The sequence below is a fragment of the Pipra filicauda genome, unplaced genomic scaffold, assembly GCF_003945595.2.
Source record: "Pipra filicauda isolate LSUMZ 115617 unplaced genomic scaffold, ASM394559v2 scaffold168_size1973030_pilon, whole genome shotgun sequence".
NCBI lineage: Eukaryota > Metazoa > Chordata > Aves > Passeriformes > Pipridae > Pipra > Pipra filicauda.
In genome coordinates, this window is record NW_024104195.1 from 1,606,118 (window position 1) to 1,750,296 (window position 144,179).

Genomic DNA, 144,179 nt, shown 5'->3' on the forward strand with positions numbered 1-144,179 from the left:
ATTTAGTAACCTCAGTGGGTCTAGAACTTATCATCAAATAATTACTTTCCATTTCTTTTGACACGTGGGAAGACTGTGTGACTTAGTGGTCTGCCACCTTCATTTTCCAAAAAACAAGAAAGGATGAATCATATGTAAATTGAGTAGTTTTTTCTTCTTTTTGCATATAATAAATGCAGCAGTCTCCCAGCACGTGCATCTCTCTAATAAATGTGTTAAAGTATAACGCATATATTAAAATGAGAAGGCATATGTACCTGCTGAATATATACTTACAGAGCACTATGCAACTTTGTGAAAACTGACAATTTACCCTTTTGACGGTGAGTATTAGCAGGAGTGCAAAAGTCCATAATGCACTATCCCTGTAATGTAAAAACAGCTTGAATGCAAGATGAATTTATTTCCTATTTCTGGCCAATTAAAAGGCACATACACAATGTCCTGTCTTCTACCAGTAACTATTAACAGCAAATACCCACCAGGCTTAGTTGCTTATATGTTCTACTTCTCTGACTCATTATTTGTGTCTTTAAATCATATACAGTATACAGAAGAGATCATCTAATTTTTTCAAGCATAGAACTCCTAGCACAGTGTCTTCCTGTCCAAACTGGCCTGTGATACATAATCTCAGATGCAGCTTTAATCATATGGCCATCTGGATTAGCTACACGTGGAAGTAAACAAAGCCCCATGTGCAAGTGTTTACAAGATCATATCTCAGTTTTTCTTCTCTTCATTACTTTCCAGACTGCTTTGCCTTGTACTCTACCAATAACATATCTTTTTTTTTTCTATTGTGTCCTGCTGGCAAGAAGTTCCATCCCATTCTTGTGAAGCTGTTTTACCTTGTATACCCAAACCTGAGTCCTTGCAAGGCAAGACTGGAGCAGTGACATATACCTGAATAAAAAAGTTTCCAGTTAGGGAACTCCAGCTGAATACTGATTTGTGCTGCTTCAGCAAAACACAAAACAAAACAAAACTGTAGTAAGAACAACGAAACCACCCTCTGTCCTCTATCCTCACCTCTGGCAGCATTGCAGATGAAACTCTAGTTCTTGGTCTTCATCTTCCAATGATAACTGACACATGACCAGGATATCCAAAGGGTAAAACAAGTTCCTCCAGAGGACAAATACTCTCAGGAGTCTGTCTTGTCCATGGAATGAACTGCAGAGACTGAGGGCACTCCAGACCTTCCTCATTTTTCCTCAGTGCTGCCTTCTGGAGTGTATATGGTTGGTTGCAACTCTATGCACAGAATATAAACTAAATCCCTCCCAGTCATACACAAATCTAACTGCAATGAGACACAACTAAATCTACTCAGTTTTCCTGAGACAAAAGGACAACTTTTGATATAGATTACTGTGTTTGTTCTTGTAAGTTTGGGTTTTGGTGGGTTTTTTTGTTTGTTTGGGGGGGGGGTTTGGTGGGGTTTTTTTGTTTCGGGGGAGTGATTTTTTCTTTCCTTTTTTTTTTTCTTTTTTCTGGGGGGAGTGCTTTGAGTTTGTTTGTTTGTTTGTTTTTGGTTTGAGCTTTGGGGTTTGGATTTTTTTGCCAGTTATGACATTCCCTGAACAGTCCCTGAAGATCTGCTTCCAGGAAGGTGACAGAAGTCTCTCCATCCATGTCCCCCAGTGCAGAAAATCATTCTGAATCAAGCCCCCAAACATTTTGGCCCGGTGGCAGCTCCCAAGCAAACAGCAGAGGGGTAGCTCTGTGCTGACTGTGACATTTAACATCTCTCATGCAGAAGGCATACCACAATGAATATGCCTTTGCTGTCATTGCTGCTGTGGAAGAAAGTTTGTGGGATAGAGGACATCAATCCACTGGTAACCAGGATCATTAATTTTGTATCTCACAAAACAGAATGTTAAGTTGAAGACAAGTGCTTTAAAAGCATCACTGCAAGATTCAGATGCTTAAAGACAAAAAAAAAAAAAGAGGTGGTCAGAAACCACATTTAGGCACACAGGATTGATGTGTGTACAGTTCTAGATGCAGATTTAAGCTTCTACTCTAGGAGGCGATACAGCCATTGCAAAAAGGTCTCCAAAGGTGCGTGCCAGGAGCTGTCACTAAGGTCTGTTGGCAAGGCTGGGATGCAGGTGACGTCTTTAATATTGCCACTCCAGTGAGCATCCACATTTCTGCTCAATTTACCTCATTTGCGTCCTGCTAAGCTATACTGAGTGACTCAAACAACCAGGCTGCGCTCTCCCCTTTCATTTAAATACACAGGTGGCACCTGTGTGCTGTTTCCATTTCCACCTGGGAGAGCACCTGTGTCACTGAGGGTGCAAATATAGGTGGGGGTTTTTGTCCCACTAACCAGAAAGTAGGTGATTTCTCCTTCCCTTGCGATTTGGCTTCTAGTAAAATTTCAGTATGTCTTGGTGCTTTAATGTGCACTTGTATCAAGGAAACACAGCAGTCTTATGAAATGCTCTCTCAGCCCCGCAACATTCCTTTATTTCTGAACAAAGCAAGCAAGGCTGAGTGAGAAAGGCAGGGAAATGGAGAGCTATAGTTAAGCAAAGAAAAATATTTGCCTTCAGGATTCCTGTAGGTTATTCCTTGCTATTTTTGGAACTCAGAGCTGTCATTTTAGATCCAGTTTTAACTGAGCCTCAGCAACTTGGACATTTTCATTGGCATCAACATGAGCTCCACAGGGGCAGAGGTACAGTAGCCCCCCAGAAAAGCTTTTTCTCTCAGACTATCAAGAAACAGCTATTTTAAGGTTTTAACTACTTTGTGACAAGAAAAATTTGAATTCTTTTCTTTTTCTTGGGGGGGGTGGGGTGGGGTGGTGGTGTTTATTTTCTTGGGGGATTTTTTTGTAGTTTTGGTTTGATTTGCCTTTTTTTATTAATCTAGACTTGACTGGGGTAGTGTTCCCTTTATCACCAGGACTTACAGAGAGCTGTCGCTACCTCGCGGCTCCTTTGTGTCGCTTCTGCTCCGTGGGTACCGCCGGGGGAAGAAGAGGAGGAGAAAGAGGAGGAGGAGGAGGGGTTGATGGCAGTAGGGTCCTGTGACAGTAGCCGAACCGAAGGCACGGTACGTGGGTCGCTCGGGGTTTGGCGGCTTCTGCTCCTGGCTCCTTGTCTGTTTGGCTGTTTCGTTTGTGTTTTGGAAGGACAGCGGAAGGTCCGTGTGGAGGAAGTAAGTGCGATGGAACACATGCAAATGGAAATGCGTGGCTATGGGGGGGCTTGTGCTTTCTATTCAGGAATAAACTGCTGCTTCTTTTTTATTCTTATTCTTGTTGTTATTATTATCGTCAATTTTCCAGTAGTACAACTGAGGTTTAATTTTAACTCTTTCATTAAAAAAAGGCATGTAAAGAGTAATAATGTCCAGCTTGAAGTGACATAGTTGAAGGCTCTTTCAGTCATAATTACCTTCAGGACTTTGGAACAGGGGGAGAAAAGACGGTTTCTTTCTGTTATAGAGGTTACACAAATCATAGCCATTTTTAGGATTCAGCCTTAGGATTCCATATCCTTTTCCCTTTTTTTCTTCCCACCTTTTAATTGCCAGGGATCATAGGCCTTTCTGCAAATACAAGGGATTTTGAAACTACTCAGTTATTGTACTTGCACATGCCAGAGGAGTTTAACTTTAAATGCAAACAGTTTCTTTAAACTTAGATTTAACCCCGTGTTGCACTCATTTTGGCCATACGCTGCTGATGGTGAATGCAGGGCATGTACCAAATAGTGTCTTAACTCCACAGAGTAACCTAGTTATTTCCAAGTCATGATACAAGTGAAAGCAGAGGATATTTATCTATTAGAGATTACTTGTTTTGACCTTTAAATAATTGCTGATGGCTTAGTCTGCTGCTGTTTGTTAGGCTGATGAAGCAGTGAAGTTGCAACTTGTATTTCTGCATTATTATTTTCACAGTATTATCACAGTGTTTTGGAACTTCCAGATGATGGAATACTTTGTGTGCAGTGGTTACTGGCTCACTCAGGTACCAGACTCCTCTGGGAACACATGGATCAGTGGCTGCCAGATTTCCCAGTCAGAAGTGATTTTGTTGTCTGTTCTGATCTCTTGCTTATTATAGGCCAGAGGATTTCACAAGTAAATTCTGTATCAAGCCCATTTCTATGAGGTCTTCACTTGCATGTCTGTAACAGGCTCCATGGAGTTCAAGCATGTTTCAAACTGCCTAGTGGCTCACAGGCTTGAGCTCTAAAAGGGTGGGTAACATCTGCTATTTTACGTGTCTGTAATTAGGCTGAGAGATATTTTGAGCTATCAAAATATGGGTTTGCATATAATGTTTATTAAAATACATCAGGATAATCTGGAACTCTTTACATGTAGTTCTTGTGGCATTTGTCCCGGAAGAGCCACCTTCTCTTTGCATGAGGGTGAAACACTGTGGGGCTCCTCCAAATGACTTCGCATTTGCTGTTTCAAAGTTCTTTGTTCTCTCTGGGCTGTGGTGCAAAAATGATACCTTGGTTTCTGCTGGGTTTTATTCTGCTTTCCGGAATTTGCTTGTCAAGCAACAGTCAGGTTCTGTTGCACTGTGCTTTTTTAACTGTGGTCTTCACACATGCTGTTATCTTTGTATTCGTGTGCCTATGCTGTTTCTGATGCCTCAGTTGACTCTCCTAACACTGGATGTATGTATGGTTGTGTTCACAACCTGCTTGGTTGCTTTGGAGAACATCAGAAGGGAAAGTAAGTGAGAAAAAGAAAAGAAAAACATCAGGGAAGAGAAGAAACCTGGCATGTTGCCACTGAAGTATGTGGCTTATCTAAAAGGACAGTTTACCTTTGTCTGCTCTGTTACACCACCTTCCTGAATTTGTGTAGGATCTCCTCCTCTGCAGTAGGTACAAACTCTTTCAGAGATGTGTGTAGTGTCAGAAACTTCATCTACATTTGAAAATACAGCTGATATCTGCATAGAGTGCTCTTTGCAATTCTCCAGGCTCTCTTGATACAAATTTTAGAGGGGCTGTTTTTGATGACCACCTGAATGGATTCATCCTCACACCATCATTAACCAAATGACATATTACCCTAGAGATGACTCCAGCTAGGAAGAGCAGGCCTGGAAGAGCCATTGTGGGCATCCTTCCTTTAAACTAGAACATGGATTGTAGACCGATGAGAAGTATGTGAGTGCATTACAAAAGTAGGCACAGCAGATTTCCACTGCTGAAGAAGGTGTCTTCCTTTCCTTATGGAAGCTGGCAGGAAGAAATGCTTCCTGCTGCTTAGACACACAGTCCTAAAGGGAGGAAAATTATTAGTGACACAGTGCAGGAAGGCTTGTCACAAAATCAAAGTACTCCAAATTGTTGAAGTGATAACACGAAGTAGAACACTTATCAAGGAATTCTTGCCTTAGTTCTGTGTCATCCTTGCTGTGTCAGTCCACTCAATGCTGTGCTGTAAATATTTTTGAGTGCCCTTACCATGATACACCTCTTCACACAGCATACAGTCTTGTATTTTTCTTTCCTATGATTACTGAACCTGTTTTCACATGAATAAAAAGCAATGGGAAAGGGAAAAGAGCTACTGTCTCTCACTTTGCTCTCAGTTAAGCAACGTAGACCAGAATTAATTAATAATTGTAATTATATTTTGTGTCTTGAAGATACTGATGATATTTTCAATTCCAGATTGATGCATCTCTAACTTCCTTTTTTTCCACTGCGGCAACAAAGCCAGCAAAGCTCTTAAACACGTGCCTATTTTAAGCCTGCCAGCAGTCCCTCTGACTTAATTCAGCTGAATGGCTGAGGGCAATTGTTTAATATAAAATTCTTCCTGTCCTGATGGCAGTCAAAGTTGTTGTGGTTTTGAGAGAAGAGGAGGGAGGGAAAGGGGGAGAAGTGGTTCATTCCTGAAACCAAGCATGACTTGGCCACAGTTCTTCTGCGAAAACTCTCAAAGAGAGTGTGTGTTAAAAATTCTGATGTCTTGGTACTTGCTTTCATCCTGACAGTAAAGGGTTTTGTGGAAAACTAAAAAGTTCTCCCCCTGAAAGTATCAGAACATTCTGGTTTGGCATTTCTCAGGTGAAATGTTTAGTTTCCAACCTTTGTGTTTGGGGTCAGCATTAAACCCCTCCTGAACCCTAGCAACAGGCTTCTCTCTCTTGAGCACCCTTGAGTACCCTGAGTGTCCCCTTTCATTAGAGATCCTGAGCTGGTTATCTCTCCTGTGTAACACTGGGATCTCAGAGGTACTCACAGAGTGATGGATCCCATGAACTAAATCCAAATGATTTGTATTAAGAGAAGAGATTAAATCCCTCACTAAATTTTCCCCAGTATAATGATTTGGTATCTTGTGGGTGAACTTCACGTTGAAAAACCTCCATTTTTTATGTGATACCCATTAATTCAAAATAGTTTTAGAAGGCCTTGTTGATTCTCACAACATTTAGCTGTAATAAAACCATGTGTTAAATCTGTCTCTGACATGTCTGTTTCTGAGCTGGAGTATGTCTACATCTTGGCACTTTAGCATCCTTCCATAATTCCTTTTTTCTGCCTTGAGCTTTTGCACTTCCCCAATTTTTTACCATTTTGCCAATATTTACTTCACACCTTTTTCATTCCTTGATATGCTTCCCCTTCTAAAATGTAGGCCTGAGCACTCTAAAGAGTTCAGGACAAGGATTTCAATCACCCTTCTGTGTTTGCCGCCATGCTAGGACTACTGCAGCGATCACAGTGATATTTCTTTGATTCTGTCAGGGAGATTAGTAAAGGATATAAAATTCCATGTTCCATGTGTTTGTGTGTTTGCTTTTTTCCCCTTTTCATTTACAATTTATTTTGAATTGTGTCCCCTTCTTAGCAGTGCATTTTATGTGAAGAACAAACAAGTTGTGCATGGGACTATTTAATCATAGAGAGAGTTTTTCAAAGCCCAAGACATTTGTACCTGTAAACCATGAAACAGGAATGAAACAATTTGGCTAAGCATCATGGACTGCCTAGTGTCCTTTTTGCATCTCAACAGACTTGGGTTTCTGGGGGTGGGAAAGGGGCTTCCTGAGCTGCCTACATGGGAAATGTCTTCCCTTGTTGCAGGGAAAAATACACAGCTGATGGAGAAACTGGTGGAAGAGACTTTTCGCATGAGACCAGACTAGAGCTGGCTCTTAATCTGTTATCCACAACCTCCCTGGTTTTGCTGTGATGGAGTCAGTCCTAAAGCTTTGTGGGGATTTGAACAGCTGGCCGGGTATGCCAAACTTAGGCCCCGCACTCTGAGTTTGTCTCATGCCCCTGTGAGCCAAGGGAACCTTCAAACATCCTCCTGCTCCAGGACACTTCAGTAGGACTAATTTGGAGATAATTCAGTACCCAAAGCTGTATCACTATAAGTTACCAATGAAAGGGAGGGAACAAGAATGAAGTACGAGGGTTAAAGGGAATGTAGTCCTGGCACTGATGTAGTTTGACTTAAATGGGGCAACTTTAGTCAATTTGGTTCACTGAGTATGAGAAATTTCTGGCTCCTGGGACCTTGGCACTTTAAGTGACAGCTGTACATTCCTATTCTTATTTTTTCCTCTCTCAGCAGTGACATTATTTAGAGTTGAGTGAAAACCACATCTTGCTTAAGGAGATGTGGAAGCAGTGTGCCTGTAAGATGGGGTAGATACACGTGCCTCCTTGAGTACCTCTTTGGGTACAGACAGGTGTCTGTCTGCTCACTTTCCCCATGCCAAGAGCTGCAGATAGAAGCCTGCTCTATTTCAGGAGCCGTATAGCTGTGCTAGCATGCAGCCCAGCCCCATCTAATGGGTCCTTTGGGTACATTTAAGGATTTCTTAGCAAGTAGGGGAGAAATTGTTCTGTCTCTACTCCAGGCTGCATTAAAGGCATTACCTCATATTAACTCATATGCCAGAAACCAGTCATACAGTTCTGACCTGGCTGGAAAAATTAGGTAGGTGGAAGTTATTCTTTGTCTGCAAAAATTTTTGTAAAAGTACCCTCCTTTGGCATCATCCCTGCCATGATGTCCCATAGTGACCCCCAGACCGGAGCTTTTCCAGGCTCCAGCAAGCACCAAAGCAATAAGCCGGTATGGACGTGTCTGTGTATACCAGCCTAGAGCTGCAAGGAATTTGCAAAGTATTTGGAGAGGGTTTTCCTGCACAGACACACAAGTTGTTGTGGTCTCTGCACCTGGGACAGCATGACTGGACAAAGCCATAAACTGGATTGAAGTATTTTTCTGTCCTAGGACGCAGAAGTTGCTCTGTTGCTGCCCCTTTTCTCAGGTTATTTCACTCTCTTATTGTTGTTTTGCTGCTGCCAGCCAGATTCTTATAAGCTGACTTTCTAAAAACAGGCCACAATGGTGTAAATTTTATTTGATACATGGATGTTGTAGCAAATTCCCATCCAACAGCAGTGCATTTTCTATGTTTTGTTCTGAGAAGTGCTCATTACTAGCATCCTTGTTTCCTAACAATCAGCCTTCTCTTGTAGTTGTCACTCAGTTTGATTTGCTTATACCATAGATTAGCAATATTAGATTTATTCCTGCTGGTGAAACTCAGGGCTTGACATCATGATATCTCAAATAACACAGAAAGGATGAGGGGCCTATTTATAAAACAGGTTGTAGCCAAAAAGTTAGTAAACAGTATGAACTGACTTTCTTTGTAAGGCATACTTGAAAGAAGTGACAGCAAAAGAGTTTATCAGTCTTTAAATTTGGTATTTCCACTAAATTGAAGGTTATGAACAAATCTGCCCCTGATATTACCATGTGGTAACATGCATGAATATCTGTAAGTCTTTTGGCTCATCTGTAGTGTTCTTCTGCTATTTGGTAAAGTAATATTTGGTCCCCAACACTGACACTATCAGCATAAGGTGTCTCTGTCAATTTTAAGTATATCTCCATCCATTTTAACAACCTACAGGCATTAAATATATTATGTAAACAGTTTTAAAATGCTGTTTCCTAAGAGTTTTATTAGAAATTATATGTATTTACTTGAAGATGACTTCAGCCTCTATGAACATGTCTCCATTTCTGGCCCTGTAAAGTTTGATGAGAAAGCAATTTTATTTTGCAGCTTGTATGGGTGGGAAACAGTGGGGCATTATAGAAAATATGTGACAGAAGTAGTTGCGATTGGAAGAATCCGTGATGTTTGCACACACAGTAGGGTGTGTCGGTCAAAGCTAGCAAAAAACCCCAGATTGCGACTGGGCTTTGCCAGATAAATAATCAGTAGAACTTCAGTAAGTCTTCAGAAAGGTAATTTTCTTTCAACCATGTGTTTAAAAGAAGGTAGAGAGGTTTCTGAATTATGGTTCTTCAGATATCTGTGATTAAAAATATTAGCATTTAATGCAGTAATTTAGTCCTACTGATTAATCAAAATTAGCTTTTAATATTTTCCCTTTGCTTTCCACAGTTGTAACTGTTACTTTTCTTTGTACTTCTGCCCCTCTGGATTGAATTCTGCTGTGCGTACTTCAGTGGCTGTGTAAGGAAATTTGCTCTGAGGTACCCATGGCTAATGTAAACCTAAAGAGCAATTTTTGAACAGTTTTGAACATTATGTCTATAATACTTTTGATCAAAAACACATGAAAATTGCAATTCTGCTATCTCTGTGAGGATAATATAAGCAGAGTTCTCATCATCTTCACACTGGCCTTACTGGAGTCTTAGCTTTGAGTTAAGAGCTCTTGTGGAAGCATTCCATAAAATTGAATGGAGATTAAAACTAATTGGTTTCTATGTATGCCACTGTAAAAACTCAAATAATAAGTTGAAGAAATTGTCTTTTTAAAAGTTTGGGGTTTTTTTTCTGCTGTTGAAAAATTTTGTCACAAAAGAGTTATTTTCTTCTCCCATTCTATAACATTTTTCATAATGGCAAAGAATCATTCACTGTATGATTTAAAAGAAAACTGTAAACAATGGAAATAAGAATCAGTGTAATTGTTGAGCATCATTTGTATCCCCAAAGTTTCAGTGACGCAAAAGCAAATTAAAAGAGCAATTCCAGTATCTCATATATTTTGCTGATATTAGTCATAGTGAGTTGCTGGCTAAGAAGTAAAAGTGAAAAATGCAGGTTTGAAATTTCTGATCTGAGCTTTAAGTTTTGAAAATCCCACATAAAAATTGAATGAGGGGGTTATTCAGTAGTGTAACATGAGACAGGAAGTGTTGCAGTTTTTAGAAGCAAATGCATCTTGTCACCCCTGCTATTGTGCACTGGTGCTCAGAGAGGGTATGGGCTGAATTCTTCCTTCAGTCATTCCTTATTGTCTCCCGACAGACCGTGGCAGATGGTCTCACAGGAAGAATGCCGAGGGGCATCCTGGGAAATGTAGTTCCTGGTACTCTGTTGCACGTGCTCTGTGGAATACTTGTATGTGATTGGTTAAACATCGTTTGTTACTTTTTGAAGCTCCTATATAAGGTGGTGTTGTTCTCAATAAAGTTGATTCAGGCGCCTGCCACGCCGGGGTTCGGGTTTCGTGCAAACAGTGCCGTCAACAGGCTATTTCCACAGTGAGAAAAAGTAAGAGTTGTGTAGGTTCCTCTGCTGCTAACCAACTCTCTACAGTAGGATCTTCATTGGTCCTTCTCTGATTTTTGAATCTTCTCATCTCTGCCTCTCTTTTCTTGAGAACCAGCTGAGTCGTAGTATTATGATCTGAAAATACATTTAGAAGGGATTAATTGAGGCATGAAAGCCAAGAATCCATTGAAATGCATAGCCTTATAATCTAAAATAATTCTGTGCCCCTGTTAGGAATAGTTTTTAATTTAATCTACTCATTCTGAAAAGTATGGAATATGATATCAGTAGAAGAAATATTAGTTATATCTAATCAGGTAAAACTTAGGTGGCTACTTTTACTTAAATTCCTAGGTTGCCTGGCATATTGTTTTACTTAGTTGATCTTAGCTGTTAGTTGTCTGTTGTCCATTTCACATATATGGCTTGTGTTTAGGTTGAATGTGATTAAGTAATTTGCCAATGTTTTGTTTGCTCACAATTTGATCAGAGAGTCCCATGACTATTCAGATTTTTTTTCTTTAAGATGTATAATTTTTTAAATGCAAGTCCTCTCTAAGAAGTATTTAATTTCAGTAATGGATTATAAACTGACCTATGAGTCAGAAAGGAAGAGGCAAGAGGCATATAATTTCAGGTCTGTGTAATCTTCAAACTTTTGTAGGAGAATCTTCAAGCTTCTGTAAGAAGGAAAAAAAAAAACAACCCTGTTTATCTTTGAAAACTGTAGTTATTAAAGAAAAAAAGAAATTTGCTATTAACTTCAGCAGAATTTTGAAGCAGAACAGAAAGCTTTTCTATATCACAACTGTTACAGGAGTACATTTGCTGGTGCCAGACTGAGACCTGGCTTTGGTTGTTGGTAGGAACTGTCCCCTCATGCTAAATTAAGTGGTTGAATAAATGCCCAAAAGCCTGGGATTATTTGGATAAGTAGGTAGGGTTGTGCAACGATGATTGAAGTTGAATCTGTTATGAAAGCAAGTATTCATTCACTCACAGCAGAAATAACCCAAGGTTATAAATACTGGGTACACCATGCAGATGACTGCTGCAGCAACCTGTAGAAACTTCTAGGTTCATGTTTTCACATACAGTTATCTGGGTTAAACAGATTTGGCTTCAGGTAATCAGTTCTCTCACCATCTTTTGAAAAGAGCACTCAGGTGACATTTTTCTTGTTAGGGAGCTTTGTGGGCTCTTGGCTCCTGGACAGGGTCAGCCCTCAGTGCTCTGCAGAGGAATTAAAACCAAGAGCAATGGGCAGGTAATAGGACTGTTCTCCCAGGAGGACACTAATCTCTTTGGTAACATTTTTTTTTCTTTATTGGGACAGAAAGCAGCATGGATGATTGTTTAATCTGGGTAAGGTAGAAGGCTCTTAATTCCTCATTGAATGCAGATGTGACAGTCATTAGCTGGGGGATAGGATCCAGATGGAGATTTTTTTGAGCCCTGTACTGGGATCGAACATAGCCTAAGATCTTTCTGGTCTTGGCAGCACCTGAGACTCACTCGGGGAACATGGAAGCAAAACAAAGCTTTGATTTTCTTTTCTGTAAGTGCTACCAGTATACACAAGCTAAAACCTGTTCCTGTTCTGTAAATGGATGAGTTAATTTGAATGCTGTCCTACATGGTCTTTCTGACTATATCCTGCAGGCAATTAACTGTATATTGCTCTAACTTTGTTCTTCCTGCTGGCCACAGCAGTCCTTGACACTGATTTGTCACCTTCTCTTTGGATGCCTCCATGGAAACAAATTAAAATCCTCTTCAAAGTCACGAATAACTACATTGTTTGCACTGAACCTCGTATGATCACCTCTGTGTTCTTGTTTGTGTTCCAGTATGTGGTAAGTTGTTCTTGACTTTGTCCCTCAAAGGTTCTTGTCTCTGCCTCTTGTCTCTACCCTTCTGGAAGATAAATGCCTGCCACACAATGCCTTCAAGGAAACTTGCTGACTGACGATGACACATGAATGGTAATTGCTAAGAGTTTATATATTCATGCTGGAGAATGGGGAGATGGACAAGATGACTCTGGAGGTCCCATCCAACCTCAGCTTTCTGTGATTCCACTTGGAAGAGCTATCCTTGACCACTTGTCCTGTAGTTTTCAACATAAGCTATCTATAATTAGAACTGACAGTCCATTTTAGTTAAGTATCAGTCCTATCTCATAAATAAGCACTGCAGCACTATGAAATGTGACGTATCTAGACGTGAGCACCATTTACCTAAATAAATTCTCGTATTTCCCTCTAATTTAAATTCTGTTGCTTTATTTTATTTGGATTGTAAATGCCGTAGGCCAAGAAGTTTAAGCAGTAACAAACAACAGAAGCATAATGTTGCTTGGAAATACAACTTTAAATTTCAAGGCTGTTCTGTTGACTTTCCAACAGCCGGTGTTCAGTAACTGTACTGCAAAAGGATGAGAGTAGTTTGAGTTTGTTCATTGAGAGTGGTGTCTATAGGTGATTAATTGTAATATGAATATTCTCCAATCTGTATATGTTCTGTACAATATATATAGCAAACTGTAAATATGTGAACACAGGTTGGTTTTTTTTTACTTCCTTGCTTTCTATAATAAATAGGTAAAATCAGTATTTCCCTTCCCTCTTCTTACCACTATTACCAAAAGCAATTCTGTCTTGATGTTGGTTTTGATTAAATTAATTTTTGAAGGGAATCCTTATGAACAAAATGTTAATATTGGTCTTAGTATTTAATATATTTCTTAGTCTCAGGCATAATGCTGAAGAATACTTGAATTATCCTTTGAGTCTAGTTTGAACTATGAATCCCAGACAGTTCTAGAGATTCACCTTCATCAGAGTGTAATCAGTGTTGTCAAGCAGAGTTCAAGGGTTTTCTGGTCATTTGCAAATAAGGCAGAAGAGGGTGGTCTTTCATTTTATCTAAGCAGTTTGCAATTGAGCATATGTGAAAAATCTGTAAGAATTACAGAAAAAAAAAAAAATGTTTTCTGCAGTCTCCTTGCATCTGTGTAAAGACCAGCTTAGGGCCCGAGTTAGAGATACAATGAGGTTTACTGTCACAGCAGCTGCAAGTTGCAATACAAACAGACCTCATTAAATAAGCAGTTTTGTGTGTTACGTGATCCAGATGGTATACTGGGCAAAACCTGAAACTCCTCCCTCTTCATTGTCTTTTAGGTTTTTTTGTGTGTTGTGCTGGAGTAGCCAACAGAAAGTCTAGCACCAGAGAAAAGGGAGGATTTTAGAGAGAGAGAGAAAATCTTGAACAGAAGTCTTTCAGATAACTGTTAATTAGTATAGGAAGAGATCCTGTGAATTGAGCTGCCCTGTTCTTTAGGGAAAAGTTAGATTCTGATTCTCTCCGACCTTCCCCACAATTTGTTGAGGCTTTATAGTCGTCTTGTGGGAAATAGCAGACGGGTGGCATTTCTCCCCTAGCTTGTGGTATATATAAATATTCTTAACCCTCTCTCCCTTTGTCTCTTAGTTGACAAAGGAACTTGCCAGAACTGAACCTAGCTGAACTGAAACCTTTGCAAGTTTCTTTCTAACACACAGAGTGTAGTAGTGGATATTATTCCTTCTTTAGCCTCTTTAGTTCTGAAAATGCAGCTTCTATGTAGAAAAGGGCTTTTGATAGTTTCTGACATTTTTCACCTCTGGGTGAATCTCTGTGTGTCCATGTGTTCACATTAACATTCACAGAAAGCAAATCTAATCAGTTTTCTGATGAAAGTGGTAGTTTCATCCCTAAAGGAATCTGAGGGAGTATGTATGGACAGACTGGCATGGAAACAAGTTTAAGCTTAGCAACAGTGAACGTGGACTGTGCTGAGTAAAAGTTCAGAGAAAAAATGCTCTGTCTAGAGATGCTTTGGATTTGACTGCGTAACATTTGTTTCACAACTGACCTTAATGGGCTCCTACACTCATAATTTGGTTATGTTAGGAGCACAGCGCAGGCTATGTGCAGTCCGTGGTGCCCCGAGGAGCAGACAATGAAAGAGATGACAAATTGCCCTTGCAACCTGACAGAGCCGACAGAGTTTACTGCATAAACTAGATAACTTTTACACTTCATTTGTATTGTGTATTGCTGCTGTGGCAGCGTGGCCTCTGGAGAGAGCAAATTCAGCTTAGCGGTTAAAAGAGGAAACTTTACAGCCGGTGCTTCTTATTCCTGCCACTGCTGTGAGCAAGCAGGAGAAAGCCAGGCAGTGCTTCTTTCCACCTCGGTTTTGTTATGTGTAAAATGAATATGACTGCCTTAAAGTGATGGTTTGATTATTATTTTAGTACTGATACACTTTGCTAGAAAGTTGTAGTAGGTTTGCATGCTACCTATGACTTCAGTAAACTGATAATAGCAGAGTTGTTTGTCTGTGATGGTTGAAGGACAAGATTCCTTCAAGATATCTTCTAAAGTAGTACCAGGTATGCTGGTTTACTTCAGGTAGCCTGCATCTGTTGGTAGATTATTATCCCTTTGAGCAGTGATCACGAGTTACTAGATTTTCTTTAATGACACGGAATGAATGATAATGAAAAGGAAGAGTCATATGCCTTTTCTTAAGCTTTGTGTTTTACTTCTCTATGCTGAAGAAGTCACATAGTTCATTCTGTTGTGAGATTGGTTCTACATAAAATGATTGCAATGAAAACTTCAGTTCAGAAAGGAGTTTGAAAAGGTTGTTAACAAGGACAAAATAGCATTTCTTGATTTTTAAACTTTTCTACTCTTTCTTTTATTTTTGTGGTCTTACAAATGTATTGTCCCTTCCAGAAAAAGCTTTGCTTTTTGTTTCATTTTGTTTTGTTTTGTTTTGTTTTTAGGGGTTTGTTTTTGTTTTTTTCCTTGGATTGTTTCGGCTTTTGCAACTGATGAGTTACTGCTGGTTATTACTATTTCCTTGTTTCCCTTTTCCCTCTGCCTTGATTTGTTACCTACTATTTTCCCTTATCTCTCCTATCCTTGGTGGTCTCCCCATCCACACCCCTCAGGGCTCCTTGCATCAGCAGCTTCCAGCATCTCTCAGTTCTAACTCCTGTAATTCATGTTGTCTGGGCAAGCACTGGAACAAAATGCTGCCTTCAGAGCCTTTGCACTGCATTTTTCATGCTGACAAAGAGGTTCTTCAGATGAACACGGCACTCACCCATAAAATTGACTGAGTATATGGAAAATAACAGGAGATAGAACTGGTTTTAGAGTTGAGCTCTCTTAAGCAAAGGTGTGTAGCAATGTACAAAGGCTGTTAAATGTCGAAAAATAAACACATTGAAATAGCTTATCATTTATCTCTGTTGTTTAGCTGAAATGAGACAGAAGTCTTTGAAAGTGGAGCAAAATCTGGTGCTGAATATCCAAGGTAGCTGGCACCAACAGTCTGCCTCTTTAAGAAATCAAGATGCTCACAAAAGTTATTGATGTGCTTTTTGGGTTTGTTCAAACTCTGCCAAGACAGACAGACTGGCAAGGTGGAAACCTCATCTGGCACATTTCAAGCCTGATGACCAAACTTTTGTTGTAGTACATCTAGTGCCTCATCCTGTCAGAAACAATGCTGTAAGCAGAATTTATTTAATTATCCACTAGGGAAAATAATTGTCTTCTATAGCTGTCTGCTTCTGATGAAATCCAGTTATGGATCTGTGGATCTTTCCAGACGGAGGAGTAGAAATGTAAATGCAGTGTCTGCTTCATTAATTGTGGTCATGGATCTAGACTAACTCTCCATAGAGAATACACTATTCCATATTAAAATTCCAGCCATCTGCAGTAGGTCTGTTCCTGTTCACAGCAGATAGCACTGTGTCATCACGGAGTAGGGATTTGGTCATCTGGAGAGACAACCTTTAGATAAAGGAAAGCTCTCCTGGCACTGGCTTTGTGTCAAGAGGAACATGTGCCTGGACAGTTGCTGGTGTAATACCTCTGCCCCAAACTGCTGGTCATGGGCTCCAGAACTGTGTTTGGGTATTTGGGCCTTGTAGGGAAAAATGTGAGTAAGGAAGCAATGGCAATCTCTTATGTAAGGCTGTCATGAGCACAGACTGAATACTTGCATGGGATGGTTGGGCTTTTGATGTGTCATTTTCATTGTTTCCTCTCAGCTGTGCATCTCATATGCAAGATGAGCTCTGTCCAGGTGGACATGCTATTTAATTCATTATCCCATCGCAGTGAGCAAATGGGAAGGTTGTTTTGTTATTTGACAGGCTTTCAAGTCCAGTATTTTCTTACTGCATCTTTGTTTACAGACCTGTAAAAGGTGACTTTGTCAGTAATGAACCGAATCCTGGATGTCAACCTTGTATCCCTCTCCTCTTGTCGCTGTCATGATGCAAACTCCAGTACAGAGGGCATGAGAGCAGAGTCCTCTGGTCTCACCACCTCCTGCCCCAGCAGGTGTGCTGGAAGCATTTTGGGTGCTGCTCTACTCTGATGCATCTTGTCTAATGTTCGTTCAGCACAAATCAATTGAAGGTTATGCCTGATTGCCACAAGGAAGGTAACAATGCTGGTTTTAAGATGCCTTGAATTGTTGCAAGACATTTACAGGCACAAGAATGACATTTACAAATCCTAGGGTTTAAAATTTTAGATAAGGAGCTGCTTCTGTGTGATGGTGGTTGTTTTCACCTAGATTGTGGATCATGGACGGAATTTTACAGCAGATCTATAAAAACCAAAGCTTGAGTATTTAGCCTTGCACCATGGGCACAGGCAAAAATAACGATGTGCTTGTATTGACTACTCTGTCTCAGTAGCAGGAATTTCACCACACTGTATGTGTTGGATGAGGACCCAGTGATGCTCTTTCATGACGAGTAAACACCTTTTCTAGAACTGTTAGTTTTTTTCACGGGAAGTTGAGTATATGGCTTCACCGTATTCCGCATGGTATGAATAAAATACCACTGGCAGAAGCTAAAAATTGTCGGCGGAGGGGCTCTGACAGACTGCTCATGACCAATATGATCTGCAGAATGTCCACTTTATTACAAAAAGATACCCTTTATATATTGTTACTACACCCTAGCGCGTGATTTCTTCTTCTACAGTATTGGTTACATCAAAGAGTTCACAATGTAAACATACCCTGTTGTCCAGTTCTAAATGGATTATTACAGGTGTCCATATGAGATGAGGACACATGTTTACCTCTTGGGACTCCTCCTTAACCTTGGCACAGATCCTTCTTTGTCTTGGCTTCAGAGCCTGAAGCCATGATGATTGCGCAGTATTTTTTACAGTCTGTACCCAGCTATGCCAAGGCAAGGCCTATAGAAATGCAGGAGAAATTGCTCACTCAATTCTGCTCTCCCAACAAAAAGTCAATCCTGAGCAGTTGTTATTACACAAAAAAAATCTAGGGAGAGTTATGTTAGCTTGGTGTGTTAAGCCTGCATGCTGGAAGGCCCCTTTGTCACCCTGGGGGATGTATTTAACAAGGGGCATAAGACAGCACCAATGAATATGCGGGAAATCAATAATGGAAGTATCTGTCAGCTGTTAATTCTGTTGTTTAAGAAAGACAATTTTATACCACATTAAAGATTTTTAAAGTGTTATGCAACATCCAGGGGTGTTTAAAAGTGTGCACGAGGATACCGTGCTATTGGCAGCAGCATTTTCTTGGCAAAAGAGTTTTTATCTTCCCTGGTGTGTTACACTTTGTGGTTTCGTTCACTTTATAAGGGGTCTTTAGACTGTGGAATAAGGGCTCTTTAAACACTCAGAAGAAGAAGCCAAAGTGAAGCTTTGCCAAACCACAACTGCTGCAGTGTTGATTTGTTCAGTTTTCTTACAGGCCCAATTTACAGTATTTAGCAAGCAGTCATTCATTGACATTCAGAGCAGTGGCTGAGTTTCTCAGTGTTTATAAGGAAAGAAAAGGAAAGGGAAAGGAAAGTCTTGGATCTAAGCTTAGATATGATATGAACCTGAATCTACACTGTGATTTTGGTTCCGATGGTTTTTTGTAAGGGAAGACGGATTTTGGAATTTATTTTTCTTTTCAAAAACTAATTTTTTTTTGTGTTTGGTAAGAGTCAGTAGCCCAGCTTCGTCCCAATATTCTAGGTCCCCAGCAGAAACTATGTTATGTGTGTGTATATATATATACACATAAACATACATACATATATATTTATACCAGACATTAAAATAGTTCAGGCTGATTTAAAGGATGTCTTTAGTGTATTGAAAAAACAGAACTGTGCAACAGAAATGTGAATATTTTTGGTTTCCCTTAAAGAAATGGTCCTCATTCAGCCTTCTTTGGGGGTAGGAATGCAGGGTAGGGGAAGAAGCTTGGTGGGAAATAGCAGCAGCTGTTTAGTACAAGATACCAAAAAAAAGCAGGAGTCTCTTTACATGGAGACACAGTGCTTAAAGGAAAAAAAGGGATGCATTTTGTGTCCCCTTATGTTCAGTACCTGAAAGTATTTTGATTAAGCCTTTGAGGTGTAGCTGTGGTATTTCTTTTCAGCCTCCTCTTGTGCTTTTTCCTTCTCACTTCAGGGTTCTCTGAAATATTAATAAATTAGAGTAAGAGTTTGGTCAGCCTCTGAGTGGAAGAACAGGGAAGAGTCTTTCATAGAGCTCTCAATGCCCTTTATTTTTTATTAGAAGCTGTTTAGATTTAACAACTCCACACCTAGTGTTTAAAATCCTTCATCTCTTACTTGTTTGGATTTTATCTTTAAAATATTATAGTCAAAGTAGGTGTTTTTTTAGTGTGATGAGGTTTGCTGCTTCAGAAACAGAGAAGTCATATGTCTTCTATTTCTAAAAGCAGAGAGAAATACTTTCAGGATGATAAAGCTGGGTCTTTCTATGTGAAAAATGAAACTGAGTGCATCAACACATTTTCCTGTCATTTGTGCATCTTTGTAATGGGCCACGATCCATACTGGCAACCTTGTGTGTCAGCTCCAACTGTGTATAATTTCAGTCTTCCCTTAACTCTGTTGCCCTTGGAAGCATTAACATTTGTCATTACTGTGAAAAGGAGCAGAATCTTTCAGTCATGTCAAAAGTCTTCTGACTTTCACATGCAGTTTTTGAGAAAGGAAAGCCGGAGGTGTTGTCCCTTTTTGATGTACAAAGATTTGCCAGGATGCTTTTTGTGTTTGCAGAGGCTGCTTTTCTTGTGTGATAAGGTCAGACAGTCATGCCTTTCTGAGCCCAGCTCATTCCTTCCCAACACCTCTGAAAGATATCAACTCAGCAGCAATGAAGATTTACGGGAATTGCATGTTAGAAACATGATGGCAATATGAGGCTGACTGGCCAGTCCTTCTCCTACCTGTCCTTCCAGGTCGTTGTGTCCTCCTCTAGCAAGACCAGTGTGGAGCTACTTCATTAAGATGAAATAAGATCAGCAGAAAGTGCAGAAACTGCAAGTGTTTTTTTTTTCTTTTAACTATTCACAGAGTGATTAAAAACAGCCTGGGAAAAGGCAGCCTGGGGAACACTTGTCCTCCCTATCCTGTGGCAACCAGATTTCATGATGGAACAGGACGAGGGGAGAAAGAAATGATCTGTGTCACAAATGTCACAATGTCAGAGGTTTAATTTTTCCTAGGAAGTCTTCCTTCCTATCTGGAGGTTTATGGAAAAAAGATTTCTACAGGAAAAAAAAAGAAATCCATGGATACAATGTGAACTGAAAACCTGGTGTCTTGTTCTAGAACTAGATGATGGGAAAGAAACTTAGCTTTGCAGAGATTTGTAAATCTCTGTTTCCTCATTAGTTGAGTCAGTTGAGCTCCCTCATTCTTAGATGCCACTAACTGTAGGAGATAACAGATGTGTAAGGATAAGAGGGGAAGAGAAGTTACCCAGCAAAAGAGAATTATAGAACATGGGAACAAAGTTTAGGCTTGAGATGCAGGTGTAAAAAAGGGAAAAGAAAGTACAAAAATTGTGTAAATCTGAAAGGAAAAGATTAAAGACACTGAATTCAATTGAGGAAAAGCTATTACACACACAGACAAATTGAAAAAAAAAAAGTATAGCCAGGAGGAGGAATGAGAAATGCTGAGGTCTTAGTATAAATTACTTAACTCTTCCTGATTTCAGGAAAGAAGTGATTTTATACTGTGTTAAGCAACATGTTACAAAGAAGCCTTTAAACTTGGAATTCTTTTATGGATTTTTGACCATTAAATGAAGTGCAGATATGTCAACAGGAATGGCAGCAGGGATGATTCTAACTGCTTCTGAGGTTATTTTACAGGCACATAGGAAAAAAATAATCAGAGAAGATAGTGCTGTGCATTCTCAGTATATTTAAAAATAAGACCACAAATCTTTTTACCTTATATCTGGGATTTTTTCCTCCATCTTTTAAAGGAGTGGAAAGAACAGAATGACACAGATGAGGGTTACACCTTGTTTTATGGTATAGTCTTCCCATAAATATGCATAACAACTTGTCATGTGAATGTTGTTTTAAAGTAAATACATCTCAGAGTAAGCCATTGCTGCTTGCTGATGAGTAGCTTTTGCAATGCTTGGCATTGCAGGGTAGGAAGTTAGTCCTGCTCTAGTCCTCAAGGCAGCCCAGGGCAAGTGAAAGTTTTTGTCTAAATTAAAAATAACATGAAATTTAACAACCTACTCTTAGGAAAGTCTTTGACCATCAGTAGTAACTAATCACTGTTTTGTATTGGGTTTTTTTTTGTTAAGTGACTTGGCAAAGTGAGTTATTCTGGTTAAATTCCCGTCATTCCCACCACCGTACGGCACCTCCTGTGTGTTTAAAAAACTGAAAAAAATTAAAATCAGGCTTTTAACAGGTGAATGTGTGTGTATTCTCAGTGCTTTTGGGATGTGGTCACAGTGCATTAGACTTGGCACAGATTCATTCAGTTGCTGGAGAATCTAGTTCTGAGCTTGGCCTGTAAGTTAAGCTCTGTGTGAGTTACTGCCATGTGTGCTGGCTCAGTGGCTGGATTGAAAGGAAGGTAGAAGTTTAGGCAGTAAATTGGTCCTAGTGCATTCAGTAATTCTCTGCTATTGAAAGTTATGCTGACAAGTGGGTACACTAGCTGATCTCCATACAGTCTCTCCATTTGCTGGAGTACTTCTTTTATGGCCTCAGTTTAAAGAATAAAGGCTTTGTAGTCTTTCTCAAAAAAAAAAAAGTTAAACAACTTTAAAGTTCTTTTAATTTTATATCAGTTGAAGCTGTCATGCAATCATCTGTGTGACATGCACAGCTCTTGGCATCATAGAACATCTTGATTGCTACTGGAGGCACAGTAGGGTGTAACAATAGACTGAAAAACATGCTGCGAGGCTTTGGGAGTTAATTAGGGTCAAGGAACAAACATTATGAAGAAATGCATTACTGAGAGAAAGAAGAGAGAACCAGTTTTAATTTAGTTAGACTGGCTAACATGGCTTGTTCTGTTGGGGTGGTAGGAAATGTGGTGCTCCAGTGTCGTGTTTTGGGTATGGTGTGATTGTGCAAAATACCCAGTGGTGAAGGGGGGCTCTTATTTCATTATTTTCTTTCCTGTTTGGAATGAAAATAGCCAAGCTCTATAGGCAGTGCTGTAAGAGATGAACTTACTCTCTAGGACAGAGAATGCTGTGTTTGTCTTTTGACTTTTTATAGTACTCTTTCTGGCCATGCAGTTCTTTTAATGGAGTCACGTGTCTAATCCTTTTAGCTGAACGAAACATTGCAGCAATAATGAGTAGGAACGAGACAGGGCTTTGTGTGTGCAAGTGAGGACCTTAAGAGTATGGGGGTGGGGCAGCTGTAAATGCTCAGGTGATTGTGGCTCTACTAAAAGGATGAGAAATTTGTACAGATGGAAAATGATAACAAAATTTTAAAGTGTTTAATGAAATAGAACAAAATTGCAGCTAACTTCTGCTCCTTTTACCACATGTGGAGGTGCTTATTCGATTGGTTTTTAAGGTCTGGTTTGTTTTTCTTATTTATTACAAACACAAACTAGGGTTCAAAAAAGAATATAAAAATGCTCCCAGCTGGAAGAGTGTACTCCATTGCTTTGTCAGTTACTGTGTCTGTCCTTTCTTGGTCACCCTATAACCAAATCCATAGAGCTGTTAAAACATCTGTGAGCTAGAAGTGGTGGAAAAAGTTACATAGTAGTAAGCTGTTTCAAAATACTGAATTGTTTAGAAGGGTGATGCAATTCACAATGAATTAGCTTTTCTTCTCTTGAATACCTTTGTGGGAATGAGTTTCCATGCTGTTCAGTTCATATGTAAAATTAGTCATTGCAGAGGTTTCACAGGTACATTTTCTGAAGTTTTTAAAGTACTTAGTTTATAAAGCAGCATGTAGAAATTTAAAAAAAAAAGAAAAAAAAAGTTACCAGGGAAACATATATTTGTTTTTGAACTGCTACCATCCAAATGTATGCAGGGAGCAACAGCACAGGAATTGTCATTTTGGGTTTAGAGGAAAGGAAGAAAAATATATCTGGGATGATGCCTGCTTCTTCATTTTGCTTTGCATACATTGCTTTTCAGATGTTGAATTTTGTGACTGTGGTTTTGAAAGCAAAGAATTTGCATACAGGATTTGTATTTGTTCTTTGAAATCTTTGCTATATGAAAGAAAGTTACATTCTGCCAAGATACCCGAGAGAGAACAAGAAGCTATTTCTGGGAGTGGAAAATCCTCCTTTATTAGGCATGCTAAGCTTTAGAATTTCCTTGTGAAGTTTTATTGCTAGTTGTGTCAAAGTCCTGTGAAAGTAAAGGATTTTTAAAAGACAGATACCATGTTAACTGACAGCTGCAACATTTAAAAATTCATTTTGAAATTGAAAGTTGAAAATCAGACACACAAATAAGTGATGTATAAGCCCTTAGTACATTTGACCACTTATGTATCATCTGATTGTCTGTGTCTTGTTAAGGGCTCCATTACACTGTGTCTGCTTGTGCAAATATGCATAGTTGTAAAAGTACATTTCTTAAATGCTCAGAATTTGGGAGGGTGGATAGGGAAATAACCTTGGCCTGCTGATTCTTTTAGTTCAGTCTCCATGGAGTTGTACACGCTGTCCTCCTAATTCTGTTTAGTATAGGCAGGAAACACTTTTTCCTGTAGATTATGAAAAACTCAAGGTGCTTTTTCAATTTTGGTGTGTCCTTTGTCATCTGGTATCTGTAATAATCTTGAGAAGACAAGATTGGGGAATGTGTGGAGTGCGTGCAAAGTTATAGAAAAATAAATGAAGGAGGGTTTTCTGCAGTGTCAGTGTGAATGTGAGGCTGTGTTCTTGTGCAGAAACACAAATGCAATGCTCCTGAATATGTTTGGGGTTGTCAGAAAAGTCTTCTGAGTACACCATCCTCAGTTTTTTTAAATAAATACATGTTATGGTGCTGAACCACCAAAAGCTTTGTGTGAGTGTTTGGAATTCAGTTAGTGGAAGAAGCAGCCCCTGGAAGGCATCCCTTGTCTGCAGGGATTTCTCAAGTAGCCTGGCTATGTTTTGCCAACAAGATCTCTCTGCTGTTTATAGGAAAGACTAAACAATAATCTTTATATTTTTCTACCATGAGTTTAGAAAAGCCATTTATCAACGGTTGGAGTAATCAAATGGGTTATGAGTACTTGGTGCTTTCTTTTGCATCACAAAACAAAATGCCCTTCCGCTTCTGCTGAATTGACTTGGGATTTTCTAGTAAAGCAATGCATTCATGGAGAGAGGAATCAATAAGTTCAAGTGATCCCTGTCCTTTTAGATAAGCTATAGTCAATCAGCAATGCTGTCCATAAGATTTTGATGCTATTCTGGAACTGCATTACAACTCCTAAACAAAACTAAATATAATAAAACTGCATATCAGCTTAAAACTGATGTGTTAAAATTAAGTAGAAAAAGTGTAGCCAGCTGAACCAAAGACCTGCCTCCACAATTTTATGTTTAAATAGTCACTTTGAGCTTGCTAGGGTAATGCATCACATGGAAGTCTGTTCTTCCATCTGCTGGTCTAATGATACATTAAGTTTTAACAAAACATTAATTCCCAAAGCCTTGAAATCTTGTGCCCTCTATCGTGACTGACTGGATGGATTTTGTACAGTGAGTTGTATATGTGGGTGGTTGTATGTGACTGGATGGTTAGCTAGATTTTCATTGCTGCAAATCTCTGTCCTGCTGTAAAGCTGTGGCACCTAGTCACATAGGTGCAGAATAACTTTAATTCTGACATCCTGTAATCTCACTTGAACTGTTAAAAAAGCTGCATTCTGCCACAGGACAGGTCTGAGGAATTTCTGGCTGACATAGAATTTGTAATGTTTGAGACAGTGAAAGTAAAGTCAGCCACCAAATACTTGACACAAAATAGCTGATTATCAAGTGAAGAGTCAGAGAGAAACAGTTTAATAATGACTTTTGTCAGCTGGCACAAAGGAACAAAGTTTGATTGCTGTAAATTCTGTTTGTTAGGATTATTAACATTTCTAATTAGCAATTTTGTAAACTAGGTCTCCAAGCCTGTTCTGAAAGCATGCAGAATATTTGATCTTGCCAAGAGCCTATCGAGATGGCCCTCTTTTGAAGCAGTAAGATGATGATGGCCAGTGCAATGGGGCCTCACCTAACTGCAGAAAAATCTTGACCCTATTGAAATCAGTGGCAAATTTCTCCTAAAAGTCCATGGATTCAGAGCTCATCTGTAGGTGCTGGATCAGAGCATGTATTTTCTACCTATTCCAAGAGAAAGGAAGTAAGATGATGAGGCCTCAGCTAGAGTTTTAGGAAAAAGAGTTGTTGCATAGAAGAATCCGGTGAAAATTTAGATATCACCTTGGTGGCTGGATCTAGAGGATGGGTGGGGAGCTGACCACCTGCAACCTGGATGCAGCTGAGTGTGTGGAAACCGAATTAGTGCACTAAAGAATTTTTTGTTTTTGTTACTTCTGGAGAACATTTAAGGCACACGTTATCGTGTGTTGCACCACAGATACCAAAATGTCTCACACCTCCTCCAGAGCTGAGGCAGTGCTGAATCCATCACCTTAATTACAGGCTTTAGTGACAGCAACTGTGTTTGCTGGGAGACTTATTTCAAACATGAATAGCAGATGTGACAAAGTGTAAATCCAGGGCTCAATATTGGTGTTTCCCTACAGGATACAACAGCCCTGAAAGTTGCTGGCGAAATCTATGCTGAGAAGGTCACCAGGAAAGGAAAGATTTCTTTTCTTCTTTCTTCTGCTTATGTTACTTTATTGGATTTGCACATGACTCAAGTCTCTCATGGTGGGCGTGCCTCACTGTCTGCTGCTCTGCTTTGTTCCTGTCACGCACTTTACAAAAATCTGGTTTTTTTTTCTCAGTCTAGAACTTTAAAACAAGCTGTCATTGTTTTCAAGTGTTATGTGTACAATGCTGGTCTTGGGTCAGCCCAGCAGCAGCTCATAGAGACCAACCTGCTGGGCCCCATTAGGTTGCAATAAACTTTGGAAGAAAGCAAGTCTGTTGTTCTGTATCCCATTTTACTGTATGGTGCCTAGGGATGCAATTACTTAAAAAATTTGAAGCCTAAAATTAAAAATGGCATTCTTTTTGTTAACTTCAGCCGTTGTTGAAAATTAGTAAATATTTAAATATGCAATCAGGTGAAATACTGTTCCTGAGAACACATAGATTTTTTTTTTCCCCCCAAGAAAATAAAATAAAGTAAAATACATTAAATATGTGTGCTTGTCAGAAGGATAGAAAAATTGGATTACACCAGACATAGGTTTAAGGATAAATTACTGGTTGATACCGTAAAAAATACTGTAATACTAAACTTAATATTGCAGTATTAAGAATGGATGTCACATTTTTCCTTACAATTTAACTGTCAGTGATTTTTAAAAGTACTGAAAATGAAGCATAAAACTTAATTTGGCTTGAGGAAAATGCCTTTCTTACTCTGTTACTCCTTTAATTGAGAGACAATGCCAATTTCCACCAGTTAATATGTAAGGCAATAAATGTTACTGTGTTGTAAAAACAAGTTCAGGGGCTCTGTGTGAAAATCCCACTGGCTACAGCAACGTCCTATCTACAGGTCATTGCACACAGCAGCCCTGTAAATAGTGGGATAATGAGCACAGGCAGCTTGGACAAAGTGTAGTGATCCCCAGACTCACTCAAGAAATGAGTAAAAGACTCATTTCAGTCAGTTTATGACCAAATGTTAAATTTTATGGGAGGGACCCAACTTTTTCCTCTGTAAATGCTTCTCTATGGTTACATGGCAAAAAACCTTCATCATGAGTGGCCGAGGTGCCCTTTCAGGCTTACTCAGAATCGAGTGCTTTTCACAGCAGCATTATTAAAAGAAACACAATGTAGAGATGAGAAGTTTCATGAATCTGGGATTTATTCTTTGGAGTAATTAACAGTTCACTCAACTGAGTATTTGGTTATCAGTAGTGTCTGCTCTTTGTGGAAGAATAATAAAAATGGTAATAGTTGCCATTCATTTTTATTTAATAGGCTCTAAATTGTTGGTTGTCATTGCAATGCTGCTCTGCCAAGACAAAGTAATAGAAAATAACTTAGGATAATGTAATCTATAAATTACTTTCACCTGAAGAGTCTGAATAGACACTAGAAAAATAAACATTAGTTAACTGATTGGGAGGCATTTGTTTCAAAGGAAAAAAAAAGGAGGAGTAGAAAATAATGTTATTAAAGGAGAACGGAGATATCATATCATCCGGTTTTAATTATTCAGCAGTATTTTGTGGTGATTAATCATGCTGGCATTACTAAAGCAAAGACAAAGTATTTAGTCTAACACTTTGTAAAAAGATCTCTAACTGCTCAGACAGGCCCTTTTTCTTTGATTTATGCAGATCTTTACTAAGTTTTATTTTACAGAATCACACATAATCACAGACTCAATTAGGTTGGAAAAGAGCTCTGAGGGTATCAACTCCAACCTGTGAGCAAACACCACCTTGTCAACCACACTATGGCACTGAGTGCCATGTCCAGTCTCTCCTTAAACACCTCCAGGGATGGTGACTCCACCACCTCCCTGAGAAGCCCCTTTCAGTGGGACTGTCACCCTTTCTGTGAAGAAGTTCCTCCTTATGTCCATCCTAAACCTCCCCTGGCACAGCTTGAGATGTATCAACATTCCTAACAAAACAGAAGCTCGACTACTTGTGCAAGAGAGAAATCAGCTGTGCTGTTATTCGGTCATTATGCATTATGCTTATCCATAACTTTTCACTATCATATTTGTTTTTCAAAATAATGTACTGAGTGTCTTATGTAATGGTCTTCCTAGTTATGTCATGTTCACATGCCATTTCCCACAGCTCCAGTTGCTGTGAATACTCAGTGCTTGTCCCATGGAATTGCCAGCAACGTAATGTTGCTCTGGTTATTTCTGCTCTAGACTGAATGACTCTGAAACCCACAAACCACTTCTGGGATAGTGATGTGAACTCTTCTGTGTTCCGTGTTCATGTGTTTGGACAATGTTGTGGAAGCAGAGTGAGCATCTTTTTTTTCATCCCTTTTTTAAAATTTATTTTTCTTTTTTATACTGAATGAATCTGGTTTGATTTGTAAAAAAAGTGCTGAGTTTTGAGAATGAAATATCCTTGTCTAACTATTATGGCTGCGTGTGCTGCGTGTAGAGAAGCCCATTGGTTGGATGGAGCACTCTGATTCTGATGAGCTCTTTTAATTCCATTCAGTTTTACTGATTTTTTTTATGCTGGCTGTTCTATGGGAGATTTGGAGACATGTTATGCCTTGGGGCAATCTCTACAAGGCAGAGGATTGCTAGAGTGTAGGGAAATAGTCAAAGCCATGAAGTAAATCTGTGGGTCATGCAGCTTGCCAGAGGACCTTGATAAGCTGCTGCTCAGATGTTGGGTATCTTTTTAGAAGGAATACTTAAAACAAGTAGAAGGTGTGCTTTCCTTCCTGGTGTAATGTAGAAGTGGAGATGGGCACTGCTATCATTAGGCCCAGCTTTCAGGCTCATGACCGTAGAAATGTCCATGACCAGATCACTTTTTGGGAGTTTGGAATAGAGTTCCGATAGATTCAGTTGTCCAATGCTTTTTTAGATATTCTATTACATTTATATTATTCTGCCTCACTTTAGAGCAACTGTCATAAGACCACTAGACAAGTATTAAAGAATTAACACATAAAACTTGTAGATGCATCTCTGCATAAAAATACCCATGGTGGAAAAATAAGCAAGAGACAGCTCTTTTTCTTTCTGTCTTAATGATGACAGTCATGATGAATATTCAAGCGTTGCAGAAGGTAAGCCAAAGGATACAGGCAACAGGCATAAAGCTTTTATTGACTGTGATATTTATTAGGGTGTGACAGCAAACACAAATTTAATAAATACTGTTGTGAAGCTGGTAAAGTTCAGGCTGTCTGAAGCATTTTAGTTTTGGTACTTTATAGAAAGCTAATGTGTGTGTGGGAAAAATATTTCACTCCTGCAATGGGATTTCATCCTACATTTTAGCTTTTATCCAATGATGAGGTTATAGCACTGTGTAGTGGCTGCCAGTGTTCACTGAGACCGTCTTCATCATTCCTTTTGTTTCTCTCTGAAGTCCCTCTGGAGGGGCAATGTAGGGATTCATATTACAGGAAAAGTGCTGCAAAGCATTATCGGACTTGCAGTTCCTTTGATACTCTATGACACATGCGCAGTGAAGTGCTCTAATGCCATTGGTTGAAAGATCACGTGGTACAGTTTGAACATTGTCTAAATACTGCTGTCCATTCTTAATAAACTAATTCAGTTACCGCACCTACACATGTGAGTACTTGGGTTTGTGCCAAAACAAGTATACCACAGGGCAATACGAACAGCTAATTCCTGGTGTTGGGAAACAAAACACCTGCATGGCCAGTGAGGTAGGAATGTCTGGGGAGAGCAGTAGCTGGGGATAAGTTGTTCAGCTCTCCATTTCACTATTTTAGTAGAGCTGGGATTCTTACAGGTCCATGTGCAGTTCAGAGAGTTATCACCTAATAAGTTGCACACTCATAATGGGGACTGCTGCTTTGGAATGGTCAGTGTGAGGTGCTGACTTATGTCAGCATCAGTGACACGAAAGAAGATGAAATAATCCAAGGACTTTAGATTGCAGGTGAAGTGCAATAGACCTTCCTCTTTTTTTTTTTTTTTGTCATCAAAACAAAGCTCTGTTGTTCCAGTTCTCCTTGTGCTTTATCTCAACAGAGCCTGAGATAAAGAGAGGATGAACAGCATGAGGCAGGGTTGGAGCTACAGTAGTCTGCAATCCTTTCTTATCTGTGTGGTTCTTCCCAGCAGTGTGTGCGCTGCATGAGAACTTGTCTTGGCATTGCCTTGGCATCATTTTGAGGCCTTTTCGGAGTTCCCCTCCTCCATTTTCTAAGTCAAAGAAAATGTCCGTCAGCTGGAGTTGAACAATACTGATCGTTTAAATTGGGGGATCTGATCCACTAAGTGTTTAATAGTGTTGGCAATTGAAAATGCAAACTGCAGCATAACTGCTGTGGGTCCCTGCTCTTCTATAACATCCCAGTAGCAGTTCCTTTTGACTGGTGGAGGTGTACTCAGTGTAGTTTGGCAGTTGACTTTTGTCAGGACTGGAGAGACAAAACCAGAAAGCACTTCTCTGTGGCTGGCACACCATCATACTCGTGTCCCCCTCATCCAGATGCTTTACAAGCCTTTGCTGAAGACTGGGAAGATTAGTTGTATCCTAAATAACTTATGGTTTAGGTAATTGGTTTTCTGAGGACTTAAAAAATAAAAACTGTAAATCTGACACAGGGTCAGTGTTAGTTGTTTATCTCTGCTCTAGGCTGTTTATGAGAAGCATCAAATGCATTTATCTCTAAAATGCTTGAAAATAGGATGGGTGTAACATTTCATGGTTGTAACTGGAATTAGTGAATATACAGGCCTTGTTTAAGCTCTTCATATGAGGACAGGCTTACGGCTTCGTCTGTTGGGCTGCTTGAACCACCAATTTAGTCTTTAAGGTCTGATTCCCCTTGACGTCTCTCTGAAACAGAATGAAGTTACTTCTGTGGGTCCCACAGGAGACCTTATGAACTGTTACAGAGATCCTCAGGAGAGCGTGATTTTGTGACAAACTTGTGACCATCACCAAGCATATTGTTTATGATATATCCTTTCTAAAGCATGCCCAGGAAATAAGTTTCTAGTATGAGCTCTTAAGTCATATGTGAGGGAGACTGGTGCAGCAGGGGAAGGAGTTATTAATTTAGTGCGAATAGGAGTATCAGTAAAACACAGAATCAGCTTTGTTTTCTAGGACCAGTCCCTAAAGATGATCAGACCTTCAGAAGCTGAAAATTGAATCCCTTCTCTTTCTTTTCTCCTCCCAGCAAGTTGCACATCTTCTTTTTCATAACTGCTGAAGCTGTGGTTTCTCTGACTTAGTGCATGCATCTGTGCCAAGATGGGCAGGAAGATGAATGTGGGAGCTAATCTTCCCATTCCTCCTGTCCTTCTGCTTGTGCCTGTAACCTTCCAATCCATGCAGCTCAATTGCCACATAAAAGCATAGTTTCCCTTACAGCAACTTATTTTAAATTTAGACACGTTCTAAAACCTAACAGATCAAAGTATTTCAATAGCACAAGAGAAACTCATCCATAATAAAGCTCTTAAATCTCACTTCATGGCTGTAAGCTGCCTTCATTGTGCAGGAATGATTTGTCCCTCACGTATTGTGACTACAGGGTTGTGTTGCAGAGGTGTGGCAATCCTCCTTTTATGGATACATTTTGAGCTGGAAGTAATTGGCAGCCACAAGGCTGGTGTGGGCTTTCAGCTGTAACATAAAACAGAGAGTTAATTTCTAGCTGCTGTTTGACTGCCTGTCATTCAGGTGCTGCCCATATAAACAGCCAGCATTTTATACAAACCAAAAAAAGTGCAGTGGAAAAGAACAACTGGAAGTACTTCACTGGATGTTACTGTAGTAGTCTTGGTCTGCTGCCATTAGGGTTTAGAAATTAACAGGCAACTCTCTCAGTTCTTTTAAATGTTTTATATGTGCATATGTTCCTCTGGCTTTCTTGATTTCATGCTCTCATCCACTTGTTCATTTTCTTACTCATTTTACAGGTTTCACACAGAGTTTGATTTAAAAGCTTCTCTTAATGGAAGTGGAATAATGAAAAATGAGAGTGACTATGGCTCAATTTTGCCACATTTTATAAATGTCAACATGTTAAAATCAAATGATACAAGGATATCTTTATTCCAGGTCATTTGGGTTGTGATTGGCAGACCTTCCCCATTTGCTTGTTCGCATTGTGTATCAGAGAATCATAGAATCAGCCAGATTGGGAAAGATCTCCGAGATCATCAAGTCTAACCCTTGATCCAACACTGCTGTGGTTACTAGACCATGGCACTAAGTGCCACATCCTCATGGCCAGTCTTCGCGAACGAAGATTTGGGAAAGGTTATTACCCTTTGAGCCCGCGCAGTGGATTTTTTAGGTGAGACACAGTGTGCGCTGAACTGAGCCCACCCTTTAATCCTAAGGTTCATCTGCCGGGGCCGAGCGAGCTTGGACAGTGGCAGCGAGGTCCTCAGGACGTAGGTTTGTTTAGAGTGACCTTCTCTTAGATGGATGGCCTTACAGGGCTGACGAGCTCCATCTGCCCGGGGAAGTCCCCTGACCGGGAATCCAACCCGGGCCACGGCGGTGAGAGGGCCGCATCCTAACCACTAGACCACCAAGAGGCCCCCGTGCCACATCCAGTCTCATCTTAAAAACCTCCAGGGATGGTGAATCACCTCCATGGGCAGCCCATTCCAATGCCTGATTACTCTCTCTGTAAAAAATTTCTTCCTAATATCCAACCTAAACTTCCTCTAACAGGGCTTAAGACCATGCCCTCTTGTCTTACTGCTGGTTGCCTGGGAGAAGAGACCAACCCCCACCTGGCTACAACCTCCTTTCAGGGAGTTGTAGAGAGTGATGAGGTCTCCCCTGAGCCTCCTCTTCTCCAGGCTGAACAGCCCCAGCTCCCTCAGCCTCTCCTCATAGGACTTGTGCTCAAGTCCCTTCACCAGCCTCGTTGCTCTTCTCTGGACCTGCTCCAGCACCTCAATATCCTTTCTGAACTGAGGGACCCACAACTGGACACAGCCCTCCAGGTGTGGCCTCACCAGCACTGAGTACAGGGTCCTTCCCTGGTCCTGCTACTCTGTTCCTGATATAGGCCAGGATGCCATTGGCCTTCTTGGCCACCTGGGCACACTGCTGGCTCATGTTCAGCTTCCTGTCAATCCAATCTCCCAGGTCCTTTTCTGCCTGGCTGCTCTCCAGCCACTCTGTCCCCAGCCTGCAGTGCTGCAGGGGGTTGTTGTGGCCAAAGTGCAGGACCCAGCACTTGGCCTTGTTGCACCTCATCCCACTGGAATCAGACCATCTCTCCAGCTTGTCCAGGTCCCTCTGAAGAGCCCTCCTGCCTTCCAGCTGATCGACACTCCCTCCTAGCTTGGTGTCATCTGCAAATTTGCTAATGGTGGACTCAATCCCCTCATCCAGATCATCAGTAAAGATGTTCAATAGAACTGGGCCCAACACTGATCCCTAGGGGACACCACTAGTGACCAGCTGCCGACTGGATGCAGCACCGTTCACCACCACTCTGTGGGCTCAGCCCTGCAGCCAGTTCCTAACCCAGCACAGAGTGCCCCTGTCCAAGCCATGGGCTGCAGCTTTTCCAGGAGGATGCTATGGGAGATGGTGTCAGAGGCTTTGCTGAAGTCCAGGTAGACACATCCACAGCCTTCCCCGCATCCATCAGGTGGGTCACCTGACCATAAAAGGAGATCAGGTTGGTCAGACAGGACCTGCCCTTCCTAGACTTGTGCTGCCTGGGTCTGATCCCTTGTCCATCCTGTAGGTATTGTGTGATTGCACTTAGGATGATCTGCCTCATAACCTTGCCAGGCACTGAGGTCAGACTGACAGGCCTGTAGTTTCCTGGGTCCTCCTTGTAGCCCTTTTTGTGGGTCGGTGTAACATTCCCCAACTTCCAATCATTTGGGACCTCCCCAGTGAGCCAGTACTGTTTGTAAATGATGGAGAGTGGCTTGGCGAGCTCTTCTTAGGAGAGCACAGCATGGTCAGGAATATGAGCAGGTATGTTTTTTTCCTCCCTAAGACCTGAAGACACAAATGATTCAGTTGCCACCTTCCATTTGCACATTCACACACAAAAATAAACAAGTGAAATTTGGACTCCCTCATCTCCTATGCTGCCCTGTTGCAGTTAGTTGTCTTTGTTAAGCATCAGGCTCCTGTTGTTTTGCTTTTGACAAGACACCTGAGTGCGTGGGTTGACGACGGACAAAGATGCACTCAGACAGCAAGTTGGCAGGCAAGGATTTTATTATAAACAAACTTGGTTTTTTTATCCACATCTCCTCTGTCCACACACCTGTATCTCATCTCTAATTGGTTTCTAGCTTCTGTGCACGTGCCCCATCTCCTCTCCTGACAGGTTGCCAGTCTCTCTTCTCATGTCCAAACACATTCCTCTATCTGCAGCTGTTTTTCTTCTTTTTCTCACACTTTCTTCCTTAATGATGTTTTACTTGTTCTTTTGCCAGGCTACAGCTGTAGCTCAAGGTCAAAGCTGCCCGTGGCCTAACCATCCTCCACAGTGGGTCTGGTGGGGACCAAGTTTGTTCAGTATTTTGGGGCTGAAACAGTCAATTTCCTGTCTCTGTTTTAGTTTTTTTCAGATCTGCTTGGCAGTTGTGATCTGATGGCTCTATGCAATGAGATAGATAAATCTGAGTTTCTGGGAACACTTGGTCACAAATACTTATCCATAATTAATTCATCCACTGGCTGTATCAGCAGCTGGGAATGTAATGTGCTTGAAGCAGATACTGACTCTCAGAAAGTCCAGATCTCACAAACATTAGAGGCATATATGTGTTTTAGTTATTGCAAGGATGGGACTGTTCAGCTTTGGAGAAGAGCTGAGGAGGGGTTGGAACAAGGCTTTGGATTACTTGCAGTTCATTTTTCTCACTCTTTTGATGCAGTGTTCCACACTAGGGCTACAAATATACTGTACATCTGGAGGATATTACATAGAAAATCATGTCAAGAGCATTAATATATATATTTTTAGAATGATGTGATATCAGGAAATCATTCTGTTTCTGTAGCTCTGGTAAGAGATAGATTAGGAGTTAGAAAGGAAGGAAAGTTGTTGGAGGATGTAATCTTTCTAACAAAAACATTGAGCATTCATTTGATGGAAAATTGAACAAATTTAAGGGCAATTATAACTACTGAGAACAATGCCTAGATGGTATGAAGAATGTAATTAACCTTTGTCAATGCAGCAGTCTCAAAATGATGAGACAAAAATTCACCAAGACTCACTAGTTTACTAAGATCTTTATACATAAAGTGATCTGTTTTTTGACATCAGTATCAATATTATTATAAAATATTTATGGAAAAAAAATTGAGACCCAGAAGCAACCACTCAAAAATGCTCTAGTCAATGGCAAGAAAGGTAAAAGTGATGGAGATAGTCTAACATAAAACAAAAAATGATTGACTCATACAAATTACAGGGTGAAAAATGATCTTTCTAGCAATAGGGAGAAGCTATGAGACATAGTACCAAATGAGGAAATTTGTTTCAGTGTTTCCCTCTAACAGGGTATAATTCCTGCCAGGCTACTAAACCTTGGGAGGCCATTAAACTGATAATGAAGTGCCATGCTAAAAATAATCACTCTGCTTTTTTCCAGTTGCCAGAACCAGCAGAATCATCTGTATACTCAATTTACTACTGAGTTTGAGACATCTCTGTGTAGAAGCCTCCTGAGATGAGAAGTGTCATCTTTTCTCTGTCACTCAAGGCAGAGTTCCGTGCTCATCATGTACTAAATAAGGAGATAGGATTGGGAACTAGTCATTTGATCTTGCATGTCTGCTCACCATGTTTGGATTACCATTAAGTGTGCTTTAAAAGCTTAAACCTGAGCATTAAGTGAACCAAGGAAGGTGCTCTGCATAGACAATGTGATGTGCTTGTTTATTCTACTAAATAGTGTATAGTTTTATGGGACCCCTTTGAAGCCAGATCCTCAAACTTTACATTTCATGTAAAGCAATGCCAGGAGGGCAAGTCTTGTCCCTCTTGGGAACTACAGAATCTTTAATTGCTTGTTTTCTAAGATTTTATAATGTTTTGGAGGGAGAAGTAGGTTGGCAAAAGGCATTGCTAAAGGCAAATAATTTCTTTATCTTAGTTTCTGCTTCTGGCTGTTCACAACATCTCCAGAAACACCAGAATTTTGCAGCCCCCAAGGTAAAAACTTGGAGCTCTTTAGTTATTTTGCCCTTTGGCAACAATTAATTTCACATAGATTCATCTGCAACGGAGTCAGCCAAGTTCTAGTGTTTCTATGTTCCTGGATGCTTTCTGTGCCATCAGTGATGCTTTATGATATGCAAAGTGGTATAAATGTGTGAAAATGTTTTGATGAGACGTAAGTGAATTTACAATATGATTCTGGTTTAAAAGTGTGGCTGGAGGAATATCCAATCATCACATTTTCAGAGCCAGTGGGACTTGGCCCTGGTGTTCAGGGCAATCCCTGGGATCAGTCCAGGCTGGGGATGAGCTGCCCTGGGGAGAAGGACTTGGGGGTGCTGGTGGGGGAGAGGCTGGACATGGCCCAGCACAGAAACCCCCCATGCTCTGGGCTGATCCCACAGCATGGGCAGCAGGGCAGGGGGGAATTCTGCCCCTCTGCCTCCTCAGGTGAGACCCCACCTGCAGAGCTGCCTCCAACCCTGGGGGCCCAGCACAGCAAGGACATGGAGCTGCTGGAGCAAATCCAGAGGAGGCACCAAAAGGAATTAATATGCAGTATATATTGGTTGTGGGGCTGAATATTTACTGTACATAGATGAATGTTGTCCCTTTAGATATGGGTATGTGTTGATTTTTTAACTGTGTTTTGGCCAAAGTAATCTAAGTAAATTATTTCATGATTGTAAACTGTAGTGTATCCCTGTGAAGTATGAGCATGAAGCCTGATCCAAGAGACATTGAGAGAGCTGTTTCAAGGCATTCATAATTAACAACAGCACGTTTCTTATATTACTCTTCAGAAGTAACATTACTTACTTATTATATTACTCTGTCAGGAAGTTAAGAAATAAATTTTGCTCAAGGATCTGGGACTTGCTACCTCTGGGTGCAATTTTCTAGACTAGTAATAGCACACTGAAAATTTCTGCAGCTCTAGAAAACATTTGATGGAGATCACAACCAGTGTTAACTTAATGATAGGGGACCAAAATCAGGCTACAATGGCTAGCAAGGAATTTTACCAATTGAGAGAGCTATATCAGGTAAACTATGCTGTACATGTAGCCCCTTGTAGTAGTTTAGTCTAGGCCTTCCTTGGTGACCAGTTTGTAACGAAGGAAGTGCCCATATTACCCGGTATTCCGTACGATTTTTACGTAAGGCAGGAGTATAAGAAGAAAGGAGGAAAGGTCTTCGCTCTCTTTCCTTCCGGCGGCTTTGGAGGTGCAGACTCCCTGCTATTAAGTCTGTTGTGTTGGGGAGTGAGGCCTGGTAAGGTTGTCCCAAGGAGAGTAGTAAGATATTCTTTTGCTAATTCTTTTAGTTGCTAGATTTTGGGCTATTGATCCTGTATATTTTATTTTGGTTTTGTTCCTTTTTTTTTCCTTCCCCCTTCCCTTTCCCTTTTCCCTTGGAGTTGTGCATGGTATTTCAACTGTACATAGCTGTATATGTCATAAATACATTTATTTTCATATAAGTTTGGCTAGTTTGGATTTTTCATAGTTTTTTATTTTAGCACTGAGCTGAGGGTATTTTGGTGTTGGGTCTGGGATTTGGTGGGGAGCCAAGTGAAACTTAGAAGCCCCTGAAGGAAGAGGCAGCAATGGTGCAACTTAGACAATAGTTATTATACTACTGCAAAGTTAAAATAGTCCTGTGCCAAGTGTATCATGGGTATGGAAGAAATTCTGCATCTCATGGTTAATTTCAGTGCAGAAGCCACAGTAACACAGAGAGTAACATCCCAACTGACATCAGCACCCCCTCCAAACTTCCCTTGCCTTTATTTTTCATTTTATTAAGGCTAACACCTAGTTCACTTCTAAATCTTGTAGTTTTTCTTGTTGGTATTTCTCTTGGATTTGGACAAGGAGAATAATGTTGTCCAGTCCAATTTGGTCTTTGCCATTTTGAATTGTGGTTCTCATTCACTAGTGCAGCATTTTGGTAATTTGCTTGAAGGTTACCGAAAATAAGTTGAATTTTATATGCTTTATTTTGCAGCAATTATTTTTCCTTTCCATGTCTGCATGTCAGATCTGACTTGTTTGACTAATGCCAAGTTCATTTGACAATGACTAAAAGCATTCTTGGTGTGCTTGATGCTGGATAAGGAATGGGACTTTCCAGTCCTTGTAGCATATAGTTTTACATAACACGTCATATATGCATGTAAAACTAGATAGTGTAGGGAGTTATCACTGGTTTTAATTAACTCACAGTATTCCCATGTGTTTGTCACCTGCGGACTAAAGTGCAAGTCTTGGAGTTCAAGAACTCAAATTCGAGTTCAGGGAGAAATCTTTATGTAAACATTGTAGAAACTCATGGAGTTTGCACTTTGCTCAAGCTGAGAGAAATACACTAATATGAGAACAGAAAGAGTTTATCTTCTTGTGTGAAGGCAAATGCTTTTGTCTGAAGGGTAAAAAGAGGAAAGGGAAAGGAATAGACCTGCGTTTTGATGCATTTTGATTTTTGAAAAGTTTTGTTCTTTTTCAAACAATATTTTTGGAAGAGAAATTCCCTCATCAATAGACATCAAAAGTTCAGCAATTGCCAACTAAAACACAAAATAAAATAATACAAAGTAAATTCTCTTTAGTGAAGGGAAAGAGGCTTGTTAGATGGCACCTTCAGAAACACATGAGGTGGTCACACAGTTTTAGAATAAGCAAAAGCATATATTGTACATGTAAATATGTTTGTTTGGGACATGCTTTGCAAAGCATCACATACAAGTGCAGTTTCATGTATTTGCGGACTACCATCAGCTGATTCATTGCTGAATAAAACATTAGGCTTGAATCTACCCCATGGAGTTCTCAGTCTCATTGTATCAGGGGAAGGAGAGGTAGAAGTCTTCTGATTGTACTTGATACACCCAGGCTTCAATACAAAGTACCAGAAGATGCTTCTACTTATGCAGGTACCTTGCAGAGAGCACTCCTGGAAGGCTTCGCAGGGCAAGATGCTTGGGATGCATCACATAGAAAGGGAAGGAGTGCTCTGTACAGGAAATAAATATTAATATTAAATTTTTAAGCAGATGAGGACTAAGAAAAATAAATTAATATGAAGCAATCTGACTGATTTCAGGTTAAATTTCAGTACATTAAAACAAAGGTATTCAGGGTGTGATAATAATCTTTATTTTTGGTTCAAAACTGAAATAATAAGGAGAAGTTATATTCATTGAGCTTCTAATGGAAGGTTTTGTTATCAAATGCAAGACTGATGTAGGCAATATTGCTGAACTCTAGAATGAAAATATAGAGCTGTCAAAAAGAGAAGTGTTTTCAATTTTCTACTTTCTACTTTTCTACTTTTTAATTTGAAAGGGGGTTTAATATCTTTTCTAACTTTCATACATTGACATGCTTTTCCATCAACAGCGAAAAGTATAAACATGATAATTGTAATAAGATTATATTTGTGTGTAGTATTGACTGCAAGAGCTCAAAGAATCAAATATTCTAAAAGTGTGCAAATAATTGACTTAGTAATGATGAACAAAAGAATCAGCATTTCAGTCGAGCCATCTGTGGAAATACTGTGGTCACATTTCTTCACGTGTCCACCATTAATAATTAAAAATATTTTGCTTTTTGCTGGCTCTTTTTGCCCTGCAGTTCTCAGGCTCTTGCCAGCACTCCTCATGTCCTCTGTCGTTCAAGCTCCTGTACAGACAAGTTGCTTGGTCACAGTCCCACTAAAAATCTATGCAGACTTTACCACTGTGAGCCATGAAAAACCACGGGCTAAAAAACCGATCCCATTGTCAAAGGATTAATTTGTACAAGCTTTACATGAATGAGAATTAATTACTAAACCCCAGGCATGAGGCTAAGCAGTATTTTACACCTTTTGCAGTTTAAGCAAGTCATTTTTAGCTTGACTTTACCTGGTCAGGAAGAATCATTTGAATTCAGCTGATGTTTACCCCAGTGAGTAGGAAATAAAGAAGAGTTAGAGATTTATTATGTGGGACAGGGCAATAATTCATATGATGTTTGCAGCCCCCCTTTCAGCCTTGCAGTGGAAATGGGAAGAGTTATTTTTGCATGTTCTTTCAGAATGTTCTCTTCAGAACAAAGTACTTGATGATTAGAGTTGAATCCTGGCTTTAAGGGACTTGACATGGGATTCCTTGTCCTTCAGCACTTGTTGAGAACAAATTAAATTCTCATCTTACAGGTTTTAGGCCAGGAAGTAAATATGCAAATCTGGCATTTGGTTACAAAATCTGCTTGTCTCATCTGTATAAGGTGACCTAATTTAGAGAATCTAGAACCTTCTAATGTAAAAAAACAAGCTTCTGGGCCTTTTAACTTATAAACTTTCAGCATATAAGTAGATACTAATTCATTCACTGCATTTTGGTGCTTAAATGTGAAAACACTGTGGTTTAAGCCACATCCTGGGATGACACAAGACATAAATTAATTACTAGGAAACAGCGATTCAGGGCAATGCCAACCCCACACCCCTGTGGGGGAAGCCACCCTTCAGATTCATTCTGGGTCAGACTTTGGGAACCACACTGGTTTTGTGGGAAGGCGGACTTCCAAGTTCATACTCGCCAATGAAAAGAAATGGGGGACAGCACTATCCCAGCACTTAGCGTAATTCTGGCAGTAATGATCATTTTATGGCCTTAGACTTGGTCTTTTAACAAAGGCAGCTTTGGGGTTCTGCTGGCAGGTTAACTCACGCCCTTGTGGCGGCAACCTGTGGAGGGTTGGTGTGACTCCCCAGGTACAGCCAGTACCAGGCTGGCAGGAGGGAAGGGACCTGTCTGGGGGAAGCTTTGTCCCATTGTCTCTCAAAACTGTCCAATAAATGGGGCCAGAATAAGCAGGAAGTTTGTGGGCAGGAGTGGGGAAAGAAGACAGTGGGGTTCTCAGGTAGATGTGGCAGTGGAAAAATGGGAATTTAGGAACATGTTAGGTTGAGCACCTTCCTCCATTTGCAGGGATTCTGCATGAGTATGTAGTTGCCCAGACATAGGTGCAAACAAGCCTTGGCCTCCAGCTTTCTCAGCTGAGGAAGCCTAGTAAAGAGATGTTATGTACTGACAAATGGACTAGTGGAGATTGGGTAAAGAAGATAGAAAATTCTTAATCATTTTGACTCCTCCACTCCAGGTTTCAGCAAAACTACTACATCATTCCTTGTAGCAGTGAATCTGATGAGAAACTTGTTTAAACATGTCTTTAAATGGCTCTTTGTGGTCCCTTTGCAAACACGTGTTTCTTCTTCCCAACACCCCCCCACAGCAACTGTTATCTCCCATGCAGGAATGTCCTGGGAAGGTGTCCTGAGGTGTCCCATTGGTCCTTTGTTTAACCCCTTCCTATTGGCTGTTGACCCTTTACCTGATGGTTTCTTTTGTGTGACCCTGAACTTGTGATTGGTTCCCCTTTGACCCTCCTAAAAGCCTTATAAACCCCTTCCCAACAATAAACTCCCTCTTGCCTCCTCTCCACGCCGGTGTGCTGTCTCTGTGCCCTGCCATGGAGCCACGTGGGTGGTGGGGGGAGGGGAGGGCACCTCTCCCCTCCAGGCTCAGGGCCTGAAAAACCCTGTCGCTGGAGTCCCCTTTCCCCGTCCCTCAAGACGTCGGAAATGGTTCATCAGACGGAGAAGGAACTAGAGCTGGGCTCCCCCACGTCGTGGGTGGGGAAAGGGATCCAGAATTCCTCACTGAGGATGCTTATTTTGGAACAGTGTCTCTTTAGTACCACCTTTTACAGGGTAACCTTTACCACTCACACTCCTGTCCTCCTTACCTAAGGCATTTGGGCACAGTGCACAGGATGTCACTCAGTGTTTGGAAGCCAGCATATAAGAAACACTCATCTATGATTATGCTTAGTAAGGGTGCAGTAAAGCACATTAGGCTGTTTTATTTATTCCTATGTTCTACCAGTTTCTGTAGACACGTGTAATTCATTTATGCAAAGGGAAGTTGTGGAAAGTCTGGTTTTCTGCAGCTCACGTTGCTCCAGAGAACCTTGCACCAGCTTTTTCAACTCAGGGGTGGGGGGAATCCACTGTCTTGCATTCCAGCTTCTGTGAGGGAATCCATTTCTGCTAGAAAAGTCTAATACTAGAAAAGAAAAGGTATATGTTTCCTTGTACTTTGAAAGAAACTATCATTACTATTTCCAGATAAGTTGTAAGTAAGCCATATTTATATCCTCTCTTTTTTCTTATTGATGCAAGACTAAATTGCTATGAGCACAACTACTTATGTATTTATCACGTGGCATCTTTCATTACAACAACCAAAAAAAGAAAAGAAAAAAAAAATCTAAGGAAATGACCCAAGTTAGTGGCTGTGCAGACATATAAAGCAATTTATTCAAGTCCACAGTGCCAAATATGTAGTTGATTGCGCTCATGGTGAAGTGGTTTAAGTTCAGTACATAGCAAAACCCCATTGATTTATGGGTGGGCAGTGAAGTTTTAAATGCATGGGCAGACTCTTAAGGACTGTTCATGCTAAACTGCTTTGTGCCTCAGACTAGCACTCAGTTCTTTGATGTGCTTGTTTATAAAATTGCACTTTGCATGCAACCTACTGCACAGTAGGTTTTAAAAGGTCCTGGAGCTGTCTGCAGTGACACTACCTGAATAGAAAATGCTACCTACAGCATGAAAAATTAATAAAATGTGGGCTGAAACAGAGTAAAATTGCTTAATATCAGTGGGATTTGTGCTACTTTCTATATGTTGAAGTGCTTTAATGTGAAATGTCTCCTGCTCAAATGGTGAACAATTACTACATTTTCTTCTTGCACCATTCGGTTGTCTCTCATAGCTCCTTGGGAGATTGTGGTGGTGTAATTGTTGCAGAATGAATGCTGTTGACTAGGTTATATGGATCCTTAACAAAAATTTTCTCCAGCCTCTTCCACCTGTCACCATGTTCGAGAACTACTGTGTCCTGATGCTGCCTCTGTCACTGGGGGCTTAATGCCAGTGAGGGCTTTACATCTCCATAATGAACAGGTTAAGCAGCATCTTACATGTCTTGTATATACTAAGCCACATGTGACTGTCAGATACAGGAATTCATCTTCTCAAGTTGCAGGAATTAATTTCTTGCTTTGGAGGACTTAGGGGTCTTCAGGTGCACATCCTGTGGACTTAAGATATTTTTTACTCAGAATTACTGCACCTTTTTATTTTCTTTATTTTTTAGCAAGCAGGAGCAAATGTACTAATTGCGCTGATCCTTAGATGCTAGGAATTTCCCATTAGGAGTTCTGGCCTTAGCTGCTATTCTTACTTCAAAGGACAACCCTGGTACAGACACACACAGGATCATGCAACAGAACTGGAACTGAGTCCAGATAAAAAAGTACAAGTTGCTGATGAGTTGGGTGTCTTGGGGAAGCAAATGCAGAAAGGACAGGACATGGCTATGAGTGCCAGAGGCGACAGGGGCAGCAGCTCAAGATCCCAGGTTGTGCCTGCTCTTCAGGCATCTCCCACGGCACAGGGTTCCTAAGTTGCAATGATCAGCTGACAGTTGCCAGCTGATTTTTAAGAAACTGAAAAATCTAAAAAAAATTATGGATCTATCCCCCATGTTGGTGAACAGCATCTAGGGCTACAACTGGAACTGCCAGTTACTCCACTAGTTCCCTTACTCAGTAGCTCCAGTGTGATTGAAACCAGGAGGGGATCCTTGAAGCTCTTTGTGGTGGATTGTGGAGCAAAGAGTCAAGAAATATTTAAAACAATCCCATTATGAGTGTCTTGGACATGATGCACAGAAAATTTCATGTCTGTCAGAGTTACTAAAATAGGATTTTAGCAGGTGTCCTGGGGATTCCTGCTCCTTTAGAAAGGTTCTGTCTGTCCCATCTTCACAGTACTTCGCTTCATTTCCTGTAGCAGCAGGGTCTTTATACGATAAAGAATGCAGTCCACTCTTTGTGAGGTGAAAATCAAAGAGACTGTATTCAAACTTCGCGCTCCCTTTTATCCCCTAAAACCATGTGACCTTGTAACCAATGGGGTTGTCCATCTAGGCACATGCTCCCTTGGGCTTCTCTGCCCCGGTATGTCCCCCATACCTTTGGACACGCCTCCTACAATTTCCTAGTAGGTAAAAAACTAGGAAGTTTCACGGTACTCTGGAGTTGAGACTTTTGGTTCTTCTTTTGCATTTTCCAGTGGGAAGGGGAAGCTGAGGACCACACAGCAAGTCATCCAGTCACTGCAATGCATGTTTTAGTCTCTGGAGCATCTTAATGTACTTGCAGTGGGATGTGCCTTAGTCACTATTAGCTTATCTGCCTAAGTGTTTAACTTCTGAGAGGTTTTCCAACCAGTCCTGCCTTCTGTCCTGCTATAACTAAACCCATAACAGTAGTTTAATTAAACCATGGGTCTTCTGTGCATAGTAATTTTTCTCTAAGGATCATGCGAAGTGCAGATAGTTGGAAGATGGATGTGCTTCATATTGTTGGAAGAGCTGAAATTGGAGAGTCACTCTAAAAGAGAGAATTTTTCAACACCCAGAAGAAAATCATAGAATCATAGAATCACAGAATCAGCTGGATTGGAAAAGACCACCGAGATCATCAAGTCCAACCCTTGATCCAACACTGCCATGGTTACTAGACCATGGCACTAAGTGCCACATCCAGTCTCATCTTAAAAACCTCCAGGGACGGTGAATCCACCATCTCTGTGGGCAGCCCATTCCAATGCCTGATTACTCTCTGTAAAGAATTTCTTCCTAATATCCAACCTAAATTTCCCCTGGCAGAGCTTAAGACCGTAAATCTTGTGTCATGGAAGTGAGAAGAGGACGTCAGAGACTGGTACCAAAGGCAAAACAGAAAAACAAGAACAGGGAAAGATCTGATTTAAATATTACAGCAGTAGGGTAATCTTAGATTTTGTGTAGAAAGAGATGTGCAAAATGAGTGGGTGTAGTGACACAGAAAAGAAACAAAAAGAGCTAATTACTAGATTTCTTCAAATATTCATTCATCGTACCAAATCCAGCCACTTTTCTTTTAATTTTCTGGCATCTGAAATAAATATTGGTATTCTGGCTTCCCCAATTAAATATTGCATCACTTCATAAATACTGCTAAACACATCTTCCTGGTTTTCTTCTTTTTTTTGCTCTCTCCTATTATGGTATTTTTGACAGATTTCCACCTCTTTCAGGTGCAAAACATTTTGACAGAACATAATACATACACATGGGTAAATACTGATGTTGGGGTTTAGTGGCAGGTAAAATTTACAACTACTTAATGACAGCTTTGGCTTCAGATTTGTTTAGGATCTCTGTACTTCTCAGTACAATTAATTTTCATAATTTATCATGGGCTTTGGTATTTAAGCACATATTATTTAATTCTATAATTGTATTACTTTTCAGGGACACACACTGATTTAGTGTGAAAATAGTTCTTCTGAAATCAGAAAAATATGTTGTAACTTCTAAATTTCTTTTAAAAAAAGAATAAAGTAGAAAGTGTTTATGCGTATTTGCTTTGCCAGTGTGGGATATCAAATGCATTATTGCATGCAGAAGTTTGAATTAACATCCTTGCTGAGATATAGCTACATTATTTCTCATGTGCTTTAAAGCTTTGCATTTAGTTGCTCTTCTGATGATTCAGCAAGTGCTTAAACTCAGCAAATGATTGATGGATGTGTTTGTAAAGGCTTGGATGATCACTTTATACAAAATTATAAACCTGCTGTTGTACTTAATGAGGTCAGTGAAGCAATCAGAAAAAAAATATATAATTCTGTAGCATGGGTCTGTAAGCATGATACTTCTTAGGCTTTTTAAGTTTAATGAAGCAGCTACTCAGCTGCTGAATATTCTTGTCAAACAGTCTCAGCATGGATTTTAAAACTAAAATGTTGCTGAATATTATGGTCTCCTTGGAGAGTCCCTGGCTCTTATTCCAGTTAAAAAGTCTGAATTTTTTATATGTTAATGGTTTTGAAATCAGCCATTTGCTTCCTTTTCATTGTAAATGAGGCCTGGAGTCTGATTTCCTTCCCTATTCTCTGAATGCTGTATCCTCATCAGCGGTCTCAGTTCACTTTCTGGGGTATGTGTGGTTTGAAAATAGCTAAAATAATCCTGTAAAACAAACACTTTGCCAAGCATTTTCCCATTTTAGATGCCTTTCTAAGAATATGAGTCCCTGTGTGAAAATTTGCATGGTACAACTGAGCCAGTACCCACATCAGTCCTACAAAATCTTACTGCCAGAAACTTCCATTCAGGGAGCTTCTGAAGGTTAGCACTATTACTCAAATCCAATGAAGTCAAATTACAAGGTTTCTTTTAAGCCCCAGAGAAACACTACTGTTTAAAGGAGTTTATTAATGTTTAGTTCTCAACTGCAGTGCTGGTACTACACTGTGGTGTGACTGTGGTATTCGATGCAAAATGCGTTTGAGGGTTAAACTCTGCAACATATGAATATCTAGTTGTAACTTGCAAAGTTTACATGTGACTGTAGCCAAGTGTCTCAAGGCATGCTAGGAAGTCTTTTCCTCCCTTTTGCAGAGGGATTAACCCACCCTGTACAAATGCTGACCTGAAGAGGAATCCTGCAGGAACACAGCCTGTGGAACCATGCAGCTTCCCCTCGCCTAGCCAGGAACATCCTACCAAGGTATCAGGAATTTACATTCCCAGGCTCTTTGTGAGCATAACCCTTCCTTTCCAATTACCACAAGTGAAAGTGCCATACAAAACACATGTTAAAGAGCAAAGCAGAGAAGAAACAAACTAGCTAGCTGTGATTTCTACCTCACCTTGTGGCATAAATTACCACTGCGTGCAGGCTGTTATTAAGCAGGTCTGTGTGACTAAAGCCCTACACAGGAATAATTGCCAGGTCTGCGCTCTGCTGTGGGCTGGTGATAGAAGACACTAAGCACCAGTGGAGTGTTTTCAGAGAGGATCTGAAGTGCATCAGCCATTCTCTCCTCCAATACATAACTCTTCCTGTTGGCAGACTGTGGCAGCCTTTAAACTGTGTCTTAGTTTAACAAGATTACAATTTAAAAATTAAGAGACTTCGGATGGAAGTGCGAAAGAGGAAAAAAAAAAACAGCTTTTTATTAACAAAATCTGAATACACGACAAATGGTGCAATCAAAAACCTTCAGAGGAAACAAAACAAAGTCCCAGTTCCCCAGGTGGGAGGGAGAAAGACGCGGCAACCCTGGGGGGGCGGTGGGGGTGGTTGGGGGGAAATGCAGGACTATAGCTGCTCGCAGCCCTGTGCACTGGCAGTCAGGAATGAAGGATTCCTTTTTCCCACAGGCAGTCTTGAAAGCAGAATACCTCCCTCCGAGATGGGTCGGTCTCTCTCTCTCTGCCATTCTCTGCGAGGTGTCCCGTGCGGAAAAACTCTTCCTCTCGGGAAAAGAGAACGAGGCAGCCAAAAACTGGGCTCCTGCTCTGTCCGGTCCCAGACCAAACCCCAAAAGCCCTTGAACAAAGGAGTTCCCAGCTGTCTCTGCGGTCACCGTGCTTTCCCGTGAGCCCTTCTCCTCTCCCCGCCCCTGTGCTGCCCCGCACGTGCGGTCCTGCTCTGCTCCCATCCCCTCCCTGACTACCCCCCGTCCTGGAAGAAACAGATGGCGGGGGTGGGGGGAGGACACGGGGACGGCACCCTAGGGAAAAAAAGAAAATTCCAACATCTCTTTTCAAACCTATGACAAGCTAAAAAGGGCACAAGTAAAGATTGTATAGTCCTTTGAAACATTTCAAAGGCGAGGGAGTGACAAATGGTTCAGTCTTTCCATTTATCGCTTGTGACCTTAGGAGTCTGCAGAGGGAAAAAAAAAGCAGCAGAGAGCTCTGTCTTGCTGTGTCTGAGATGGACAGACTGTTTTTCAGTGTCACATAATGTTTTAAGCTGCCGAGCAGGCTTCAGGAGTCTGGGGCAGGGAGCTAGGAATGTTTCTGCTCACAGGGGAAGCAGACAGGGATTGACGTGCCCTTTGCCCCCCACACCACCACCCTGTTCTCCCTCTTGCCCAGATGGGGACCCTCTGCCCAGCGCCATGAGGACGAGCCGCTGCAGTCACCTGCCAGGAGTCCCACCAGAGCACCCACTGGCTCCTGTGGGCAAGGCCCTGCCTGGTGGCAGCGGTGCCCCAGCCAGCAGCTGCCCTCAGTATGTCATGCAGGTGTCGTCCAAAGATGGGCAGCTGCTCTCCTCCGTCGTGAGGACGCTTGTGACACAGAGGTACGTGGGGACAGTAAATTGGGATGGGCCCTTCCCTACTGGATGCACCTTCCACAGCTGCTGCTGTGAGCCCAGTGGGAGCCTGAAGGAAAGATGTGCTGTGCTTCATGAAACATTACCACAATGCACTTGTCATTGAACTCTCATTCTAATATTGTCACTGAAAATGTTGGGATAAATCAAATTCTCTATTTTTTTTAGTATTAGAAAGCAGGCTTACTTAATTCACAGCGCTGGGTGCACATTGGGTCCCTCCACATGCACACACACTTTCAAAACTTTTCACTATTTGTACATTCTAGACGACAGAGAAACTAATATTCATTGTCTATAAATTGCATAATTCTCTCATTAATTAGTATTCTAACGGTTACTGATTTCTCATTTCGGCTAATCAATCCAGACTTTCAGTCTTTTTTATCATCTTTTTATTCCCAGATACAGAGTGTTTCAGTACAACTGCTAAATTGTCTTTGTTAGTTTCTTTTTTATCTGAAAATGTCCTTGTGGTCTCTCAGCCTTTGTTTGTTAAAGCATGTCAACGTTGGTTTAGCAAAACCTAAAATTTCAGTGATTTTCCCAAACTGTGTTCTCACAATGGCAGCTTATGACAAACCTTGCTGAACACTGGTTACAGTGGACATACACACTGCTTATGGTTAATTAAAACAATTAATTGGAAAAGTTAATTAAAACAATTAATTGGAAAAGTTATTAGGAAAATTATATTGTTTCTGACAGCATCATAGTGATTATGCTACATAATGTGGCACATTTCCTAAACATTTCCCAAGCCAGAGTGACATTTTGTCCGTGATAGTGACAAAATCTTCATTTCTGAGATCACCTGACTTGGTGTATGTGGTAGGGAGAGTTTTTGTTTCCAAGACCTCAACCAAGAGATTGACCTTCTCAACCTCAGCAGTCAGGGGAGCTGAGCTGAAGCTGCAGTGAAGAGGCCCCATGTTTCAGCAGCACTGGTGCTCCCAGCCTGCTTTCTCTTTCCTCCCACTGCACCCAGGCACCACCCAAGGACTGCCTTCCTCTTTCCTGAAAGATTCCTCTGTAAAACAGAGCATCTTAAGAGTTAAAATCAGAGTCTTTAGGTTATCAGTGGCAGGAGGAGCACCCCTCTCCCTTTGCATGTTAGCACTTCCCACCAGGAAGGTGGGTGGATTGAGGGGAGGCAGTGCAGAAGAAAAGGCCAGAGGATCACCATTGGAATAAGAGGTGGCACCCTGTACATGAGGAGTGATGACACACATCACCACTAGCATAAGAGCTGCCCAGATGAGGCAGATTTAAAACTTTCCTGATGCACTGGAGATTTCTTGCACCACTGCTTTGTGAAGAGGTGGGAAATACAAAAATGCAGAAGCACTCGGTTATCTGTCTCTCACCTTCCACTCTGGTGTTTTCGCTTTACGCTTTCTGTTGGCCCAGCAGCTTGGAGTAGTAATTACAGAGCAAAGTACTCAATCTACAAGTGTTTCCTGCACTGTTAATTCGTGACATGCACAGAGCCTGGTGTACTGACCAGTGATTTTCTCTCCCCTTCCTCCAACAGCCCCTTCAATGACCGGCTGATCTGCAGGATCTGCCACGAGGGCAGCAGCCACGAGGACCTACTGTCCCCCTGCGAATGTACAGGGACCCTGGGGACCATTCACCGCAGCTGCCTGGAGCACTGGCTGTCCTTTTCAAACACCAGCTGCTGTGAACTCTGCCACTTCAGGTTTGCGGTGGAGCGCAAACCCAGACCACTGGTGGAGGTCAGTACGTGGGGCATGTCCGTGAAAGCTCAGCTTTACTGAGAAAATCATGTTTGTTTCGTACGGGCGTCACAAAGCCTTTGCAGCTCCATGGAAGCCACAGCGAGCTGTGAATTTGGGGCTTGGCAGTCTGAGGCAGGAGCTTAGGGGAAGGGCAGGAATAACAAAACCCTAATTTTGAACTGAATCAAAACAAGCGAGAAGAACAGGATCAATGGGTTTGCTTCAGTGCAAACCTGAGTGAGGATTTGAGAAATAGTGCGCAGCAAATTCCTAGAATATCAGACAGCTTGGTTGGAAATGGAAGAGAGGTAAGTAATTGTTTCTGTAGAAAGCAAGACAAGTGTCAGGACTCAGCATGTTAAATATAGGTCAGGAATTTTTTTTGTTCTTGCTTTTGAGAGAGAGGTAACAAACTGAGGAGCCTTAGAAATGTAGTTTCCATGTCAAGCCCACAGGAAGGAATTGTTCTTGTATAGTGTCTGGCATGTTTAGCCATTTGTGAGTGACCTTTTGGCCTCCTCTTGCCTACGTACTAGACTTAACAGTGAATTGGGCAGTTGTTTCTCCCTTATCAATGAAAATTCAGTTTTTGCCAACAACAGATGTTTTAGCAGCGTCATGAAGTTCTACAGGTTTTAGGGGCCTTTTGGTCCTCAGAAAAAGAAAAAAAAAACAACAAAAAATTAAAAACCCAAAGTCACTGTCTTGACACTGTTAATGAACTTTGTCCTCCCGTGTACTAATTTGGAAAAAGAGAAAGCAAAAATTATGCTTTCTGTTGAATTTAAAAATGAATTACAATAGTAACATTTGACAAAATTAATGAGAAGCATCTTCTTGTACCAGTTGGTGACATAGGCACTTACAGGCTGAGCTTGGGTTCAGTTAACCCTCCTAAAAGCCTTATAAACCCCTATCCCCACAATAAACTTCCTCTTTCGTCTGTCCCTCCCTGGTGGTCTGTGTGAGCTCCTTACGGGGTCGCCGGGCCACATGGTGGGGGCAGGGGGGAAGAGCATTCACCTTCCAGGTAATGGGCTGGCACCCAGGGCCTGAAGGTTCCCCCTCCAATTGATCTGCCGTATTGGCCTACTTCTTTTTTTAACTGAGATGATTCTCCCCAGAAGAGCTGTGTTTCCAAACCATGAATCAGGTACTATGGTGGTGACTAACCAGTCCTTCAGCATTCAAGGAAAATTATTTGTGTCTTTTGCCTCTTGTTGTATCGGATAAAGGAGCTCTGGTGACTTGCCCTTTGGCAATTCAAAGCAGCTCAGATTTAAATTGTCTTGATTATGGGCTGCACTGTATGGGAACTGTTGTGCTCCCTCCAGCTGACCCTGCTTCTGGTGGGACTTCTCAGAGCATTGAGACCTCAAACTTCCTTTTTTCCCCGTCACTTGTGAACTTCTTCCATCACAGCAGTGCTGGGGAGATTGGGCTGTGTTGTTGTAAAGAAGGAAGAGACGGATTGTGGTACACAAAGACTTGCTTTCATATTGAAGATCACTGAGTCCTTCAGTTCATCTCCCTTCTGGAAGGCACCTGCCAAGCTCTACCACGGGAAATTGAAACATCAGTGCCAATCACTGGAGCTTTCTGTCTCATTTTGGAGCTACCATTTGGAGTCGTTTTTGCTAGATAACAGCAGCCCTTGGCAGGCATCAGCAGAGCAAGTCTAACCATTTCATTTGATTTCAAAGCTCGTTCTTCGGATAAGGGGATTGGAGACATCACAGTCCGTTAAATGGAGCTATTTGCCAATAGTCCAAGAGGTCTTGTCCACGTGCACAGGGTTCACAGTAATGCAAAATTCATCTCAGGAAGTGCAGTCAAGGTCTGAACCCACCTCTTCTATCCTGTGCTAAATGTGCAGCATCCCTGTACAGTGTAATGGAAACTACAGGTGTGTGGGACATATGCCTGGGCATGTGCATATCTCACTATCAAAGTGCCTAAGGATGAGTATCCCAAAGGAAAAAGCAGCTACTGCTGAGTAGCCCTCCTTCTCTCTCCCAGGTCTTGGTCCCCCACTGCCAGTGAGATCCTGTCTGTGTTTGACACAGAGGTCCCAGACTGAAGCAGCAGAAACTCTAGACATAGAAGGAAAGAGAAATTTATAATATGGTGGTTGGTATGCATAGATCTGATGTTCCTTGTGACAAGTTGGAAGGATCTCAAAACCAGCACAGTGACATCAAACTGGCAGCAATTTCAATTAGTGACTGTTATAGACCTTCCTGTTTTATATAAACCTTTTTAATGCAGCCAATCCACAGAAAGCAATCCACTCTAGAAATGTGTGACATTATTCACATAGCTGCTTTTGCTGTTCAGCATGAAGATTAGGCAAGCTTAATGTAAGTATCATCTTCATTTCAATTTCCATATTGCATCTATGTTGCTTCCACTTGGCTTAGCACAGAAACAGACACAAAACTAGGTAGTACAAATGTATTTACGTGCAATAAAATGTTAGAAAACAGCCAGCCATAATATAAAAATGGTATAAAAACATTATGTGACCATATGAGTCAGGCTTGTGTTTCTTGTAAGTTACTTCCATGTTTTAAACCAACTAGGATTTGGTATCTACTGCAAACAAACAGAAGGCACTTAATTAACAATATAAAACTCATAAGCAAAATAGCATGATTAAGAGAAAAAATAAAGTCAGAATCTTTATCACAATATTGGGAAGAAATTAACTTCAGTTCTTCCCCAATTTGCTGCTGGCTATAGAGCTCACGTTAGTAAAGAAAAATAAATTAAAAAAAAGTCTAAAACCTACATTTATGCATGAGGTAGTTAAGGTAAGCTTACATTATAATTTCAACCTCCCAGAAGCCTTACATTGAAATATGAAATTACTTCTTGTGCAAGACTTTGAGTCATGCTGTTTTTATCTCTTGGGATTCTTCTTACTTATTTTTCTTCTCCACTGCTCAGTGAAGCAAGTCATTAGCATTAAATTACTGTAATGAACAGACACCAGATTTGCTGCATGTAGATTTTGAGAGGATCATGCTTAAAGCCAGAAGGAAGATAAATGGTTACTCAGCATAGTCAGGAAGGAAAACTCACAAATCAAAGTTTAGAGGAACTACTGCTGTCCATAGAGGTTGGGGAGCAGATAAGCAGATAGGGCTGGGAGCAGATAATTTAAGGATGTGTGTTCTCTTTCCCTTCTTGACCAAAAAAGGGCAGATTAAAAGGGCAAAGTGATGGAGATGCTTTTCTACCTTATTGTCTTCAGATGTGAAAATAATCTCTCCAAGACCCAAGTCACACAGGGAGAATTTGGAGCAGCCGTGTAGATTTCCAGTAGAAGTATGTCAGAGTTAAAGAAAGCATTAAAGAAATTAATAATAAACTCCCCAATAAATATAGTTTTAAATCCATAAACTCTTCAAGATGCACTTTTTTTTATCTATTCATTACCATTGGGCAAAAATCCAGAGACCAAACCAGTCTGTTCTCTCTCCTTTAAGAAGAAATTAAGTAGCTGTTTTAAGTACCTTACAGCAAAAATTTGCTACAATGCTTGACTTTTCCCAAGCACAAATCTTTCTCATAGTACTGACAGCAAGAATGCAAACAAGAGCAACCCACTGCCCCCTCCCCTCCAAAAAAAACCAAACCAAAAATTACTTGTCAGTGAACAAACTGTGCCTTGAAACCGTCACATTTGTAACTGCTCATTCCTAAATTTATAGTGATCAAGGACAAAAAACTTGAGGGAAGTTCCCAGGAGAAAGTGACTGAACAGTCAGAGATGCTACTCTTTAAGGATGAGCAAGATGAGGGAAGACGCTGGGGGTTTTCAAAGGTACAGCTGTTTTGTTTTAGATAATGGTTTTGGTGACTTTTCTTTGGACATCATGATTCTGTAAAGGAGTTCTAAACTATCTCATTATTATCTATCTCTGTCTTTCGTGCTGATAGCATTTCCTGACACCAATAGGAGCCAGTCAGAGTTTGCCTTTTCTAGGAAAATAGAAGTGCTAAGATGAAAAGTTTTATTGCGTCTGTCTTTTTGGAGTCCTATCAAGCATTTATTATCTATCATGATTTTTGTTTCCATATATTTCAACTTGTAGATCAGGACATTTGCAATGTGTTGAAATGGTTTATTCTTTTCAGAAAACAAACAAAAAAATATATGTTGCCAATAACAAATCTGCTTAGCTTTTGAATTAAAATGCAAAACTTGTTTTTTGTTGATTTTCTTGAATGCATGCATTTCTTTCCAACTGGGAATATAGTCATGCAAAATAGAATGGGAGTAATATGGATAAAAAGAAATACTGCTTCTCCCACAGTTCCACAAAATCTTTTATTCTTGACACATATTGAAATCTTTTACCTGTTACAAACATCTCCTGAAATGTAAGTGGTACAAGTGGATAGAAGTGATACAAGTGGATAGTAGTAAAACAGAATAGCAGTAAGTCAGACTAATGTTAAAAAGTCTATTGTGTAATTGGACCTGCAAGAAATTTTGTAGATTTTAACAGCATAATATAGGAAGATTTGCTTATTTGCTATCAGAGAATTACTAATGCTTTTTTTAGAGGTTGAAGAAGTCTAATGCAGAAACTGGACTCTACATCTACTTGGTGGAACTTTGTGCATTATAGAATCATAGAATGGTTTGGGTTGGAAGGGACCTTAAAGACCATCTCATTCCACACCCTGCCATGGGGAGGGACACTTTCACTATCCCAGGTTGCTCCAAGCCCTGTCCAACCCGGCCTTGGACACTTCCATGGATGGGGAAACCACAGCTTCACTGGGCAACCTGTGCCAGGGCCTTACAACCCTCACAACCAAGAATATCCTGATATCCAGGATATTCTACTCTCTGTCAGTGTGAAGCCATTCCCCCTTGTCCTTTCACTTCAGGCTCTTGTAAATAGTCTCTCTCCATCTTTCTTGTTAGCCCCTTCAGGTCCTGGAAGGCCACAATTAGGTCACCCCAAAGCTTCTCTTCTCCAGGCTGAACAATCCCAACTCTCTCAGCCTTTTCTCACAGCAGAGCTGCTCCATCCCTCTGATCATCTTGGTGCCTCCTCTGGACTCGCTCCAGCAGCTCCATGTCCTTGCTGTGCTGAGCCTCAGAGCTGGATATCAGTTTCAGTTCCAGGTTCTCCATGGCCTTTCTCACCCCAACCCTACACAACCTCATAGATAACTTCATCTCTCTGTTCTTCCCAGGTCACCTATTGTAGCTTCAACTGTCTGTGCATGTGCTTCTTGCCCTTCAGTTTGACCAGCAGTTCCCTACTTAGCCGTGCTGGTCTCTTGTCTTCCTTGCCCAATCTCTTTCTCCTGTTTTTCAGCTGGCAAATGACCCAAGGTCTAGGTTGCAAATTGAGTTATGGTATGAAAGCAACAGCCTGCAGTACTCTCCTTACACTTAGGAACCAACCCTAGGTGCTCTGTGGTTTATTCTTTTCAGAAAACAAAACAAAAAAAAAATTAAAGGTGTATCATACACCATCCTTACAATGAAAAACCTATTTTTTTCCACTTTCAAAAACCATGCAAACGTAGGAAAATTCATTTACTATTTCAAAAAGAAGCCTTGTCTCATTCAGACATCCACAATTAAAATATCGTCTGGAATTTGAGTTATAATAGGGTTTAAACTTAAATAACAGCAAACTCATAGAAAAGTGGTCATAATATTAGCACAATAAAGATCAAATAGCTTAGTTTTTAGCTGTCAAATACACAGGCCTCTGTCTCTGGGATCAAAGAAACATGTCTGTGAGCTGCCACCATGGCCTTTCTGAAAGCACTTGCTAAAGACAATAACTTTGTGCCAGTATCTGAATGTTTGATCTAAGCAGGAAAGCCAAAAACTGAAACATAAGTATTTTCTCAACTGAAAAGGAACTGTCAAATGTTTGTTTTCCTTAGGAAAACACTAGCCCAGGAAGGATTCAAGTCACCCAAAATGTTTCGTTGCTCTGAAAACAAGCATACATACCATTCTAGTCTGGGAGGCTTTCTTTTGATTTACATGTACTTAAACCAGGCCTCAAAAATTTCACTAAAAATGTTAAAACAAATTTTTCAAGTACAAAAAAAAATATTAGAACAAAACTGTTCGGGTGGGGTTTTTGGTTTGTTTTTTTTTGGGGGGAGGGGGGAGAGGCAATACATAGTCATCCTGGTCTTTAAAAATGTTCTTCATTCAAGAGGAAAATTCTAAAAAACAGGCAATATCAGTATTTCTGTGCTGAAAGCCCAGGGCAAAACGCTCCCATTGGTCGCTGCTGGCATGAAAACAGAAAAAACAATAATTGCCAACAGTTCTGATTGTGTACAGGCTGCTTTCACCAAGATGGATTGCAGAGCTATCATCATGAAAAGGACTAAATGAACTGATTTGTTTGAAGTGCATAAGCTAAATTTAGTTCAAAGAAAAATACATTTAGGGTAGATAACTCCTTCTTGTCCTCTCCTCCCAGCTTCATGCATAATAACTATTGAAATAACCTGCTGCTGGTGTGACTCCAGCAATGATTTTTTAAAATCAGTTTTCCAAGAAAAATATAGTGAACTAGAAGAGCTCTCCAGCAGAAACAGGGTGTAGCCTTAGGGTCTAATTGGGAAAAACACTATGTACATACTTTACTTAGCATTTGTGAGTCACCTAATTGAAGCTAGACCTGTAGATATGAGCACTTCCAGGATTTGCCCGTTGGCAATGGTGAAGTAGCTCAAAATTTTGTAGGTGTTTTACAGCAGTTTTCTGCTGGCAGCTGATTTTGGTTAGGATGGGTGAATTCTGAATGTGTGCGTCTCCTGTGTGTTCTGGTCTTCAGTTGCTGCTTGTTCTGATGATTTCTTTCTCCAGTTCTTCGCTTTGCTGGCACCTTGTGCTGATGCCTCAGCCTGTCTCCCTTTTCAGAGGAGCAGTTCTCCTTCCTGTCTCTAGTTATGTTTAAACCTGTTAAAAGGAAACCAAGCCCAATTCACTCATCTCAGGAGTTTCAGATTGTTTGGTATTGTCAAATAAACATCTCTTTACATTCTCACTCGAAAGCGGATTTTTGACAGTTCCATAGATCTGGTATCATGTGCAGTTCTAAATACCAGGTAATATTTTGGAAGCCATTAGTGGGCTTGTAGATCAAAAGTCTCTCAGAGACTCTTGCAAATCCACATGAAGTTTCGAGCGCTAGAATTTGCATTCAAGTTGAAGGAAGTGTGGAGACTCCAAATTCAACTCTGCTTTGTGAAGTAAACGCAATAAATCCTTGCATGTGCCTACATGTGGCAGTGTGAGGTGGAGGAGCCTCAGGTGTGTTAACAGTATTTTCTCAAGTCAAATGCAGTAAATCAAAAATCCCTTTCAAAATGTAAGCAAGTTCCTTCATAAAACTGTGCCAGCTTTATGGGTTTTAGCCTACGCTGCTCCTCATGAGAGGCTATTCCAGAGCTGCATCCTCTGAAGGGTGGGAATATTTTTCTGATCCTTACCCTTTTGTGGCCAACTATATCCATTTTTTCTCAAGCCAAGCTTGTACATTAGCTTAAGTAGCGCTTTTACTTCACTGATGTCCCCCTTCAGTTCTCCCTTCTTCTGGCTTCTGTTCACTTTTGGACAGCACTTGATAAAATGGAGCTTTGCCAGGCAGGTCAACATTTTACTTCAAATACGACCCTTTTTATGACCTCATTTTGGTTTTTTTTCCCCCCAAATGGATATTATTACTGTGAGAGTCTTGAAGTATTGCAGAAATAATTGAGCCCATTGACACATTTTAATAGGAGAGATTTTAGTGTCATAGTGCAGATCTGACAGCTTTATCTGGCCTTACATCTTGTTCTTTGCCAGCAAGATAGTTCCTGCCCTACTGTCACACTAATTAATCAGCTCAGTGCTTTGTTGGGTTCATTCTGTGGGTATCAGTTTCACAAAAGGATTTGCTGATTTGGCTTTTTAGCTGTAAAATAACTTGAGTGCACATTTCCAAAACAAAAGACTGAAACCTGGAGTCTAAACAAAGGCAGATTTAGAAATAGGTGTGCACTACTTCAGGAGAAAAATATGTGCTGTGACTGAAATCCATATAGCCATTGAAATAACTTAATCTTTGCATTTGACTTCCACTTCAGAACTAGCTAATGAAATTCCTCCAGCTTTTAAGGTTAGACTGTAGAATTGTGATGGGTTCATTTTTTATTTAATACTGCTCTTGCCTGTCCTGGCCTCCTCTAATTACTGAATTACTTGGGTTTGACTCTTTGTTCATATGTCACAAGGCATAAAGATTGCAGGAAGCCATCAGCCTGTGAAAGCAGCCTCACACCATTTTTGTCTGCTCAAACTTTCAGTCACATAAGGTGGCACACCAAAAAGTGCTGTCTGAATTCAAGTGCATTGTACTGCACCTCGTGAAAGTCATAGGGTGGAGAGGACAACAAATACTTTAGTGTGTGTGCTCCCTCACCTGCATTGTTGCTCAGATCTGTGACTTATTTCTTGCACTATCCGAGCTTCATGGATGCCAAAAGTAACCCAACAGACTGCAATTTGAGGATACTGGCTCCACTGAATGGACTCATATGTTGCAGTGTATTCTTCATCACTCAGTTACAGTGGGACAGTCACCAATGGCACCGAGATAAGGAGAGAGTGGCATTTCAATATGCCCTGGGAAAGTGGTGAACACCTGCAGTTCCTACTGAGATGGAGGAGAAATGTGAGTGCTCAGGATTTCTATTCCTGGTCACCTTTTAAACAAGTACTTTTCACAACACCTTTTTGCAGTCACCTTTAAATTTAAGCAGAATCTTAACTTTCAGGTGCTTTCAGTCCCTCTTATTTCCTTGGTGGTTTCACATTACAGGTACTCATGGAAATTGAACAAGGGGGAGGTTGCAATCAGTTCTGTTTAGAACCAACCAAATATAACCTAGATATGTTATCCATGCACCCTTGGGGATGCTTTTAAGTAAATGGATGGAAAGTTCCAAAAAAGTGGTGCGAGCCTTTTACACATGACTTCATAGCATTCTCTAGAAACTGCAGTAAAATAAAAAGCTGTTCAAATGTAAAGGTATGTCTCCTTATTTTGTACAAGTTCTGCTTGCTGCCTCTTGCTGTTCTCCCCCTCGTACTGGTGGGATGGAGGAATGAGCAAGTGGCTGTGTGGGTGCTTGGTTGCACACTGAGGTGAACTTACCACTTCTGGTTAAGGAAAGGAAAAAAACAGTATTGAGCCTCTCTCTAGAATTAGCATCTTTCATTACAACTTCTTGCTTATAGTAGTACAGAACAGTTATGAAGCACTTCCCAATTCCTTAGGATTTTAAAAGTATTCAAGCAAATTAAAAGCCTGCATCCTGCAAAAAGATGTTTCTGATCCATATTTTTGTGTTCTTCTGAATTGCTGAATTGCACATGAGAGTGGATCTTTGGCTGCTGAGTTAGCCTGTTGCAGTTAAACCCTCCAAAAATCCTATGAAGTAGATTATTTATTATTTCGTCCTAAGAGATGGTGATGCTGAAACAAACTTGTCTGCTGATTTGTGTCTTTTTGCTGGTGCCAGGTTAGCTCCTGGTCAATTTCCTGACTCTTATTTACCCCATATGAAGATGGAGAGATAAATGCAGTATTTATTTTCATGCTGTGGGGAAACTGGGCAAAGATGAAGCGCAGGCTGAAAACAGTAGAGAAGTGGGATATCTGGATGAGAAATATTCATTAGCTTGCACATTGCTCTTAGCCTTGTCAAAACTCTCAAGTCCTACTGCTCCTCCAAGTCACTGCTGTAGCATTGTAATAGGAAAGAATAAAAAAAAAACCCTAAGGTGGCTGGAAATTAAGGGCATTAACTGGTGAAAGGATGAAGTTGCTTCCCCAGTCTTAGTTGCTGGAGCTAAAGAGATAGGACTTCTACTGCCATGTGTAACACACTGGGAGGAATGATATTACCAAAGAGTTTAAGGATACATGAGCCTTATCTGGTTCTGTTAGCACAAAGAAAACCCATAAAAGGATGCTGCAGAGCAGGTTTGACCAAATTCTACAGCTTATTACATTGGCAAAAATTGCAGAGCTGGGTAGTCTTCCTGTTTAAATATTGACTTGTGTGATGAGGGTTTTTTTATCTAAAGGCCTCAATTGTACTATTATAGGTTTAAGTTCTTTCACCTTTGCTATCTAAATCCTGTTTTATAGAAATATGGGCGTGTGGGCTTGATAGCTGTTCAGTCTTAACCTTTGCTTCAGCAGTTGGCTTTCAGACACTCTGTTCTTGCAAGATTAATATTCTCATAGTAAAAATAACTTTGTGTGCATTCAACTCTGCTTGCATGTGGATACCTGAAAGCAAGTTGAAAATAGCTTTGTGAATATTACAAAAAAAATCTAACCCCCCAAAAAACCCCAAAACCAAACCAAACCCTAAAATAGCATACAACATATGAAACATTTTCTGCTCACTCAAGTTGTAAGGAAATCATATGAATCATCACTCATTAAGAAGGGGGTTTCTCAAGCAGCTCAGGAGCCAAATGCCAGGGGCTGCGCTGTGCAAAACACTTCCTTTTCTCAAGGCAGGGAATCTGAATAAATGATGCAGTAGGTACACATGGATAGAGGTGGACACCAGCAGGAAGAGAGGGGGAGAAGCCCAGGCAGGAGCTCTCTATGGACAGCCAAAGCCATGTCCCACGCATGATCCACATTCCCTCCTCGAAGGGGCAGGTCTGTGTCCTCCAAGTAAGCAGCTCACCTTGGGTAAAACGTCCTACCTCCTGCGCTAATACTTGCTTTGTCTGCATTTTGCCTGCAGTGGCTGAGGAACCCAGGCCCCCAGCACGAGAGGAGGACTCTCTTTGGAGACATAGTGTGCTTCTTGTTTATCACCCCACTGGCGACCATCTCTGGCTGGTTATGTCTGCGAGGAGCAGTGGACCATCTGCACTTTAGTAGTAGGCTAGAAGCTGTTGGCCTCATTGCACTCACTGTGGCACTCTTCACTATTTACCTCTTTTGGACCCTAGTAAGTATTGGGGTGTAGCGGCGACCCTTGTATAACAAGGAATGATTGATGCTCCTCGTGCGGTGTTGTGGACAAAGAGATTTAATTCAAACTCGCGCGCCCTTTTATCCTTACAGATCATGTGACTTTCTTAACCAACCAGTTTACTAACTCTGGGGCATGCTCCTTGGGCTCTGTACCTGGGCACATCCTCTGTGCCCCTCAGACACGCCCCTACACATCCCCTCTTTTAATTATATTAAGAAGTCACAAAAACAGCATGAACAAAAATGCAAACAACAATGCAAACAACAATTTTAACAATCTGAACATTATATTATAAAACTACTAAGCTCCGCAGTGACCCAGCACATTGCTTTGCTCAGTTTCTTAACTCTAATGTAAACTTTTTAAAACTTTCTTATATTCCTATAGGGTAGTGCAACTTGGATAATTACTTTATTAACTTGGGGCTTATCTTAACTGTGTATAAACTTATAACTTTTTAATCTGAGGGTTTTTTAATAACTGGGGATTTCAAACTTTATTTAAGAACAGGGTAATCTTAGCAAACTACAATTTCTTAAAAGTGACCTGTGGCTGAGGTAATGTTATTTGTAAGGTGTTTGTTTTTATTATTTGACCAATCACACAACTATTTCCATTCATACACTCATATCATACGTCGGTGGCCACCGCACTCTGAACACACACACGAACACACACACACACATTCCAGAGACTGCTTTTCACCACGTTGGTCATTTCCTAATGTAAACTTGAAAACATAACATAACTCTTTTCCAAACTTCTGCGTTGCTCTGGTTCCTGTTGCTGTGGTTACATATTTGAATAGGTTTTACACACCTGGAAGAAACCTGCTTGAGTTCTTTCTTATAACTTTTAGGCATAGCTTTCTCTCCATGTCACAAACCTAGGAATCTCATCCATCGTCCTGAAATCAAATCTTACTGTGATTAGCAACTTGGGAGAAACAAACGCCTGAGGTGTGTGCTGCTTTTCAGACCTGCTTCTTTCAGCACTGTCACAACTCAAAAATTGATAACATACATAGCTTTATACAGATGTTTTTGCAGGTTACACCAGTTCTCCCCCTTTTTGTTTAAACTTAGCACGTGTTTCAATATGTGCTTTTACTGTTTTATGGATTAGTGTGAAATGTTTGACGTGAGAATTTTCCTATTTCATAGGAAGTAACTGCTTAATATTAATGTTAATCTATTTTAGTGTACCAAAGGTTTTGCTAAGCAAGTAACTCATGTGTTTTACACTTTTGTGTTTTTTCTAGTGGATGTAGTAGCAGTTATGTGTTGTGAATGTATGTCTATTTGCATGTACAATTTCAACATGTTCAATCCAAGATGTATATCTCTGATCGCCAAGCCTCATTTGCTATTAACTCTCTAGGGTGGTTTCCTGACAGTGTGGCATACCTTGATGATGTAGCTTTATTGATTGTTATTTTGAATGGTCTCTTAGAGAACCTGTATTCTGATGGAGAATGAATGAGGCAATTGCTTGCCTTAAAACTCTGGGTATAGTGTTAAACGTTGCTGCTTTAGCAGCTTTTCAGTTTCTGTCAGTCATTGGCTGTGGCAGGTCAGGATGTGATTTTGTGTGCATTTGTATACAAATCATACCTTTTGTAACTCACAGGAACCAACCAGAACGCATTTCAAAAAAAAAACAGGTAAGGGTTAACAATATCTCAAGGAAATTCACTTTCAAAACAGGTTATCAACTTCATAGCATAATAAGCACAATCATAACATCAAAGGATTGTTTTTAAATTTTTCCAAGGTAATGACAATCAGTCTAGAACTATACAGAAGCTTAGTTCATGGCTTGTAGTTTTCTTACTGTTCCGTGGCAGGATTTATTTAAGTCTATTGCAGCATATGTGTTTTCCTAGATGCATGTGTGAAGGTCCTGAGGCCTTTCATTGGTTCAGTTTTGCATCTGGTGTGGTTTCTAAAGGTAAACTGTTGATTTCTGCCACAATCTGTGCTTAAGGAGATGGATTAAAATATTACCACTAAAACTTGCCAGGGCATCTTGAAATCCAGCGTCCTCAGCTGTCATCCTATCCAAATTGTCCTTTCAAAGCTGGAATGTTGGTAAAGGCAGGATTTCTTCCGTCCAGTTCTTCAGTCGTGCTCTGCCCTAAATGACAAGCTTACAAACTCAATAGCAACTTACACAGATTTAGGTGGTGAGGTATGACAGAAAAAGCTGTTTTAGAACCAACAGCGGGCTTCTCTCAATTTGATCCCACTGAAACAAAGCTGCAATGCTTCATACCTGCTGGAAACAAAGACTAGGTAGATTTGCCTGTCAGCATCTCTTCTGTTTTGTTTGTTTTTCATTACCTTGGTATAATTTTCTAACATCTGGTTTGCCTCTGCAGTTAGCAATTCGTCAGACTTTAAGTTGGAGTTTTCCCCTAGCAACACAAAGAGAGGGCAACTGGTAGCCCTCTGAGGTTCCTGCAACTCATGTAAATACAAATGTTTTTTACCTCGAGCTGTGTCACCTGTGTAGAGCCTTTTTGCTGTGTTGTCTTGTCCATGGCAAGTCCAGAGTTGTGGTTGTTGGATTCTTCCTGAAACAACTTGAAGATCTGCACCTTGGGCAGTTTTGGTTAAAACAGCAGAAACAATTAGCAGTTCATTTCCTGTGGTCTTGGTTATTAATGTGTCCTCTGCATAATGGTGTATTATGGCTGTCTGATACTTTATCGAGGTATTTTGCATCCCCTGAGGAAATGCAGCCCAGCAGTGAGTTTGAATAGCCTGTGCACTGCTTAAAACCATGATGGAAAAGAGGGGTTTTTGGGCATCCTCAGGGTGACAGAGAATGGTGAAGGAATAGTTTTTTGAATCAGTTACCACTCGTGACCAAATCTGCTAGAAACCTTAGAGGCAGTCCGATCTGCAAGGCTTCTGCATGGTTTTTGACTGCGTGTTCTGCTGTCAACATCTGTAATGTTTTCCACCTGTCACCTTTCTTTGGGGTACAGGGTACATGGTTATTTTGGGGGCTGGTTATTGGTATATTGTGGCTTGCCTTAAGTAGTTTTCTCTTTTGCACATGAAAAGTGGTGCTAAAAAAGAGTACAGCTAGCAATGCTATTACAAGCAATACAATGCTTACAGCATATCTTTTGTTTTGTGTATGGCACCCTTGGTACAACTGAGTCATTTCTCTGCTGCTAGGGTGTTTGTGGAATGTTGCAATTAGGGGCTTCCAGGGGCAATCCTCCTGGGAGTGATCCATTTCTCCACAACTAAAACAACTAGCTGTGTGTCTGACTTCCTTCTGTATTTTTATTTGGGCATCTAAAGCTGCAGCTAGAGAGGCAGGTAGCTGTTTCTCAGAGCTAGCCTTTTGGTAGGGTTGCACCAGCTCAGTAAAGTCACAGTTCTCCTTTGCAGGAGGGCTCTGCAAAGCTTTTGCATTTTCTCTTTCAAAAGCCAAATGCTTGTACAGCATCTCTCTGGCTTCATTGTATTCAATTTGCTTGTTTAAAGTCGACTGCAGTTGGTCCAAACATCTCAAATTTAACTCAGTATAACCTTGTAACTCTTTACTGTTGGACAGATAGTCAATTGGATCAGCAGTGAGAATGTTTTCCATAGCTTTTAGGGCTTGCCTGGCTATCTCTTTATGGCATTTTGATTGTGAATCTAAATTATAATTTGCTTTCCCGCTTGACTGATGTGCCGTGGCGTCTGCCTGTAGGTATTTAATATGAACAGAGCAATTTTTCTGGAAATCAGCTAACCAGACTGTATATTGGGTGTCACTGAGAACTAGTTTTATCAGTTCTTTCCAGTCATATGTGGTGAGTGGGTAGATGTAACTCAATGCCTCCAAATATTTAAAAATATTGGTTAAAGACAGACCAGAACCTCTTATCAAATGCCTCAGGTCCTCTGTGGCCTCATACAAGGCTTGACTCTGAGGGGGCTGGTTTTGGCTCATATCGTCTGGGCATGCCTGATTAACATTCAGGTTTCCCATTCGAATTACCTTGTCCAGACATTGTTCCCACCTGTTAGCTGACTTCTCCCCCTGTGCCTTATTGATCCCTCCCGTTGGAACCATGTTTGGCTCTTTCTCCCCCTCCTTCTCCCCTTCCTTCTCCCCCTCCCCCCATTCCTCCCATCCCTCCCCCCTTGTGGTCTCGGCAAAACCGGTTCCCTGTGGGGGGATGGTGGGCGGTGCAGGCGGCGAGTGGGGGGCGGGGCTGGCTCCTCGGCCGGAAAAGAAAGGTTGGAGTTCAGTCTGTGTGGGGGGGGAAATGGCTGCGGCCATGGCTGTCCACGTGTTCGCTGTTCATTTGCAGCGAAAGGGGATGAATACACTAAATTATTCTCCCCATCACTGTAACAGGACTGCCTTGTGCGGACCCGGGGGTCAGAAGTTTGCATGGCAATGTCTGTCCCTTCCCAGCGACTCGTTTTACGTGGCTCTCGTGTCTCCCGGTATGATCCCTGAGTTTGTATTACCATGTTGTGCTGTGTTTGCTAACAGCAGTGCGTGCGGGGGGTGGTGTGGTGTGGGTTGTTTTGTTCTTCCCTGTGTGGTAGGGAAGGCTTGTGTGCCTCGTGCAGGCAGAGTTTATCAGAGTAAACTGCTTTATGTTGCAAAGTTTAGCAAAACGCTACAGTCTGAGTTTTGCTTCAATGTATCATGAGGTTTCTATGGGAACAGGTTGTCTTATGTTACCTTATCTCGAGCGGCTGGGAGCACACTTTTTGAGTCCTTTTGTAGCAGTTTTGGGCTAACTTGCAGTCTTTTTTCTGCGGCTTTGGGAGGTCCGGGCTGTGTCGGCTGCGGCGCGGGGGGTGCGCTGTGCTGCTCCGGCTGCGGCGCGGCGCGTGGCTGGGGCAGCTGCGGCGTGGGGCAGTTCCCGGCGCGGGGGCAGGCTCGGCAGATGCTGGCTCGGCGATGGCAGGCCGTGGGGTTCCGGCGCTGGTGGCTGGTGTCCCGGTGCAGGCTGCAAGCTGCGGGCTCGGGACAGCGGCGGCGGCGGGGCGGGGCAGGACCCGCGCAGGTGGCTCCGGCAGCGTGCTCGGGGCAGCGGCGGGGCCGGGCCGGGGTCGCGGCGGGGCCGGGTCGGCAGGCGCGGGGCGTCCTCGGCGCGCGCGGCTCGGCGGGCGCCGCGAGGCGTGGGGCCGGCGGGCGGTCCTAGCGCCGGGCCGGCGGCAAAAAGCGGCGAAAAGCTCTTTTGGGGTTTCCGCGGTTTCTGAAAGGTTTTTCCTCAGCTTGGAGGGTCTACACTGTCGTCACAGACAGGCAGGGGTCGGCAGGAGGTGGTCAGTCTCCTCCGGTGCGCAAGACGGAGCAGGGGGCGGCCAGCACACGTGCTTGGCTCGGCCGTTTCCCCGGTACTTTCAAACTACGGTTTTAGTAGTTGCTAAGCAACAGGCACTAGGTGCCGGGCCGGCGGTGCAGCGGGCACGGAGCTCTGCGCTTTCCGCTAGGCAGAAAGGCGATGCGGGGTTGTGCGGTGGGGCTGGGATGGTACGGGCGGCAGCGAAACCGCTTCTCGCACGTGGTCCACACAGTCGGTAGCGGGATGCCGCTTTTACCAGACGACCGACATTGGGGGACTAACAGGCCTTTCCCTGACGATCTTAAGGTGCTCCACGGCTCGGGTCTCCGAGCTGCAGGCACGACTCGCCCAGGGAACAGTCTTAGGCGTGCGGAATGCTTTTTAGCTAAACTCACCGCTTTTGATGTTGCATTGGACCCTCTCCGCTCTCTCCGGTTGCCTGCTCTGACCTCTCGGCTTCTTCCTTAACTCTTTCTTCTCTTCTTCCGTGCACTTTCCTAATATTTTTCGAGCTCGCTAAACTAACTGTCCGTCTCTTAGATGCCACTAAGACCACGGGGTTTACTGACGTCAAAGTTTTTTGTGGTCAAAGATTCCCAAGTCAAACTAATAGACCTGATAACCGGAAACTACCACTTATATACCTGATTCAGGGTAGATCTCTCGCTTAATATAAGCTAAAAATGTCTCGTTCGAGCGCCATATGTAGCGGCGACCCTTGTATAACAAGGAATGATTGATGCTCCTCGTGCGGTGTTGTGGACAAAGAGATTTAATTCAAACTCGCGCGCCCTTTTATCCTTACAGATCATGTGACTTTCTTAACCAACCAGTTTACTAACTCTGGGGCATGCTCCTTGGGCTCTGTACCTGGGCACATCCTCTGTGCCCCTCAGGCACGCCCCTACATTGGGGTTTTTATTTGACTCACAGAAATGAGAGAAAGAACAACCGAGAAATTGAATTAGGGAGTGCTGTAGAGGGTGTGGGCCATTGCACAGAGCGTTGCTTGTATTTACCCTCCGTACTGGTAAATGTGAATTGCATCTGCAAGAAACCCCCTTGGTTCCACACCATTTGAGTTCTCTGGAAAACCAGAAAGGCAGTTTGTTTTGGGGTCAGAATTCTGAAATCTAAACACCAAAGCAGATAGAAAGAAGGAGAAGGGAAGTAACATGAAGGAGTTCAAGACAGATGCTACAGGAGGGAGTTTCATCAAAAGTAATGTGGAAAATATGAAGGTACAGCGCACAAAAAAGATTTAGGTGAACAACTTGGCTGCCATGGGGGTTTCAGATTTTATTCTAATGCAACGTGTGGCCAACTTTACATTTCAAAAGCATTGGTATGGGTGCATCCCATGCTTTCCTCATTTCTCATTCCCCATGCTCATGGTGCTGGGGGAGGTCCACAGCAGAACACACCTTACACCAAGGTCTGTAAAAACACAGCTGCCTTTGCAGTGCAGATTAAACTGCATCCTGCACCCCAGTGTGAGTCACTTGTATGCCAATGCATCCTAAGAGCCACTTGATCTTTGCCAAGTTGTTAAACTGAGATCAGTTCCTGGCCCCAGTGCACTGACAGACAGTTGGCCCAGCAGAAATGAAGGGAACAGAGGGGACAGCTGCCAAAATCAGTGTTTATCAAGTTAACTGAAACCCCCAGGTTAATGTTGAGTTTGAAATTCCACACCTCTAGCTCTGGTGTGGGACGGAGAAGAGCAGGGTGGATGCAGATTGGGTGCATCCACAGAAATGCTGGTGTGATGGTGCTGGCCGGTGACAAGAAAAGCCTGTGCTGCCCTGAGTGGGGCCAGTCTATCAGCCCATCCTGCCTGTGTTGCTAGCATGGCCACTAATCCTACAGGGCCAGCACACAGCCCTCCTCCTCAGTGGGTACAGGCACACCACAAGGCTGACCCCTTCCAGCAGTTTTTGATCAGCACAAGGTTCTGAGGAGGTGACACACTGAGAACTGCAAGAAACCCCCCATGTTGAGCCCTGAGTAAGCTTGGAAAAGTGAAGATGATGGAACAAAAAAACCCCACGCTACCTCACAACTAGCTCCAAAAAAGCTGTCAGAGGTATTGTCTCATTTACACATTTGTTACAGTGAAACCCTGTCTCACTCATAGAGGACTGCAGGCTGATGTTGGCAGCAATCAACAGCAGGGAAAGCTGAGTTTTGCCTCTGCCTCGTGGTGTTTCTCTTTTAGTTGTTTCTGCTTTTCTGTGAAGCTGCAGCACTGCCCTGTGACAGACCATTTACTGCAGCAGTGAGGCCACACTTGTTTTTTCTGCAGTGCTGTGTGTAGATATGTCTGTCAGGTATGCAAGCAAAGGTTGTTCAAATTTCGTTTGTGTATGGCTGTCTTAGAAACCCAAATGCTGCTCCATTTACAGTCAATTATAATACACTAAGTTTACCATCACCAAACTTGTTAGAAGTTGTAAAAGGCAGTTTTTAGTTGGATTTAATTAACCATGACACGTGAACTTATCTGACTTTGCTTGTTAAGACTACTGCAGCACCTCTACTTTAATCCCTATTCCTGTCTATTGCATTTGCAGTGGAAGTGGCAAAAATCTGTTCTGTTCACTTTATTACTTTTATCCCTTCAAAAGCATAGAGAGAAATGTGTTACTAGCACTTGGAGAACATGGTGATAGTGAGCCTGATGTAAATTCATACCTTAGTTGATTTAATCAAAATACGGTATCTTTGATGTCCATTGAGCTGTGGACAGTTGTAATTCCACTCTAAACTATTATTCAGAGCAGTAGGAGCTGAATGGGCTAAGGAAGCAATGTGTGCAGCAGGGAAAGGCAAGGCAGGAAGCCCTTCAGGGCACTGAATCACTCAATGATTGAAGCTAGAAGGCTAATCCCATCAAAATTCTTCACCAGAACCTGTCTTGTAATTTTTTTCAAATGGGACAATCCTGTATTGCTTACTTAGTTATGGCAGGGAATGTGTTGGGTGCTGTGGGGTGAATTACAACATGATATAATGCCCCTTTAGGTCATGGGAAAATTAAGAAAACTAAAACTTTATTTCATTTCCAGTAAATCAGTTTTCTTCTCTGAAGGCAAAAGCTGGCACATAGATTATTTACACACCTACAGTTACCCCAGTGAGCAGTGAACAGGAGAGATGCTGTTTTTAGCACCCAAGAAACTGTTTTATCCCTTCCTCTAAGACAGACAGGTTACTCATAAAAAACCGCTGCTGCTTTTCCTCTATATTTAATCACTGCAACTGACGTACACACACCAAAAAAAGCACCTACTACTCCTGAGAAGAAAGCTCCAGACACAAAAAGGAGATTGCTATTTAAACTAAGAATTCAGGGCCACACTCTGCTTTCTCTTGCACGCAGGTCGTCTTAATTCCTCTAAAATCAAGTAGCAGCTTGGTTTAGAGCAGGATGCGATCCTTTAGCTTCCAGCACAACATAACTGCTGGTTTAAAACAACGGCTAGACCAAGTTAGAAAGGTAGACACCCCTTTTGCTGTCTTACTGAAGAGACCAAGAAGGGAGTTTCATGTGTCAAGGATCCAAGAAAATCTAGTCTTTCTTTCAGAATCTCAAAAGTTTCTCGTCCAGTGTAACAATTTAGGGTGAATAACTGGGACTGCTGAAATTCAGTAACTGACATCACTTGGAAACTGCCCCAGGCAAGAACCCTCTGTAAAAAAACTTAACTAGTGTATCTTGTGATAACTTAGCAGTTAAAGCCTGGCTTAACAATGCAGCCTTTACTCAAAGAATCTTATGTGATGCTACTTGAAAATTCAGCCTAAACTGTGGCTTCACTCTCCTGAACAGTCACTGTCTTTTGCATGGCATCCACCTTTGCAGATGTTTGGGTGTTTTTACCCTCCTTGATACACCACATGAACTGTCTTTTTACAAGAGATTTCTCCTTTCATATACAAGGCTCCACAGAAGGGAGAAGCAGGATGCTTTACCTTCAGGGGGACTAGAGGGGAATGTAAGGTGAGAAATCAATTCATCTGTTGAAGAGGTGCCTTTGGGAAACTGCTTAGTAAACAAAAGCTTTATAGGTTTCCCTCATTAACAGCACACAGCTGTATAAAGGTATAATGAAACAAAAACAAAATATTTTTTTAGCCCTTGTAGGATGTTTTTGAACAGTCAATTTATTTAGTTAAAAGCACCTTTTTGCAGCAAGGAAAGGATACATTCACTGCATGGGTCCCTTCTGCCCACAGCTCAAGAACACTTCACCCCAAAGGTCCCAACCCAATTTACAATTTTTTGTTTGGTTTTTTTTGTTGTTTTGTTGGTTTTTTTTAAACTGCACATGTACATCATCTCACACAAATACAACTCCCACAACACCTGGCTGTCACTAAAATAAGTAGTAAACTACTTTTTAAAAACACAGGGCCAAGCTATCTTGCACATCCATAGCAGTCAGGCATTCCTCTTCCACAATAAGGTGGAAATCGGTTGGCTGATAAAAAAACTTCGGAGACAATAGAAATTGAGATACACATGTTGTCAGATGGCTCACACTGATCTGCTGCCTCTGTGCAATCCTGACTTTGATGCATTCAGCAATAAAGCATTACAAGGTAGAACATATGACCCTGCACAGAGTTTAGGTGCCTGCAGACCTTCACCATCCATCCAATTGCACTGTTTGTCGCTTTAAACCACAGCATGAAAGCATCCTAAACTTATTCTCACTGTGTCTGTCAACAACTCTAGTTCTTGGGAAAGACAGAGGCAGGATGTCTGATTTTTTCATGTTATAAATAAGGGGAAGGACAGGTAGGCAACAGCAGAAAGTGAGGCACAGGCTGCTTTCCTTCTCTGCTATGGCAACTTGGGGCACGAGTCACCTACAGGGTAGTTCTCATCTTTTCACCACTTTTTGCCTGTTAGGCTGCTTCTCAATTTTTTGTTCTGCCCAAAGACACTTCCCTCCAAGTCCCATTGAATCCTTGGAGGAGCACAGTGACTGAACCCATCTCTGTTCTCTCCCCAGGTGTCCTTCAGGTATCACTGCAGGCTCTACAATGAATGGCGTCAGACCAATCAGAGGGTGATTCTGCTCACCCCAAAGTCTGCTCACGTCCCCCACAAGCAGCAGTCCCTGCTGGGCCTACAGCCCCTCAAAAGGAACTCAAAGGAGACAATCATTTGATTTGGGCAGGTCTGCACAGGGGCCAAGCACTAAGAATATTTTCCTTAAACTCAGACACTGCCCAGAGCCCAGGAGCGTGCTATTCCCATCTACAAATTCTTTGCAGAGGATTGAACTACTGTTTCGATCCAAATCACAGATGCTGCAATCGTATGATATTTGCTAAGCTGCCAAACTTGTTTATTTAGCAGGTACTGTATGGATTCTACAAATTTGTGTTAATTCTTGCATCATCGAGCGATGCAAGCTTTTTTTATTGTTTAAAGTATTAAACTGTGGTAATTAACAATGGACAACAGGTTTTAAAAGTGCTTTCTTTTTATAATTTCATATTCCTACATTATTTTAAAGCTGCAGAATTTTCAGCTTGACAGGTAGATTTAGCAGTGTATGGAAACCCTGACCTCTCATGGTAGCACTAAGACTAAGGCATCTCTTAAAAAAAATTAATAGAGAGCTTACTGTGGTGACCAAATTGAATTCGGAGTGCAAAGACTAGACCTTATTCCTGGATGACATGATCTATTTCCCCTTGATTTTATGCCAAATTTCTTCAACAATTCTTTACTTTCAGAAGACACAGTTATGTAGGTAGACTTATTTGAAATAATTACACAAAATTTTACTGGCAAATGCTGCTAGAACTAGAATTTGATACAACGAATTTGGTTTAATTTTTTAGAAATGTGTGTAGATGGCAATGCCATCATGTGCTTTGTTTTCCAAACTCTGTGGGAACTGAAAACAAAAAGGAAGACATAGCAGGAAGGCTAATAATTTGTCACTCAAAGTTCAAAGTATTATGTGTCTTTACCATCAGACATGAACTTATTTGATGTTGTGTGTGCTCTGTGGGAGAAAAAAAGCCTAGTACACAAAGCCAAATCTGTTATCTTTATTCTGTCTGTGGACCAGTCTAGCTGAAAGCATGTTATTTAACAATATTCTTTGTAACTGTCAATTTCATGGGGATATAAAAATCAACTAACTATATAAAGCAATAATAGCCTCATTCTGACATAAAACTACTTTAAAAGCAAGATGTAGGAAAATCATGAACCTGCGGATCTATACTCATAATAAGGTGAGAGGTTGGTCACGTTTGGCCATGAATAACTGCTTCTCTTCCAGAGAAAACTATACAAGACTCTGAATACATGGATATCACAAACTCTATGATAGCCTAAAACCTGTAGTGTTTTGTTTTTTTTTTAATAAACCCTCTTCCCAAAGGTCACTTAACTATGTGGGTAGAAGACTGAACTTGCACTTTAGCAGAGTTCCAGGTTAAAAGAAAACCTGCTGGGCACAGAAATAAAGCAGATCCAGCTGGATGAGGACACTGTCAGACAGGGTTTTAATGCCTATACCTTTGCTTCAGATAAGCTTGCTTCAGAACTGTTACTGCTTTTGCTTCTTTGGGAGATGCCCCAGAAAGCTGGCCCATGAAAGAAGTGTTATTCTTAGCAAGTACTATTATTGGGTTTGTTTTGTGAAGCAAAAAATTAGGAGGACATGGAATTAAGTGGCAACTAGAAAAGCAATTATTCAAATGAAGCTGCATGTTATATGCACACAGATCACCACAGTGACTTGGCCCAGCTCATATTTCAAGTTTTACTTTTTGTTTAAAGACAGCTTATTTTATCTGAAGAAGGTATGCTGCAGAGCAGCCAGAGAGAAAAGTATGGTCCAGTTTAGCAAATACATTACTAATATAGTTTCTGTGCTTGATGCAGAAGTACAGCAGAAGTGGCTGGTGAAGTCACAGTAGCAGTGTCCCATGTATTTTCTTGAGGGAAAAAAAGTGTTGGAAAAGATCCAGTCAGACACTTACAGTTGCATTAAACCCATGGAAAAAAGCATTCTTGTATTCTTCCTTGTTTTTCCTAAAATATGAGAACAGGGAGTTGGGAGATTACTTATTAGTCCCACTTCTGTTCTGAACTAAAGACTCACAGACAGAAGAATCTCCCTGATGAGAGTTGCTTTTTCTTCCAGCTAGTTGAGGCTGTTGCCCCACCAAGTCCAAAATTCCAGTAACCACTTTATCAGTGAAGAGGCATGGACAGATTACTCACAGACCAATTTGATCAGCAAAATGTCGGCTTCATTAGAAGGAAGACACTTTATATACTGCCTATTATACTCAGACGCGTGATTCTTCTTCACACAGCACTGGATACATAAGGAAAACATTCTTTGTTGTCCACTGCTAATTGGACCACAACAGGTGTCCATAGGAGATGAGGGCACACATTCAGTCTCCTGAAACTCCACCTTAACTTTGGCAGGGAGCCTCCTTTGTTCTAACTTCAACGCCTGTAGCCATATTTAGCTACGTAGTTCTTTTACTGTCTGCACCCAGTCATTGCAAGGCAAGGCTCACAGAAATGCAACAGAAATTGTTCACATATGATCTCTTCTCCCAAAACCACTTTAAAACTGGATCATTACAGCAACTATCATACAGTAGCAACACTCATTTTTGTCTGAAGAGATGTGAAAGACCAAATTAACTGCAGCAGGAGCCACAGCTAGCAAAGCTTCTGGCAGTACAATAACACCTTTGTTATGCTATTGATGCCTGCTCTGCTGGTGCTAAAGGAAAAAAAACTCAGGAGCAGTTAATTAGGGGTGAGATAAGGAAAGGGTTTAATTGTGCTAAGGCAATAGATGTTACAAGACCGGCTGTGCTTGAGATGTTACATTTTATAATAGCATCCGTCCAATCCCAAGTGTGTCCACCCTGGGTCCACCCCCTTAAAATTGAGTCTGGGATGTATTTTGGGACCACCTCTTCATCATCTTCACCACCTTCAGAGCACAAAGGGTACATAGTCACCTAGTTTTTGACTCTGTTTTGTTGTTCAGGCCTAGATATGGGTGTTCTCTAAACGGTATAGGCCTTGCCTTGACAAGAGACTAAACATTGCCAGTGAATTCAGGGGTAGATTTGATATGGGGAGTACAGAATGGGGTAAGAAATGTGTGAACTACTTGTACTACAGGGAAAGGGAGTGAGGGCTGCTGCTTTTAAAATCTACTTATAAAACCTACAAAGCTTACAAAAATTAGAAAAATAAAAAACTAATAGGGGCTTAAGGCATCACTATTCCTAAAGAGCTCTCAGCTAAGCAAAAAATAAAAGTTAAACAATGAAAGGATAAGGGACCACCTTTTTTTTTTTTAAATGTCACTTAGTTTGCTTCTCAGCATCTTTAAGCTTTCTTCTCATGCAGCTGGCCTTGCCATTTACATGGCAATTCTTCCATGTAAGAATTTATATAGAAGGAACAGTATTTCATCAGTATTCAAATCAGTATTTTACACTGCAGGTGATAAAAGCAGCCTATTATGGTTCAGTATAAATGGGGTGAGTGCAATGCGAAGTGAAGAAGTTTTACTTCTACAGTCTTTTCCCCTGCAAGACTAGTCTATCCCATTACATAAAGATTTAGAAATTCCATAGCTTTCTGTTCAGCTGGAAGAAAGTCACAATACAAGCAGCATTAAAAATACTTCAGGTTTTGGTGTGGTGATTTTTTTCTTTACTCAGCTGTATAGTTCTGCCAAACTGAGACCCCTAAACTGTCATTTACATTTAATTTATTGAAACAGCTGTGCACCAGTTTCACAGTACAAAGTCACACAGGGCAATGTGGCAATTCAGTGCATAAAGGGACTCGCAGCCAAAATGTGGAACTAGCCTTAGATACAATGGATACCATCACAAATTGATATGAGAATAGGTGCTGGGGAAGGCACACGCACTAAAAGAGCTAAAGAAGCTCTCCCTTTTAAAAAAAATAACTGTGAATTTATTTAATATCTTTATCTGTTACTTTTTATGAGACCAAGCTCCATTTAACACAGAACTGGTTAATTAAACAACCATTTTCCTTGCAACAGTATTGCCTTTTTACTGCCAAATACTGGTTTACGGTACTCAAAAGTATCTTTAAAAACTACTAGACAATGCAAAATCATAGAATCACACAATTCAGGTTGGAAAAAAACCTCTCAGATCATCAAGTCCAACCACTGACCCAGCACTGCCACGTTCACCACAAACCATGTCCCCATGTGCCACATCCACAGGTTCTTTGAACATTTCCAGGAATGATTATTCCACCACTTCCCTGGGCAGCCTGTTTCAATGCCTGACCACCTTTTCAGTGAATGAGTTTTCCTAATATCCAGTCCCAACCTTGCCTGGCATTGCAGGGAGTTGTTGTGACCTGACACTTCCCCTTGTTGTACCTCACACAATTGGCCTCATCCCATCAATCCAGCCCGTCCAGATCCCTCTGCAGAGCCTTCCTGCCCTCCAGCAGATCAACACTCCCACCCAAGTTGGTGTTGTCTGTGAATTTACTGAGGGAACTCTTGACCCCCTTGACCAAATCAATAAAGATACTGAACAGAGCTGTACTGAAGATGACACCACACTAATCCATTGTTATTCCACATCTCAAAGTTAGTTTCACATGCATTTCCCCATAAGACAGCCTTTTCAAAAAATCAAAGAGGTACATCTTCAGGTTCTTAAATTGTTTTCAGTTCTTAAATCTTTTACTGATTAATCTCTTACATCTGTTTGTGGCAATGCTACAAAACATTTCTCTCCCTCTCTTTGGTGTCAAAAGATTACAGAACTGATTGTGGTTTTCTTCCAACTCTATTGTAAGCATACCAGATACTTTCCCAATAAAACTTGCCAAAATACAGAATCAGTGTTGACATTCTATCTACAACGTGCCCTTAAGAGCAACAACAAAACACACCACACCTTCAAAAACAAGATGCTGCAGTTGCAGAGAAAACCAATGTTACAGTTTCATTCCATGACTTATATTATGGAGAAAGTCAGACTTGCTTGCCCTTAATTTTTGTTGTTCACAAAAGTACAAAACAACTTTTCTATGAAAATTCACATCCAAGAGTTAATTGTTAACTGTAGGAAAATCCTATCAATCAATCAAATTAAGCTGAAATGTACCTTCCTTTATTAATTCCCAAATGGAACCTTTATTTGGGATTAATCACACAGAGAAAAAGTCCTGTTTTTATGCAAACTCACTAAAGAGAAACTAGGAGGAGCAAAGGACTCTGAGCAATAAACACACGCTAAGCAAACCTGAGATAAAATAACTAAGCTTTGCCACAACCCTGTGATGAGTCTAGTCAAGTACTGAAAATGAGTGTCCTAGTATTTCCTAGAGGTAAATGATCATATAACCAGAAAGGCTAAATAAGCATTCACACCCATCACACACAGCCTTTATAAAAAAATCACCAGTCCCTGTTTTGGACAAGGCCTTTCAAAGCTTCTAGTCTCCATGAACTACTTGTTTTCTTTACCTGGAGAGAAATAGTTCATAGTCAGTTACCATGTGGCCTTTCTGCACAAGCAGCAGTATTTTTTTTTTCCTACTTGAAGTACTTATACTGCTTACAGTGCAGCACGCATATAAAAGGCACTGTTTCACAAATAATAAACATCCTTTTCAATCCAGGAACTCTCAAATTACTATAATTTTACTATAAATTACAGTGATAAGACAAATTTTCATGGAGAAACTAAACTAAGACCAACCTTTAAAACTGCTTAATTTATAAATCAATAACTAGCATCTATTGAACACAAAAGTATTTACATTATTTACATATTAATTTTTCTGTCTGTATTGTGCTGTCTGCTTGGGCAATTATGATGTAGGTATATGCAGCAGAGAAAAAAGTCAAAGACAGTTTTTAGCACAAAAGCTACAGTCAACAACACTTTGAACTAATTTGTACCAATTTTGATTACACTGGGGTTTTTATAAGGACCACTATAAACTCAATGCAGTTTACAGGTTTGCTGTTTTTGCTGTGAAACAGACCAAAAAATCAAACTTTATAGAGATAGGATAAGCATCCAGGAATGCTTTACCTTGCTGGAAGAGTGTTCCCGTTTTCCACAGGAAGAATTGTATTTGAGCAGATACATTTCTGGCAAAGTGTTTTTTTTTTTAGTTCCAAGCATTAAATTACTGAGGAGTTTTCACGTGCAGGATGATGGAATTTGTACCTTATGTCAACTGCGTAACAGATCAGGATAATCTGTATCTTTGCCAACTCTAGAAAGGGCTGAATGTACCTAAAAATAACATTTACATATTACTGTAGCAGTAATAATAGAAAGACCTCCCAAAATTTTAATCACAATTTGAATGTGACTACAGAGCTAATTAGGATATTGTTTTCTTCTTCTCTGGCGCATTTCCTGAGTAAATTTTCATGTTTTCCCAGAAAACATGAACACATTTCACATAACATTGCACATAAGCCAAGGAGCTCATATTCCAGGGGTCAGGTACCTTTACCTGTGTTGGTGTAATTATGGCAGTAACCACAGCAGCTGAGGTGGTGCACTTTGCAGTCCCAAACTAACAGAAACAAGTGGTTTCTTAGACATTGTGTGACAGAGGAGGAAACAAAAAATAATTGCCATTAAAAACTGGCATTTGCCGCATACAGTGGCACAAGATACACATCCCTACACAAGCTTGAGGATGATTTTTTTCAGTCCACCCCACCTTGCACTCATCAATATGTACCTCTGGACTTCAGTGTGGGAGGATGGGGAGAAAGTAAGAGAACAGAAGCAGTTCAGATCAAGTGCTTTCAGAAGTTATGGCACTTGCAGGGAAGTGTAGGAAGTTTTGTGGTGGTATTGCCTAAAAATAAAAGCAAAACAAGATGTCCACCTTGTGGTAGGATGTTTCACTCTAAAGGTCAGAGTGAACACACACACTCCACAGAAGAGACAGTTGTGTTTCCCAACACCCTTTGTGCTTGTTTACAGAAATTCTTGTAACAGCAAAAAAAAAAGTCTTCTAAAATCCATATTTCTTTCAGTCTTCCATCACAAGAGTGCTGATTTACCACAGCATTAACAAGATTCATGTACAACGACCTCCTTGTAGAAAAAAATTATAGTTTCAAGTAGCAGCTCCTATCTACACGTTCAGATCAGTTACAGCACTGTTCATCACCCAGGTGACAAAAACCAGGTTCTATAAAAGCTATAACCAAGAATATTTGATTATACAGGAGGATTCCTACCATGACCTAAGAATTAGATACCCAATGCTCATCTATCTGCATAACCCTTGCCCATCACCCCCCTTCACCTTCTGCTGGCACATGGTTGAAATGCCACCATGTTGTTCACCAGAAAAGGGAACTTATCCAAGATGAAAGATGTTAAAAAGCCATAAAGTTTGCTATGAGACTAATTCTAGAAAAAAAGTTCAATCAACTTCAGAAGTTCTGGCCATGCATTGAAAAATACATCAGACTATATCAAAGATAACTATTTACAGTACTTCCAAATTTTTCTTTATGTTACTGTTCTGCTTGTTTAACCTGCTCAGATTGTATGTTGTAGTAAAAACCAGTCCAGTAAGAATTAATCTGTGAGGAAAGACAAAGCATGGAAAGTTATGCAGAGCTATATTCAAGCTCTAAAGAATTAACTTTCCAAATCTGAAGTAATGCTACTCATTATTCAGAAGAAATCTTTGTAACTCAAAAGCCACTGTTCAATTTACACGGATGTTTTTTCCGCTTCAAAGCCTTATCAGTTTCAAGTATTCAAGAGTCATTCAACTTTTAGCTCAGTTCTAGAAAGAAACAAATTCCAAAAACTTCACAGCAACTTAAACAGAGATACTTTATTAAAAGTTTTTTGACATCAGAATAATGCAAAAAGGACAGAAAAAACTTTCAACATTGACAAAATTACAACTGTTTCCCATACAAATGTAGACTAGATCCCTAGGGACTTGGTCTCATTCCTAAAAACTGTAAACAAGTAAGGCAATCCATATTAAAAGAGCCTTCTATTTGTTAAATAAACACACAGGAAAATTTAAGCTGGTAACGCTATCTTAACAACACAACTACAAGATGTAACATGAATCCTCCTGCAGAATAAGCACTCTAAACCAATCCCCAACAGCACCTAAATACAAAGAGGTCAATAATAACTAGTCTAGAGTGGTGTAATCTAATAAAATCGATCCCCAAAACACACTGGAATATTTCTATTCCAGCAAGGTTTCAATAAAAAGAGACTGGCATATAAATCTGGGAGACAGGAACATTAATTTCCAAACAGGACATTTGTTTGGAGTCAACAATTCACATCCTGCGAGGAAGTCAAGATACTTCTACAAACCTTCCTTTTTTCAGTGGCAAAGGAATTTAAGGCCATCAAACTTGCAGCTTCAAAATTCACAGACAGAAAATAACGTTGTGCTTCTGAGAAGGCTCTGTTCTGTAGGCAAGGATTACTTTGACTAGAGGAACCTGGATGACTGGCGGTTACATAACCAGACAGTTTCTGCTGGATGCCCTTTGCTCTGCCTGTGGTGAACAGAGAGAATCATCTTTGATTACAAAAAAAAATAAATCTGGCAGTAAAATATTTTGCTACTCAAAATAATATGCTGTATATTTTTAATATATTAAATTATTAGCGTGGCACGGGATAAACAGGAGTCAGTATGCAAAGCTGTTGTGGTGAGGAAAAAAAAGTGGTTTTTCACCCTGGAGTTAAAAATGGTAATCCCCGAGGGGGTGGTGTCTCTCTTGGTGGGGACCCAGTCAGCACTCCTGCAAAATTAAAACATATCACACCAGACCGGAAAAGAAGGATGATGAGGTAGTTGAAGAGGAGAGTGGCCATGTTCTGAAGCCACGAGGAGAAGGGGCAGTAGCTCCGCTGGGGGCTAGGCCCCTCCAGCCCCCGGCAGGGGAGCTACAAGAACTTGGAACAGTGTTAAACTGGGCCAAGTTCTGTAGCTGAGAGCTGGAGGAGTTTCTCCGCTGTGAGCAGCAGCAGGAACGGCAGCAGAGACAGCAGAGAACGGAGGCTATGGCTGAAAACCAAGAGATAAGAAGAAAGCATGCAGCTAAGCAGAGAGGCAGAGATCTCTAATGGAGAGAGAGAGAACTAAGCTCTAAGGACAGAGTTTTGGGGTAAGAACTGAACCAAAAACCCCCAAAACCCCTTTTGAGACACCTCCTAGAGAGGAGGGGTGGTAGACTCCCACTTGAGGGGAGTCTTGGAATGCAGCAGTACTGGAGAGAGGAGCTACGAAGCTCAAAGGCGTCCTGGAAGCTGGACCAGGATGGCCAAATGGAATGCGGAGGGGGTGACCTTGCGCCCCCCGCTGCTGCTGCCAAGCTGGCAGCCTGAGACAGAGCACAGGAGCTCTGGTAGAACTCTTGAGGCAAAGGCTTTCAACTGAAAGTTGCCCGAGATGTTCTGACTCAGGGGTAAACCCCCTGAGGAGAGGGACCATCACGAAGACCCCCAAACTTCGTGATATGATGTGGTGAAGTGAGCCTTTTTGTCCCGGCTACCGCAGCCCACGAGAGAGAAACCTTCGCTTGGAGTCGAAGGGCCGAGAGGAGTGAAAGGAGACCCCCCCCTGTGTGTAATGGAAAGAGATCCAGCTATGGATCTTGCATGGAAGAAGAGAGGCTGCTGCCCTGAACGTGGAAAAGACCTTTTCCTTCTTCCCTTCTGGACTTTTATTGGAGGGAGAAGAGATTTGATCCATTGTAAATACCGCTTTATCATAGGAGAGATAGTTAAGATTGTATATATAATGTATTATAATATTTATTGGTGTAGTGATTGTAATATAATTCCCTTCCACCCATATTGAGTCTTGTTTTGTGTCTGGAAAACACATTTCACACTGGGGTGAGTTGTGGGAGGGGGCTTGGACTCGGGAATTGGATTTTGGGGGTCTCAAACAACCTGTTATTCCCTGGAAGTAAAAGAATGTTATATATTCTTTCCTATGAGAGGTATTAGAGGACAGGTATCAGAAAAACAAATAATTGCCATATTTGGATCTCATGTCAAAAAGCATCACTGAGTTTAGACAGGTGGCCAATATAGCAGGGAGCATATACAAGTAGCTTGAGTTTTTATCTAAAGAAATCTAGTCTTTCTATAATGTTTCTTAAGTAAAGCTACTAAAACACACACTGCAGGTGAACTATACAATCACAGAAACCACATGAGCAGGTGGATGTGCTTCAGTACTTCTGCACAGGTGCAATAAAAACCTGACTATTTTACATGCGACAAAATTATGATTCAAGTATAGGTCAAAATTCATGGTTGCCAAAAAATATGATTTTCAACACAGCCATTTTTTGTACATTTACATATGCCTTCAGAGTTGCATTTTTTTTCAGCGTGCAACAGACATTATTTCGTACAGTGTCTTTAAATCTCCAATTTTCTCTATCAGAGAAAATATGTAAACAGAAGACACTATCATAATTTTCTCTATCAGAGACAAAGAGATTTAAATTCTCAAAATGTTACATAAATTTAGGTCTACCTGCTTAAGCCAAAATTTACCATAAACACTTAGCATGGGGGGAATCTTGCCAGGAACAGAGTTTAAGGAAGAAAAAAAATCCCCATCTTTAAACTTTCCAACCTTGTTTTAAGAAAAATCTTCTCTCCGAAGGAATATATTAAGTAAAATTTTTGCACTGCTTTCAATAACACAGCTCCATGCTTTCATTAATTACTGCTGAAAAAAAAACAAAATAAAAAACCCCACCCACATATGATATTTTTTATGATTTTTTTAAAGATTTCATGACTCATATCTCCATTTTTTTCAACCTAAATAACCTTGTTAACCTAAGACAAGATACCTGCTGGTGGGAAAGTTCTTCTTCTTCCTCCAGAGGTTCAAATCCTTCTAATTCTTCATCTTCCCCTTCACGTCCTGTTGTTTTGAAGACAGTGCTTCTTTGAGCAACCTCCTGCAACAGAATTTTAAGATTTGACACCCCCACAATCTGGTGCTCATCTACTTAGACTTTGAGAAAGGAAAGTGTCAGCTGTTGAGAAAATTACTTGTACTCATTTTGTCTACAGACTTTTTAGATACTGCTGTGCATAAACAGCATTCCTAACAGTTTAATTTTAAATCTCTTAATGATTAAAAAGTCTTTTTCTAACAAAACACTCATCAAGTTCTTATAAAATCTGCTTTCTTTTATATGTGTATTTAAATATTCTTTCAATTTCAGTATTTCATAGTAACTGTTCTAGCCAAAGCTTTAAATCCCACCTTACTAGAATTAATTCCTCATCACTTGAAGTGAATTCCACTGTAATATTCCTCACAAACAGTTTTAAGGAAAACTAATTTAAAAAACCAAATCACTGAAGAGTTCACTAAAACCTTTTCTTTTCAAGTGTATTCTAAGGCACTGCCCAACTCCTGGCATAAGGGCAGTATCTGAACAAGTAATTCTACTGCTTAAACTCAATACAGAGAAAAAAACCATACGCTTAATAAACTGCATTTCTAAACTGCAGTTTAAGACAGTCAGAGTTAAAGTGTGCTTGGCTGGAAAGCAAAAGGAGAAAACTTTACTAAACACTCCAGTGCACTCCTTTGTAAAGTCCTAACAATGGTTCCACCTCGTATTTGTATTATTCGTAGGTGATGGCACCACAGAAAGACAAGTTTAAACACATCTGAGGCGACCTTACCTCTCCCTGAGAATTCTTCAGTACAATTTTCACATCTTCACCAGTACCCCAGGAATTCTGGTTCTTCCAGATGAGGTCAGTGGGAGGGCTTGCAGTGACTCCAGCATTTGCAGCCCAGATCTGTTAACAGAAGTCACACATGAACGTTATTTGCTAGTCTTGTACATTTCCAAGTTATTTACTGAGTTAATGTATTTTCATTTAAGTGACACTTGTGAATCCCTTCAGTTAAGGAAGTACAGGCATCTGCTTACATACTTCCAAAGTTTCTTAAAATAAAACACATTTTTTAATGCAGAGACTTCTGAATATGTAAATGTGCCTGTATATGGTGAAAATTATTGTTCCATGCAGAAAGCAAGTTTCTGAAAAATATGGCTCAGTATCAATTGTCCCAGCAATTGACATAACCAATGCACAGTACAAATACAGGTGATTATTTTCTGACCATGTACACAGAAAGGACAAAACAAAAACCTTTGTGTCTTACTGACACACAAGTTGGCCTGAAGTCCATTTAAACTGAGCAGCTGAAGCTTGAGAACTTACTGTAACAGTTTGGCCTGCCTTTAGTACATATCTTGAGGTACATCTGTAACTAGCAGAAGTGTCTCCAATTTTTTGGATCATTTCCCAGCCTCCCATAGGTTGATCCTAAGAAAAGAGAGAAAAAAACGCAAATATTCCATCAGCATTCATTTGTGCATGTAGGGTGTTTTACCTCTAAGGCTGTGACCCCTAGCAAAGTGCTAAAATTGTGAACCACTTGGAACAAAACAGAAAATGTATAGTTAAACAAAAGGTGTGGGGGAGAAATCTGTGTGGTAAACAAGTGGGTGTATGTGGCAGGAGGGGAATACAAGCTCAAAAAACTCAGAAAGGGAAAAAAAAAGCAGGTTCTGATTCACTGGAAGTAGTTTTTGACTTGCCTGAACTGAGTCACATAAACACAAAATTGTATAGACCCAGACAGTTGTCAAGGTTTTTTTGCATTCACCAATGAAGTCATCACTCTCAGCCAACATCCCAGGCAGGAGATGATGGCAGGGGGGGCAGAAATTACAAGTAATGTCAGAGGGGAAAAGGGGAAAGCAGGAAATATACTTAATATAACAGGATTGGTTTGAGGGCAACATAAGGAAAAGTTGTGATCCTTATTTATCAAAGGATTCTTTCATTTGAGTAGATATGTGTAATTCCCCAATACAAACTCCAACCTATTAACAAAATCAAATAATCTCAGTAGTCACTATAACTGAGGTGGCTTTGGCATGGGAACTGAGGGCTCCTAAAAACTGTGGATACAGCCAAGGAAGAAAGAAAACTACAATTCAGAAAAGCTATATGCAGATACAAAGGACATTGGCAATTAATTTCTTTTGTATTTGTATGCATTTCTTTTGGGGCTTTTTAAGGCAGAGGAAGTGCCTGACAGGCTTCTAAAGCAGCCTGATGTCTGCTTGCAGTATTTCCTGTCAGTAACAGTGCTATCTGTAAATATTTACAGGTAGGCCACCTGCAATGCAGAACTCTGAAGAGTTCTTTGGTGGGTGGGCAACTTAGCAATAAAACAAAAGCATTTAAAATCATTGAGAAGAAGTCATCATCAGTCCAGAATACTGTGTGAAAGCTTATTTTGAGACACACTAGCTCCTTAGTGACAGTAAATCAAGACGAAGCCCAACAGCTGAAAGGCTGCTGAGGATGCCCTTCTACCTCCACTCCTTGTAAATGTGGATTTTCCAACCTGGTCAGAGGTGTTCTTCAAACGGATGAATTTTCCATCAACGTCTATCTCCTCAATGGACACATTCCCAGTGGCAGAAGCTGAGTGGGAAATGATAACACTACTGCTTGCTTCAGACTCCTCCACATCAATCCTCTTCCTCTTCCCTCCAGCTGTTCGGACACTGCGGCTCGAAGAAGCCCGGGAAACCGTCACCCGGGAGGATGGGCTTGGGGTGAGTTTCAACCTGTATTGAAGAAAGTAAAAAGAGATGCACACACCATATGAGCCTGGAGAAAAGAAGGCTTGGAGTGGGGGGGACCTTCTTGCTCTCTACAGCTAACTCCCTGACAGGAGGTTGAGGTGAGGTGGGTGTTGGCCACTTCTCCCAGGTAATAAGGGAAAGGGTGAGAGGAAATGGCTAAAGTTGTACCAGGAGAGATTTAGATTGGATATTAGGAAAAATTTCTTCGCTGAAAGGGTGGACAGGCATTGCCTAGGGACGTGGTGGAACCACCGTCCCTGAAGTGTTGAAAACACCTGTGCGACACACTGACCACAGCAGTACTGGGTTAGCAGCTCAGCTCAGTCCTAGACGTCTTTCCTACCTTAGCAATTCCACGATTCTACAATCACACTTTGGTGTTACTTTTTCCACCATTTTTTATAAACTGTCCTCCATCTCCTCTTCTTCCCATAGAATTATACAGCAATATAGTAAACAAAGCATCTTAGATGAAGAAATGAAGCCTGAAGTGCTTTCTGAAGACTTGAATAAAATGCTGTCAAACAACTGATTAAGGTTCCTGCAGCATGGACTACTGACAGACTACTACAGTAAGATCACAAAGGCATCTCTATGCATTTGTTAAAGACTGAAAAGAAAAAAAACCCTAGGGAGACTTAAGCCACTGTAGGAAGCTTAGGCAAAAATCCAGATGGCACAAAAGCTTTTGCTGTTTCATCCCCCCACTTAAGAGGTGTCAGCCTCGCCCAGCTCAGAATACAGTGAAGTACCAAACTATTTTAAATGACAGCTGTGACATCAGGTGAAAATTCTCAGTACTGATGAACTCTGAGGCCAGATGTGGAAAAATGCAGCTAAGTGATAAGCTGGACAATCATACTGGCCATTATTTCATTAAAATTATTCTATACTTAAGGAAATTTGGCTAACAATTAGTTAACCTTCTAATAATTTTGAAAAAGAATATTAACCATGGCACTAAACAAGATGTACAAATGACAGTTAATTACAACACCCATGCTGAACCTTAACTAAAAAAATGGTGTTTGTTGCCCTGGGAGCTGTAGGTCTGATACCCAAGGACTCGTAGGGACTTAGAACTAAGTCTGTCAGAGAGGAGGGGGCAAAACCAGTGCTCTGGAAACTGTGGTCAAGCACCAGTAGGAACTGCCTTTTAACAGAGAAAGAGACAAGTAAGGGGAACACAGGGATACCACCATTTGTTGCTACATTCTTTAGTACCTCTCCTCTTCACCCTCCAGCAATTTCCGGTATGCATTGATTTCCATGTCAAGTGCCAGTTTAACATCCAGAAGTTGTTGGTAGTCACTCAGTTGTTCCTGCATGACATTTCTGATCTCAGCAATTTCCTTCTCTTTCTCAATCAGCAGTTTGCGGGCGTTTTCCTGTTCCTTTGCCAAGCTGTTCTCAAGTTCTTGTGCTCTGTCTTGCCATGCTCTAGACTAGAAAAGCATTGAAAACACAGTGGTGCAAAGGAAACCTCACTGAAACCCTCATGTGCTCTGCTATTCAGGAAACATGAATTTCAGAATGCAAAGTTGCACATCCTCCCCTGCTTCTGAATTCAAATTCACCCTCCACTCCACCTACTACAAACATAACATCTCAACACTCAAGTTCCAATGAAACTTAGAACATACTTTGAGAGGTGACTGTCTGCTCTATTTTTCTGAAATCTGGAAATATACTACTACACCTGAATTTACTCATGAAAGAAAAACTGAGCATAAGAGTTAAACCATTTAAGAGGTGCTGGGCAGGACACAGGATCAGTCTTAAGCTGCACCAGGAGAGATTTAGGTTGGGCATTAGGAGGAACTTCTTTACAGAAAGAAAAGGGTGATTAGACATTGGAATGGGATGCCCGGGGTGGAGTCACTGTCCCTGGAGGTGTTTAAGGACATGGTCTGGTTGATATGGTGGTGTTCAGTCACAGCTTGGACTCAATCCGAAAGATCTTTTCCAGCCTAATTGGATCCATGATCAAAGTTCAGCTCAGTTTACTTCAGACTCTGCAGTAATTGCTCTTTAGCTTTCAGACGTCTGCTCCCCACCTCAGTTTACTGCTGCCAATTCCAATTCTGGGAGGGAGGTGCCACTAAAAGAAGAGGGGTTGTTGTCAGTGAAAGCCTGTCTGCCCATTGTCAAAGTTCAGCAATAAGCATTCCTTTTTTTTATGACAGGAAAGCTAATTTGTCACATCAAAAATCCCTTCAAGCCAGCAGAACCTTATATTGTACATACCAAATGGAATGCTTATCAAAGAAAGGCCAAGTGATGACAGATTTAAGGTTTACCTTCCATAAGCTTGCTTTCTTCTGTTTGATAGTGTCTTCAGATTTTTTTAATTTAAAGGACAGACACAAGAACCACAATCACCAAGTTCATGCTATGCATGAACTCTATTTAGGAAGTCATCACAGTCCAGAGATAGTGAGAACTCTACATGTCTGAGACAAAGGACCAGTGTAACTGGTTGTTAAGAGTCAGATAAGAAATTTAATAAATGTCACATGGAAGATCACAGTGGAAACTACCTCAGCGCTCAGCGTTAGCAAATCAAACCAGACCAGCACCAGTGGTAAGAGTTTCCTTCCAAGAAAACCAAACTGAAGTTAGTGCCAGTAAAATAAAAAACAAAACTGTACTGGTTGACATCACTAATCTACAAAAAAAAAAACAAAAACAAAAACAAAAACAAAAAACCAAAAAACCCAAACCCCACAGGAAAATGTTTCTTTTGGTGGAAAATCACAGTCAAACTGAGAGAGGTTGATTTTAATAGCCTCGAAGTTACCTCTGCAAATTCAGAAGTTCTCTGAATGCAGCTGTTGCTCCCAAAGTAACAGAACACAGGTAATTAACTAAAAAAAAAACCAAATCTAACTGAACCATCAAAAGATGATGTTAATCTAAATGCAGAAATAAGATTTAAGTGGCCAAAACTTTCAACCCAATTCCTCTGTAACCTCATGCACATTCATTACATTAACCTGCTCTTTTCCAGAGAGTAACTTGATTATAGAACAGGAAAACTGGGAAGACTCATACATAAGTATCTGTGAACTTATTTGGAACATTATAAAATGTCTTCTGCATTTATATTTTTCAGTCAAAATACACAGACTTTTCATGTCCTAGTAGAGTCCACTAAACAGGAGGAATACGATTCAAAATGTATCACAGAAAGGATCAAAGACAATTCATATTCTTCCAAAAAAGAAATTTTGTTGCACTTTCAAATGATTAGTAAGTTACAAAAGCTCACTTCAGAACAAACTCCTAATACTTCTCATAGTATACTTACTCTAGTACTCCAATCAAATTAATACTGAATATATGACATTGTGTCATACATCTTTGGGTGTGATCTAAATATAATTAGTTTCTGCTCAAGACCCTGCTCTACAAATGTTCAACTTATTTGATGTATTTACTCAGTGTCGTATTTTATCCCAATCCGGGTAAGATCGCTTCATGGGGTTTTTTTTGGTTGGTTGGTTTTTTGGGGTTTTTTTAGAGGTCTAGATTCAAACAAGATCTAGAATAAAAAGAGACAGTGAATAGAAACTGTATATTCCAGTTCTGGGTTTGAATGTTGCTTTGTGGAATCCTACACTAGGCTGTCCAATTACTACAGAATTACATTGCTTCGAATGTCAAGAACTTTTAACACAGAGCTCTCTTGTCTAAAATTGCCCCATCTATCCACAAAAATTTTCACAAAAGCCATTTAACACCACCATATTTCAAATACTCTGCAGCAGAATACTGCACAGGAGAAAAATCAAGTTTGTCAGAAGGAGACATTAAGGAATTTGAAAAAGTACAGAACGGAAGACAAATTCAAGTCATGATACTGAACATACTTATAAGTTAAGTGAAAGAAAGTCCTTTAATAAAAAAGACCAACAATGGTAATTAGCAGGACTGGAGAGTCACAAACATCTTTTTACCTCCTTCTGAAGGCTGGTGATGTGGGAAGACAGACCCTCAATTCGCAATCGACTTTCATTCAGTTGTTCTCTGATTGTGTTGGCTGCAGAGCTGTTCATCTCCGAAGACAGTCTGGCACTCTCCAGCTGCAGTAGAACAGGTTAAGACATCAGTTTCAAAGCAGCTTTTGCTAAAAGGAAGATGAATCACTCAAAACCACATATTCAACACTAAAGCCACGAAGTTCCTCTGTGGTGCTCTAACACAGTGAGACATCTCTTTTCTCAGGGGTTAAATATAGTGTGGTCCTACCTGAAAATCACAGTACTCTGAATATTTATGCTAGGATTAAAACCTTGAAAGTTTCCCTCCTAGACATTGCTGAAGCTAAGTTCAGTTTTCCTGCTGGCAAATGTTTATTTAATTACTGTAGCACTGGTTTTGAGTGTGTTTAACAAGAAGTCAAACTGAAATTACCAATTGTCTTAAAACAAGCAAACCTGTTAATTTTCAGCCAACATAAGCAAATTGGTAATGTGTCTATAGATTACAGCACCAGTGCCATAAGCCACTACCTGCTTCGCTCAATCACAACTTCAATCTTAAATACTTTTACTTTTTAAAAATAACTACCTCATTCCTGCTGAACAACACAACACACACTTGAGCTGCATCACAGACTTATTATTGAACTTGTTAAAATGCACTGGAATATAATTTTTTTTTTTTAATAGGAGTCCAAAAATACAGAAACAATATACCTGAGGAGAGGGATCAAAAAAGCCTTCATTATGAGAGGTTGTACTTTTGGCTAGATCTTATTTTAAATCATCTTTTCCAAGTCAGATAGAAGCCCTGAAGATAAGCGGGCTGAAAAGACTGAAAACCGTGTTACTAAATTCAGTTTGTATCAACTTTTCTGCTGTCACATCCCACCTTGCTTTTAAAAATACTAACTGCAATACATATAGTTACAGAAACCAGGTTCAGTTGAGACATCAAGATGCCTCCTGACATAACTGCGGAATAACAGCAGAGGAAGGAAATGATGAAGTATAACTGATTTCAGCCTGAGTTCACTTTCCCTCTAGAAGAGTGAAAAACAGAAGTCACTGGGTATGGTAAAACTTCCAAATGTTTTGTACTGGGTCAGAGGACCCTACTCTTGCTGTCTTCTCAGCAAGTCCTATCATGAAATAACCTATGCGACACCTGATTGATCGTCAAAGTTCAGTATGATACATAACAACACATGACCTTTCCTTGAATTCACAGTAATCCCAGCATTAATCCCTTTTCCCCTCCACAGTTCACCTTCACAATATGCGTCCTACTCTTATATTATTATTACTCTTCATAAGGACTAAACCTGCTCCCAAAACGAGATGTGAAAATGCAAATTCACATTCAAAAGCACAGTAATTTTAAGCCAAGCTCCATAATAAAATACTCTGAAATGCAAGTAATTATGGTACTAAGTAAAACAAAACCAAAGTGCATCAAACAACTGTATGAAAATAAGTTCTCACTTTGGAATGGTAAGTCTGCTCAAGCTCTGCTTTGTACAGCCTCACTTGTGCATCATGGTGCTCTCTTATTTCATGAAGGGCTTGGGCCAGTTTATGCTCATATTCAATCTGACGCCCAGAATCAACCTCAACCAAGCGAGTTTCATGCTTCTTTTTTGTCTCATTGATTTCCTATGAAAACCAGAAAAACAGAGTAACATTCAGTAAACACAAGACAAAATTTTTAGAAGACTATCTGCTGAGTGGAGTTATACAGGTTTTAGCTACCTTTGTGGATCAGCACAGGATTAGTCTGACATTGAAACTTTTAGTAGAAACACAGGGCCATTTCCCCAGTCTGATCTGCACAGATAAATAAGCACCTTATTTTGCAATAGCCAGTCACTGAAATAAGAGCTAGGATACCATCAGCATGTAAAGTCACATTTCCTTCTGAGAGCTGTCTGCATATTCAAACAAATACACCTCAATGTGATGAGTTTAGAAATACATCGTTCTTTCTTGAGGTATCTTTTGTGCTTGCACAAGATGTGCAGTTGTGAAATGGAACAGTCACTTTAACTAAACAGCATTTTCTTCATTTGTTTGTACGCTTGCCTGCAATCCCCCCCCTCAAAAAAAATGGGATTCCAATAACATGAACAGAGACAAAAGTACTACCAGCAAGGAAAAGTGCACAAGGAACAAAAGACAATAAAGTTTAGGTACATTGTTACTTCCCTAAGGTTCCTTCTGGAAAGCCTCAAGGATTTTAGTGAAAGGGTGGCAAGAGTAAGTTGTAAAAGACAACTGTTCATCAACTTTTGTTTCCATTATTCTAAAGCATCCTATTAGAAAGGTTTGAAATTAAAACCATTACAAGTCCACAGCACCTGTCTGAGTGTCCCTCTTTACTTTATTTCTCGTAGAGGGATTATGACAAAAATTACTAACCTACTTTCTCATTACTACGAAAAGACATGTACATTGCATACCATGGTCAGAACTTAACATGAAACAACATGATATATGAAGTTATTTTATCACAAAAGCCCAGAGTTAACATATTTTTTGTAGAAAAAGGAAGTTAGAAGTCTTCCAGCTAGAACAGTGAGCTCTGAGTAGGAGTTCAGAAAACTTCCTGAGGTCCCTCCCAACCTAAATTATTTTAGAATCCTGGAATGACCTCCCAGTTGTCTTCTTCCCTTTAAAAATGTTAGTTTGTGAGACTAAAGCATTTACCTCCTCATACATATTTTTACGGAATTCCAAATCCTCAGTGAGACTCTGACAACGGTTTTCAAGATCCACCTTCTGTAAGGTTTCACGTATAAGCTGGTCCTTGACAGCAGCTAAAGAAGACTCAAGCTTTAAGAAATAAAAGAATCAACACAACAATTACGTAACAGAACTCACATAACACAATGACCTCAGCTACACAGAACTACAGAAAACTACACGTTATGGCTGAACTTGACAATCAAATCCCAGTATTTACCCTACTAATGCCTTCCCCCCCCCACACACACACTTTTGCAGTTGCTTACAGAAGTGAGTTCTAGATATTTCACATTGGTAACCGGCATTAAAATGCTATTTATCCATTTTCCCTACAAAACTTCATTTTTAATACTAATTTCCTGATCTCCTCAACTCCTCTCTAGGACAAGACTTTTTTTTCCTCATTGCTCTGTAAGACACCCAGAAGATGGAGGACCACAGGCAGAATCAAAAGGAGGGCAGAGAGAATCACAAACTGATACTTGTCAGCTATTTGTTATCCATCTTTCTGAAGTCAGTCTGTCTCTCTAAAACACTTCTAAATGTTCACTTCTAAACACTAAATGTTCACTTCTAAACACTAAATGTTCACTTCTAAACACTAAATGTTCACTTCTAAACACTAAATGTTCACTTCTAAACACTAAATGTTCACTTCTAAACACTAAATGTTCACTTCTAAACACTAAATGTTCACTTCTAAACACTAAATGTTCACTTCTAAACACTAAATGTTCACTTCTAAACACTAAATGTTCACTTCTAAACACTAAATGTTCACTTCTAAACACTAAATGTTCACTTCTAAACACTAAATGTTCACTTCTAAAACACTAAATGTTCACTTCTAAAACACTAAATGTTCACTTCTAAAACACTAAATGTTCACTTCTAAAACACTAAATGTTCACTTCTAAAACATGTCAACCTTATTTTGAATCTTGACCTGCTTTCCTCCCCATAAGTACCATCTCTTGCCACTTCAGAGCCTGCAATTTTAAGAGCACTCTATTCCACCATTCATGTTATGAATAAACTGAACAGTACTGAACTCAGAAGCCTACTCAACACTGCTTCCAGGGCTAATGGTGATGGTTAAAGATTTCGTCTTCTCACCTGTCCAACTTGAGTTTTCAACTCTTGAACTTCTCCCTCCAGACTTTTCTTATCACCAAGGGCTGTGGCCAGAGCAGCTTCTTTAGAATTGAGGGCACCTTCACATTCTCGGAGTTTAGCCTGGACTCCACTTAGGTCAGACTCCTTTTTTGCATAGCTGGAATAAACCAGAGAAAGTGGTAAGAAAGTCTAGAAATGCCTCTGAAGTTGACTGCTGACTAATAAACCAATCTACATCTCAAACTTGAGATACATCCGGCAAAAACATTTTGTCTTAGCTTAATTTACTCAAACTTAAATCAACTCCTTAGTTCTGCTTTTCTCACCTGATGTAACAGCAGCTTAATATTTTGCTTGGGCTGTAGAAACCTATAGAGGAAAGTCAAGAGCCTCAAATCCACGAAACATACACAAAAGGGAAAACTGTGTTTTTATCAAAGGTAAAGGTGTCTGTCTGTCTTTATGAAAACAAGCACACAAGCTTTTCAAATTACCTTCGAATTAGTTTTTGTGTCTACACAAGTGGTCAAACAATTTTGTGATGTTTATTCACCCAAACAAATTGTTCAAAGAAATCAAACAAGAAAAAGTAATACCACATAAACACAACCCCATGCTCTTCAGACTAAATTAATTTTCCACAAATTAGCTACAACTGGCCACTAACAAAAATAAGGGAAAAGAAACCCATATTCAGAAACCAAAGTGTTTCTTGATCTTTGAGAGCATAAGCAGCCATGTTCAAATGTGCAACACAAATTCTCCAACCTCAGAGTTTGTTCTTTTTCTTCCTGGAATACCCATGTTTCTCTAGCAAGGGCAGTAGCATAGAGAAGGTGTAGTGGTTTGGACTTTGTTTTCCCCCAGAGGCTAAAGAAAAGTGGTAGACCCCAAGGGGTGGAAACCCTTGGAAGTTTTGAAGTTCTGCCCAATGGGCGCTCCTGCAAAAATGTAAACATACCACAACCAGACCGGAAGAGATGAGTTGTAGTTTTTTGGTTGAGGAGAGGTGGCCATGTTGTAGAGCCACGAGGAAGGGGCTCCGAGCCCCTTGGGCCCTCTGGGGCCTCCCAGCCCCTGGCTGGGGGGGACCGCAAAGAGCTGGAACAGTGTTAGACTGGACTAAGTGCCTGTAGTTAAGCCAGGGATGTTTTCTCCACGGGCGCAGAGCAGCAGCTGACACTGACCAGAGAAACGGTGGCAGAGAGCCAGGACAGATAAGGACCTGAACTGGAGGAGCAGCAGAAGCAACATGCAGCACCAGAGAAAGGACTCCTGGAAGGAGAGCCGGGAAAAAGAGAGCCAGCAGCTGAGAGACAGAGTTCTGGGGGTAAGACTGTACCAGCCCCCCAAACTCCTTTGAGATCCCTCTGAGAAAAGAGGGAGATGGACTCCTATTAAGGAGAAGAGTTTTAGACATGCAGCACCAGAGAGAGAGGAGCTGAGAAGCTCAAAAGACGTCCTGGAGCTGGACCGGGACGGCCAGATGGAATGCGGGGGGAGTTGACCTTGGCTCCCCCCTCGCACTGCTGCCACGGTGGCAGCCTGAGAGACAGGGTACAGAGGCCCTGCAAGGAGCTGAGTCTCCTGGAGATACCAGACCATCACGAAGACCCCCCTGTGTCTCGTGATATGATGTGGTGAAACGACCTTGTCTGGGGTTACGAAGCCCACGGAAGACCCCTTTGCCTGCGTCAAGGGAGCCGAGGGAGCTTGGATACCTCCCTCGTGGACGCTGGCAGAAAGCCAGCCACAGCTGCTGCATGCATGAGATGAGGAGAAACCTGCTGCCTCAGAAGATGCTGCTGCTTAAGGACTGGAAGGGATCTGTCCTTCTTTCCCTCCTGGACTTTTATTTGGAGGAGAGATCTGATCCATTGTAAATACTATATATCATGGTAGAGATAGTTATGATCATGTGTATAATGTGATATGGTATTTATTTGTATAGTCATTGTAATATATTTCCCTTTCCCCCACTTTGAGTCTGGTGTGTTTTGTCTGGAAAAACCCATCTCACATAAGGTTGAGATGTGGGAGGGGGCTTAGACTAGGGGATTGGATTTTGGGACTATCTCAAACCATGACAGAAGGATAGGATGCTTATCATCAAACTATGAATATTTTACAGGAATGGACAGTCTCAGGCTCAATAATACCACAGCAAGCACTTCATCAGTTCTCACACTTTTCTTTCCAGAAGTGAACAAAAAAACAAAAACAAAACCCAACCAACCAAACAAAAAAAATCAGAATTAACAACATAATTCTGAGAAGACTTGAAAATTGGATAAAGATTCTTAAGAACAAGATTCAGAATACCCCCACTACTCCTTTTAATCACTGGAGTGCTTATAGAAAACAATAGGAATTTCTCAACAAAACAAAACTAATGTAAAATCAACAAAATTTTTAAGAGGAGAGACTCTAAGGTTTAAAAGATGCTTTTTCAAGATGACCTGCACTTGACATTGTGCTCAGGAGAGGTGTATGCACAGAGGCTTGCACTGCATAAGGATGCAGGGATGGGATCCATGTCTGGACATTTGAGCACCACAGCCACCACATGGCGGCCTTTATGTAACAGACTAACAGCCAGTGCTAACACTGGCTAATCCCGATCCTGAGGGATTAGCACCTGCTCTCCCGTGGGAGCACCCAAGGGACAAGGAGGCTGTGAGAGCCCCCACCATGCACAAACACCCCCTTCTCAAATTTTTCATTCCTGCAGCTCGATTCTTATCCAGTCCCTTCTCTGACATTTCGCTTCTCAGACCCACAGCTACGTAGACAGCTCAGACAAGAGCACAGGATTTAGGTTTTGGACACATGGGTTCCTACTTCCAGCTCTCTGCATTATTCAGTGAGGCATTTGTCCTGTGTCCCTCCTCTCCCACCCAGGCCTGCTGGAACCTCAGCATGCAAGGAAGGTGTGCAGCAAAGTAGGAAAAAGAGGGATATAAAAGTGTCTTGCTATAGTATATCTGTAAAAAAAAAATAATCTCCATCACCTATTAGGAAATATGAGGGCCCAGAGTAGGCCTTTGTTGTTTGATCACTGCTGGGAAAAGCTTGATTCAAAACACGGAAAAGAGAGCCTCTCTCACAAGACTTCGTGCTGAAACCAAGCCAAAAGATAATCCTTTCCTTTTTCAAAAACTTCCACTGCTGTGCCCCCCCATATGATGATGTCATCAATGTACTGCAGGTGTTTTGGAGCCTCACCCTTCTCTAGTGTAGCCTGGATCAGTCTGTGGCAGATGGTGGGACTGTTTCCACCCCTGGGGCAGTCGGTTCCAGGTGTACTGCACGCCCCCCCAGGTTAAAGTGAACTGTGGCCTGCACTCTGCTGCTAAAGGAATGGAGAAGAATGCATTTGCATATCGATGGTGGCGTACCACTTCGCTGCCTTGGACTCCAGTTCGTACTGGAGCTCCAACATGTCTGGCACAGCGGCACTCAACGTGGGGTGACTTCATTCAAGCCATGATAGTCCGCAGTCAGTCTCCATCCTCCATCAAACTTACGTACAGGCCAGATGGGGCTATTGAAAGGTGAGTGAGTCTTACTGACCACCCCTTGGCTCTCCAGCTCTCGGATCATCTTATGGATGGGGATCACAGCGTCTTGGTTTGTTCGATATTGTGTATGTACTGTTTTAGTGGCCGTTGGCACTTGTTGATCTTTGACTTGTAACAATCCCACAATGGAAGGATCTTCTGAGAGGCCAGACAGGGTCGATAATTGTTTAAAATTCTTTGTAGCCACTGTGGCTACAACAAAAGCCCATCGATACCCCTTTGGGTCTCCTGAGGTAATCAATGCCAAGGATGCAAGGGGCCTCGGGACCAGTTGCAATGGGGTACTTTTCCCATTTGTCCCCATTAAACTCACTTCAGCCTCTAGCACTGATTCAATACCTTTTTGATGCTTTTACAAGCTGGTAGGCAGCTGAGAAGAACATTCTTGCCAATGGGTCAGCAGAGAAAAATGAAGTATAATATGGACTAGCAACAAAAACATAATTAAAACCTGTAATTAAACAGTATCTGTACCACTAGAGAAAGAATTACCAGTTAGATCAGCCCTTCCTTGCTTGTTTACAAGATTAGCTGTGAAGCCATACTGTAATTTAATGCAACTGAAGCCACAGAAGGGGGTGGGTGGAGAATTAAAATTAAGCACTACTGCCTTGTTAGTGTCATGAGTGGTCTAATTGTAAGGCAGCTCATCTGAACACACTCTCAGAAAAAAAAAAAAAACTGGAGCTCAACACTTCAAACGCTGAAAGCCAGATGAAATCTCAGCATCTCAGCAGTGTCATCCCAGCCTTAAAGGGAATACAGGAAAGAAGGGAAAGAAGATTGGAAAAGCCTGTGTGATTTATAAAAACAAACAACTAAGGTATACAGCATATACTTCACCCCTACACTTACTAATTTTCACCAGGAAGAACTTCAGCCTCTTGACAATAGCTAGCTTCTGCCTCCACAGAAAGCCAAAGCTGCATTTGAATACAACAAATAAAAAAACCTCAAACACCTTCAGAAATTATAGTGCTCAGAAATTAGCTTGAACTGAACTCCTTCAAGTAGTTTGAGTCATGAAAGGAAAATAAAATCAAAGAAATAATTGTTGACTTGCGCATCTTCTTCAAAGCAGCAGCTTGGTTTTCTTTCTTTTGACTTCAAAGTGTGTGGATCTTCTTATCCATGGAATTGTTTACAGCAACCTAGAATTTCCTGTGATCTCAGGCCATGCAGAAAAGGATCATTTTCTACCAGTTTAATAAGTTGAACTGACCTTCTGGAGCCAGACAAACCACACCGCTAATGCAAAGTAAGCAGTCAGTAGCCAGATTTCAGGAGGTACAATTTAAACGCTCCTTTGAAACTGACCAAGTGCAGGATGCCACCATGGTAAAGCAGATTTTTCCCATCTTCCACACTCACCCACTCATTTCTGCCAGTACTTACAGAATCAGATCACGAAGTTAAAAGCATTATCAACATTAATCAAATTCTCCTTGAAAAACACTGGTTTTCAGCCAAGACACAGATACTAAGTGTTGTAATTCTAAATAATTACAAGCCTATACTTACAACCATACAAAATTACATGTATTGAACACTGGGTTGGTTTTCCACTCCAGTTGTAGAGAAATAATAAAGGTAGAAAAACTACAGTCATTAATGCTTTATGTTTTACTTGGCTACCAGTCAGTTTTCTGTATTTTTCCCCTGTGGCAGACAAAACAGTAAGGCTGTGTTTTGCAAGGAAGTGAAATAATAAAGGTAGAAAAACTACAGTCATTAATGCTTTATGTTTTACTTGGCTACCAGTCAGTTTTCTGTATTTTTCCCCTGTGGCAGACAAAACAGTAAGGCTGTGTTTTGCAAGGAAGTGATTTAAAATAACATAACATAAAATAACATAAAAAACTTATGTCTAAGATCATTCAAGTTTTTGTATGGAGATCAACATGAAAATAAGAGTAATTGGACAAACAGTGATCTATGTGAATCCCACTACTCTAAACAGGTATCTAAGCAGAACCTACATACATGCAGCACATATGTATCAAGTCACTGCCCATTACCAGGTTATTGTTACAGGTCCACATATTTGAGACCAAATATTTATGTCCTACAATGAATGGAACACACGCTTAATTAAAAATATAACTTCAGTTATATTCTTACATTTCAGTTCAAATTATAGTGCAACAAGTTAATAACTCTACTTCCCCACTCCTTACTCCTTGGGTGCTCTTTGGTACGTATAAAAACAGATTTCAGATTAAGGCTTCATAGTTCCCCAGGCTCCAATCTTTGCCTCACTTTCCAAGATCACCTACAATAATGAAAATACACTTCAAAAGAAATTTTAAGTCACCTTCCTTAAAACAGTTCCTCTAGCTCATTACAGCGTACCACACATGCACCATGGAAAACCCTGGAACAGGTGTACCTTTGCCTGCACTAAGACAACACAGTTCTGTGTAGTTGCTCAGGGTAGCAGCTGCAAAGTGCCACACTTGCACAGTAATTCAAGCCACAGGCTGATAGGAAGCTATTACTGGTGTTTATTTTACTGCCTAATCCCAATGCAAGATACACAGCAAGATAGACAGATAATCTCTTTAATATTTAAAATTAATAGTACTAGTTCCTTGCCACAATTACATTTGCTTTAAACACTTGTACTCTACCAAACACCTGAAGATAATAAAGGAAGGTTATTTCCTTTACCAACATCTTCAGTGAAGCATGTAATTTCCTTCAAAGTTTCTTTTATCACACCATCTCCAGAGCAGATGCACTTCATCATTGGAAAACTGCCACAGTGAAATCTCTGCCTGTCCAAGACAAATGTAAACAAGGGGTTTCCTAAAAGAACTCATAACACCAGCTTATGCTTCCTAAACAATGTGATTTCCTCACATGACAAATCAGAATAGAGACACATCCAGCCAGGGATTTTGATTTTGTTAAGTCCCCATAATGAACATTCTTGGAAATATCATTCTTATCTTGGAATTAATTTCCACTAGTGGAAAACTACCCTGAAATTTACCCCTTAAGCAGACCAAATAACACAACAGCTATCAGGCAGCCTGACTTTGTGAACTGCCCTTGTTCACCATGAATAGGTAACACAGCTGTGTCAAACTTCACAATGTAAGCCATTGTCAAGTAAATTGCTCAAATTACACATCAGAATTTATCCTCCACCATTCTGGTCCTACAGTTCTCCCTGGTTTGCAGTTGCTGTACATGATTAAAGCATGACACACTTCCACTCAAAAGCGGAAGCTTTATCCAGCCTGTTGGATGCTGGAGTGATGGAACAATTGGGAGCTTTATTCCTGTATCTGCTGTTTAAATGATGACATTATGACTTGCCTGAGGATCATGTATTTCACTGCTCTGCATGCACTGTATATTTTGCCCTTTTCTCAAGGAAATATGAAATTTACAGCAGTGTGAAGTACCAGCCAAGGTAGTGAGCAGGATCACAGTTGGTTTTCCAGCCATGTTTCTCAACTCAGTGCAATATGCAGTTACACAACACGAAGTGGATGGCTGTGGAAGCAAGAGCAAAGATCATGAAGTTCCCAAGACCAGTTTCAATCACCATTATGAGCTTAGGCTGTTGAACTACAGCTGGTGTCTTCCACAGCCCTTGACTGCAGAACAGTGGCAGTCACAATTAAATATTTATTTATTTAAAGGAACGAAGTAGAGGGATGTCTTTACAACAGCTATCACCAATGGCAAAGCATACAGTAGTACAGTTTTGCCTAATCAACAAAGAGAAAATGAACTGGAAATACTGTGAAACCGGTAACTTCTCCCAATTCTTTCACATATTAGAGAAGAGATGAGATCTCCCTCTTCTCCTCCTCCCGAGAGCTATCCAAGAGTTCCATGCATCTAAATTCAAATTACATCTTTTTTCCCCCACTGTAGGGGCCCAGACCCAGCTGTCAGCAAAAAAGAATCGGATCAATTTGAACCATAAACCTTGGGCAACAAGAGCCGACAAGAATCTCGTGATTTGGACCTTCCTCATAAGACCTGCTGAAGTACAACTATAAGGATTACTCTGGCTCCTGCAGCAAAATCAAAAAGGACTTAGAGATGATTCTATCAGGCTATGTCTAAAACCCCTTAATCCCTTTAATCCTGGTTGAGAGAAAAATTAACCTATTGGCTAAACTGCAGTAACACTTGTGTAATTCCCTAATTAATATAGCTCGTCCTCCTCATTAACATGTCCAACTCCAAAGGCCCTTAAATTGTGTTCTCACGTTCAATAAAATATTCCAGTTATACCCCATACTGGGATCGCTTAGTTTTTGACCCCCACTCCCCAAAGTTTTGAGATACAGAGATTTATTTTCACTTATCTTCATTCTACCCATGACAAGCTTCTTTTCACTTTTACAACTACGCATATAATTTCCCCATCCCCTCCTCACAACAAAAATAGAGAGATGGTTTTTTTTTCTCCTCACTTTTTCCCTCTAGTTCTCTAAGATTTGACATACCAAGGAAAGCCTTCGTATTTATTTTGCTACGGCAGTACCAACTGCATGGCAGGCACTCTAGAAGAAGTGTATGCAACAAGCCTGTTATATACAGCAGGATCAGCTATAGAAACAAATGCAGTTTTTCTTGAGGGATTAAAAGTATGAACAGTATGGTGCATCACACCATAAATATGACGCTGAAGTCAGCAAATCAGAGTGAAATCAAAGTCAGCAAATAGGTGACTGGGCCTTAAATTTAATTTTTGCAAAGAAAGAATAAGAAAAGTCCTGCAGCGCTTTGAAAGCGACTAGAAGCTTGGGTCTGATGCACTACTGAGGCCAAGGGGCTGAATGATGACTGGGATAAAATAAATCAATCAAGCAATTAAGAAGAATGTCGTCCTAACTAGAGAAAGCAGAGTTGCACATGTGTCTGGGGCAACAATAACAACACCTGCAAAAATACTCAAACAGGACAGGGAGACCAGATAGACCATGAATCATATTGACCAGCTTCAGACAACTCAGTGGGGAATCATCTGTACTCCCTCCACAGACCAAAGACATCTTGAGAGCTATTTCTTCTACCATTTATCTTCACTGGTTCTCAAGGGAACCAAAGCCATCGCTAATCTGAGTCTTATGACATGGGTACCAGGATATCTGATCCACGTGAACCGAGCATGCCTGAAAACTTTTTTTTTCAAGTGTTTCTGTTAGATCCAAACTACTACATACTCATAATTAAACTAAAGCCACTGCATACATCTCACCGCAATTATGCTTTCTGAGAGGGCAAGGAAAATTCTCTTGAGAACACAAATTCTCATCTTACCTTGCAAACTCTTAAACCTGACAGCACTCTCACGCACATCTGTGTTTTAAGAGTATTTTTCATCAGGTCATAATACAACTTCAGAGCTTTAAGAAGTGATCAGGGAGTGTGCTCCAGTTCAGGCAAAAAACCCCTTTTGCTCCTTTTTAAGACTTGGTAAATAAAATCACAGATAAGCTGAGATATCCATCTTAAAAATACTCAAAGATGTCATAAAAAATTGCACAAACAACACCAAACAGCCACATACAAGTGGAATCCAGCAGCCTTAAACAGCATTAATTGTTTGTTTTACTAGACTATTCAGGAGTTGTCCAGATCTATACTCTGTGTTCTGTGGAGCACAAAGATGAACTTTTTGGGACAAGTACTGACAAACTATCAAGCACTAAGACTTCACTCTTTAAAAAGAGGCTGTAGCTGCAGCACAAGAGCAACCCCTTTCCCCTACGAAGTCATTTTTTTTTTCCCCCCCAAATATTCCATCACAGGACAAAGTAAAACAGAATACAAAGGACCTCTGCGTTTACATTATTAATGGCCTGGTTCCAGCCACAGAAAGGAAATCTACTACAGAGTGCACTAGAGACCAGTCCTCCACATGCACTCTTTTGAGAAGCTGACAGAAGTGTGTCTTCCTCAAAAAAGTCACAAACAGATGGAAATTCCTGGCTTGACCTTTGAGTCATGTCACTTTAGTGCCTTTCTGCAGCTACACCTGGCTTTCCCTGTCACTGTCAACAATCACTTTGATTTGAGGCCTTCATGGGGCACTGAGAGGTAACCTCAAGACCAGACTCCCTATTAAAAGCTCACGATCTTTTATTTTTTTTTTTAAATAATAAGTCAAAAGTCCAAAACATACTGGGGCTGTCTGCAGACACATGAAAACATCAATATGCTGGTTCGCACACGAAATATCTTTTTCATTATGAAAAATCAGAGCTGAGAGCACATCTAACAAAATTAGCAGGTTACACAATGGGAGAAGAAGATTAGCAACTCCGGGGTGGGGTTTTTTTTCTTGAAATACTCATAAACCTTGTGATTCCAAGACTAAAGCTACAAGCCAAGTGGGCCTAAAACTACAGCAGAAAAATCAAAGAAATCGAATTTAAGGTGAACACAAACAAGGAAGGAAAAGAACAACTGAATCGAGTCAGATGTGTAAGGAGTAAAAATCTGGTGCCACAAATCAGTTCACTGCAAGAGCAGAGATCTTGGCACTGTGCCACAAAGGCGTAAAGCCGGTAGACAATCTGGAGGATGTGTGTACACGAATCTGCCTTTTGTGACATCTGAACAGTCAGCAAGACACACAGGAATTACAGTTCTCTTTTGTTTTAAGTAAGCCCCAGGGATAGGACAGCCACAGCTTTTCTGGGCAGCCCGGAGGGCCTCACCTCCCTCACAGGGAAGAACGTCTCCCCAGTATCCAATCTAAACCTGCCCTCCTTCAGCTTAAAGCCATTACCCCTTGTCCTACCACTCTATGCCCGTGTCAGAAGCCCCTCTCCAGCCTCCTTTAGGTGCTGGAAGGTGCTCTAAGCTCTCCCTTATTGCGGCTGGCAACCAAAGCGCTCCATCCGATTTTCCAAGCACCAACCTCCCCGGGTAACCCGCTCCAGCGCCACATCGCCCACACAGCAACGAATTTCGTCCTAATAGCCAACCTAGATTCCCCCTGCCTCACTTTATACCCACTCGCGCCCTCCTGGTGCACGTTCGCACCACCGGGGATGCTCCGGGGACCGGCGGACCTGCTGCCGGCGGGGGCGGCGCTCCGGGACGGTGCTTCCCGCCGGGGCGGAGCGGCAGCGCTGCCTCTGCCTCATTCATTCCTTCATTCATTCCCAGGCGAGAATTCACCGCGGGAGCCAGATCGGGACCCGCCGGTTCCGCGGGCGGGTGCGCACCGCCGGTACACCCGGGAGCGGCCATCCCCATCCCATCTCCATCCCCATATCGTCGGGGCCTCTCCCAGCCCTTCCCCGCTGCCCACCTGCCCTGAAGCTTCTGGTGGTCGGCGCGGATCTTGCCCAGCTCGATCTGCAGCTTGGCGCGCTCCCGCGCCGTGTCGTCCAGAGCCCGCCGCGCGTCCGCCAGCTCCGCCTCGTAGATTGCCTTGAGCCCAGTGACCTCGCGGCCGCGCACCTCCTCTCGCTGGGTCGCCTGCAGCTGTAGCACGCTGTTCTCCGTCTCCAGGCTACGCACCTTGTCGATGTACACGGCCAGACGGTCGTTTAGCTGCCGCAACTCCTCTTTCTCCCGCAGGCGGGACATGCGCGTAGGGCTCTGCGGCATCGCGGCGGCGGGGTGGCGGGTGCGCGGCGTGCCGGCTGGGCTGGGGTCGGCCATGCGGGAAGCGCGGCGGGGAGACGACAGCGGCAGAGCGGAGAAATGGCTGGAACCACGGCCGCCGCCACCTCCTCTGGCTGCGGCTGCCGGGGCTCCGCGAGCTCCGCGCCGCTCCAATATGGCGGCATACCCAGCCCACCACGACGCCCCCCGCCGCGTCCTACTTCACCGCGCGCCGGCCAATCGCGGGGCGCCGCCGCCCGCGGGATCAATTCAAAACCCGCCAACGGCCGCCGGGCGCGCCATGAAGGCCACGCCCCCTTCACCGAGGTCACGCCCCCTTCACCGAGGCCACGCCCACCGCCCCGGGGCGCGCTCCCTCTGCTTGTGCCCGCCCCGCGTTCCCAGACCCGGACAAAGGGACCCCCAGCAGCGACCCCTCACCGCCACAGAGGGTGCTCCCTGGGTGTCCCCACACAGCCCCTCCGGGACCCCCAGGACTCCCACCTGGCCCGGCGGCCTCCGGGCAGATGCGCTGTTTTGGCTGTGCGGTTGTAAATCACGTAATAGCGGAATTAATTAGGTTGGAAAAAGCGCATAGGGTACAGGTCCGAATTTTGACCCGACACCACCCTGTCAAACAGACTATGGCATTGAGTACCACGTACACTTTCCCCTTAAACAGCTCCAGGGATGGGGACTCCACTATCTCCCTGCGCAGTCCATTCCAATACCTAATCACCCTTTCTGTGGAGAAATTCTTCCTGATATCCAACCTAACCCCCCCCGACACAGTTTATGACTATGGTCCCTTGTCCTGTCCCGTGTTCCCCGGGAGCAGAGCCCGACCCCTCTCTGGCTCCACCCTCCTGTGAGGGAGTTGCAGAGGGCAAGAAGGTCCCCCGAGCCTCCTTTTCTCCAGGCTGAGCCCCCCCAGCTCCCTCAGCCACTCCTGGTGCTCCAGACCCTTCTCCAGCTCCGTTCCTTTCCCTGGACATGCTCCAGCCCCTCAACGTCTCTCTTGTCTGAGGGGCCCAGAACTGCCCCCAGCACTCGAGGTGTGGCCCCAGCAGTGCCCAGCACAGGGACGGGCACTGCCCTGGGCCTGTGACACACCATGGCTGGGACAGCTCAGGGACCATTGGCCTCTTGCCCACCTGGGCACAGCTGGGCTCACCTTCAGCTGTGCATGTTCAAATGTGCTCGTTTGGTGATGTGGCTACAAATCACTTATAAACAAGGGATTTTGCTGCACCAGACATTTCTTATCCCAAATTTACTCCTCCCTCACCTGCAGGTTTCTTGCTGTGGTTTAAAAACGATGTTGACTCCTGGTCCTGCCTGAGCGCCTAGTGTTGGGCTCTCTCAGGGGAGTTCTATACGCAGAAATATCCCAGAGACAAGATGAGAGGACCCAGACTGAACCTGCACCAGAGGAGGTTTAGGCTGGACATCAGGAAGAATTTCTTCCTGGAAAAGGTGGTAAAGCATTGGAAGGGGCTGCCCAGGGAGGTGGTGGAGTCACTGTGCCTGGAGGTGCTTTAAGAAAAGACTGGAAGTGGGGCTCAGTTCCCTGATCTGGTTATGGTGGTGATCAGTCAAAGGCTGGACTTGATGACTTCAGAGCTCTTTTCCAGCCTAATGGATCCTGTGACTCTGTGAGTTTGCTCATTTTAGTATCCAAAACACAATTCCCCAGGCTGAATCAGCCCAAGTTTTGGAGTTAGCATTTGCATATTCCTTGTCTGGTGTCAGTCTGGCTCCTGAAGGTCGATTGCAAGTGAGAGACACTTTCAAGTTCAAGGTGAATTCTGCAGGAAAAGCGGGAATCCTTTTGCAAATTTCCACTGAAATCCCTTCAAAGTAAAAAGAAGAAGTATTCTAGTCACAGGGGTGTACATAACTAAAGGTAATTTAGCCATAGTGGGGAACGCCTCCTTTTTCCACTTGATGCCTTTGTTGACACAAACCATTTTCTGTTTCTCCTTTTTCCTTCCCTGCCAGTTATTAGAATTTGCTCTTTCCCAGCCCTTTGGGAAAATAGAAAAGCTGGATAAAAAGGGTGATAGAAGCTGGGAAAAAAACTCTACAGCACCTGCTGGAACATAAGATTGACGACAAAGTAGGATTATAACCCAGGGTAGTTTTACACTGCAGCTGGCACTAGTGTGAAAGGATCTGTGTTCACAGGCAGTACAATGGATGAACAAATTTTGGGAGGTTTTGTTATTGGACAAACTGAGCCCTCTACAGGTGTTTAGTGCTGACTTTGATCTTGTCTGCTTCCAGGATTTATTTTAGCGCTGGGCTTTAAATCACTGACTTTTGTTTAAATATAAAAATATTTACCTACCCCTCCCCCCACCCCCAGTATTTGTTTTGCAGTTGTTGTGCCTGAAGAAAACATTTTTTTTTTACCAACAGAGGTGTGGGTAGGATGTGTTTCATTTCACATCCCAAATCAAAAGGATATATTAAAAATCCAAACCATTTGTAAGAAGGCCTTCTTTTTTCCTCAGAAGCCTCAAGCTTTAACTTTTTGTTGTTGAAACCATTGCGTTTTATGTTCCCAGCCTAACACATGATGTTAAATCAGATGTGCTTATTTAGAAGACTAGGTTGGCTAATACTATAAAAATGAGGTGGAAATAAACATTGTAGTAGAAGTGGCTGGCCAGATCAGTTTGCTTAACGTAATTACCTAGTGAAAAAAAAAGTTGATCTTGCCAATTTCATGCTTACCTTTCACCAGCCTGTTTTCAGGTTGTTGCTTCCATCTAATTAAAAAAATAAATACTGATGTAGTACTCCCTATGCACATAAAAAATTGTAATAGTTGAACCTATTAATATATCTTTATTAAAAGAATATGATATTTTGTTGGTTTCAGCAGCAAGATTAGCTTTCAGAAAGAAGCAAGTTAATCATGCTGCCAGATTTCCCTGCCATTTGCTTTCATCTGAGATTTCTTGCTGCCATTTGTGTGATTGAATTCATCCTGCTGCACTGGGCTGAAAAAGGAAGTGAGAAAAGAATTGGCCTCCAAACCGTGCCTATGCTGATGTCAGACTTACAAAACTGAATATCAACATTGTTCTTCTTTATTCTTGGCAGCTCTGGCCCAATGCAGGGCACGTGTGTGATGTATCTCCTGTGTCCAGAGCGGTCTGTGAGTGCCAGTCCTGAACCCGCTGCAGATCCAGTGCCATGGCTTCAAAATGCCACTGCAGCTATGATTTAGTAACTTTCATTTTAGTTTGCTAATTTTACAGTCAGCGTAAATTGTATATATGGGCCATGTACACAACTTACGGACTCAGCAGACTACACCTGTTGGACTCACCTCTTCTAAACATGAAAACTGTTTCACTGACTGAGACATTTTTAAACAAAAGGCTTCCAACACGCACCATTTAACAGCAAAGGTTTCCTTTGTATGGTGATCTAAATAAAATTCTAGGATCTGGAGAAGTTTGTGGGAAATTAGCATAGATTCAGTAATTCCTAGTAGACTAGCCATTTTTAGTGTTGGCAGCTTTGTATTGCTAAAATAGATTTTTAATATATATATAAATTTTCTATAATAAGTATATAGAATACAATAATATATAACATGTATATAATTTTAATATTTTACATATATAATAATTTTTATTTATAACATATTTACTTTTAGAGTGGATGAGAATCTATATATGTATTTGTACTCTGAGGGTTACCTCAGTGATTCAAATATTCTCCTAAAGAAGAAATGGCAAATATTTTAACTTTATGTTATCTCATTTATGAGAAAACACTGTTTCCATTTGGGTAATATCTCCTAAAGAAGAGAAGTTAGAGTACATGCTTCAATGTGTGCTTTCAAGAAACAAAACAAAGTAACAAAAAAAAAAAAAAAGTAAAGTTTTTCTGTAACAGCAGCAGTTACAGAACGGCTGTTCCTCTCAGCAACATTTCATGCTAAACAAGTGAAACATCTCTCAGTGTTTTCATGATGTCAGAGCACAAAAAAAGTTTGAATATAAATGGCACCATACCAGGGCCAGATTCGAAGTCCAATTAAGTTTACACTTTAATACTGAGAAAGGTCCATTTCAGAAGATTCCCTTTCTTTCTGTGTTATCTCATATATATCATAAATGCTACATTATGCAATTCTGGCAAGATTAACAAAAATGTTAATTTTCTCTGCTTTTGTAGGGCTGACTGGAGACTATTTCTGGGGAAAAAGCAGCCTAGGATACGGTGTCTTATTTTACTTTACCCCTGAGATCTTGCCACGGCCGGAGGAGGGACCACGGCAGTGTCTGCAGCTGTTTAGAAAGACAGCAAAATCTGCAGGCTCCTCACATGAACAGATGGGATCATAGTAATACTCCTCCCTGGTTTCTGGCTTCAATAATGCAAAAATGGTGCCAGTTAGATAACTGTAAGTGCTGCATGGTCCATGTGCTTCTAATTGCTGCTCTGTGTAGTAATAACTCATGTATGACTACACTGCACTTAATAGGTTCCCTCATGCATAACTCGAAGCCTTGCCCAAAAAAATACTTTTAAAATTTTAAATTACCAGGATCCAAACAGAGCTATCAATATTGTTGAAATAAATGAATATTTGAAATGGAAATGAACAAATAAATAAAACCCCCCCAAAACTGCAATTTTTTTTAAAACTACTGTTAGGATACAACGGAAACTGTTTCTCATTCCCGATGAACCTTTTGCACAGAAAAAATTTTTAGAAGGGTATTTTTAGTGTTCTGTGGGTTATCTTTCTCCAGGAGAAGACAAAACAGGATGAATAAACATATTTGGGGTGCGGATGCACTGTATGTGCCTGTGAGAGGCTGAAAGGTTGTGGAGAACAAGGGCAGGAGAAGCAGAGCAGGAAAAAGAGAAGCAGATAAAAACCATCACAAGACCCTCACTGCACTGGTTTTCCTTATCTAAACCATCACTCTTCAGTTTGCCTTGCTTAGACAGATCCTAAGCCACACAGGGATGCACAGTTTAAAGGAATGCACACATGGGGTGGGAGGTTTATTTCCCTGAGAATAGTTCAGGGAATTATTTACCTGCTCTGCTGAGCTACCCACAGGGGAGGTGCAGTGATATGGCTGTTAGTTGTAGCTGAGGTCTCTTCCCACAGTGATTGCAAAACCCCAAAAGACAGAGAAAGAAACTGACAGAAAGTTGAAGGCAGTGGAGAAGCAGGAACTCATAATTACACAGATCTGATTAAGCTCACTTTAAAGAAGACTGTGCAAAACTGGAAAAGTTTCATTTCTGCAGAACAGGCTGCAAACCAGACCACAAATACAGAATCTCCTTGCTGAGATTCCAGTTGTTAGCACAGATGGCTTATGCATATGCAGAAGTACTAGTTTTTGGTAAAAAAACTTTTTGACAGGAAATTACAGAAATATTAACCCTACTAGTACATGAGAGGGCTTTGCTGTAGCTGGTGACAGGACAACTCCGATTGACTTTGTAAGTGCATGGTTAGTGAATACCTCAATTGTCGCCAACTTCTGTGACTTCGTAATTAGTTCTATGAGACTGTGGCTTTGTTTTCAAAGACTAATTATCTGGATTTGTCTGATCAATCAAACTCAACATTTTAGTTAATAGATTCTTTTCCCCTTAGAGTCAGAGAAAAAAACCCCAAACGTACCCATTGTGTGAGTCAGTGCAAAATTAAACATCTTAGAAAAAATTAAACACTTGCCCTAAATCTAAACTGGAGAGAAAATGAAACACTTGTCCCAAGTCCAAACTAGCATCTGACAGGTAATAGCAGGCACAGCGAGTTTCCCAGATTCTCTAAGTTGAGGTGAGTGCTTATATAGGTGATGAGCTCCATGTCCCCTAATGTAAGGGGCAAAAATCTGGGGTCTCCCTAAGGTCCTGGTTGCCCCACTATGGCCAGCCCGTATCCCTGACCTGCCTGGAGAAGGTTGGCCTTCCATCCCAACTGCTCTTTTTGGGGTACAAATGCTATAAAAATATTTTTGCAGAATAATTATTTGATAATTGGTGATAACAATCTCCATGGGTTGCTGGAAATGAGGCACTTTCACACCAAAAAACCACTAAATTGTTTTCCAGAGGAAGGTTAGAAACCTCCCAGACCCTAGACCCTCCAGATACCTGTAAGAACACTGCATGTGAATAAACCACACTGTTCCTAGACTAGATGTGTATAAATCACACCACTTCCAGACTAGAGTAGGGGAGGAAGAGAATGAGAGGGCTCTCTGCCCTGTGAGGCTGCATCAGCACTCCAAAACCCCAACAGCAGGTTGTTACCTTTGAAATTACCTGTAACATCATTATAAACATTCTTCTTGTGGGGGGCCGGAAGAAAGTAAGAGGGCAGCCCCCCCGTGCATAGGGTTTTAGTGGGGACATTGGTGTTTTGAGGTGCTGATGCAGCCCCACAGTTCAGGAGAACTGGGCGGGTTCTCTTACCAGCAATATCTTTCTGATGAACCACATACATCTCTTAGTTTGCATGGGTATGTACAGGACAAATGATTTTGGAAAGAAGGATCCATAGTAGGATGCAGAGATTTATTGAACAGGTCCTCAGTGCTTCAGCAAGAGTGATCTGACCCGATAACTTTCATTAATAACTGCCTTTCATAGAATAATTTGGCTCATAAAATAACACTTGCAGTTTCCCCACATCCCTGCAGGAACACCCTAAAGTTAACCACAGAAAATTAATAGTTGCTTGTTTCCATTTAGCTTCAGGGACTGAAATCATGTTTTGTTCTTGCCTCTGTCATTCAGTAAGCAAGTTCTCTGAAAAATCAGCTCGCTACCCCAGCCTGGATGAGGAATTAAGGTGAAATAAACCAAGGATCAACAATACAAATCTGATCTTCCAGCTTGAGGGCCACAATTCCTATGGTGGGCATGGGAGGGGAAGAGATCTTCATGCATTTCTGCTCCCAGTGGTCTGCAGACCACTCCCAGTATCTATGTGCAGATGGTGTAAATGGTTCATTGATAACAGTTTCTGGGAAATGGCATGGAAGGCTATAGAATACACAGTTTTGGGTTACACCCATCCAGTGATGAACTGGTCTCAGCTGTCCTAACTAGGACAAATAGTCCACACAACAGCTTGGTACAATTTTGTATGTCATTTAAACATTACATACTGTTCTGTTCCAGGTTGTTTGTAAGAAGAAAAAACAGTTGCCCAACATCTGGAACAGCTGACAACCACAGTTGCCCAACATCTGGAAACATGGGAACGTGCTAGGATATCAGCAATTAAAATTTCCCAAGGCTTTTCTTTTGTCTCCATGGCAAGGTCTCTCCTGGTGCTCCAGGAAGGAATGGTCTTCTGTGTTTCAGAGACCCAGTATGTATTTCACCCAGTTCTGAATAAAGACATTCCAGTGGTTGAAATCTGTCAGTGCAAAACTCATTAGTGGTAACTAAACAGCAAGTGTAAAATATGTACAATTATTTGGAAAAAAAACCAATAAAAATATCTAGTGGAACAAATGAAAAACCTAGGTGGCAAACTAAAAAAAAGTGCAACTTCTGCAGAAAAATGAGAATATTTTTCAAAGGGATGACATTTTAAACCATTCTGGTATTCTGAATCAGTAACAAGTTTTCAAGGGAAAAGAAATGAAACATTTTTTTTTCTGAGGAAAATTTTCATGGCAAGAAAAAATTTTCTGTACTTATTTAACAGTACAAAAATGTTGTGTTGCTTTTTTTTCTTTAAGGAACTTTAAATAATAAAAATATTAGTAAAATAATAATAGTAATAATAATAATAATAATAATTAATAAAACAACCTAAAAGGTAGTAACTAGAATAGCTAACTTGTGTGTAAGTCTCCTGCTACAACTTCAGATACTCATTTCTCATTTTTGTCAGTATATAGGTCAAGATGTTTGTGATTCTGGAAATGTATTTTGCTGGGCCCTATTGAACCTATCACAGCTGAGTGTTGCTCCCACAGTTCTCAGACAGATGAGAAATCTTCAAATATGTCCTTTCTAAACACTGAAGTACCACAGTGGTTCTGAAACTACTAACGTTCTGAAAACTTTTGAGGTGCTGCTGACCAATAAGAGTGGGGCACCAAGCAAGCTTGTGTTCACAGGAGTAATGAATTCTTTTCTGTACATTGAAATAAAGAGCTTTTGATGGACTCTTCTGAATTGTAGGATGGCCCAAGCTGAGGGGATAAGTAATGAGGGTTGTCATACTGAAGTTTCACGACAGATAAAAACAGCTTTTAAAAAACTCAGTATTTTCTTTATTATCCAGTCTACTCCTTACACCTTTATTCTAACAAAATACAAGGAATTCGACTTCTCTATAACAGGCATTGTCATAATTAATGCAATCATCTCCTTTTTCTATCACCTTGCACTGGGTCATTCCATGCTTGCTTGAGAATTTTGACAAAAGCAGTTAATTTTAATAAGCCTGGAAGACATAAAAACATCTTAATGAGATCATCTTATTTGGAAGGGGAAGGAAAATCTGTAATATTGCAGTTATACTTCAAATAATGCTTTGAAGATCCGCAGTAAAACTAAATCATTAATAGATTATTTTTTGTGGCGATACAAAAAAAAAATCACTGTTTTCTCATCTGAATTCTGGGCACCAGACCGGGCCCCTCAGCTCCAGCTCAAAGACTGCTGACACAGGCCCCAAATTCTGTCATGGTGTGGGCACTGCAGCTGCGTCCCAGGGAGGAGGGCAAGGGTCTTTGCAGGACGGAGAGGGGAGCACCAGCCCTTAATTAAGCTTTTTAATACCAAAGAAATGGAAATCGCTGGTGAAAACAGGAATGAAGAATTTAGCTGCTCATCATTTTGAACTGGCTTACTTTTAAAAGGACTCTGCTGAAAGGTAAATAAAGAAAAAACACAAGATAAGCAAAGGTTGGTCAGACACTGAAAGGAAACTGAATCAGAGAATATGCTGAGTTAGGAGGAACCCACAAGGATTCCAACCCTTAGCTCTGCACAGGACCATCCCCAAGAGTAACACCAAATGCTCCTTGAGCTCTGTCAACCTTGGTGCTGTGACCGCTGTCCTGGGGAGCCTGTTCAGAGCCCAACCAGCCTGTGGGGGAAGAATATTTTCCTGATATCCAACCTAACCCTCCACTGACACAACATCAGGCCATTCCCTCGGGTCCTGTCCCTGGTCCCCACAGAGCAGAGATCACTGCCTGCCCCTCCTCTTCCCCTTGTGAGGAAGTTGTAACTGCAATGAGGTCTCCTCTCAGGCTCCTCCAGCTGAACATGCTAGGTGCTCTTAGCCACTCCTCATAAGGCGTCCCCTCCAGACCCTTCCCCATCCTCACTGTCCCTCCTTTGGACCCTCCCTAATAGCTTAATGTCTACATCATCTTCCTTTTGCTAAAGAGAACACTTCACATATTGTTTCGCTAACCCTTACCTGGGAAATCAACATTAAAAGTACTAGCATTAAAAAAATTCACAGTGCAAATTACATAACAATAAAAAATTTGCTTAAACCAACATTAAAATTTGCCGATTCTATCCAGAAAAAGGTTAATACATCCCCACGCAGTTCCCTAAACCAATATAAAAATCGTGCAGTCCTAAAGCAATTAAACAGTACAATGAGTTATCATTTAGTACTCTGACGATTATAGATTTGTCAGAAAATTTCATGAACAAATACAAAACTTTGTTATTTCATCAAGAGCAACTTCTACCAGTGAAGATATGGTGCTCATCTGATGAGTAACTTTAAAAATTAGGAACTTCTGGTATGTGAACAGAAAAAAGCAGAATATTCAAAATTCTAATTAAATTAGTAAAGCAGGTAATGGAATGTGCTGTATGTGTAAGAACTCCTTCTTCAAATGCTGCAATCCTTTAAATATCCACTCTTGACAGTACTGAATTGTTCCCTATTATAACTTCATTATTTGTTTTACTGCTACGCTTTCCTTCTGAAATCCAGGGACTCCAGGTGAACAAAACTGATGCACAGAAATTGGGTTTGTCTTAGTGTAACAAGATTATAACCTAGAAATTAAGAAACTTTAGGTGGAAGTGTGGAAAAGAACAGCTTTTTATCAACAAAATCTGAATAAACGACAAATAGTGCAATCAAAACTTTGAGAAGAAACAAAACAAAGTCCCAATTCCCCAGATGATGTGGGAAAATAAACCCGCGGCAACCTTGGGCAGGGGAGGGAAGGGAAGGTTTGGGAAGGGAAGGGAAGGTTTGGGAAGGGAAGGTTTGGGAAGGGAAGGTTTGGGAAGGGAAGGTTTGGGAAGGTTTTTGGGAGGGAGGTTTGGGAAGGGAAGGGAAGGTTTGGACGGGAAGGTTGGGAAGGTTTGGGAAGGGAAGGGAAAGGTTGGGAAGGGAAGGTTTGGGAGGTTTGGAGGTTTGGGAAGGGAAGGGAAGGTTGGGAAGGGAAGGGAAGGTTTGGGAAGGGAAGGTTTGGGAAGGGAAGGGAAGGGAAGGGAAGGGAAGGGAAGGGAAGGGAAGGGAAGGGAAGGGAAGGGAAGGGAAGGGAAGGGAAGGGAAGGGAAGGGAAGGGAAGGGAAGGGAAGGGAAGGGAAGGGAAGGGAAGGGAAGGGAAGGGAAGGGAAGGGAAGGGAAGGGACGGGAAGGGAAGGGACGGGAAGGGAAGGTTCGGGAAGGTTCGGGAAGGTTTGGGAAGGTTCGGGAAGGTTCGGGAAGGTTCAGGAAGGTTCGGGACGGGAAGGTTCGGGAAGGTTCGGGAAGGGAAGGTTCGGGAAGGGCAGGTTCGGGAAGGGAAGGTTTGGGAAGGTTTGGGAAGGTTTGGGAAGGTTTGGGAAGGTTTGGGAAGGTTCGGGAAGGGAAGGGAAGGTTTGGGAAGGTTTGGGAAGGGAAGGTTTGGGAAGGGAAGGCAAGGTTTGGGAAGGGAAGGGAACGGGGGAGGCAGGACTGTCCCGGCAGTTCAAAGGCTGCTCGCAGCCACGTGTGCTCGCAGCCCGATGGCTTCACAGCAAGCAGTGAAAGGCTCCTTTTTCCCAAGGGCAGTCCCGAAGGCAGAATACCTCACTCTCAGTCGTACTCCGTGAGGTGTCCCGTGCGGAAAAAAAATCTTCTTCTCAAGAAAAGGAGGTGGCTGAAACTGCCTCCCCCCCCCCCCGGCCCCCTCTGTCCGGTCGGCTGACAAAACCAGAAAACCTCTGGACAAAAAAAACCTCCCCAGCCATGCCCCGGCAACTGCTCTTCCAAGGAACCTCCCCCTTCCTCCAACTCCCGTGAGGAGTGTGGCTTTGCTCCGTCCCACCTCCTCCTCAACTCCTCCCATCTCGGAAGAAACAGATGGGGGGAAGAGAGCAGGGGTGTGTGTGGGGGGAAAAAGGGACCTTAGGAAAAAAAATTCCAACATCTCTTTTTTAACCTATGACAAGGTTGAAAGTGAATTAATTCAGTAATCTTTCAGAAATGTTTTTTACTGGAAAATAGCGTCTAGTCACGAAAAACCCACAACTTATTAGTGACAAAGAATTTTAAACATCATAAATATCAGTGTTGCACATGTTTGGCTATATTAAAAACAACATTCAACAATAAAAATTGTCTTCAAATAAACTTACAACCTACACAAGAGTCTTCTAAATCAAGTAAAAAAAAATCCCCTTTTGTATTGTTTTCTTAAGAGTCTCCATCAGAAAACATCAAATCTTCTGAAAGCTGCACATTATCTTACAGCACATGGGAGAAGGACAGGAACAAGAATTGCAAGGTAAAGGGTTTGTATCTGCATGTGCAGTGTACAGACCCTTGGGGGGAACACAGTGCAGTAAAATCTCACTACTCAGAAAGCATTCAGTTAGATTTGTCCTCAAACAAAAAGATCCATATGAGTTGCATGTCTCATCATGGAAAACATTTAGACAAAATCAGTAGGAAGCTGAAGCCACTATTAAAATACAAAGGATAAAACTGCTGTAGAAATCTAAAACATACGTTGCTCAATATTGCTTATTTACAAGATTGTTATTCAAAGGTCACTGACCACTGAAATTAAGTGTATTTCTCAAACCAATCTGTTTTACAGGTCTTAATCCTATAAATACTGTTTCTGTCAACACACTGCCACATTAAGACTATATGATATTTTATATCCAGATTAACTTTATAATTAGTGTTTTTCTGTTCAACTGTAGTGAGCAGCTTTGCTCACTTATTCACTTTTGTTAGATTCAGCAAATTAAATGTGAAGTATTTGGTTAAAACACAGCCTTAATTCCTTAACCTAACGTGACTAAAAAAAATTTCCAAAAGAACAAACATGGTGATGCAGGGCTGTTATCTAGGAAAATCTTAACAGTTTCTGAGGACTCAGCAAACAAATACTAGGACAATTAAAAGTCTTTCATGCTGTTAAATTTAGCTAAGAATCATATCCTGCTCTTCAGCATCAAATATTTCCCATGTTTCTGCAGCTTATGAAAACATGGGATGATAAGAAAGGCTCATTTAATATGTTTCATAGAGACACTGTTATCAAGAACTTTAGCAACTAGAAGATCTCCAAATCATGAGCGTTATCAATTTCAATAATATCTTCAGATTCCATCTTTGCTTCATGATGCCCCTCCTGCAGATCATCCAGGGAAGCCAGAGCCTCATTTGTATCACTAGCAAAAGTCTCACGAGATGCATCATCATATTCCTGCAGGTTAAGCCCTTTAATGGCTTTCTTCATCTTCTTCCCTAGAACTTGCATTCTCCTCTTCTTGGCAGCTTTTTTGTTTTCATACTCCTTTTGGTTTTCCAGATAGAATATTTCCTTGAGAGGAAAAAAAAAGGCAAACAAAAAAAAGTTTGGCACATTCATTTTACTAGTATTTCCTAAATGTAAAGTAAAAAGAAAAAATTATTACAAATACTGGTCAATATTTAACTAAGCTACACGCTTGTCCTAGTTAGAACAGCTGGGACCAATTCATCACTGGATGGGTGTAGCCCAGGACTGTGTATTCTATGGCCTTCCATGCCATTTCCCAGAAACTGTTCTCAGTAGAGGCCTGCGAGATAGGAAGATGTTCCTGTCCTCATACCCTTTTATGGAATTCCCCACTTTGAGGGCAGGACTGAGCATCCTCATACCCTTTTATGGAATTCCCTGCTCTGAGGGGAGGACTGAGCATTCCTGCCTAAACTGGAGAATATATAATCTTGGAGTTTTGGAACCTTTCTACCACTCGTGGGATCCAGAGGAAGACTGCAGCTCACCGCTCTCAACCAGACTGAGACCATCACCCTCAACTGGACTGCAATCACCACTATTGACCAGACTGCAACAGCTCTCCCACCAGCAGGTTTTTTCCCCTCTCCCTTTACTTTGGACTCGGGGGGGGGGGGCCAAGGAACACCACTTTGTTCATGCCCCAGGGTGCTGGGTTATACATTTCGGTTTTGTGGGCTAAAACCAAATTGCTTGTCTGTATAATCGTACTTATTGTATTATTTTATTAAATTGTTATTCTGACTTATAATCTCTCTTTTGAGTTCAGTTCATTTCCCCTGCTGGTTAACTTTTAAACCAGCACAATGCTTTATTTATAGAAGAAGTATGAGAATAGACTGCACTTAGGTAAAATTCTCCATAAATAATTTTATTACATAACTTCTCAGCAGTCTGAGAGTATACGTATCAGTAAGTTTTCATTTTGAATTTTGCTGGTGGTACAAAACTGGGAGGAATGGGTGGCAGACCAGGGGGTTGTGCTGCCATATAGAGGGACCTGTAAAGAAAATACGACCAAAGATTCTGAGACAACCAGAGAAAACTTTCCTCCACAATTGAAATTTGAGTCCACGTCTCACGATCTTTACTCTCAACAATTTATGAACCGCATCAATCCTCTTTTTTTTGGAATAAAGTGATCAAATTTGCAACTTTTTAACTTTTTGTGACCACTGCAAGCGATGAAAGGATGGTGGGTACTTTTTTCCCTGTTTTTTTTCTCCAAACATAGACCAGACAATCACAATGTATGTTGACTTATTTCCCAATTCCAAATACAAGATGCTAGGATGGTTTATAGAGCGATCAGCTGCAGCCACCTACAAGCAAAATAAATGAGTCTTTCTTCTAAAAAAACTTCATATGAAAGTGGCAAATGCCATGAAAAAAACCTAAAAGTTCTCCTAATTCAATGAAGAAAATACTATCTCAGTCTATTTCATACCCTAAAAGGAAAGACAGTAATATTTACAAGATTACATAACTTATTTGGTGAGCACCACAAATGAGGCCAGTGAGCAGTTCAGACCATTAATCTGATTTAATGAGAAATACTGTCTAATGCCACAGCTGGAGCTAAATAGGAAAAAAATACTCTATTAAGAGAACTCCATTCAAACCATACACAATGAAACAGAACTCCAAAGGGAGAAACAAAACATGAATAATATTGCTATAAGGTATATCCAGATTAAGGAAAATCCAACGTTTATCTCTTCAGTGTCATCTTTCTCAGCAGGTTTTTGTGACTGGCAGCCTGTAAAAGCGAGCTCTCCCTGCCCAGTGTGAATGGCAATTCAACAATTTTTAGGTGGGTCTTTTTTTTGACTGCATTTTGAATGTGAAAGGCTGGTTTATTTGGAATACGGAGTTAAATTTGCTAGAGACAGTTTCAATAATAACATTTCTAGTTGAAAAAAAATCCCCAACTTTGGACAACTCCTTTGCACTCTTGACATTTTTACCTTGATTTGTTCTTCTTTGATGCTAGGTGTGTTCTTCAGCAGGTTTAAATAAACACCCCCAGGTGTTCTTCTCCTGGTGCCATTCTTAACAGGAGAGAGGAAATTAGAAACAGTAAGATTAGTACTAAGTGTTGACAAAAATAGCTTCTAGGGCAACACTTAATACTGTATTCAGACAGAATAAAGCAAATTTAAATTCTGATATTTTAGGAATTACATAAAAATAGCCCTGTCTGTGTCTTATTTGTGACTGAACTAGTCATGAGAAAGACAAAATATGGACAGGTAAACTCTGAAGTAACAAAAAAATTCCTTTAGGATGTAATGCCAAACTGTTGAACTCCACACTAAATCTGATTTCGGTAGTAAAGAAACAAAATGTGAGTAATATTCTCACTATTTGCAACAAGGTGTACACACTAGGTTAAATATTCAGAGCATTCCTAACACACAAGCCCAGTAAAAAGTGAAAAGTTAATTTAATAAAATTATGTTGATCTCAAGTTTTTTAATAATTGTGCTCAGCAATGCGACATCTTATCTGCACGTCCAAAGGATTCTGCATTTCTGCCTAAGGCATACGAAACACAACATGTACTTCAAAATTTCTTCCCACCACATATTAGTTCCAAGCAGCTTTTCAGTGTTACAACACTGCAATGTGCAATCTGCTGTAATAAATCACGGAATGGGCTCAGCTTTGAAACTTCTGTAAATTATAAGTGCTAATTATCATACTGTTATTCAATTACAATTTTTTAGTATAAAGTTGAACCTTTATTCCAGTAAAACCTGGATGATACTGTGTAAAATGTGATACTTTTCTGCTAAATAACAATGCAAAAAACAATCTAAAAATTCTAAGAACAGAGAAGGTCAATTTTTAAGTAGGTTCTTGAAACAGCAGATGCCACCTCCTTTTATCATCTGCATTTCATGATGTCTCTTATGATCTGCCTTTCGAAGAATGTACTCTGATCTGCATCCAAAGGAACCTGTGCCACCAGGAGCTATGTCCTTTCATCTTCTCTGTAAACATTTATTAACAAATACTTTACTCTTTCAAGACAACAGAATAGCTTCTAATACAATTTGATAGGTGGAATTTGTTGCCTTTTTTTTCAGGGGAGGAGGTGATGGTATTTTTCAATTTGTTTAGTTTTTTTTGTGTGCCCCTACTCATTTTTCCCCTCTTCTCTACTTCCAGTGACAGAACTTAAAAGCTGTGAATTGTAAACAAGTGTCTGAAAGTATTTACTAGTTCTCACCCACTTTTTTCCTTCTTTGCTTCTGCACTGAAGCTCATTATTTAACAAGAACAAAAACACAACAAGAAATTGATAACCTAACCACTGAGTATAGGATTTTCTACCATGACTTGTAACAGCAATCAGTACTCAGCGTATCAATACTGTTGAACAGGCCAACAGTTTCCATTCCAGAGAGGGAACTTCAAATCAGATACCATTCTCGGCAAAAAAACTGCGTGATTTCCAGGTTCACTCACCTTATTGTTTACTCAAAACCTGCTGTACAGTTACATTAGTGTTTATTGAGGGAGTTTCATGGCAAGGGAAGGCCATAAAATTCTGGGAGAGGTTCTCCCAGCATGAGAGCGCTACAACAGCATTGTGTAAATGCTCTACAAGTCAAGAGTTCTGTCGCCCTCCTTGCCCTCTGGCAAACCCCAAAAGTGACATTTTTCTTACCACTATGAACAGTCCACCATTTTGCTCCACTTCAGCTGTTTCCATAAGCAGCTCAATCGCTTTTCTCTTCCCAATTATTTTCACCACTCGAGCAATTAAGTCTTTCTTTGGCTCACAAAGTCTGAACAGAGTGGGGAAAAAAAAAAGCACATTTATTGTCAGGATATTTTCTTAGTAAAAAATGACTGTGGAACTCCCATAATGAATAATTCACAATGTGGGACATAAAAATGTGCTCAAGAGTCTATACATTCAAATGTGTTTCAGTGGTTTATTGAATCAGATATGATTGAATCAGATATTGAATCAGAATACTGAGCTTCTGAAGGATTTTTTTCCCTAAAGCATGCATTTTTAAAATTTGTTTCAATGGAAATACATTGAGTGATTATTCTTCTACTGATGCATGAAACCGTAAACCAAATATGAAACTGCAAAGACATGTACAAACCTCTGAAATTAAAGTATAAAAGTGTGTTGTGCATTTAACAGTTAAAATTAATTTTTATAGTTAAATCAAGAACTGGAGAAAACAGGAAGTGTAAATTTCCCCTGTATCATGTGCCATTCAGACAAGCCTACATAACAATCAGTCTGTTGACTGATCTATAACCTATAAAAAGCAAATAAGAAAAAAATTACACTGTAACTTCAACACTAGTGATACAATGCCATTGCTACAAACAGTTAAAAAAAAAAGAGCTTTCTGTCCTATTTCAACAAACCTCAATACAGCAAAGAGGAGCTTATTACAAGAGACATGCTCAAAGTTTCCAAATTAATAAATGAGAACCTAACAAGAACTGTAAACAGCATTAATAATTGTCTAATTGCTGTAGGAATGGCAGTTGCTGAAATAAGTAGCACATGTATGAAGACAACAATGCTTTGAAACCATTTAAAATCCAGGTTTTATTTAAATGTCATGCTAACTGTCAGTAAATCTTCCAAGTCTTGTTCCCTATTTAACTTATGTTTTTTCCCTTGCACCACTGAAAAAGGATTGTGGCAGTTCAACTCAATCTAACCAAGAGTGACCTGCAGCCATGGGCCCTCCTTCACACCATCAATCCACTGCTGTCAGGAAATGGTGCAGCAAATTGGTTCAGGAAACAAATCTGTTTACAAGTTAACTCTTCCAAAAAAAAAAAAACAAACAAGCTTTTGGACAGATAATTTTTCTGAGTCAGCTCAGTGGACAATAACAAAATAGCAGGATTGTGAAAAGGACTGGATGGTGGTAAGTGTGCTCATGGCTGGAGCTTGGTGACCATAAATTAGCATAGAACTGCAGAAAGAGGCCAGGACTCATTTCAGTCAGCTGGTGCCTGACACTGGTGTAGCCCTTGGCTACAACAGCAGCAAAAGGTTTTTTCAGACAAATATGTTCCATGTAGAAAACATATGTATTTCAGAAGCTGTGTTTTCTAAAACACTGCAGTTTATCTCAGATTCAAAGGTTTAAATCTACAAATTTAAAGGTTTATAACTTAGACAGATTTTCATGGTGACTACAGCACGTTTGCACTGGTGGCCAACTCCAAACAAGCATCTTTGCTCATAGGGTATTTCCTAAAATAAACTCCACTACTAAATCTGTATAACAAGAAGGAATATTTTTCCTTGCTATTGTCCTCAAATAACAGACTGTTTTCATGGATCTTTAAAAATATATATAAAAATTAAAATAAAACTGGATGTTTTTACAAGATACCAGCCACAGAGCTGCATTTTTATCCCAGTATTTGGAAATACATATAAGGCACTCATGCCTTTTGTAATCTGACGTAATATAGGACATCTTACAAATTTACCAGTAAGGCAGCTTTTCCTCACTCTTCTTTTCCATCAACTACCAATACTTAGGGAAGTGAAGACACAGTTATCAAACTCACCGATAAGCAATTTCATCTGCCACTTTTTCCTCTGAATCTTCTTCTGTTATCTCATACCTTCCTTTGTATTTCATTTCTTGCCTTTCACCCAGTCTATCTTTCATGGGGCGCTTCCTTTTGAGAAAGCCTTGCCCGTTTTCCCCTTCTGTTGGCAATGTCTTCTTGTCATCATGCATGTATTGATCCAGCTCCTTATCCAAAGTCTCTGCCTCCTTTTGCTGAGCTTCCTTCATCAGCTTTTTAGCCAACAGGTAGTTGTAAGTCTCAGACTGCCTGCTCCTGTCAATGCTGCCATCCATGCCTAGAATCCCAAGCTCAGTGGCTACCGCATCTTGATTCTGTTCCTGGAGCACTGCACCCCAGATGTTGTTGACCTTCTTGCCATGCAGCGCAGTTTGTTTTTGGTGGCTCTGGCTGAGCTGGAAGGGCTCGGGTTTGGTAGGAGGGAAGTTGAAGCACTTCTGTCGCTTCCGTTTCCACAGGCAGCTGTCATCGTCAGAGTCAGAGCAGCTCTCCTCACTGGAATCCACACTCTTGGTTGTCCGATAGGGAACACTCGGTGCACTGGATGAGATGCTGCTCTGGAATGGCCTGCACGGATCACTGCCATCATGTGATTTCTGAAATTTAAAAACCAAATGTCCATTAGTTTAACCATTTGTGTAAATCAGAAAAGGTTTGATTAGCTAAAAAAACCTGAATTCTGACTCCTGTGGCTGTGCAGTCCTCTGTGAGCATCTGTTGGACCGCAGCTGACAGGGGCATCCTACGGAACTCCTGCATTTTGAGTGCATGGATATCAATATGAAAGAAAGCACGGCTGACACAGAAACACATGCCAGGAGTTGCTAATCTGCTTAGTGCAAACTTTGCTGAATGAAAATTATTATGAGACTGGAAAAGTCATGAATATTCTCAAACTGGACAAAGACACAACGTGCACAGCAGCTCTAAGAAAGAGTAAAATATCAAAACACCACAGCAACCTACCAGAAGTTTAACAGCATAGAAGTTAATATTCTCTCTGGAGTCTCAAGGGAGAAGACCAAAAAATCCCAAAACTAAATCCAAAACACTGGGAATTTTTTTGTGAATTTAACTGTGTACTGTGATCCTGGTTCCATCAGGACAGCACATATCCAGCTGGGGACAGCAGTACCTTCCAGAACCACAGGTTTTTTCTCCTTTAAACCAACAATACACTGTAGTTTAATTATGGCTTATTAATTAGGACACCCCCCAAAAATACCCCATTCTGTTGATACACTATATTCAAGAAATGCTGTCTTCTCACAGATAAACTAAATCATGAAAGCTAAACCTGCTGCAATTGGCACAATTTGCAAAAACACCATGGGTAACATAACCCTGAATTCTTATTCCCAACTGCTGGAACTTTAGGCCATGCTTTCTGTGCTAAAAATTTTCCTTATACATAATTCCAGCTATTCTCTAACTAATTTCCCATCATAAAGTTATATGCTGTCCTATGTTCTCTAAAAGAATAAGATCTCTTCCTTCATTTTCAGGTGAAATGAAAATTCTTTAACCTTACTGCTTTTGTCAACATTATGGCACCATTTCTTCTTCCTTCTATTATCAAACAGAAAACAGAAGTATTTAACTTATTTTATCATGTTATGGAACAGAAACCTTTAACTTCAAATGTAATGCAAAAATCCTTAACACCACAAGAAATCAAAAAAAACCTCTAACACTTCTGTAACAACTTTTTTTGTGCTTCAGATCTCACAAGTATATTGCAAATAAAACAACTGAAGAAAATAAAGTTCCTTATACATACAGTGTCACACAGTGAACTGTCTTACTTTAAAATCTTTCCCTGCCCGCACACCACCACAAATACCTCATACTTTCTGAACAATATTCCTCATATCCTCACAGAATCACAAAATGGTTTGGGTTGGAAAAGATCTTAAAGACCAGCTTGTTCCAAAATCCCTGCCATGGGCAGGGACACCTTCCACTAGCCCAGGTTGCTCCAAGCCCCGTCCAACCTGGCATTGGACACTTCCAGGGATGGGGCAGCCAGAGCTTCTCTTGGCAACCTGTGCCTGGGCCTCACCACCCCCACAGGCAAGAACTTCTTCCTAATATATGATCTAAACCTACACTCTGTCAACGTGAAGCCATTCCCCCTTGTCTTGCTACTCCATGCTCTTGTAAACAGTCTCTCTCCATCGTTCTTGTAGCCCTTTCAGGCACTATAAAGCCGTAATTAGGTCACCCCATAGCCTTCTGTTTTCCAGGCCGAACAACCCCAATTCTCCCATACTTTCCTCACAGCAGAGCTGCTCCATCCCTCTGATCACCTTAGTGCCTCCTCTAGACTGTCTCCAGCAGCTCCATGTCCCTCCTGGGCTGGGGAGCCCCGAGTTAGATGCAGCGATCCACGTGGGGAGCACACAACGTGAAAACGAAGGGAGACATCAGGAAGGCGAAGGAATCCCTTCCACTACCTCTATTTGGAGTCAGAAGGATGCCAGAGGTTTGCTGGGCCCGGGGATGCGGCGCTCAGGGCTCTCATGCGTGTCCACAGCGGCTCGTCCCCATTGTCCCCATTGTCCTCGCGCCCGCTGTCCCAGCGCCTTCCCGGCAACGCACCGGCCGCCCCAGCCTGTTCCCGGCCCAGCAAAAGCGCTCCCAGCCGGGAAAACCCCCGTCCCTACCCGGCCTCCGCGGCCTCCCCATATGGCAGGTCCCGTCTCGGTTTTTCCCCGCCCGGCGCATCCCGGAGCGGCGCTCCCACAGTCCTCCCGCGGCCGCCGCTCCGTCGCGCTCACCTGCCCGGGGGAGCCGGCGCCGGGCATGTCCGAGTCCGAGCCGGACAGCTCTCCGTCCTCCACGTCGCCGTCCATGCACCGCGGCTCCAGCGCCATGTCCCGGCGGAAGGGCAGAGCGCAGCGCCGGGGCGGACCTGACGTCCATCCGGGGCGGGGATGCTCCGGGTGTTTGTTATCCCGTCTCGGGCCGTTCCGCCGTTTTGCGCCAGGTCTGCTCGTGTGGGACCGGCCAGCGGTGGATGGAAGCCCAAGCCAGCGGCTCGTGTGGCCCCGGGTTCCTCGGCACGAGTGTTGCGAAATGTGGGATATATATTAAGGTTGTCTTAAGTCAGGATGTTCTTTCATGTGAGTTCTTTATATGCTTTCAAAGCCTGATCAGCAAGAAAGGACACCTCAATATGGTACACGCAGCAGCTGCATCCCTTAGTCACAGAATCACAGAATACGACGAGTTGGAAGGGACCCACAAGGATCATCGAGACCAGCCCCTAGCCCTGCATCGGACCATCCCCAAAAGTCACACCATGTGCCCGAGAGTATCATCCAAACGATTCTTGAGCTCTGTCAGCCTTGGTGCTGTGACCACTGCCCTGGGGAGCCTGTTCAGTGCCCGACCAGGTTGTTGAGGGAAGAACATTTTTCCAGCCTAAGCCTCCCGACACAACTTCAGGCCATTCCCTCGGGTCCTGTCCCTGGTCACCACAGAGAAAAGATCACTGCCTGCCCTTCCTCTTCCCCTTGTGGGGAAGCTGTAACTGCAATGAGGTCTCCCCTCAGTCTCCTCCAGCTGAACACACTGAATGATCTCAGCCGCTCCTCACACAGCTTCCCCTTAAGGCCGTTCCCCATCTTCATTGCCCTCCCTTAGACACTTGCTAATGGCTTAATATCTTTCTTATATTGTGGTGCCCATAACTACCCCAGTGTTGCAGGTGAGGCCATCCCAGGTTAGAGCAGAGCAGGACAATCCCCTCCCTAGCCCAGCCAGCGATGCTTTGCCTGATGCCCCCCAGGACACGGTTGTTCCTCCTGTCTGCCAGGGCACTGCTGACTCAGACATCCAGGAACCAACAAGCTTCCATGCAGTTGAACTGCCACCATTAAGTTGGAGATAGGTTGGGCGACAGCCTTTCCAAGCACATGAGGACGTTTGAAAGGTGAACGCTCACATGTAGAACAAATATGTGAGAACATAAAGTACTAGAGAAGATTATGATCAAAACCAATTTGTGCAGGAAATCTTGAGAATTTCTCTCATGGCCACTAAAGAGCTGGTTTCCTAGATGACAGAATGCATAACATTACTTTTAAAAATACCAGAAAAAATAGCTCTCTGTAAACAACAGCATCACCAGCCAGAGTTGCAGTTCCCCTGAGATTAATCTCCTACTTGCCTTCTTAAAATCAATTGCATGCCAATTTTTAAAGAACAACATAATTCAGATTTTCTAGAGTCAGAGGAGAGAAAGTCCTGATCACCTGTAAATCATTGGCCTAGAAACCTGAGCTCCTCTGAGATCATGAGCACACCATCACATACTGAGATACTTCCCCATTGCTGCAGGATGTTCCAATGTTCTAAAATCAAATGCAAAGCACAGTCTTTAATGATATTCTGTTGTCATCCTTGTTTCTAAGAAATATGTGTAAGTATAGAAATTTCTATATAAATCTATACACAAGTGCATACACATATATATATAAACACATTGTATACACACATTAATATACAATCCTCAGCCTTTTGTCATTGTGATACAGAAATGGATCAGCTTTGTAGGGGTGATCAGACACCAGTTTGTGAAATGAACACAACCAGCTCTCCAATCAACATTCCTCTCCTACCTCAAAGCTGTTGCCACCCACTAATGGATCACCCACATCACCTCTGCAATATCAGGAAAGAGTAACTTCCTTTTGCCAAGGAAATGTGAGAAGAATTTATCTTAATGAGGAGCCTATGTCAAATAGAGTACTACAACCAAGCTTTCCTTTTCCTGGAGCAAAGCCTCAGGAATCCATCCATCATATAGCAGAGAGTTCAACCACAGTAATTTTAAACACCTAGGAATAAGCATGTCTGTGTATCATCTATAGAAAGATCAAAGGATGAGACAAAACTGAACAATTAAAGAAGATGTCCCATTTGAGGGATACTCCCACATTCTGCATATTTGTGTGGAGTAGAGAAGGAATTTTGACGGGACCTCTTAAATGCAAATTTAAGTCTGATCTGTGAGATCAGACTTAATGAGCAAAATCACTGAACCTCAGATGGCAATTCATTATTTAAGGATTATTCTAGCATAAAGGTCACCCCAGTATACAACAGTATTCAACTGCCTATTCTGAAGATTAGTTGCTAAACTGCTTGTTGTTTTAAGGCAGTTAATACTTCAGTATTGGTTCTGACAAAGATATATGGACATAACATTTTTGTAACAGTTGCTGTAATGGCAGCCAACCCTGCAGTGTCTGCAGGTATTCACCTTTGTCAAAAGAGCTTTCTGATGTGTGCCTGTCACCGGAAATGGAATGAACCAAGAAGGAAGGAGAGGCATCTAGTGGCAAATCTGTGCTGTTCTTTGCATCTCATGATAATGCTTCATAGAATTCCAGCACTTCACATATGGCCCATCACTTCTTTTAAACATTTTCTTTCTGTTATGAATGAGAGCACATAAAAAATATAGGGGATATTTTTCTTCTCAACTGTTAATCAGAACAATTTGAAAAGGAGATGAGATTTTTATTTTTCTTTCCTAGTTCTATAGCAGTTCTTTGCATTGTTTTTCAGAGGACAGATCATGTTGCAAAGGGTCAATTATATTTTTGCCTGTGAAAGCATTTTTCAGAAATAAAACCACTTGTGAGGTTCAGCATCTCATGGTCCAAAGGTCAGCTTCTGGAGCTGTAGAAATAAAGAGCAAACTGTCCTAAGCATCATTAATTTGCATCCTTGGATCTGACAGAAAGCCTGCTTAAACAGCTATTTCTGCCTGGTTTTAAAGATCTGCTCTGTTCATGTATTTTACTGTACACTGGTAGAAATATTATGAAGTGAATCTGTAGTAATACACATATCTGAAATAAAGTTACAGACAAAGAAAAAACCTTTTCAACAAGATGTTTCTGAAAGACTGCTGGAGACTGACCAATTTCTTTGGCATTACGCTGATTCTCTTTTTGTGCTGTGAAGTACTTTAATACTAATGGAGACATTACTGACTACTGTTAGCTGCTTAATATTTTCCTATCCACTAAAAGCGAGGAGCAAACAGTTGTAGTCACAACTGTTGCTATGTGCATTCAGTTTATTCACTCTTCCCCCTCCACAAATGTTCATACACACACAAGGGAGAAACACGTACAGACACATGCATCCTTGTTATTAATTACTGATTGAGAAAAAGAAATATGCAGGCAGATATCTCACAGTTCTTGAGCACATATCAGCTGCTGGATAAGTTAATTTTACTAAAAGATAAAACAGCATAGTGGATAAATTAGTCCTACTGGAAAAATCTTTATGCATTTGACTCCAAAAAAACAAACACAGGTGTGATTTTCCTGAGAAGAGATACATCTTTATCTGATCACAGCTAAGCATTTAACCTTTTAGTGGCATGGGCCTGAAAACCTAACATACTTAGGAGATGCCATTTTTCACTCTTGCTTTTAACAAGCCTATTCAAGGACACTGTTCTTCCTTTATGCATTTTAGATCATCTTACCTGAGGACTGCAAAGTGTCAGGACTATAGTGCCTTATTCTAAATCCTCTTTGTGGTCTAATTTGCAGTGCTTGGACACTTCACTGCAATGAAAATCATTGCAAGCCAGCTCTCATTATCAAACAGCCATCCTCATTATCCATTACCCAGTGAGGCCTTTGAAAACACTACTTGATGTTTTTCTGCATCTTTGGATGGCCACTTTCCTTAAAAATTTCGCTCCTGGCCTTAAATTTCCCCTTGTCTACGCTTGGAAGAAAAATAGGCACAAAGTCGAAGAAAGACCAGGAACAGTTAAAGCTCCTTCCCTGTATTGCCATCATTATTAATCTGATCCCTCATGGCACTTCTATTGCAGTGCTTCAGGATTATTCAAGAGATCTAGTGAAAATGAGATAAATCAGAGTGTGCTTTTTTCCCTGTGTTGTTGTCAGCTCATTTCCCATTGAGTTTAATGATACATTTTTCATCATATTTGCAATTAAATCATATCTGCAGGATTTATCTGAATAACAAAGCATTTCTGGAATGAAGCTTAGTCTTAAAATGTGGCAGAAGGGAGATGTAATCTTCCAGTAGTTTGCATGAAGGAGTTCTCTATGTGAGCATAACTGAAAGAAAGGCAAAAAACCCCCACAACTTTCAGTTTACACTTGACAAGAGGAGTTGATTTAAGCACTTCATAAAATGTCCAGAAACAGGCCCAAGAAGATAAATCGAATAGCACTACAGTTCACTCCCCCCCCCCCCCCCCCCCAAAACAAAAGCCAGTTTATTCATAACCTCGTATCTGGGTTTCCTATATGAATTTTCTGTATGGAGACATGTCTTCCCATCTCCATCTTTAATGCAGGTTCAGCTGTAAAGGATATTTTGTTTTCCCACCTCACCACACTAGGCACCTACAGTGCCTGGTAGAGAATCAACAGAGAAGTTCTTGTTTAAACACTGATCTTGGTCATGGTGCCCTTGATGTCCTATTTTGCACATCTTCAGTTTTCCCTTTCCCAAAACCAGCTGAGCTAACAAAGAAAGCTTTAAAAACACCCTTTGAAAGAGCATAATATCACCTTCAAAATATTGCCTCCAATTATGCCCAAAACTCATATGATCAAGTGGAACAAAGCACAATCCTGCTTTCTACAAACTGTAGCTGCTGTCTATATTGCTGCAATCTCATGTGACTGGAGCCTCATCAATGTAGGACCAGATAAGGATCAAAAGATGAGGCTTATAAGGCTCAAAAGATGGATCGAAAGATCCAGCTCTGATTGCAGAAAATTTACTCTATGACATTGCAGTTTTACTGAGTTTGTAGCCAATACTTTTCGTATCTATGACAACAAAATGTGCAGTATTATTTAAACCAAGTTGATTAAATTTTGGGTTGAATAAATTGTGGGAAATTACTCCTCCCCTGCTCCAGTGGGTGGTTCCATACTTCTTGCAGCAATAAGTGACTTTGTTTGGGATTCCTCGAGACAATCCCTGTTTACAGCCCATTGTTTACCATTTACTGACTGCGTAGACAGTGTGCACAGATTTCAGAAAATGTAACCTAATGTTATAGATTAGAAATCCAAGGGAATTTTTCTTCCCCTGCCCCCCTCCAAGGGAAAACGGAGTGAGCGGGGGGGGGGGGGGGGGGGGGGGGGGGGGGGGGGGGGGGGGGGGGGGGGAGGTCATTAGCCTCACAAAAGATGTACCCTGGCTCTGCTGATGGGCCACTTAGAGAGACTGGAAAGGGAGGGCTGGCTCTGTTCTGAGGGGGGTGGGGCAGACGGTGTTGTGGGCTCTCGGGGGGGGGACACAGCAGAGTGCTCTAGCCAGGACAGGCACGGGGACTGTTTTCAGGCATTTCTAGAGGAAAGCCTGGGAGCCAGCTCTCTTTTCCTGGTTCTTTCGTCCTGGTGAGACCTGACCACCGGCCCTGCGCCACCAGTGTCTCGTGACTCCCGCCGGGACCCACGAGTCGTTTCTTCTTCTTTCCATCGGAGAGGTCTGTGCTTGCTGGGAGAAAGAGGGGAGAGCCTTGGAACACTACAATCTGGGAACAGTGAGTCCTCCTGGGGGGGGGTGAACTTTTTTTCTTACCCCTTCCTTCCATTGAGGAAAGGGGCCCCCCATTTCCTTCTCGCCTTCTCCCGCAGTCCAGGACCACTCCCTCCAGACCCCTTTTTCCCACGTGGTGACTGCCGGAGCCCAACAGCGCCCCCTGCTGACCACGATTAGGACTGCGCTAAGGGACAGAGAAGTATTCCTTAAGACTTTTTTTGTGTTTTGTTACTGTTGTTGCCTATATATATATATATATATATCTTTTAATAAAGGGTTGTTATTTCTTCTGTTTTTTTCCACACCTCCTCGATTAAAGCCCCTTAATTTTGGATTCACAATTGCTGAGAGAGAGGAGTTTGGTCTATTTCATAATTCATCCTCTTTAGCAAAAATTCTAGTCTCTTTAGACTGAGACACCTAATTAGCTGATTTGTTTGTGAAATCCATTCTGTTTTCCATTCTTGCCCTAATAAGCAAGTCAAACAGATGGAGAAAATTTATTTAATGGCATATGTTTAATTAAAGCAACTGAGGTTGTCATGGCTTCTTCACCTCATCACAAGTTGAATTCACAATAGAAAAGACTCCTCCAGGATTTTTTGGAAAGAATTCAGTTGTGGAGGTAAGACTATACAGTCTGTTCAGCAGCACAACTTATCCCAGTCCAACAGGATGTCCATTTGGAAAAGGGATTATTCAGAAATACTTTTACTCATTGGGATGGAGTCGAACCTCATGGAGGGGTGTAGTAACCTGATGCTTTTCATCTGTGCTCCCACTGGATGAAAGATGATCTGATGTGTCCAGTGCAGGTTTAGTTTTCCTGAAGAAGTGCAAAAACTTTTCAGGTAATCGCAGTTACATGTCATGAGTATTCATAATCCTACTCTAAATTCAGCACTGCAAGTACCTATTTAAAAGCCATGAATTCCTAAGCTAAAGGCAGTGTGCCAGTGCTCCACATCTTCAATGTGAAAACAGAACAGAAAGAACATTTTCTATATTTTCTTTTTTAACAGGATTTTTTCTATGAAATAATTCTTGGTTGGTAAAAGTAATCAAAACACTTTAAAAACATACAAATATATAAAAATATAGCATAAATAGCTGCATTAAGAGAGGACTTTTATGATGCCAGTTAGTGAAAATTGAGTATTGGCCTTGAACCCTTCCAATGCATTTGCAATATGCAACTGTGAAATCCCAGTGAAAATTAAATCCTTTTAAGTGGCCATAAACTGAAAGACATGAGTGTACAGGCACAAGAATTGCATGGCACTTCAACCGAGGCCATACTGAAACAACCTTTTAAAGAAAGAGACGTGAAGCAGTCTCCTAGGTCTTCATAAGGAGAGCTTTTAGGTTTTTAGGCACAGAGGGGTAGAGGTGTTTTAATGTGAGTGGGTTTTATTGTTTGATTGGAAGTTTTATTTTTTGTTGTTGTTGTTGTTTTTATTGTTGTTGTTTCATGTTCGGGTTTTTTTGGGGTTTTTTGGTTTTTTTGGTAGGCATTTTCTTTACTCTTTCCCTGCCCTCCCCCCCTTCTACTCTGTTACAATTAATTGGCAGTAAATTAAATTAATTTCCCCAAATTGAGTCTGTTTTGCTTCTAAGGGGAATTGATAAGTAATCTATCTTTATCTTAACCCATGATAATTTCATTATATTTTCTTCACCTGTCCTGTTTATAGAGTGGGAGTGATAGAACAGTTGGGGGGCCACCCCATAAATTAATCTCAATCCTGATCTCATTGAGAGCTCATTTAATCATCAATTGTCAGCTTTTCTATTTCCATTTAATATTTTCTTCCTAACACTTCCTTTATTATTATTCACAGCATTGCTGTGCTTTATGACAGCAGCCTCAAAGCCTGTGTAGTAAAGAGTTTAATTGAAAAGTCCTGTGAAACAAAAGATATTCTGGAAATACTTTTTCATTTCAAATGAACTATGACAACTAATTGTTTGGTTTCAATAAAGCACTTACTGAAGGTTAATTGCTAGCTGATAAAAATATGTGAGCAGGAAAGAAAAATGAGCCTGGTCACTCTATCTAAGAGTGATACAATATTATAGACATTGTAGCATGTTAAAACTATGGATTAAATGTTTGCACTTGGAAATAAATAGACAATTATTAATTCATTAAACAACTTGTAACAATGCTCTCCAAGTTGAAGTGACACAGATGTGCCACATGTAGACGAAAGAAGTCCAGCAGGAAACCAATTGAAAATTGCCAAAATATTTCATTTTTTTCCCCAGTGCATTCCAGTACTTGTAAAAGAATTAAATGAACCTGAAAATTTTGGAGGTTTTTAATTATGGTTTGTGTAGGTTGCTCTTGGTAAAGTAAGTACTGACTTGGACTTCTGGTGCTGCACAGTTGGGAGTGTTTCAGACTGTCCAAGTCACAAAGTCCAGTTATACATATCCAATTATTCCATGAAAAGATGAGTCTCTGAGAAGAACCTGGATTTGACTGTCCTCTCTCTGGAACAGCAAAATAACCAATTTCATGAAGGAAAAATGTTTTGTCCCTTGAAGGTAAAATATTATTTCCATATTTATTTTCGATTCCAGTGCCATGGACAAATGAAAGGGTATGTTAAAATTTTGTCATTGAAATGCATAATTATGGGGAAAAAAATGGTCTGCTGAGACTTTGTCACTGAGAAATAGCAATTACACAGCTGATATTACAGTGCGTGTAGAAAAAACCTGTCTGGGATAATAGAGCAGCATTTCACTGCTGTAGATTCTAACATCTTGAAGCAGGAATATGAGATACACTGAAAAATTTGCAGTTTACTTCCTTCAGTTCCCTTTCAAGAAATCTTTTTTTTTCAAAGAATGTTTTCCCAGCGAAGTGGGGTAAAAAATGGAGTTCTTACTGGTTTTCCAGGTAGAAATCTTACTTTGTAGTGGCATATTTCCAAAGACAACAACAACAACAACAACGAACATGTATTTTTTTCTACTAAACTAAACTGAGCTGAATTCTAACTACAATATATTGACCCAAGCAAAATTTTTTTCTTTATCCTAGCTACAGAGAATCAGATCTTCTTTGTTGCACATTCAGTAACAAAACCAGCCTGTCTGGTCAAAGATATCCAGAAATGAAAGTTTTTTTGTGTTTATTAAACCATTCCCATTACTAGGATCTCCAGGGAGACTTCTTTTGGAAAACTCTACAATGGTTAATTGTGCATGCACTGCTGATTTTATGTAACAGGAGCAACAGCAAAAGGTGATTTTTCAATGCATAAAGACAAAAAAAATAAATAAGTTAAGTTCAAGCAAAGCAAGATGGACAGCCTGCTGAAGAGAAAAGACAAAGTTCAGAGTAGGAATTCTCTTTCTCTTGGCTATACCTGCATAAAAATTGTGGAGGAATGGCCATATTTTGGTTGATGGAAACAGTTCACTGGACCCATTCAGGTTTAGGTTTCCTCTGCTGCAAGGGGCCCTTGGGTGTCTCAGATGTTTCAACCACACCACTGAAACACAAATGAGAGCCACAGTCTGTCTTCAGAAAGTTTGCAGTTCACCAAAGGAAGCTCTCCAGATTCACAGTGGGAATCAGCACATTCTTGGAAGACATTTGGGGCCAACTGCTCATAATGTTACACCTTGGACGCAAAGACATAGACCCAGTCCTACCTTTTTCCTGTTGCAGTTTTAATGCACCTCAGAAACTGGCCTTAAAAGGTTATCTGACTGCCACTATTTGGCCTAATGGCTGTATTTTCTGTGTCTGTTAGGCTTTTTTTCTTCCCACCACTTGTTTTCATCATACCCTGAGATAAGCTTTAAGACAAAACATTTTGAGGAAATCACATCTGCATTGGCCGTTCAGCTCCCCTGCTCTGTCTTCTCCAGCACCTCGAGGTGTTCCTGTGCATTTATGTTGATTTCACTTGTGTTGGTGGCCTCTGGAAGTGAAGTCCCTCTGTACGGAACACCATGACTGAAAAAAGGAAAAGGATGCAGCTTTGTTCATTTCAAGATCTTGGATCTTTTGAGTATTATGTGTGCTTGGAGAAGTGAATGTTGCTTGAAACTGGCCCTATAACGAGAACAATGAGAGCTTTGATAAATGGGCTGTCCCATTATCTTGCCACTTTTACAAGCACAATAGCATAATTACCTCAAATGCATGAGTGAGAAATAAGAATATTTCAGCCTCAAGCAAGATAACATGACCTACTGGGCCATCCACAGTTTGATTACCAGAATAGAAATATTTCTCTTCAGTTGTTGGAGAGAAGAAAAACTTGTGCTACTGCCTTTTAGGTGTTCACCTCTTTGTAAATTTTTGTTACTTCTGTTAAAGACTTGAGACAGAGGAGGCAGCCAATGTAAATAACCAATGGATAAAGTTCTCTTGGTTTCACCAGACTCTGGTCTTAAGCCTGATGTCCCACCTGCCCTTGTCAGTAGGACTCCATTAAACCTAATTTATCCTAGTAAAAGGCAGGACAGAAACCAAATAAGGTTTGTATAGCTGCTGCTGCATGATTTGTGCAGGAGTGCAATGCAGCTCTTCACTTTCTGTTGCGTAAGATTTTTTCTCTCTCTGTACTTCTGCAGTGCTCATATATTTGAGACAAAGATTGTTATTTTTTCCTAGTTGAGTTAAAATTAATCAACAAGCTGATGATCTAAAACCAAAGCACTGTTTATATTTTACCTGAAAAGCACTAAAGCTATAGGTCAAGATCTTGTTCCAGTGATTTGCACACAGAAATATGATTTAAGAGCTTCACATATATGAGTGAAGAATTATATGGAAAAGGAGGCAGTTGAAGCACCCTTAAGCTAATGGGAAAATTAGAAGTAAAGTACTCTCACCACCTATACATCTAAACGGTTATTAAAGTGTAATACTTTCCACAAAGAGTGTTTATAGAATATACAGTCTGTGTGAGAATTGTGGCTGGAGCTGCAATCCAGAATAAAAAAAACCTCAGCCAAGCACAGTGCGTCTTTCTCCTCAGAAAACCTCTTAATCCTCCAGAAAGGCTCCAAACCTCTCTACTTTTTATCAGTGTTTCAGTAATAAAACAAAAGAAGCTGGTTTCTCCAGCATCCTTAAAAGCTTGAGGGTTCTGCAGGAACTCTTTTTACTGCTCATTTAACAAGTTTTCCATTTTTCTAGCCAGTGTTAGAGAAGAAAATGCATCCAAGACTTGTTTTTTTAGCTGTTGCAGCAGTTTTGTATGTTATTTTTCTTATGAATGCAAATCTACAACAAGGAATTGATTATTGCACTACACAGCGTTCTCATATACCTGGGCTTCATAATATGAGCAGTTTATAAGAGGACACTTCTGTTTTGGAGTTCATTATAACATCTATAAAAGAGAGGTGCCAAATCCAGGGTCAGGTCTACTCAAAGATGCAAAAACTTGTTTTAAGGCACACCATGTGTTCTCAAGCTCTTCATGTATTTCTTGTGATACCAACAGCCATTCACGTTCCATTTCAACACGAGCTCTACATTACCTGAGTCTTCTTTGCTTTCTGACACCTTTCTTCACTTTTGTTCTCTTCCGAGGAGAGATGAGGCAGAAGTGACAGCTCATACAGGTAGATTTGTCTGGGTGAGAAGTCAGTTATATTTTTGCACTTATGATCACTTTTTAACTAAGCAGCCCAACATTCATTCCTATGCTTATCTAATATGTTTATGCAGCTTGCAAGTGAATACACAACCTGCTTACAAGGTTTGTAGCTACCAAGAGGAAAAGACTTTAGTATCAAATTCTCTAAATAAATACATTTGCTTACAGTTTTCTAGCTCATGTTTTATCTGCTACAAATTCCCCTTACTCACTATAGTTACACCTTTTTCTCATGGGGATTGTATTTCACCAATGCCTACGCTTGTCCTCTTTGTTCATGAGAGTATTTGCATTAATTTGGCATCCGTACAGGGCCTGGATTTTGAAACCTCTGGTGAAAACATGCCAGAAGCTTTTGCACTGTTATGGCGACTGAACTCCCTAGTACTGGAATAAATGGCAGTACAAGCAGACAGTGCTACAAAGCTAGAAAGTGTCCTGAGCTTTTTGCATATGAAAGCCATTCTGATATCCAGTGAAGAAACCATTCAGCCTCTATGAAAAAGGAGTAGAGGAACAACTCCATGTTACTTACTCAAGTGTTCCCTATGAATATTAATACGAAGTGTGAGTTTACATACCCCTATGAAGCTGCAGGAAAATTTCCCTGAGTTTTTGTTTGCTTCTTGACGAATGAAGGAGAGCATGAGGATGTACATTTTGGAACAAATCTAAGACAATGAAATAATGGTTCAGATCTGGATAAGACAAGAATACACTGTGAGTAGTAGGGCACTTCCCTGAGCAAAAATACAAAAGAATTTGAAGAAGATGTTTGATTGATGACATTTTTCAACCAAAATTGTTCATGATAACTGACCCAGAATTATGAAAGTTATACATGACAAAAAATAGCAGTACCATGCACAAAGTGTGTTTACAGTATTGACACAGGAAATCTCCAACCTCCATGGTTAAGCACAAAAGCCTCTATTTAAATGTCTTCTTATAGCAAAGGGCACGACAGACAGATGATATAGTTTTAGTCCACGTCAAAGCCTTGCAAAGAAAATTACTGCAAATCCATGTCTACTGATTACATTAATATCCAACTTTGCAAGTGAAATCTGCCACTTTAGCTCACGAGGCTAATACCACCTCTCAGGACACAACCTGTGTATAGTTCCCAGGTTTTTCTGCAAAGCAGAGACCTTATGTGATCTTCTTCCATATACAGCCAGCTGCCTGCTTGGTTTGAGAGTAATGTATGTGTGTGTGTGGAGGTGGGCGAACTGAAATCAAGTACAATATACAGTCTGGCATAAACACGCTGTTTTAGCTAGACAACTTTATCTCTTCTGTTCTTAAACAATGTAATAAAAAGATATCAATTCATCAGTTGCACTTTTTTTAGCAGCTTTTTGTTGTTGTTGTTGTTCTGTTTGGGTTCTTTTCCCCAGTTTTCACACTATTCCCAGGTTTCAAATCTGTTATCATTTGAAAGCAAATCTTTTCTACATACTACTCCTCCTTACAGCAAAGACTTGGGCCTGAGGATCAGTTACAGCCAAAATTCATCACTATTATGTCAAAATACCAGGCCTCAAGTTTAACAATAATAAACACACGAAGTTCCTAGTAATAAGCAAACAAAACATGTAGACAGAAATCCCAAGCTAATGCTCATTTTCTCAATAAATCTAATGGCTGGGAAATTATGATTCCCACCTACCTTGTATTTTTCAGAAGGAATTTCAATGTTTTAGAGAAAAGCTATAAATCTAAAGTATTTTTGGTCAATGAATGATATAGTTCACATCTGTTATTAACAAGATTACTCATAAAGCTGCAGTTTGGATAGTTTTCTGGCACTTTTCAAGTTTCTTACACAGGATTTTCTTTAGTACAGGAGATACCAGTCGCACCTTTCATCTAACTTCTTAGCTTCTCTCTCTTGAGACAGCATGTGAGAAGAAAAAACAGTGATCTGAATAAAGCACAGGTATTTTTAAGATGGACTACAAATGTGGATTCCTGTATCTGCCTGGATACAGTCTCTTTTGTAGTTTATTGCTCAGCCACCAACATTCACTACAAGGCAAGAGACCCAGGCAGTCCCTGCAGTCTCCCACAATATTATCAGCAACACAGATTGGAGACACAAGTACCTTTTCAAAAACAGTCCTGTTTTTAGGTCAGCTGCTTCCTGAACGAGCACCTGCATGATCTTAAATTATCACGTACTCCTGGTCTATAGAGACTCAAGAGGCCTAACGCAGAAAAAGCACCATATCCTGAAATAAAAGAATAAACAGAGAAAAACACCATATCCTGCAATAAGAGAATTAGACCCTCATCTCACAAAGCCTCCCCTTCCGCTTTCCAGTTAATATAATTTACAGCACCCAGAAGAGTCAAGCAATCCAAAGGGTTTTATGAAAGATAGGAAAAAAAAAAGTGTAGCTTTTATGATGGATCACTTTGAGTCTGGGTGCACAGGAGAGCATACTGGCAGGTTTTTAATCTTGTAATTGCATAGAAGTCTTGCAGCCTGCCAGAAGTAGTCAGAAAATCTTGGTCTGAAACACAGGTAGAAACACAATCCTGCACTCTGCTGTGGGTGGTGTGGTGTTACCTGCACCTGAACAAGCACACGTGTCACACAGCAGAGAGGCAACAGGTATCACCTATTTTGAGGAAAAGTTCCAAATCTCTACATAATCAAAAATCTATCTTGAAAAGGGGTTAGCAAAGAAGTAAGTTCCCAGGCTCATGCAGCATTTTGGCTTCTGTACCTTAGTAATTTACAACTGAGGATTAGAAACCCAGAAGAGGCTTAATGAAACTTGCATTTCTCCAGAGAGATACCTCACCAGCACTGTAACTCTGCAGGATTCAGGAAGTACTTTCAGAGGTCACAGCTGCACACATTTTTCCTATAAACTGTTCCTCGTCTGTGGAATCAAAAATGCCTGACATGGTTTATAATGTTATTCCGTTTCCTTCATCTGATTTTGTTAAAACAAAGATGCACTTCCCTATCAGCATTTTCATTCACAAAATGGTCACCTTCACAAAAGATATTGCTGTGGCCTCAACTAATGTATAAGTTTAAAAGAAAAAACATCCTGAGCATATAAAAAACAGAGACAGGGAGACTGGATTTCACATTTAATTTAAAATCCTGAAGTAGTTTTACAGAGTGAATGAAACAAAATCGCTCAATAAAGGTAATGTTTTGGGGGCTGGAAGATGTCTTCTTACTACAATTGCTTTAACCAGTTGAGTGGAGATAAAAGAAAAGAGGAAGGAAGGAAGGAAAGAAGACAACCCACTCCCCTGACTTTTTAACTCTCATATTTCATGGACATTTGCTCGTGTTTTGCCTGATCCAGCTGATCTTCGGCTGTTGGCAACTGCCTGTGGTGAGCTGGTGAGTCCTTGGTCTTCTTCAGACCAGGACTATAGCTGGAATGACGCTGACAGTGTCTGGGGTGCCTCTCGGTCTGGGGTAGTGGGGTCTTGCCCTTCAGGCTGTCCTGGAAAGCACCAGGCTGTTTTCCACAGGCAGACTGTTGCAATGGTTTTGGTAGGTTTCCTTGGTGCTGGGCAGGCCCAAAGGTGGGTCTGTGTTGTACAGTCAGGACACCCTGCAAAAGGATGAAGTTTGAAGATGACAGTACAGATCTGCTGAAGATTCCCCAGTTCATTTATTACTTTATCCATTCTCTCCAAATCATCAAAATATGTAAACATTTGCATATAATTAACATCCTCCAAAGCCACATTAACATGGCTTAGGATGTATGTTAACTGGCTCACTATGACGGTATAATTATGAGCATTATTTGTTTCTGTTTGTGATCCATTTGATTAGTTTCATAGAGGCTGTATCTTTGCCAATACTGTATTGATCCATTTATGTAATTTAGGAACTGGACTTAATTGAATATTGGTCGTCTTACTGGCCTTCAAGCCAATGGCTAATCCCTCACTTCAGCCTCTTTTGCACAGGCTGATGATAGAAATAATGTAACATAACTGCCAAAGTCTGAAGGCAAAACTGAAAACAAGAAAATCATGTGTTAGGGAAGTCAAGTCACTTAATATATGTAATATTAATTTTAACTGCAGCCTTCTGTTTTACATTTCTTACTTTGAGACCACTGGAGTGAAGTGCAAAGATACACGTGTTCAGCAAATAATTGAGGCCAGAAAGACAGATGTGCTGGCGGTGTTTTGGTAGTGAGTGGGCTGCAGGGGTGGCTTTTGTGAGAAAAGACCATGGGATGCCCCTGTGTTAGGCAGCTCCAGAGTGGACTACCTGGGGAAAGCTCAGCCCCTTGGTATCAGTGGTATCAGCTCTGTGGTAGCAGGTATGAGAAAGGGTAAAAAACACTGCACAGCAGCTGTGAGAAGGAGGAGTGAGAGAAATGTGAGAAAAGCAGCCCTGCAGAGATCAAGGTCCATGAGGAAGGAGGAGCAGGAGGTGCTCCAGGTGCTGGAGCTGAAGTTCCACTGCAGCCCGTGGTGAGGCCTATGGTGAGGCAGCTGTGCCTCTGCAGCCCCTGGAGGATCGCATGCTGGAACAGGTGGATGTGCCCTAAGGAAGCTGCAACCCCTGCAGGGCTCCTGGCCCATGGGCACCCAAGCTGAAGCAGTCTGCTCCTGAAGGACTGCACCTTGTGGAGAGGATTCACACTGGAGCAGTTCTCAAAGAGCTGCAGGCTGTGGGAAGGACCCACATACAAGAAGTTAATGAAGGACTGTCTCCCATGGGAGAGAGTCCATGCTGAAGTGTGGGGATGGCATGGGGAGGATGGTGAACTTTTAATCTTATTTTCTCCCCCTATCTTGCTAAGGAGGGGGTGAGAGAGGGGGCTTGGTGAATACCTGGCTACAAGCCAAGGTCAACCCACCACAACAGGCATGGAAAGACAGCAGAGAAAGGAGCTGAAACAGATCTGTTAAAGAATAATTCCTAAACATTTGTCTGTCTATAACCTTTGGGTAAGTAATTTTGCAGCTGGCTACATGTGGGAATCAAGTGGTACAGCATACCCTCATCTGCTAGCCTCAGTTTCGGGATATTCTCAGTTTAGTGGCATTTTCTTATTTTTATTTGTTTATTTCTTCAATTCATTAAAAGTTTAGCACATTTTCCTGATACCTAGAGGGCATTAGGAGAGGTAGGAACTTTATCTGACATTTCATAGCACAGAGACAATCACTGCCTGAAACGAGTTTATAGTCTGAGTAGTTTTCAAATGGAAGTGTTTCTGTGTGAAATGCTACGTGATTGAGAGAAAGAGGTGCACAGAAGTGTCTGTGTCAGGAGACAGCTTTTTTAGGAAGAAGGAAAAGGGTGTAGATGTAAAGAGAAGAGGACTGTGAACCTAACTTCACCAGTACTGGCATTAGCAGATTTAAGAGATTTCCAAACTTTGAACTGTGCAAGTTGTACCCATCTCTGAATCAGCTTATCACAAATCAGTTTGGTGCCCAAGGCTTTAAGCTGTTTGTTTAATGCTCAACAAGATTAATTGTGAGATTTGAGGGCTATTAGGACCTGCCAGTTTGATTTCTGCCTTTCACTCTTGATTAAAAACAGCAGCAATGACCACAATACAAATAAATAAATAGAAAACTAGTCCAGCAGCAACAGAAGCAACAACAGCAACTAGAGCTGGGGAAGGAATTACAAACATCATATGCTACAGTGACATCAAGTGGTGAAATACTAGCCTTCATGCTGCACTTTCACGATTAGATATATGTTCTGGCACATCTTACATCTCTCCTATTTTGCCTTTTCTTCCTCTCCCATGGTCAATGCCAGTATCAGTGTTAGAATGTATTTTCATTATCAGTATATTACTTTTCCTACAGAAAACATGAATAAGATTCTCCCCACCACCACCCAAAATTTAAAATTTATTCCAGTGGAAGAAAAACAAAGGTTTAATATTTTGTATTCTCAGTAGGTCCCTTTGTTTCTGCTTCTCTCATATGTCTGGCAAAGGTGACACAATTCACCAAGAGTAAATTTCTCTTCAAAATAACGAGTTTCTCCTTCTATTTCTTTGTCAAACAGTCTAGGGGTATACATTCTTTTGAGACAGAGAGGATAACAAAAGTTCTTTGTAATTTGCCTTCAGATCTTAGTTATATTGATTTTATTAAGAGCTTTTCTTCACTGAGCCCTGTCCTTGGACAGCCCCTCATCCACCCAAATGATCAATTCTAATTGTATGTGCACACAAAATGGCTTTCCACCTGGGTAGTACTTAATGCTCCTGTGTTCTTAGGTGTATTTTAGTTCAGTCACCACTTACTGGAGATAACATTTTCAACTTATTTAGAAATGCTACCAATATAATATCAATACCAGAAAATATTCAAAAAGGTTTTGCTTGCTAGTGTCATTACGCAAACAATATTTGATTGTGTGATACTACTTAATTTTACCTGGTATATTATTCTTAATATTACTACTCTACCTGCACAGTTTATTGAGGAGGAACATCAAAGTGATTGGGAGAGATTCAAAGCCTGGAGGGACTTATATGGAGCCTGAAGGAGCTAATAATTCACGGACTTTCATGTTATTGCCCAGTTTCATACCATGTTTAATGTACCACCACATATATTTCTATGTTAATGCCCTTGGTTTGTATTGTTCAGGGCTTGTCTGGACTTGTCCTCACGTTTTTCCCGCCAAAAGCTGTTTACTCCCTTACTCTCCCCTGGTTTCCCGCTCATCTCTCACTGACTGGCTGATGGGTGCCGCAGTGCAGAGTGAGCTCCCATTGGTCCCCTTCCCTAGATGCTCCTGAGTTCCTCCCACCTTCTCCGTGTCCCCCAATCCTGTATTCCCCTGAGATGTCTATCCCATGCTCTGCCCCAGTTATCAGACCTTCCCTTACCCAGACCCTATATAAGTCCTTCTTCCCCTCAATAAACTGGCCATTGCACCCTGTCCTTCTGCTGTGTCAGAACCCTTTGTGCAGTGTCGCGTCCCTATCCCTTACCCCCTTGGGCCGTGGCAGTTTATTTAAATTTGTGATGTAATCTCTTCTTCAGTTTGCATTATAGTAGCTGTGTCATGGCTTAATAAAAAAATGCATGGCTTAGTAAAAAAATTATTATGGCTTATAGGACTTAAAATGGATTTATAACAAGACCCTGGCACAAATTTTCACTCTAAAAGTACACTTAAAGTACACAGTTCATATTACTCACCTGCTAATTCAGAAAAGCAATTAAGACTCATTAATTTGGATATGAGCAGAGTTAAACACATACTTTAAAAGTCTAGCTGTTAACCAAAAAAAAATCTTGTAAGTAGTACTTGCACTGATTGTAAATACATTGGCATATTAATCCATTTAAATAACTAGAGAATTATGGAAGAATTGCCTTGCTTTTTTGCCACATAGGGAGCACATGAACTCTGAGACATTTGGCACAGAATTTCTTGCCCAAAGCCTCTGATTTATTACATCATGCCCTGGTAGAAG

General features: G+C 41.1%; 3 protein-coding genes across 4 annotated transcripts; 1 reads left to right on the top strand and 2 right to left on the bottom strand.

Annotated features, from left to right (window-relative positions):
• Nucleotides 1-2,639: 2,639 nt before the first annotated feature.
• Nucleotides 2,640-76,296, top strand: MARCHF3 (membrane associated ring-CH-type finger 3). Of its 2 annotated transcripts, XM_039379457.1 has the most exons (7): nucleotides 2,640-2,695; nucleotides 2,926-3,180; nucleotides 46,547-46,655; nucleotides 48,035-48,242; nucleotides 49,810-50,014; nucleotides 60,836-61,045; nucleotides 71,408-76,296. In XM_039379457.1, exons 4-7 carry the CDS (start codon nucleotides 48,058-48,060, stop codon nucleotides 71,564-71,566), a joined length of 759 nt encoding a protein of 252 aa, XP_039235391.1. In that variant the 5' UTR covers nucleotides 2,640-2,695; nucleotides 2,926-3,180; nucleotides 46,547-46,655; nucleotides 48,035-48,057; the 3' UTR covers nucleotides 71,567-76,296. The 2 variants fall into 2 exon arrangements, with proteins under 2 accessions (XP_039235391.1, XP_039235392.1); XM_039379458.1 differs by lacking the exons at nucleotides 2,640-2,695; nucleotides 2,926-3,180 and adding an exon at nucleotides 4,211-4,229.
• A 2,968-nt stretch (nucleotides 76,297-79,264) lies between these two features.
• LMNB1 (lamin B1) lies at nucleotides 79,265-104,334 on the bottom strand. Its single transcript, XM_027751308.2, has 11 exons — nucleotides 103,867-104,334; nucleotides 92,995-93,151; nucleotides 91,840-91,965; nucleotides 90,619-90,789; nucleotides 89,110-89,235; nucleotides 86,375-86,595; nucleotides 84,907-85,132; nucleotides 83,709-83,813; nucleotides 83,160-83,279; nucleotides 82,310-82,420; nucleotides 79,265-79,984 (listed from the first exon to the last, which is right to left on the bottom strand). The coding sequence occupies exons 1-11, from the start codon at nucleotides 104,220-104,222 to the stop codon at nucleotides 79,943-79,945; spliced, it is 1,761 nt and encodes a 586-aa protein (XP_027607109.1). The 5' UTR covers nucleotides 104,223-104,334; the 3' UTR covers nucleotides 79,265-79,942.
• Nucleotides 104,335-115,604: 11,270 nt separating this feature from the next.
• On the bottom strand, nucleotides 115,605-125,409 carry PHAX (phosphorylated adaptor for RNA export). Its single transcript, XM_027751316.2, has 5 exons — nucleotides 125,299-125,409; nucleotides 122,495-123,114; nucleotides 120,600-120,720; nucleotides 118,891-118,974; nucleotides 115,605-116,965 (listed from the first exon to the last, which is right to left on the bottom strand). The coding sequence occupies exons 1-5, from the start codon at nucleotides 125,392-125,394 to the stop codon at nucleotides 116,696-116,698; spliced, it is 1,191 nt and encodes a 396-aa protein (XP_027607117.2). The 5' UTR covers nucleotides 125,395-125,409; the 3' UTR covers nucleotides 115,605-116,695.
• Nucleotides 125,410-144,179: the final 18,770 nt, after the last annotated feature.

Bases quoted from the DNA above. Each gene is read 5' to 3' on its own strand.
- LMNB1 (XM_027751308.2), bottom strand. From the start codon at position 104,222: ATGGCCGACCCCAGCCCAGCCGGCACGCCGCGCACCCGCCACCCCGCC. The intron at 90,790-91,839 runs GTAAATGCTTTA...TGGTTTTCATAG, and splicing joins GTAAAAATATGTATGAGGAG to GAAATCAATGAGACAAAAAA. The intron at 85,133-86,374 runs GTACTAAAGAAT...TCTTCAATACAG, and splicing joins CTGGAGGGTGAAGAGGAGAG to GTTGAAACTCACCCCAAGCC.
- PHAX (XM_027751316.2), bottom strand. From the start codon at position 125,394: ATGGCGCTGGAGCCGCGGTGCATGGACGGCGACGTGGAGGACGGAGAG. The intron at 118,975-120,599 runs GTAAGAAAAATG...TCTCCTGTTAAG, and splicing joins ATGGTGGACTGTTCATAGTG to AATGGCACCAGGAGAAGAAC. The intron at 116,966-118,890 runs GTAAAAATGTCA...TTTCCTCTCAAG, and splicing joins TCAAAGAAGAACAAATCAAG to GAAATATTCTATCTGGAAAA.
- MARCHF3 (XM_039379457.1), top strand. From the start codon at position 48,058: ATGAGGACGAGCCGCTGCAGTCACCTGCCAGGAGTCCCACCAGAGCAC. The intron at 50,015-60,835 runs GTCAGTACGTGG...TTTTGCCTGCAG, and splicing joins AACCCAGACCACTGGTGGAG to TGGCTGAGGAACCCAGGCCC. The intron at 61,046-71,407 runs GTAAGTATTGGG...TTCTCTCCCCAG, and splicing joins TTTACCTCTTTTGGACCCTA to GTGTCCTTCAGGTATCACTG.